Consider the following 144,179-nt stretch of genomic DNA (forward strand, 5'->3'; position numbering starts at 1 on the left):
GTAAGCAGATTTCTCATCAGAAACTTTGGATGCCAGGAGTTGATATATTCAAAATACTGCAGGAAAAAAGAAAACTGCCAGTCAAGAATCCTGTATCTGTGAAAATCATCATTCAATGAGGCAGAAAATAAGGCATTTCCAGATAAACCAAATAATAAAAGTTTATAACAACTAGACGTCCCTGCAAGAAATGCTAAAGGAAGTCCTTCAGGTGTAAATGAGACCAGATAGTAACTGAAAGTCATATAAAGAATAGAGACTTCTAGTAAAGATAAATATATAGACAAGTATAAAAAGTAGTATTATAATTTTGGTTGATAGCTCTACTTTTTGTTTTCTACATGATTTGAGACTAATGCATAAAAAAACCCTTATTAATGGTTTTGGAGACACACCATATGATGTAATTTTGTGACATCAATAACTGAAAGGGGTTAGGGATCTCCATCCCTCCATCCCTGTATAGAGGCAAGAGCTTTTGTAAATTACTGAAGTTAAGCTGATATAGAATGCAATAACACTAGGAAGTTAAATGTAATCCCCATGGTAACCACAAAGAAATAGCTCTTGAATATGCACAATAGGAAATGAGAAGCTAATTTAAATGTTTCACTAAAAAAAAAGTCTACAAAACAAAAAAGATGAATGTGGAAAATGAGGGACAAAAAACCCAATAAGCCATATAGACAACATACAGCAAAATGAATAGAAGTAAAATAGAAGTTAATTCCTCTTTTTCAGTAATTAAATGTAAATGGAATACACTCTCCAATTGTGAGAGACTGGCAGAATGGATTAAAACAAAACAAAACAAAACAAAACAAAACAAAACCTTGATCTAACTCTACGCTATTTACCTGAGACTTTAGATCCAAAGACACAAATTAGTTGATAGTGAAAGGATAGAAAAGATATTCTATGCAAACAGTAACCAAAAGAGAGCCTGGATACCTATAATATCAGACAATATAGACTTTAAATCAAAAAAAGTTTGGCACAAAATACATTATACATTAATAAAAGGTGCAATAGAGCAAGAAGATCTAACAATTGCAAACAATTACACACATAATAACAGATCAAAATATAAGAAGCAAAAATAGGCAGAATTGAGGGAGAAACATATATTTCTACAATAACAGGGAGATTTCAATATCTCACTGTCAATAATGGATAGTACAACCAGACAGAAGATAAATAAGGAAATAGAGGATCTATATAACAAAATAAACCAACCAGATCTAACAAACATTTATAGAACAAAATAAACCAACTAGATCTAACACTTATAGAACACAATACTAAACAAAATACACATTTGTCTCAAGTGCACATGGGGTATTCTTCAGGAGAGACCAAATGTTAGGATAAAAATGAAGTCTCAATAGATTTAAAAAGAAAGGTATTATACAAAGGCTCTTCTATGACCATAGCAGGACGAAGTCAGAAATCAGTAACAGAAGGAAAATTGGAAAATTCAAATTTGTGCAAATTAAACAGCATTCTCTTAAACAAACAACAGATCACAAAAGAAATCACAAGGGAAATTAGAAAATACTTAGAAACAATGAAAAGGAAAAGATAATACACCAAAATCAAGGGATACAATAAAAACAGTACTAGGAGGCAGGGGGAGGGGGTGTGTGGTGGTGGTGGTGGTGGAATTCAAAGCCAAATACTATAAAAACATTGGAAAAATATGGCAAAGAGCAGGCTATGCCACACTTATTTTGAAAAATTATATGCATTTCCCCACCAAAACATAGCATATAAAAACATATTACTAGTGTGGTTGACTGTTAGAAGTATCACTCAAGCACTCCTTGGTTTGGTAAATCTGTGATTGACACAGATTAACTCAGAAAATGCTTCAAAATGGATTGTAGGTAATTACTATCATTATGCACCTTTCACAAATGAGGAAAGTGAAGAACATAAAGGAGAACTGATTTGCCTAAGGTCACAAAGACAAACAGGGAGGGGAAGGGGGGAATAAATACCCAAGTAGTAAAGTCAACAAGCCACTTGGTACTGGGTCTCATAATATACTGGGGATTTTAAGTTCATTATGATCTTTCAAATCAACTATACTGATATGTAATTTATGAAATATAAAGTATATTAATTTTTTGCACATTTTGATGAGTTGTGAACATTTATTCAGCTTTGTAAATGCTATCATAACATAAATATAGAATATCCCATCACACTAAAACATTCCTTTGTTCCTCTACCCAGTGAATCCTCACCCTCCACTCTTGGGAACCAATGATCTGCTTCCTATCACTCTAGATTAGATGTCTTCTCTTGAATTTCATTAATTGAGATCATAGAGTTCTACGTTCTTGTGCTTGGTTTCTTTTCCCAGTCTAATCTCATTGAGATTTATCAATGTTGATACATCCATTAGTAGTTATTTGTATTGCTGAGTGCTATTCCATTGTAAGGTAATATCACTGTTTACACACATTTATCTATTGATGAACATTTTGGTTAATTTGGGGCTATTATGCATAAAAGTTCCATGAATATCTTAATAAAATTCTTTAAAAAAAACTATCAAAAATTTTTTGGTATAGTTTTTTATGTTTCTTTGGGGGTAAATATCTAGACCTGAAATTGTTGGTTGTAGGTGTAATATTGTTAACTTTATAAGGAACTATCAAAAGGAACTGCAATGCTATCGCATTACAATTTTAATTTGCACTTTCTTGATTACTGAAGCTTTGGACATCTTTTCTAGTATTTATTAGTTATCTATATATCTTCTTTTGTGAACTGTCTTCCTGTTCTGCCCATTTTACCTAGGTTGTTTGCATTATTATTGCATTATAAAAATTCTTTTTTATTATTAATATTCTTTACATATCATGGATACAGGTCCTTTGTCAGATAAAATTGTCAGATCTATTTGAGACATTTTCTCCTAATCTGTGTTTTTCTCCATTTTCATAATAAAATCTTGAAAAGCACTTTAAATTTTCATAAACTCCAACTCATCTTTTTTGCTTTGCTGTTTCATACTTTTTGTTACATCTTAAAAATCTGGTCTCAAAGTGAAGTTACTTTTTTCTCTGTTTTCTAACAAATTTTGTACCATTAGCTATTTTGTTTAGGTCTGTTTCATTTTTTAATAAATATTTAATTATGATGTAAACATCAAGGTACATTTAAAACAGATGAATATCCAGTTATTTTCTCACCATTTTTGATCCTTTCCCCAACAAATTATGCTGGAACATTTATCAAAATCCAGTGACAACTTTCAGTTTTAGCTCAGGTAAGTAGAGAGCAGGAAAGAGCACTGCTCCCATCCATAAAACAAAACAAAACAAACCCAGCTAGGCAGAATTTAAATTAACAAGTTTTCTTGAAAGCATCAGACATCTGACATTTTAGGACAAAAAACCCCCACAGTCTGGAGAGCTAGGTGCCTGCAGGGAGAAGGAAGCAAGGGCTCAAGCAGTTGCTTAACTGAGCCAGAGAATGCCAAATGCCATACAGAACAACTCTAATAGAAAAGCTAGACAACATCCAAGATCAGATAGGTTATTTCAGCAGAAATATGGAAAGTTTAATAAAATTTAAGCGCTTGAAATAAAAAACACAGTATCATAAGTAAAGAATGCCTACAAAGGGCTCCTCAGTATACTTGACACTTCTGAGAAATCAGTGACAATGAAGATGTGTGTGTGTGTGTGTGTGTGTGTGTGTGTGTGTGTGTGTGGTTAAATGTGCTTAAATGTTTTGGTGACCCCGAGATAATAAAAAGTACACAGAAAACGTTGTTTGGCTTCTTTGAAGAGACTGTTAGTAACAATGGCCTTTCCTATATGTACATGTAGTATGGGATTCTCACTTTTCAGATACTTTCTGTAAAAGGTTTATTTGTTATTAATCTCTATGTGGCAAAACGTAGCTGATGTCAGAATAGTTAATGAGCAAGGTATATAATTATACTACAATGATGTAGAGTTCCAGTATACATATTAACTAACACCTGGTAAGTGGTATGCATGTATTCAAACCCACACAAAAATTAGAGAACTCAGAAAATAATCACATACATTCAATGCTGTTCAGTTTATGCAATTTATTTCTTATTCTTTTAAAGCTTATTATTCTAGTGAATGTTGTATCAACACTGTTATGTTTCAGTAACTGTCTTAATAATAGATATGAAATAACAGTCTCATAGAACAACGTCTAAGTAAACACCATTACTTACCTTTCTCAAATTGATAGATTTTCCTTGTAACACATTCTGAGAGAGATTAAAGTTTGATGACTTGTTGAAAACTTTCATACATTTACAATTCAATTATCAGATATTTAATGAGAAACCATTTTTTTTTTTTTGGTAAAGGATTTCCTATGTATATTCAAATGTTGGATTTCTTCCACTGATATTTACCTGACTGATGAAGAGTTGTGGATATAAACTATGGTCATTCAGGATGTTGTCAGGGGTTTCTCCTGTGTCAGGTTTCTGATATATGTTGAGTTCAGATATCCACAGAAATCATATTCATAGGCTTTACTGAGGGTTGGTGAGTATATGTCAGTATTAAGTATACCCAAATCTGTAACTCAGCAGAGAACAAGTTTATTTCCTTGCCGCAAAAAGTCTGTGTACATGGAGGAGAAAACTCTATTCCAGTCACTCTTTTTCTGTTTCCTTCCATCTTGTACTCTCCCATTTTCAGCATATGACCCCCATGGTTTCACTGAGGGCAATCTCCACTCCATTATGATAAGGGACAGGAGAAAACATTGGGAATTTGAGGGATGTTTTCAACGAGGCTTGTCAATGATTACCATATTCCACTAGCCAGAGGTTACTAACATGACCCCATTTGGGTGGCACTAGTTGAGAAATTTAGACTAGGTGTGGCATGAGGGAGAGAGGAAATGGTGGTTTTTTTTTGTTTTTTGTTTTTGTGAACAATTACTAGTCATTATGGCATACGGGGATTACTTCTGTGTAAGTCAAATTGAGGGTTGATTTATAATAGAAGGATTCTCACATCCATTGCCTCATTTTTTGTTTTTATTGATTAGATCTCTAGTCTCTATATATTTTCTGTTGTACTAAGAAAGCTGACTTTTGGCTAAAGGTTATCCAACACTTATTACATTCTCAGGTTTCCCACTGAATCATTTCTCTGATGATGAGGAAGTTTTGATTACTGATACAAAGCTTTCACATTTTTATACATTCCCAGAGCTTTTCTGCAGTGTGATTTTTCTGAGGATTGAGTACAGAGTATTTTTCACATTCATTATCTTTACATTTTCTTTGCTGGCTGAGTTCTCTGATCCATAATGAGGACTGCACTCTGGGTGAAAGACTGCCCATAGAAAATATATTCCAAGAATTTCTGTCCTGTTAAGTTCTCTGATGTTTGTGAAGGTTGGTATCTTACAGAGGAACTTGCAAGTGTTGATTGTATTCATAGGATTCTTTCTCTTTTGTATTGTGAGATTTGATTTCTGGCTCAAAGTTTTTCCATATTCTTAACATTCATATGTTTAACTCCCTGTGTGGGCTTTCTGATGTTCTCTAAGGCTTGATTTCTGGCTGAAAGTTTTCCCACATTTATCACATTTATAGGGTTTCTCCCCTGTGTGAGTTCTCTGATGGACTCTGAGGTTTGACTTCTGGCTGAAAGCTTCTCCACAGTGATTACAATTATAGGGTTTTTCCCCTGTGTGAGTTCTCTGATGTTTTCTTAGGACCGATTTCTCACTGAAAGCTTTTCCACACTCATTACATTCATAGGGTTTCTCCCCTGTGTGAGTTCTCTGATGTCCTCTGAGATTTGATTTCTGCCTGAAAGTTTTTCCACACTCATCACATTTATAGGGTTTCTCCCCAGTGTGAGTTCTGTGATGCACTCTGAGGTTTGATTTCTGGCTGAAAGCTTCCCCACAATGATTACATTTGTAGGGTTTCTCCCCTGTGTGAATTCTATGATGTCCTCTGAGTTGTGATTTTTGACCAAAAGCTTTCCCACATTGATTGCATTTATAGGGCTTCTCTCCTGTGTGAGTTCTGTGATGTTTTCTTAGACCTGACTTCAGTTTGAAAGCCTTCCCACATTCATCACATTTATAAGGTCTTTCCCCTGTGTGAGTTCTCCGATGATTCCTTAGGCCTGACATGTGGCTGAAAGATTTTCCACATTCACTACATTCAAAAGGTTTCTCCCCTGTGTGAGTTCTCTGATGTACTATGAGGATTGACTTATAGTTGAAAGATTTCCCACATTCATTACATTCATAAGGTTTCTCCCCTGTGTGAGTTCTCTGATGTATTCTTAGGCCTGACTTTGCACTGAAAGCCTTCTCACAACCATCACATTTATATGGTTTCTCTCCTGTGTGAGTTCTCTGATGTTTTCTTAGGCGTGACTTCTCACTGAAAGCTTTCCCACATGTGTGACATTCATAGGGTTTCTCCCCTGTGTGACTTGCTAGAGACTGAATCAAAAATGAATTCATAGAGCAGGATTTTCCACATTCATTACATTCATATGGTTCCTCTGTTATAGGAGTTCTCTGATGTATGTTGAAAGCTGACTGACAAACTAATGTCTCTGTACATGTGTCATAATCAGATCTGTCTGTTGTGTGAGTTCTCTGATGCACTGGGAGGGCTGAATTACGGTTGAAATTCTTTCCATATTCAAAGGGTTTCACTCCTATGTGAATTTTCTGATGTTCTCGAATTTGTGATTTTTGGTTGAAAGATTTCCCTTCTGTGTCAGTTTTCTGAGTGACCCTACTGAAATTATTTCTGTTTTCAGTACATTCATATTCATTAAGCTCATAATGACTCTTCTCCTCTGGATTATTGCTATGAGAGACCATAAAAGTTGACTTATCACATTGTTTTCCCCCAAATTTATTAAATTTATAAGATTTCACTTTTGGGTGGGTACTCTTAGATGTAATGAGGACAGTCTTTTCAAGGAAAGCTTTTCCACATTCATTGTATTCAGAAGCTTCCTGCAAAGTCTGAATTGTCTGATACTGAGTAACCTTCTCTTTATGACTAAAGGCTTTCACGTTTTTACTACAAACAAAAGACTTCTCTCCAGTATTAGCTCTTCCCTCTTTAATACTGAGGAGCCATTTCTCACATACATTAAGCTCATGAGCCTTCTTTCTTGAATACTGACAATGTGGAGCCACTGAGCTGAGATGTAGGTAAGCAGGTCCTGTACTGTCAAATTTAAAGGGCATTGTTCTTGAAGTTAAATTGTTTATGTCCAGATTACATGGTTTTCCTGAAAACTCTTCCTCTGTAGTCAATGATCTGTTGGTGAATAAAACTTGCCACAAATATTTGCTTTGGTTTTCTAGGCTCTTCTCTGAGAGTTGATTAGGTTGGTATTCTTCTAAAAAATGAGAAAATTAAAAATACTTTATGATATTTAACACACTTATGGAATGGGACATAAAGATACATGCCCTATTATGTATTTGACTCCTTGGTTTCTGGCTAAGTTTTGCAACAATACAGTAATTCCAAGTGCATATTCTCTCTTTTTTGTAGTAGAAAAAGAGAAGTAATTAGAAATAAATAAGAAGAAGATATAAAGGAGAGGAAAAACTGAGAATGGAGAATATATTCAAGAGAGATGGATCTTGGAAACAGAAAAGAACAGAAAAAAGCAGAGAATGGGATGAATTTAGCAAAGATTATGGCATTAAATAGATTAAAGGCCTTCAGTGGATTTATCTGACATAGAATATGCATTAGGAAAAAATACCAGAGTCTAGGTTCTTCGTGAAATACAGATTGCAATGGGAGCATAATCATTAGTCTATATGATTCCAGTTGGAGCTCCATTTTTTCCAGTTTATACAACAACACTAAAATTAACTTATAATGACACCAAATTCCTCATGGTGAAAAAAATAATTCTACTTGTCATGCTTTTATTCTCTCTGTATATCATTCAGAAACAAGTGTATCAGTAGAAGTATGAAAAGAAAAAATGATGGGAGTTAAGTAATTTTCCATCTATATTGGGAATCACTGCTCTATCCTGGTTCTCATACCTTGGTATATCAGAGTTGTTCAATACTGACTATCTCTTGGTCATCAAACTTTAACTTTTCTCTTTTCAATGTGCTTGCTCATAATTTCCCCCAAAATACCTTGCTTGCTCAATCCTTGATTCTGTTTTTCAGCATATCTAGGTTTTTTTTTTTTTTTTTGACCACAAGAACCTAAAGGATCATGTTCCAAACTGGCCCTAAAAACAAGTATCTTTTGTATTTATTTACCATATGTTTCCTGTGCATATTTAACATTTATTTTCCTGCTTCTACCCACACTTCTAGCAAAAATGTCAGGCCTATTGTAAAAATATGTGAAGGCCTTGAAAACAGTGCCCTAGGGACCAAGAGATGAAAGATTTAAGTGATTTAGGGAAAGAAAGTTTCACATTAACTGCATGAACATTATGTGTTCTGGCTATCATTCTACCAGTTCACAGTATTTTCTGCTCTAATCTTGATAAGATATCAGTCCCCATTACTTGGTTCATTTCCACATAATTTTATATTTATAAGTTTCCATAAATTACCCTCCATTCTAGCTTAGGACTATATAGAATCTAGATATCCTTCAGGCACAGCAAAGCTATCTTCCCCAAACTTAACAACAACAACATCAACAAAAAGGCTTCTAATATCTTCTCACAAATTTAAGCAACATTTATTTTAAAATCTGACAGAAGTATCATTCTGCCTATATCATTCATTTTAACAAGGGATATAGAGAGCACCCATCGTGACCCATGATTTTTAAAGCAAATTACCATAACTGAAATCAGGAGGCATCTTAAAATTGATGGCAAGTCCATAGTTAAATCAGCAGCATTTTCTTTTTCTTGGATGTACTTATAATACTGGTTCATTTTTTAATTAACAGCACCTTATATGATATGAAATATATTTTATGTAGTTTTGCTCACTTTTCCAAAATGAAACCCTCACTGTGATATTCTTTGTATCCTTCTCTGATGTAAAGTCAGTGGTCCATAAAAAGCAGTGTGCCTCAGAATTACCTAGAGAATTACCTAGAGAGCTCTGCACATATAAGGGCTCAGATCAATTGCTGACCTACAACTGAGAATTCAAAAGTCCCAGAAATTTTACTTGGGCATTGCATTTATGAATGTCTTCTGTATGAATAAATATGAAATAGTTATCTCCACTTGGGTTTGGAATCAATCCACAATGTTATTAAAAAATATTTATCATATGATGTGCATATATATATATATATATATATATATATATATACACATCAGAGTAAGGAAAAATATAACAGACCATCCTTTTGGGGGCAAGGGGTTCTCATTTGATAACCATATGCTATCTGGCACAGATATCTCATTATCTTTGACACATCCATCAAATGGGTTAGAAGTTTACAAAAGTAAGAGATAAAGTATAGGCTAAAGTATTCCAAGGTTATTTTATAGAAATAGGAATCTGTTCCAAATTTTATGAGTAATGTGCTTTCTTTCCTTTTTCTGGCCGAGGTTAGCTACATTATTTATTTTTATTCCAAAACTACCTTTTGCTTTATAATTTATACCATTATAGTTTTTATTATATCTTTTGCTTTACTTAAGATTTCTTTTACAACTCTCTCACTTGTTAAAATAAGTACACTTGACCCTTGAACAACACAGGGCTTAGGGGTGTTGACTCCCACTTGCAGTTGAAAAATCTGTGTATAATTTCTGACTCCCCAAAAACTTTCCTAATAGTCCTATTGGCCAGAAGCCTTACCAATAAGATAAACAGTTGATTAACACATATTTTGTAAGTTACATGTATTATATACTGTATTCTTATAATAAAGTAAGCTAGAGAAAAGAAAATGTTAAGAAAAAAATATATCTATAGTACTGTACTGTATTTATTGAAAAAACAAATCCATGTATAAGGAGATCAATGAAGTTCAAACCTGTGTTGTTCAAGGTCAACTGTATATAAGACTAAAAATTCTGCACTGCTTTATCTACAGTCCAAAGTTTGTAATTAAAACATGTTTTTCATTAAAAAATTTTTCTGGATATTGCATAATTTTGATTTACCTTTTGGTAAAATAGTTTTAAGTTTATTAATTTATTTTTGAGAGAGGGAGCATGAGGGAATACAGGGAAGGGGCAGAGACAGAAGGAGAGAGAAAGAATCCCAAGCAGGCTCTGCACTGACAGTGCAGGGCTAGAACTCGTGAAGTGTGAGATCATGACCTAAGCAGAAATCAAGAGTCAGGTGCTTAACTGACTGAGCCACCTAGGTGCCCCGATAAAATAGGTTTTTAAGATACATATTCATCACTGATTTTAAGATAGAGGAATTTTAACTTTTCTCATATTGTTTGCAATTTACAGTGTTACTGAACGACAGTATCTCTACCTTGTGGAATTTGTTGATGTTTGTCTAAAATGCTTGTACATTTTCTCAATATTCCAAAGTCATTTAAAAGCAGGTTTATTTTTTGTTTTCAGAATAGTTTTGAAAGACACTTAGTAGACTCATTTTATAAAGTATGCTATTTATACTTTCTAGATCAGAGGTTGGCAAACTTTCTCTGTAAAAGGCCAGAGAATAAATGTGTCAGGCTTTGCTGGTCATGTAGTCTCTGTTGCAATTATAGTTGACTCTTGAACAACATGGGGTTTAGGGGCACCAACTTCCACCCCCACCCCACGATGTAGTTGAAAATCTGCATTACAATTTTTGACTCACCAAAAACTTAACTATTAATAGCCTGCTGTTGACCAGAAGCCATACCAATAACATAAAGTCAATTAACACGTTTGGTATGTCACATTATTATACCCTGTATTCTTTTTTATATACTGTATTCATACAACGAAGTTAGCTACAGAAAATATTAAGAAAATCATAAGAAAGGGCAAATACATTTATAGTGCTGTACTGTATTTATTGAACAAAAAATCCACATAGAAGAAAACCTGTGCAGTTCAAACCCATGTTACTCAACTCTGCAGTGTGAATACATAAACAAATGGATATGGCTGTGTTGTAATAAATGTTTCTTTACCAAAAAAAGCCGCAGGCAGGATCTGACCTAGGGATAGTTTCCTGAGCACTATTCTAGACTCCACTGGGTCTGGTATGAAATCAGAGCGGCATATTAAAATCTACTGCATCTAACGTACACCTACTTCTCCTTATAACTCTTGCTGTTTCTTGTTTTGAATCTTGATAATCTATTTGGTGCACCAATATTCAAAACTTTCACATATCCTTTAAACATGATCTTTTTTAGCTTTATCAAACTGTCCTTTTTCTTCTCTGTTTTTGACGTGATCTTATTTTACATTTTGGGCTTAACAATTCATGACTATATTTCAAACTTTGTATGTTACTTTTTAGGCATATCTCTGATACAATCTGGTGGCATGTTATCTTAATAGGTGAATTTAATTCATTCACATATTAGTTGATATGGCAGATAGATTTACCTTACTGTATATTAGATAGTATATTTGCATAGCTTTTGTGCAGAACACTTAACACAGCAGGCCTGAGATTATTACCTTAGAAGGTGTGCTTGCAAGATTAATCCTTGGCTGGCATCTGGGAATTTAGATTTTGAAATGGTTCCCAAGAACCTGGTCGCTAATGAACTTTCCAGGTAGACAACATTTCACATGTGTTGCCACATTCATTGCTGGGGCGATGGAAGCTTGCACCTGTTTCCTCTGGACTTTGTCCATTTTCTCTTTGCTAATTTTGCTTTGTACCAATCATTTCACTTTATAAATCTTAGCTATGAGTATGACTACATGCTAAGTAAGAGAATCAGTGAATGTAGTGGTTGTCCTGGGGACTTTTTTTTTTTTAATTGAAGTATAGTTGACACACAATTTATCGGGGACTCTTTATACAGCTTTATAAGAAACTTTTCTATCTTTGCTCAAACACGTTTAACTTCTAATAATTAGGAAGGATGCAGTTTGCTCCAGGAATTATCCTTTCCAATTACATTATGTAATTCCTTAATCATCTATTTATTTAGATGGCTTCTAGTAATTATTATATAATGATAAAATTATGGTTCCTGGGGTGCCTAGATGGCTTAGTTGGTTAAGCATCTGACTTTGGCTCAGGTCATGATCTCACAGTTCATGTCGGCCTGACAGCTTAGAGCCTGGAGCCTGCTTCAGATTCTGTGTCTCCCTCTCTCTCTGACTCTCCATTGCTCATTCTCTCTCAAAAATAAACATTAAAAAAATTGAAAAACATCATGGTTCCTGGGGCACCTGGGTGGCTCAGTCGGTTTAGCATCCAACTTCGCCTCAGGTCATGATCTCGTGGTCTTCAGCCCATGGTTTGAGCCCCACATTGTGCTCTGTGCTGACAGCTTATAGCCTGTAGTCTGCTTCAGATTCTGTGTCTCCCTCTCTCTGTCCCTCCCCCACTCACACTCTGTCTCTTTCTCTCAAAATAAATAAACATTAAAAAAATAATTATCATTCCTTTCTCTTTTCTGATCTGCTGATTCTCAAGTTTAGTTGTTTTATTAACTTTAGTTTCTATCTTTTTTACTGTTAAGTACGCAAAATTCATTACTTTTCAGCTTCAAATGGGATACTTAGCTCCCATCTTTTAAAGATAAGAATATAAACATGCTTACAATCCATTCCTTGTGTTAGCTGGCCCCTTCCACATTTTATTAGATCTATTATTTTTATAATTTCAAATGTAAAAGCCTGTAAAAAGGACATACTGCAAAATGTTTCAAACTGCTCACTTCTAGCTCATCACTTTGTACCTAATTTTCTTGGATGCCTTCTGCCAGTATTCAATAACTCACCTGGGGAGCCTTTTCTTAGAAATTCTTTCTTAAATAACCATGGATCTTCTCCTTGCTCCAATGTGAAGATCAGTTCTGGTTTTGTAAAGCAGTACCCTGTAAAAGGGAAATAATTTAGCACTTGAGTTAGCTGCACAGATTTCACTGTTTCAGAATGTGAAGGAAGGTATTAGTTTCAAAAGTGGAACATTCAGGGTGTTCATGACAATTTTTGTGAGGGGGGAAGTGATAACAAAAAACATTTTTTAAGGCTCATCAAGGATCTATCTTAAAACCCCGAATCACAAGCCTAAGTGATGTTAAATTCTAAAACAGTTAATGCCTGTGTTTCAAACAAGATTTCAGAAGGACTTCCCAAACTTGCCATAAAAGAGTGAAAGGAACTGATTTACCCCTCCATAGCAGAATTTAAAAATGCATACAAACTATATAAACTGGTTTTTAGACTTCAGACACCAGGCAGTCTGGTGGGATACTTACAAGAGGAAAACAAAGGAGGTGAGTCCTATGATTATCACACATCAATAAAAATGAACAAACGTTTAAAAAATTTTTAAAGAGGGACTCCTGGGTGGCTCAGTGAGTTAAGCTTCCAACTTCAGCTCACGTCATGATCTCATGGTTCATGAGTTTGAGCCCCACTGGGCTAGTTGCTGTCAGCGTGGAGCCTGCTTCAGACCCTCTGTCCCCTTCTCTCTCTGCCCCTCCTTCGCTTGTGCTCCCTCTCAAAATTAAAATATAGCATTAAAAAATTTTTTTAAAGAGAAAGGAAGAATTGTATTTGAACCCAAGTTAGGACAACTGCCGATACACAATCTTTACAAGGATGAGAGTGCTCCAGGGAAGGAACATTTGGTGCATGGTTATATATGTTCTTTACATAAAGAGTCACAAATCAAGAGGAAGGACATTCCAGAAAGCTACAGACTTTATCTTATGTTTTTATTATGTGCAAGGTTATAAGTTTAATCTTATGGGAACCAGGGAGAATTTTTTGTTTTGTTTTTCTTATCTTTATGTTTGGAATGTTCCTTTTTTTTTTTTTTTTTTTTTTTTTTTTATTTGAAGCAGATGTACTCTTGGGGCAGAAATAGAACCAATGCTTTGAGGTTTTGCCAAGTCATTTTTACCTTGGTAAATGTTAATGCATAGCTTCCCTGGAAGCCCAGGAGCAGGGCCCACAAATATTAAAAGTTGAAAATTTCCCTTATCACACAGCTTACTGCCCAGAAGACTTTACATCCTACATAACAAAAAGATCCAAAAAAAAAAAAAAAAAAAAAAAGCCTGGCTGACTCAGTAAGTTGAAATGACATAATTAAATTTTTAGGAATCCATGACAACTAGAATTGTTACAGATAAAACAGCAGAAAAGAAAAAGGTATAGTGATATACAGTCTTAGAGATTTGCAGAAGAGTCTCCTAACTTGTGCAAGTATGTAAGAGATACTTAAGGCTGGGGAAAGACCAGTGAATCAGAGTAGGCTGAAAAAATCATCAAAGCATAAACAAATGTAGGAAGTTTCTGCTGCACCAGGCAGGGTAGAAAAATCTCCTACTTCAAGGCCAATTGGGAAGAATACCAGAAAATTGTCTTTTGCTTAAAAGAGGAGCCAATTAGTCCTAAAGTGAGCTCTGAATCTAATGTAACAAAGCTTAAAACAAGCCTTGAAGTGATCAAATTAATTCCAAGTAACTTAAGTATACATCAGAAAACGCCTCAAAAGATTTAAAATAATACAACAAAACTAGAAACTAACAATATAAAGTTCACAACACCCAGCGGCCAATAACAAATTACGAGTTATGAATAGAAGTAAGGATATACAACTCTTATTGAGGAGAAAATCAATCAGTAGCAACAGAGTAAGAAATAACACATGATAAAATAATCAAGGCCATTTAAAACTGCAAATATACACCATTTGTTCAAGAAGAGAAAGAAAAACATAAACATGATGAGAACAAAAGAGAACTTACTTAAAAATTTCCAAACTAAAATCCTAAATATAAAAAATATCTGAAATGAGAAAACCAACCAACCAAACAACAAACAAGAAAACACTAAATGGGATTAAGAAGAGAATAGATACCACATAAGGAATGATAAATAACATAATGGATACTTTAAGGCATAGCAAAACAAAAACAAAAACAACCCCAAAACCCCAAAAAACAACAGCAACAAAAAAACTATGAAAGAAGAAACCCAGTGAATAAAGACTAGAAAATAATAAACAGAATTAGTTATCTGTGACCTGTGTGATGATATCAAGTAGTTTAACACAGGTACAATAAAAATTTCAGAAGAAAAAAAGAAAGATAAAAACATTTGAAGTAATAATGGGCAAATGTTCAAATTTTGATAATGTGTACAAACCCTTAGATCCAAAAAGCTAAATGAATTAAGGAGCAGAAAGATGAAGAAACCCACACCAAGGTACACTATAATCACACTGCTAAAAACTGCTGATAATATCAACAGAAAATCTTTTTTTAAAAATATAATTAACATAGTTTTATATTAGTTTCACGTGTACAATATAATCATTCACCAATTCTATATGTTACTCAGTGCTCAACAAGATAAATTTACTTTGCATCCCCTTTATCAATTTCATCATTCCCCCCACTGACTTCCCCTCTGGCAACTACCAGTTTGTTCTTTGTATTTAAGAGTCTGCTCTTTTTGTTTGGCCCTTTTTTGGTTCATTTGTTCATTTGTTTTGTTTCTTAAATTCCAAAAGGAATGAAATCATATGGTATTTGTCTTTCTCTGGCTGACTTATTTCACTTAATATTATGCCCTCTAGGTGCATCCATGTTATTGCAAATGGCCAGATCTCATTCCATGAAAAGAAAATCTTAAGTAGACTGGGAAAGGTACAATACATATAGAGGAACAAAAATAAAGATGAATGCCTACTTCTTGTCAGAAATTATATAGCCAGAAAACAATGAAGTGACAATTTTAAAGTACTGAAGGAAAAAAGTCAACCTTTAATTCTATATTTAGCAAATACAACACATTTTCAGTTAAAGCTGAATTTATTACCAACTGACATATATTACAGGAGAAGTTAAAAGAAATGCTCAGACTGAAGAAAACTGCTATCAGGTAGAAATCTGGATTTATACACAGAAATGCAGAGCACCATAACCTGGAAACATGATGATATATAAAATATACTTTTATTATTTTCAGAATGCTTTTTTAAAAAAAAAAGGTAAATTATCTTTTAAAATAACACACTGTAAGGTTTATAATATATGTTATACATATGTATGTATATGTAAAATATACAATGACAATAGCATAAAAAGTAGCAGGTAAAAAATGGAAAACTACAAAATTCTCATAAATGAAGTGAAAAAATTATTTGAAGTAGATTGTGGTAAGTTACCGATGTATGCTGTAAGTGCTAAAGCAACCACATATCCACAGAAGAAAGGCACAGCTAATAAACCACTAATCTAGATGTAATAAATCATTCAAAATATACAATTAATCCAAAAAAGCAGCAAAAGCAGAAAAATGAAAAAAAATTGCAAAAATAGCTAGCAAATAGCCATATGGTACATTTAATGTTAGACATAAATGGTCTAATCATTACAATTAAAGGCAGAGATTAACAGATATGATATAAAAGCCAGACCCAAATATATGATGTATACAAGAAATTCACATTAAAGACACATATAAATTATAAGTAAAAGGAACAAATTAAAAGGAACAAAGTAAAATAAACTGTAAGTAAAAGAAACAAAAAAAAGTACCATGAAAACATAATAAAAAGAAAGTCTTGTTCACAGAAACTTGGCAGGCAAGAAGGGAGTGGCAGGATATATTCAACATGCTGAATTGGAAAAATATGCATAAGAATTCTTTATCCAGCAGACTGTCATTCAAAATAGAAGGAGAGCTAGTTTCCCAGACAAACAAAAACTAAAGGAGTTTATGACCACTAAACCAGCCTTGCAAGAAATTTTAAGGGGGACTCTGAGTGGAGAAAAAAACAAAATAAAACATAACAGACCAAAAGCAACAAAGACTAGAAAGGACCAAGAACATCACCAGAAAGACCAACTGTACAGAGAGCACAATGGCACTAACTTCCTATCTTTCAATAATCACTCCAAAGGTAAATGGACTAAATGCTCCAATCAAAAGACATAGAGTATCATAATGGATAAGAAAATAAGACCCATCTATACATTGCCTACAAGAGACTCATTTTAGATATAAAGACACCTGCAGATTGAAAGGGGATGGAGAAGCATCTATCTTGCTAATGGATGTCAAAAGAAAGCCAGAGTAGCCATACTTACATCAGACAAAATAGATATTAAAATAGACTGTAACGAGAGATGAAGAAGGGCATTATATCATAATTAAGGGGTTTATGTACCGAGATCTAACAACTGTAAATATTTATGCCCCCAACTTGAAAGCACCCAAATATATAAATAAATTTGTGGTAATAATACCACAAATGAGTTTATATTTATGGTTAACATAACGAAACTCATTTGTAATAATAATAGCATTCAACACCCCACCTGTAGCAATAGACAGATCATCTAAGCAGAAAATCAATAAGGAAACAATGGCATTGAATGACACACTGGACCAGCCTTAACAGATATATTCAAAATATACCATCCTAAAGCAGCAGGATACACATTCCTCTTGAGTGCACATGGAACATTCTCCAGAATAGATCACATACTGGGTCACAAATCAGCCCTCAACAAGTACAAAAAGAATAATATCACACCATGCATATTTTCAGACCACACCACTATGAAACTTAAAGTCAACAATAAGAAAAAATTTGGAAAGACCACTAATTCTTGGAGATTAAAGAATATCATTAAAGAATGAATGGGTTAACAAAGAAATTAAAGAGGAAATTAAAAACTACATGGAAGCCAGTAAAAATGAAAACACAACAGTCCAAAACCTCAGGGGTGCAACAAAGGTGGTCATAAGACAGAAATATATAGCAATCCAGGCCTTCCTAAAGAAGGAAGAAATGGCTCAAATACACAACCTATCCTTACACCTAAAGGACCTGGAAAAAGAACATCAAATAAAGCCCCAAAACAGCAGAAGAAGGGAAATAATAAAGATTAGAGCAGAAATCAATGATATTGGGAAAAAACAAAACAAAACAGTACAATAGATCAACAAAACTAGGAGCAGATGCTTTGAAAGAATTAACAAAATTGATAACCCCTAACCAGATTTATCAAAAAGAAAAAGGAAAGGACCCAAGTAAATAAAATCATGAATGAAAGAGAAGAGATAACAACTAACACCACAGAAAAACAAACAATAAGAGAGTATTATAAGCAATTATATGCCAACAAATTGGGCAATCTGGAAGAAACGGACAAATTCCTAGAAACATACAAACTACCAAAACTGAAACAGGAAGAAATTAAAAATTTAAACAGACCTAGGGTGCCTGGGTGACTCAGTTTGTTGACTGTCTAACGTCAGCTCAGGTCATGATCTCATCATTCATGAGTTCAAGCCACACATCAGGCTTGCTGCAGTCAACCTGTCAACGCAGAGCCCACTTCAGATCCTCTGTCCCCTTCTCTCGCTGCCCGTCCCCTGCTTACGTTCTCTCTCTCAAAAACTAAATAAAAAACATTTAAAAAAAAGAAAATTTGAATAGACCTATAACCATTGAAGAAATTGAATCAGTAATAAAAAATCTCCAAACAAGGGGCGCCTGGGTGGCTTAGTCGGTTAGGCGGCCGACTTCGGCTCAGGTCACGATCTCGCAGTCCGTGAGTTCGAGCCCCGTGTTGGGTTCTGTGCTGACAGCTCAGAGCCTGGATCCTGTTTCAGATTGTGTCTCCCTCTCTCTGACCCTCCCCCGTTCATGCTCTGTCTCTTTCTGTCTCAAAAATAAACGTTAAAAAAAAAAAAATCTCCAAACAAGAGTCCAGGGCCAGATGGATTTCCAGGGGCATTCTACCAAACATTTATATTTTTTATTTATTTTTAAAAGTTTATTTTTTGAGAGAGAGAGAGAGAGCGCGTGCACAAGCAGAGGAAGAGGAAGGAGAGGAGGGGGAGGAGGAAGGGGATGAGAAGAGAGAGAGAGAGACAGAGGGAGGAAGGGGATGAGAAGAGAGAGAGAGAGAGAGACAGAGAGAGAATCCCAAGCAGGATCCGCACTGTCAGTGACAGCCCAACATGGGGCTCAAACCCACAAACTGTGAGATCATGACCTGAATCGAAATCAAGAATCCGAGGCTTGACTGACTGAGCAACCCAGGCATCCCTCTACCAAACATTTAAAGAGAGTTAACACCTATTCTTTTGAAGCTGTTACAAAAAAAAAAAAAGAAAGAAATGGAAGGAAAACTTCCAGACTCATGAGGCCAGCATCACCTTGAGGCCAGCATCACCTTGATTCCAAAACCAGACAAAAACTCCACTAAGAAGGAGAGTTACAGGTCAATATTCCTGATGAACATGGATGGAAAAGTTCTTAACAAGATATTAGAAAATTGAATCCAACAGTACATGAAAAGAATTATTCACGATGATCAAGTCAGATTTATTCCTGGGCTGCAGTGTTGGTTCAATATCTACAAATCAATCAACATGATATATCACATTAATGAAAGAAAGGATAAGAACCATACAATCCTCTCAACAGATCCAGAAAAAGCATCTGATAAAATACAACATCCATTCTTGATAGAAACCCTCAACAACGCAGGGATAGATGGAACATACCTCAATATCATAAAGGCCATATATGAAATACAGCTAATATCTTCCTTAATGGGGAAAAACAGAGAGCCTTTCTTTTGCCTTTCTTCTCTTTCTTTTTTCCCTATACTCAGGAAAAGGACAAAGATGTCCACTCTCACCATGACTATTTAACATAGTATTGGAAGTCTTAGACTCCCTCAGCAAACAATAAGAAATAAAAGGCATCCAAACTGGCAAGGAAGAAGTCAAACTTTCGCTATTTGCAGACAACACGATACTCTATGTAGGAAACCAGAAACACTCTATCAAAAAATTGCAGAACTAATACATGAATTCAGCAAAGTGACAAGATATAAAATCAATGTACAGAAATTGATTGCATTTCTATACACCATTAATGAAGCAGCAGAAAAAGAAATCAAGGAATTGATCCCACTTGCAATTGCACAAAAAACAGACACCTAGGAATAAATCTAACCAAAGAGATAAAAGATCTGTACTCTAAACTATAGAACACTTATGACAGAAACTGAAGGGGACACAAAGAAATGGAAAAGCATTCCATTGGATGGATTGGAAGAACACTGTTAAAATGTCTATACTACCCAAAGGAATCGATACATGTAATGCTATCACTATCAAAATACCACCAGCATTTCTCACAGAACTAGAACAATTCTAAAATCTGTAACAATTCTGGCTTTCAAGCTATATTATAAAGGCATAATCATCAAGACAGTATTGTATTGGCACAAAAACAGACACAGAAAACCCAGAAACGGACCCACAACTATATGGTCAACTAATCTTTAACACAGCAGCAAAGAACATCCAATGGAAAAAAGACAGTCTCTTCAACAAGTGACATTGGGATAACTAGATAGCATCATGCAGAAGCTTGAAACTGGACCGCTTCTTTATACCATACACTAAAATAAATTCAAAATGGATTAAAGACCTAAATGTGAGACAGGAAACCATCAAAATCCTACAGGAGAACACAGGCAGCAATCGCTTTGACCTCCATTGGAACAACTTCTTACTAGACATGTCTCTCCAGAGGCAAGGGAAACAAAAGCAAAACTGAACTATTGGGACTTCCTCAAGTTAAAGAGCTTCTGCACAGTGAAGGAAACAATCAACCAGACTAAAAGGCAACCTACAGAATGGGAGAAGATATTTCCACATGACAAATTTGATAAAGGGTTAGTATTCAAAATCTGTAAAGAGCTTATCAAACTCAACACCCAAAGAACAAATAACCCAGTGAAGAAATGGGCAGAAGACATGAATAGACATTTTTCCAAAGAAGACATCCAGATTTTTTTTTTTTTAATTTTTTTTTTCAACGTTTATTTATTTTTGGGACAGAGAGAGACAGAGCATGAACGGGGGAGGGGCAGAGAGAGAGGGAGACACAGAATCGGAAACAGGCTCCAGGCTCTGAGCCATCAGCCCAGAGCCCGACGCGGGGCTCGAACTCACGGACCGCGAGATCGTGACCTGGCTGAAGTCGGACGCCCAACCGACTGCGCCACCCAGGCGCCCCAAGACATCCAGATTTTTAACAGACACATGAAAACATGCTCAACATCACTCATCATCAGACAAATACAAATCAAAACCAAGATGAGACACCATGTCACACCTGTCAGAATGGCTAAAATTAACTACATAAGAAACAACAGGTATTGGTGAGGATGTGGAGAAAAGGCAACCCTCTTGCACTGTTGGTGGGAATGCAAACTCAGAGTGCAGCCACACTGAACAGCAGAGTTTTCTCAAAAAACAGAAAACAGAACTACCCTACAACCCAGCAATTACACTACTAGGTATTTACCCAGGGATACAAAAATACAGAGGGTACATGCACCCCAATGTTTATAGCAGCATTATCAACAATAGCCAAAACATGGAAAGGGCCCAAATGCCCACTGATTGATGAATGGATAAAGAAGATGTGGTATATATACAATGGAGTATTACTCAACCATCAAAAAAGAAAAAGAAATCTTGCCATTTGCAATGACATGAATGGAGCTAGAGTGCATTATACTAAGTGAAATAAGTTGGAGAATTATGATTTTACTCATGTGAAATTTAAAAAACAAAACAGATCAACATATAGAAGGGGGGAAAAGAGAGGGAAATAAACCATAAGAGACTCTTAATGATAAAGAATTAACTGAGGGTTGATGGAGGAAGGTGGGTAGGTAATGGACTAGCTGGGAAATGGGTATTTGTTTTTATTTATTTATTTTGAAAGAGAGAAAGAGAGCGAGAGAGAGCAAGCATGTGTGTACATAGTGGAGGGGTAGAGAGGGAGAGAGACAGAATACCAAGCAGGGTCCATGCTCAGTGCAGAGCCTCCTGTGGGACTCGCTCTCACAACAGTGAGATCATTACCTGAGCCAAAATCAGGGGCTGGACGCTTAACCAACTGAGCTACCCAGGTACCCCTGGGTGATGGGTATTAAGGAGGGCTCTAGTTATGATGAGCACTGGGTGTCGTATGTGATGAATCACTGAATTCTACTCCTGAAACCAATATTGCACTGTATATTAACCATCTAGAATTTAAATAAAAATTGGAAAAACAAAAAAAAGTGTGATATTTATTTTCCATTTATTTGTGACATTCATTTTCCATGGTCATTGATTCTGTATTTTCATTAATTGTGATTAGAACAGATACTGCATACGATTTCAATCTTTAAAATGTATCAAGACTTGGGGTGCCTGGGTGGCTCAGTCAGTTGTGCATCCAAGTCTTGATTTCAGCTCATGTCATGATCCCAAAGTCATGGGATTGAGCCCTGTGTTGGGCTCCATGCTGAGCATGGAACCTGTTTGAAATTCTCTCCCTCTGATCTTCTCCCCTATTCTTTCTAAAATAAAAATAAAATAAATTGTATTAAGACTTTTTATTTTTGGTCTATTCTGAAGAATGAACTATGTACATATGAGAAATACATAGTGTATTACATTTGACTGGAATCTTTGTTTTTTAATTAAATTATTTTACTTTTTTAAATTTGAGAGTGTGTGCATGTACCAATGGGGGAAGGGAGGGGCAAAGAAAGAGGGAGAGAGCAAATACCAAGCAGGCTCCAGTTTAGTGCAGAGCCTGACATGGGGCTTGATCTCATGATCATGAGATCATGACCTGAGTCATGACAAGAGTCAGATGCTTAACCAACTGAGCCACCCAGGAGTCCCTTGACTGGAATCTTCTATATGTTTGTACAGTTCAATTGGTTTCTTGTGTAGTTCAAGTCCTGTTTTTCTTTGGTTGCTCAGTGCAATATTGAAAGTGGAGTATTAAAGTGTTTATTCCTGTACAACTGTGTATTTCTGCTTTCAATTCTGTTCACGTTTGCTTATATATTTGGGGTCTCTGATGTTTGGTGCATATATGTAACAGCTGTTATGTCTTCTTGGTGAACTGACCCTTTTATCAACATATAATATTCTTTGTCTCATAACAGTTTCTGACTTAAAGTCTATTTTGTCTGATATTAGTACAGCCTCTACTCTCTTTTGGTTACTATTTGGATAGTATATCTTTTTCCATCTTTCATTTTCAACTTGTGTCTTTAGGTCTAAATTGTCTCCTATAGACAGCACAGTTTTCTCATTTTTAAAAAATTCATTCTCCCAATCTCTTACTTTTTAAATACTTTCATTTAAAGTATTTACTGACAGGGGTGCCTGGGTGGCGCAGTCGGTTAAGCGTCCGACTTCAGCCAGGTCACGATCTCGCGGTCCGTGAGTTCGAGCCCCGCGTCAGGCTCTGGGCTGATGGCTCGGAGCCTGGAGCCTGTTTCCGATTCTGTGTCTCCCTCTCTCTCTGACCCTCCCCCGTTCATGCTCTGTCTCTCTCTGTCCCAAAAATAAATAAACGTTGAAAAAAAAATATTTACTGACAAAGAATGATTTAATTGAGCCATTTTGCTATTGGCTTCTATAAGTATCATAGCTACTTTGCCCTCATTTTCTCCATTACTGCCACCATAGGTTGATTTTTTGTTTTGGTGCTGATACATTTTGATTCTCTTCTCATTTCTATTTGTGTATATTCTGTAGATATTTTCTTTGTGGTTATCAAAGAGGTTAAATATAAGATTGCAACAATCTAATTTAAATTTATATCAACTTAACTACAGTCACATTAAAAAACCTCTACAGTTCAATCCTACCTTTAGGTTACTGATGTTACAAATTACATCTGTATTTATCATAAATCCAAATAACATAAATTTATAATTATTATGCTTGTGTCTATTAAACTTGGTAGAAAGTCAAAAGTAGAGCTATAAACCAAACTTAAGATAATACAGGTTTATATATTTGTCCATATATTTTGTTCACTGGAGATCTTTACATCTTCATATGACTTAAAGTAACTAGCTAGCATCTTTTCAATTCAACGTTAAGTACTCCCTTTAGCATTTCTCATAGGGTAGCTCCAGTAGTAATGAACACCCTCAGATTTTGCTTATCTGGGAATGTCTTAATCTCTTCCTAGTTTTATGGATACAGAACTGTCACTTAATAGTTTATTTCTTTTAGCACTTTGCATACACCATCCTACTGCCTTTTCTTCTCCAATGTTTCTGGGAAGAAATTAGCTAATACTGTGTTGAAGATTCCTTGTAGTGATGAGTCACTTCTCTCACTGCTTTCAAGATTGTCTTTTCACAGATTATGTGCCTCAGGTTGGGTCTCTTTGGAATTATCCTCCCTGGAGTTCATTGAGGTTGTTCGATTTGTAGATACAGGTCTGTAATAAAATCTAGAAGAGTTTTTGGCCATTATTTCCTTAAATATCTTCCTTTTTCTCATCTCCTTTTGGGATTCCCATTATACATTTGTTACTTTTTTCTTTTAATTTTTAAAAAATGTTTATTTCTGAGAGAGAGGGAGAGACAGAGTGCGAGCGGCAGAGGGCAGAGAGAAAGGGAGACACAGAATCTGAAGCAGGCTTTAGATTCCGAGCTGTCAGCACAGAGCCTGATGTGGGGCTCGAATTCATGGATTGCAAAATCATGACCTGAGCTGAAGTTGGACGCTTAACTGACTGAGCCACCCAAGTGCCCCAATTTTTGTTATTTTTCTTTATTGATAGTGTCCCACAAGTCCCTTAGTCTCTGCTCATGTTTTTTTCATTCTTTTTCCTTTGTGCTTCTCAGATTCAGTAATTTCAATTGTCCTATATTCAAGTTCACTAATTCTTCTTTCTTCCTGCTGATATCTGCTGTTGAAGTTCCCTAGTCAGTTTTTCATTTCAGATATTACACTTTTAAACTGCAGAATTTGTTTGGTTCCTTTTTATTATTTCCATTTCTTTGTTGGTATTCTAAGTTTATTCAAATATTGTTTTCCTGATGTCCTTTAGTTCTTTTTCCATGTTTTCACTTAGCTCTTTGGTCATATTTAAGATAATTATTTTAAAGCATGTGTCTGGTAAGTCTACTATCTCGATTCTTCAGACACAGTTTCTGTAGGTGCATTCTGTTCCTTTAAATGAAGTCATTGTTTTCTTGTTTCTTCATATTTTTTTCTTCATTCTTTTTTTGCTAAAAACTGGGCATTTAATTCTTAATGTGGTAACTCTGTAAATCAGATTCTCCCCCTTTGTCAGGGCTTGCTATTTTTTTAAATTATTGGAGGATAGAGCAGTCTGTTTGAGACTTTTCCAAATTATTTTTGTGATGTTAACTGCTTGTAGTACACGATTACTGAAGGCTGTTCCTTTAGTTATACTCAGACTAATATGTTTTTACACAATTTCCTTGAATGTTAGGAACTAAAACAAACAAAAAAACTAAAAAAACAATGCAAAAAAAGAGAAAACCTGCCTCTCTAGTCTTTGCAAATTGGCTCTATTCTGGGGTACTCCCTTACTGCTTATTTAGGTTTTCTATGAGCCTAGAAATCAGCCCTAGGAGAAAGCTTAAGATCTTAGATCTTTTCTGAGTATGTGTCTTGCTTAAGCATGCATATGGCTTTCTAAATTTCCCCATGTTCTCAGCTACTTTTGCGTGTCCTAATTTTTTTTTATATATGAAATTTATTGTCAAATTAGTTTCCATACAACACCCAGTGCTCATCCCAAAAGATGCCCTCTTCAATACCCATCACCTACCCTCCCCTCCCTCCCACCCCCCATCAACCCTCAGTTTGTTCTCAGTTTTTAAGAGTCTCTTATGCTTTGGCTGTCTCCCACTCTAACCTTTTTTTTTTTTTTCCCTTCCCTTCCCCCATGGGTTTCTGTTAAGTTTCTCAGGATCCACATAAGAGTGAAAACATATGGTATCTGTCTTTCTCTGTATGGCTTATTTCACTTAGCACAACACTCTTCAGTTCCATCCATGTTGCTACAAAGGGCCATATTTCATTCTTTCTCATTGCCACGTAGTACTCCATTGTGTATACAAACCACAATTTCTTTATCCATTCATCAGTTGATGGACATTTAGGCTCTTTCCATAATTTGGCTATTGTTGAGAGTGCCCCTATGTATCAGCACTCCTGTATCCCTTGGGTAAATTCCTAGCAGTGCTACTGCTGGGTCATAGGGTCGGTCTATTTTTAATCTTTTGAGGAACCTCCACACTGTGTTCCAGAGAGGCTGCACCAGTTTGCATTCCCACCAACAGTGCAAGAGGGTTCCCATTTCTCCACATCCTTTCCAGCATCTATAGTCTCCTGATTTGTTCATTTTGGCCACTCTGACTGGCGTGAGGTGATATCTGGGTGTGGTTTTGATTTATATTTCCCTGATGAGGAGAGGCATTGAACATCTTTTCATGTACCTGTTGGTCATCTGGAGGTCTTCTTTAGAGAAGTGTCTATTCATGTTTTCTGCCCATTTCTTCACTGGGTTATTTGTTTTTCAGGTGTGGAGTTTGGCGAGCTCTTTATAGATTTTGGATACTAGCCCTTTGTCCAATATGTCAGTTGCAAATATCTTTTCCCATTCTGTTGGTTGCCTTTTAGTTTTGTTGGTTGTTTCCTTTGCTGTGCAGAAGCTTTTTATCTTCATGAGGTCCCAATAGTTCATTTTTGTTTTTAATTCCATTGCCATTGGGGATGTGTCAAGTAAGAAATTGCTGCAGCTGAGGTCAGAGAGGTCTTTTCCTGCTTTCTCCTCTAGGGTTTTGATGGTTTCCTGTCTCACATTCAGGTCCTTTATCCATTTTGAGTTTATTTTTGTGAATGGTGTAAGAAAGTTATCTAGTTTCAACCTCCTGCATGTTGCTGTCCAGTTCTCCCAGCACCATTTGTTAAAGAGACTGTCTTTTTTCCATTGAATATTCTTTCCTGTTTTGTCAAAGATGAGTTGGCCATACTTTTGTGGGTCTAGTTCTGGGGTTTCTATTCTATTCCATTGGTCTGTTTTTTCCATTGGTCTATTTCATGTGTCTGTTTTTGTGCCAATACCATGCTGTCTTGATGATGACAGCTTTGTAGTAGAGGCTAAAGTCTGGGATTGTGATGCCTCCTGCTTTGGTCTTCTTCAAAATTACTTTGGCTATTCGGGGCCTTTTGTGGTTCCATACAGATTTTAGGATTGCTTGTTCTACCTTCGAGAAGAATGCTGGTGTAATTTTGATTGGGATTGCATTGAATGTGTAGATAGCCTTGGGTAGTATTCACATTTTAACAATATTTATTCTTCCAATCCATGAGCAGGGAATGTCTTTCCATTTCTTTATACCTTCTTCAGTTTCCTTCATAAGCTTTCTATAGTTTTCAGCATACAGATCTTTTACATCTTTGGTTAGATTTATTCCTAGGTATTTTATGCTTCTTGGTGCAACTGTGAATAGGATCAGTTTCTTTATTTGTCTTCCTGTTGCTTCATTGTTAGTGTATAAGAATGAAACTGCTTTCTGTACATTGGTTTTGTATCCTGCGACTTTGCTGAATTCATGTATCAGTTCTAGCAGACTTTTGGTGGAGTCTATCAGATTTTCCATGTATAATATCATGTCATCTGCAAAAAGTGAAAGCTTGACTTCATCTTTGCCAATTTTGATGCCTTTGATTTCCTTTTGTTGTCTGATTGCTGATGCTAGAACTTCCAACACTATGTTAAACAACAGCGGTGAGAGTGGGCATCCCTGTCATGTTCCTGATCTCAGGGAAAAAGCTCTCAGTTTTTCCCCATTTAGGATGATGTTAGCTGTGGGCTTTTCATAAATGGCTTTTATGATCTTTAAGTATGTTCCTTCTATCCCAACTTTCTCGAGGGTTTTTATTAAGAAAGGATGCTGAATTTTGTCAAATGCTTTTTCTGCATTGATTGACAGGATCATATGGTTCTTATCTTTTCTTTTATTAATGTGATGTATCACGTTGATTGTTTTGCGAATGTTGAACCAGCCCTGCATCCCAGGAATGAATCCCACTTGATCATGGTGAATAATTCTTTTTATATGCTGTTGAATTCAATTTGCTAGTATCTTATTGAGAATTTTTGCATCCATATTCATCAGGGATATTGGCCTGTAGTTCTTTTTTTTACTGGGTCTCTGTCTGGTTTAGGAATCAAAGTAATGCTGGCTTCATAGAATGAGTCTGGAAGTTTTCCTTCCCTTTCTATTTTTTGGAATAGCTTGAGAAGGATAGGTATTATCTCTGCTTTAAATGTCTGGTAGAATTCCCCTGGGAAGCCATGTGGTCCTGGACTCTTATTTGTTGGGAGATTTTTGATAACTGATAAAATTTCTTCGCTGGTTATGGGCCTGTTCAAGCTTTCTATCTCCTCCTGTTAGAGTTTTGGAAGTGTGTGGGTGTTTAGGAATTTGTCCATTTCTTCCAGGCTGTCCAGTTTGTCGGCCTATAATTTTTCATAGTATTCACTCATAATTGTTTGTATCTCTGAGGGACTGGTTGTAATAATTCCATTTTCATTCATGATTTTATCTATTTGGGTCATCTCCCTTTTCTTTTTGAGAAGCCTGGCTAGAGGTTTATCAATTTTGTTTATTTTTTCAAAAAACCAACTCTTGGTTTCGTTGATCTGCTCTGCAGGTTTTTTAGAATCTATATTGTTTATTTCTGCTCTGATCTTCATTATTTCTCTTCTTCTGCTGGGTTTGGGGTGTCTTTGCTGTTCTGCTTCTATTTCCTTTAGGTGTGCTGTTTGCATTTGGGATTTTTCTTGTTTCTTGAGATAGGCGTGGATTGCAATGTATTTTCCTCTCAGGACTGCCTTCACTGCATCCCAAAGCGTTTGGATTGTTGTATTTTCATTTTCGTTTGTTTCCATATATTTTTTAATTTCTTCTCTAATTGCCTGTTTGACCCATTCATTCTTTAGTACGGTGTTCTTTAACCTCCATGCTTTTGGAGGTTTTCCAGACTTTTTCCTGTGGTTGATTTCAAGCTTCAGAGCATTGTGGTCCAAAATTATGCATGGTATGATCTCAATTCTTGTATACTTATGAAGGGCTGTTTTGTGACCCAGTATGTGATCTGTGCTGGAGAAGGTTCCATGTGCACTCTAGAAGAAAGTATATTCTGTTGCTTTGGGATGCAGAGTTCTAAATATATCCGTCAAGTCCATCTGATCCAGTGTCTCATTCAGGGCCCTTGTTTCTTTATTGACCATGTGTCTAGATGATCTATCCATGGTTGTAAGTGAGGTATTAAAGTCCCCTGCAATTACCACATTCTTATCAGTAAGGTTGCTTATATTTGTGAGTAATTGTTTTATAAATTTGGGGGCTCCTGTATTCGGCACATAGACATTTAAAATTATTAGTTCATCTCTTTTTACAGCCTTTAAAGTCTAGTTTGTCTGATATAAGTATGGCTACTCCAGCTTTCTTTTGACTTCCAGTAGCATGATAAATAGTTCTCCATCCCCTCACTCTCAATCTGAAAGTGTCCTCAGGTCTAAAATGAGTCTCTTGTAGACAGCAAATAGATGCGTCTTGTTTTTTTATCATTCTGATACCCTATGTCTTTTGGTTGAAGCATTTAGTCCATTTACATTCAGTGTTATTATTGAAAGATATGGGTTTAGAGTCATTGTGATGTCTGTAGGTTTCATGCTCATAGCGATGTCTCTGGTACTTTGTCTCACAGGATCCCCCTTAGGATCTCCTCTAGGGCTGGTTTGGTGGTGACAAATTCCTTCAGTTTTTGTTTGTTTGGGAAGACCTTTATCTCTCCTTATATTCTAAATGACAGACTTGCTGGATACAGGATTCTCAGCTGCATATTTTTTCTGTTCATCACATTGAAGATTTCCTGCCATTCCTTTCTGGCCTGCCAAGTTTCAGTAGACAGATCCGTCACGAGTCTTATCGGTCTCCCTTTATATGTTAAAGCACGTTTATCCCTAGCTGCTTCAGAATTCTCTCTTTATCCTTGTATTTTGCCAGTTTCACTATGATATGTCGCGCAGAAGATCGATTCAAGTTACGTCTGAAGGGAGTTCTCTGTGCCTCTTGGATTTCAATGTCTTTTTCCTTCCCCAGATCAGGGAAGTTCTCAGCTATGATTTCTTCAAGTACACCTTCAGCACCTTTCCCTCTCTCTTCCTCCTCTGGAATACCAATTATGCGTAGATTATTTCTCTTAGTGCATCACTTAGTTCTCTTAATTTTCCCTTCATACTCCTGGATTTTTATCTCTCTTTTGCTCAGCTTCTTATTTTTCCATAACTTTATCTTCTAGTTCACCTATTCTCTCCTCTGCTTTTTCAATCCAAGCTGTGGTCATTTCCATTTTATTTTGCAGCTCGTTTATAGCATTTTTTAGCTCCTTCTGACTGTTCCTTAGTCCCTTGATCTCTGTAGCAATAGATTCTCTGCTGTCCTCTATACTGTTTTCAAGCCCAGCGATTAATTTTATGACTATTATTTTAAATTCACTTTCTGTTATATTGTTTAAATCGTATTTGATCAGTTTGTTAGCTGTCGCTACTTCCTGGAGTTTCTTTTGAAGGGAATTCTTCCGTTTGGTCATTTTTGATAGTCCCTGGAGTGGTGCGGAACTGCAGGGCACTTCCCCTGTGCTGTCTTGAATAACTTGCGTTGGTGGGCAGGGCCTCAGTCAGATCTGATGTCTGCCCCCAGCCCACCGCTGGGGCCACAGTCTGACTGGTGTGTACCTTCTCTTCCCCTCTCCTAGGGGTGGGATTCACTGTGGGGTGGTGTGGCCCCTCCCTGTCTGGGGTATTTGCACACTGCCAGGCTTGTAATGCTGGGGATCTGGTGTATTAGCTGGGGTGGATCAGCAAGGTGCACAGGGGTGGGAGGGGCAGGCTCAGCTCGCTTTTCCTTTGGAGATCCGCTTCTGGAGGCACCCTGCGGCACCAGAAGGGAGTCAGACCCGCCGGAGGGATGGATCCACAGAAGCACAGTGTTGGGTGTTTGCAGGGTGCAAGCAAGTTCCCTGACAGGAACTAGTTCCCTTTGGGATTTTGGCTGGGGGATGTGCAAGGGACGTGGTGCTGGCAAGCGCCTTTGTTCCCCGCCAAGCTGAGCTCTGTCGTCGGGGGCTTAACAACTCTCCCTCCCGTTCTCCGAGCAGAGCTGTTAACTTACAACCTCCCAGATGTTAAGTCCCACTTGCTGTCAGAACACACTCCGTCTGGCCCCTTGGCTTTTGCAAGCCAGACTTGGGGGCTCTGCTTTACTTTGCCAGCGGGCTGCCCCTCCACCCCAGCTCCCTCTTGCCAGTCCGTATAGCGCGCACCGCCTCTCTGCCCTTCCTACCCTCTTCCGTGGGCCTCTTGTCTATGCTTGGCTGCATAGAATCCGTTCTGCTAGTCTTCTGGCAGTTTTCTGGGTTATTTAGGCAGGTGTGGGTGGAATCTAAGTGATCCACAGGACGCGGGGAGCCCCGCGTCCTCCTACGCCACCATCTTCCTCCCTCCTCTTTTTCCTATATTTTCTGCATGTCCTAATTTTTAAGAGTATTGGCCCAGTTTTTCCTTTGGGGGGAGAAATATACTATTGTGTATTTCTACTCATAATCTGTTACCCCAGGCATGTGTGGACTTGTAGTCCACCTTCAGCCTTTTAAGAGCAAGACTCGGTTGCTTTTCCTGCCTGCATTATTATGTGAAATAGATAAGCACCTTGAGTCAGTCCTCCAGGTATCCTCCATACAGGTCAGAGCAGCTAGCTAACAATTTAAAAATAAGGTGCGTTCTCCCTCTGATCTGAGGGAGGGCCTGTGAACTGGGCTGCTGCCTGACCACCACTACATTGGGGAGAGGTAGGATCAAGTAAAAACACTAAGACCTTCCTACCATTTTGAAGATGGCTTTTTCTTAATTGTGTGTTTGTTTGGTTACAGTAAACCTGTTGCCCAGAGGTTTCAAAAAGTTGGTTCAGATAGTTTTTGGTTGGGTTTTTGATGTTTCTATGGGGGAATGAGAGGTTATAATTTCCACCATTTTGCTGACATCACTCTTTCGTATGTAAAAACTCATCAACAATCCCAGCTCCTAAATTTTCTTTTTACCTTCTAGAAGCTTTTGTTTTGCATTTTACATTTAGGTCTATAACCCATTTTGAGTCAATTTTTGTGTAAGATATGGAGCCTGAATTTGAGTTCACTAAAAATATATATACGTATATGGGCATCTAATTGTTCCAGCACTACTCAACAGAAGGCTGTCCTTTTGAAAAATTTTTAATTTATATTTATTTATTTTTGAGAGAAAGAGAGAGAGAGAGAGAGAGAGACAGAGACAGAGAATCCCAAGCAGGCTCCATGCTGTCAACACAGAGCCACATGTCTCACAAACTGTGAGATCATAACCTGAGCTCATATCAAGAATCAGACACTTAATCTACCTAGCCACCCAGGCACCCCAAAAAGGCTATCCTTTCTCCATTGAGTTGCCTTTGCACTTATCACTTTTGTCAAAATTCATTCTATTAGATTTGTGTGGATCTATCTGGTCTCTCCATCCTGTTCCATTGAATAATAAAAGTATTTTCTGCCAGTATCTCATTATCTTAATTACAACAGGCTTATACTAAGCCTTGAAATTGGGAAATATTATTCTTCCAACTTTGTTCTTTTTAGAGCTATTTTGGCTATGGCAGGTCCTTTATTTCCCATATAAAATTTAGAATCAGTTTGTTACTAAGAACTTCCTGGGATTATGATGGAGATTACCTTGAATCTTAGATGACTCGAAAAATGGACATCTTAATCTGAATTGTTCAATCCATGAATACAAAACATCTCTCAATTATTTCAATGTTCTTTGATTTCTTTTATCAATGTCTTATGGTTTTCTGCATATACATCTTGTATTTTGCTTGATTTATCCCTAAGTACTTCCTTTATTTTTGTGCAATTGTTACTTAAAAAAAAAAAAAAGTCAAGTTCCGACAGTTCATTTCTGATATACAGGAAAGCAATAACTTTTGTAAACTGGCTTACAATCCTGTGAAGTTACTAGATTTGCTTTTATTTCCAGAAACTTTTTTTGGGGGGAGGGGTTCTAGATAGAAAATCATATCATCTGAGGCTAAGATAGTTTTACTTCTTTCTATTCAATATGTAGGCTTTTCCTTTTTCTTCCAGTAAGACATTGAATAAGAGTAATGACAAATGAAAACTTACCTTATTCCCTAACTTAGAGGGAATGGGTTCTGTCTCCAACCAATAAATATGATTTTAGCTTTAGATTTTTCATATATATCTTTTATTAAGTTATTATCTTTGTATTCCTGATTTTTTCAGTGGTTACTTTTTCTTCATGGTCCATTTGAGCTACTATAACAAAAAATGCCATAGACTGTTATTAAACAACATTTACTTCTCATAGTTCTGGAGGCTAGGAAGTTCAAGATCAAGAAGCTGGTAGACTCAGTGTGTAGTGAGGGTCTGCTCCCTGTTTCATAAGTGGCTGTCTTCTCACTGTGTCCTCATATGTTGGAGAGGGGGAGTAAAGTCTCTGGGGTCTCATTTATAAGGGCACTATACCATCTATGATGGTTCTACCCTTATGACCTAATGATCTCCTAGAGGCACCACCTCCAATACCACCACACTGAGGGTTAGTATTTCATATGAATTTTGAGGGGACACATTTCAGTCTACAGCAAATGGCTTGTGATTTTATGAAATGCTTTTTATTCTCACACTGATATGATCATATAGTCTTTCTTATTATCTGTTAGTGTGGTGATTTACGCTGACCAGCTTACAAATGTAGAATCAACCTTACTTTTTTGAATGAAACAATTTTGGATATATTACCCTTTTACATATTGCTGGATTTAGTTTCCTAACATTTATAAAAGATTTTTAAATTTATGTTCATGAAAAATCTTAGTCTGTAGTTTTCTTACTGAATATTAGAGTAATACTGACTCAAAATGGTAGGGATTGTTCCCCTCCTTTTTACTTTACTGCAAGTTTGTGTAGAATTGGTATTATTGCTTAAAAGTTTGGTAGAATTCACTGGTGAAATCACTTGTGTCTGGTGTTTCTTTTCTAAAAGGTTTTAAAATCTAAATCAAATTTCTTGTATAGATATAGGACTACTCAAGTTAGAGATTTCCTGAGTACATTTGGAAGTTTGTGTATCAAGAATTGGTCTATTTCATCCAAATAATCAAATATATGGGCCTATAGCTGTTCATAGTATTCCCTTATACTTTAAGCATCTGTACAATCGGTAGTCATGACCCTTCTTTCATATTTGATATTGTTAACTTTTGTTTTTCCTCTTTTCTCTTTGTTAGCCTGGGTAGAGATTAATCAATTTCTTAAACACCTTAAAGAATTTGTCTTGTTTTGATAATTTTTATCTATCATTTTCCTATTTTCAATTTTATTAATTTGTGCTCTAATTTTTTTCCTTTTTCTTTTTTTTAATTTATATCCAAATTAGTTAGCATATAGTGCAACAATGATTTCACGAGTAGATTCCTTAGTGCCCCTTATTCATTTAGCCCATCCCCCTCCCACAACCCCTCCAATAACCCTGTTTGTTCTCCATATTTAAGTGTCTCTTATGTTCTGCCCCCTCCCTGTTTTCATATTATTTTTTCTTCCCTGCCCTTGTGTTCATCTGTTCTGTGTCTTAAAGTCCTCATATGAGTGAAATCCTATGATATTTGCCTTTCTCTAATTTCGCTTAGCATAATACCCTCCAGTTCCATCCACGTAATTGCAAATGGCAAGACTTCATTTTGACTGCCGGGTAATACTCCATTGTATATATATACCACCTCTTCTTTATCCATTCATCCATTGATGGACATTTGGGCTCTTTCCATACTTTGGCTACTGTTGATAGTGCTGCTATAAACATGGGGGTGCATGTGTCCCTTCAAAACAGCATCCCTGTATCCCGTGGATAAATACCTAGAAGTGCAATTGCTGGGTCACAGGGTAGTTCTATTTTTAATTTTTTGAGGAACCTCCATACTGTTTCCCAGGGTGGCTGCACCAGTTTGCATTCCCACCAGCAGTGCAAAAGAGATTCTCTTTCTCCACCTCCTCGCCAATATCTGTTGTTGCCTGAGTTGTTAATGTTAGCCATTCTGACAGGTGTGAGGTGGTATCTCATTGTGGTTTTGATTTCTATTCCCCTAATGATGAGTGATGTTGAGCATTTTTTCATGTGTCAATTGGCCATCTGGATGTCTTCTTTGGCGAAGTGTCTATTCATGTCTTTCCCCATTTCTTCACTGGATTATTTGTTTTTTGGGTGTTGAGTTTGCTAAGTTCTTTGTAGATTTTGGATACTAACCCTTTGTCTGATAGTCATTTGCAAATATCTTCTCCCATTCCTTCTTCAGTTGCCTTTTAGTTTTGCTGATTGTTTCCTTCACTGTGCAGAAGCTTTTTATTTTGATGAGGTCCCAATAGTTCACTTTTGCTTTTGTTTCCCTTGCCTCTGGAGAAGTTGCTGCAGTCAAGGTCAAAGAGGTTTTTGCCTGCTTTCTCCTCGAGGATTTTAATGGTTTCCTGTCACATTTAGGTCTTTCATCTATTTTGAGTTTATTTTTGTGTATGGTGTAAGAAAGTGGTCCAGGTTTACTTTTCTGCATGTCACTCTCCAGTTTTCCCAGCACTACTAGCTGAAGAGACTGTCTTTATTCCATTGGATATTCTTTCCTGCATTGTCAAAGATTAGTTGGCCATATGTTTATGGGTCAATTTCTGGGTTCTCTATTCTGTTCCATTGACCCGAGTGTCTGTTCTTGTGCCAGTATCATACTGTCTTGATGATTACAGCTTTGTAATACAGCTTAAAGTCCAAGACTGTGATGCCTCCTGCTTTGGTTTTCTTTTTCAAGATTGTTTTGGCTATTCGGGGTCTTTGCTGGTTCCATACAAATTGTAGGATTGTTTGTTCTAGCTCTGTGAAGAATGCTGACGTTATTTTGATAGGGACTGCATTGAATATGTAGATTGCTTTGGGTAGTATTGACATGTTGACAATATTTGTTCTTCCTATCCAGGAGCATGGAATCTTTTTCCATTTCTTTCTGTCTTCTTCAATTTCTTTCATAAGCTTTCTATAGTTTTCAGTGTATAGATTTTTCACCTCTTTGGTTAGATTTATTCCTAGGTATTTTATGGTTTTTGGTGCAATTGTAAAGTGTGCTCCAATTTTCATAATTTCCTTTTCCTGCTTACATTTGCTTCTTTTCTCTAGTATCCTAAGGTGGAAACTCAATTTACCGATTTTAGACCTTTCTTCTTTTCTATTCTGTGCACTTAATGGTATAAAGTATTCTCCGAGTACTGCTTAACTGCATCACACAAGTTTATTTTCACTTAAAAATATTTTCAGAATTTCTCATGACTTATTTGACTGATGCATTATTTAGAAGTGTGGGGGCGCCTGGGTGGCGCAGTCGGTTGGGCGTCCGACTTCAGCCAGGTCACAATCTCGCGGTCCGTGAGTTCGAGCCCCGCGTCGGGCTCTGGGCTGATGGCTCAGAGCCTGGAGCCTGTTTCCGATTCTGTGTCTCCCTCTCTCTCTGCCCCTCCCCCGTTCATGCTCTGTCTCTCTCTGTCCCAAAAATAAATAAAAACGTTGAAAAAAAAAAAAGAAGTGTGTTGGTTAATTTCTAAATATTTATGAATACTCCAGTTATCTTTCTGTACTTGATTTCTTATCTACTTCTGATAGAATGTGAGAATATATTTTTCAATTTCTACACATTTAAATTCGTTAAAATATGTTTTTTTGGCCTAGACTGTGCTCTATTTTGGTGAATGCTTCATGTACACTTCAGGAGAATGTGTACTCTTCTGTTGTTGGATAGCCTTCATACATGTCAATAGATTCAAGTTGGTTGCTAGTGATGTTCAGGCCATCTACATCTTTAGCAATTATCTGCCTTCCTGATCTATCAATACTAATGGAATAGAGACAAAGAGCAAGTTTGTCTATTTCTCTTTTAGGTTTTATCAGTTTTTTACCTCATATACTTTGAAGCTCTGTTTCTAGGTGCATGAATATTTAGAACTATTATGTCTTCTTAGAGAGTAGATTGCTTATATCAGTGTGTAATATACTGGTAATGTTTGGAAATCTTCCATGTTTTGAAGTGTACTTTCTCTGAAGTTAATGTAGTTTAATTTACTTTTGATTGGTGTTAGCATGGTATATTTTTCTATATGTCTTAGCTTTTAACCTTTCTGATCTTTGTATTTAAAGTATATTTCTTATAGTCAGCATAGAGTTCCCTCTTACCTTTTTTTTTTTTAAATCCTATCTCACAATCTCTTTTACTTGATGTCTTTAGACCATTCATATTTGTGGTGACTTACTGATACAGTTGGATTAAATTTTTGTAACTTTTCTATTCATTGTGTTTATCCTTTGATATTTCCCCACCAATTCCTTGTGGGTTTTTTTTTTTTTTTTGCCTTCTCTTTCAAGGAACATTTTATTCCTTCTCTTGGTATATCATTTATACTTGTTTTAAAATCTTTTTAGAGATTTCCTACTATTTATATGACACCTTTTTAAGTAATCTTTGTCTATCTTAAAACAACACCATAACCATACCACTTCACATATAGTGCAGGCAATTTACAACAGAGTATTCCTATGGCCCTTGCCATCCCTTATACTAATGTTGTCATTAACTTATTCATATGCTATAATCACCTCACAGAGTGTTATTTTTATTATTATTACTATGATTATTATTTTAAATGTATTCTGGAATTCTAGGCATTATAAGATTCCGGATCTTTTTCACCTTTAGTTTTAGTATATTTCCTCTAACAGCGTGGCAACTGGAGAGAGAGGGATACTGTTTCTTACTCCGAGAGGTTTGGAGTCCAGGTTCTCCACTTAGCCTCTGCTGACACGAGGTAGGCCAGTGTTTGCTGACCCACTGACAAGTGGTGAAAGTCCTGGCTCTCTACTTGTCCTCCTCTGACATCATCCCACTGGAAAGTTGGAGGGGTACTTTGTTACTGCAGAATAGTCGTAGAAGTCAGTCTTTACTGATAGAGGCACATAACTTTTCCCCATGGTGAACAGCTGAAGTAAAGCAATTATCTGAAATTTTCTTTCTAAGCTATCTTTCCTTTTACTTGTCTAGAGAAAGCAGTCTTTACTGGGAATTTTTTTTGTCTATGCACATTGGCTTGCACAGATCAGGTTGTCTGAGTTGTTGGTTTTATCCAGTACTGAATTTAGATGTGTTAGGCAAAAATAAAAAAGAAACTAGGTGTTCTTTCTTGGATTCTGAGATCACTAGCAAATCTCTTTCTTTTGTTCATTCCACTGTCCAAAGTCTTCCTATGTTTGCTTTATAATTAGTATCTAGGGTTTTAGATGGGCTTAAAGTGTGGGACAGAGTGAAGTATATCTAATTAATCTTATTTGGAACCGTCAGTCTCTGAAATTTTCACACTTAAGAACTGCTTTTTAGTGTAGTTTAAAAATATGTAAAATAAACTATTAAAAGGTATATTCCAAGTCTCATTCTTGTCTCCTCCATTCATTCCCCTCCTGTCCTTTTATTACTTTCTGATTTTTCTTCCAGTGCTTCGTTTTTGCAAATATAAGCAAATACATAATCCTTGTCTCTTTCTTACTCAAAAGAGAGCTTTTTATACCCACTACTCTGCTTCACGCTTTTTGATTTTATATGGGAATATTCCTCCTTACCTATGTGTAAACTCTTGTTCATATTATGAATGCATAATCTTCACTTGTGGGTAGACACAACCCAAGTTTATTAACCAGTCAATGATGAACACTTGGGTTGTTTATACTTTACTGTTATTACCAGCAATGCTGTAATGAATAACCTTGTATACATATTACTTTATACCTATGCAGGTATAGCTTTAAGATAAATTCCTAGAGCTGAAGTGTTGATAAAAGTTAATGCATCTGATTTGTATTTCTTAAAGATAGTTGTAGCAATATTACTATCTTACTTAAACATTCACTGGCTACTGATCGCTTAAAAACTTCCAAATATGGATTCAAGAAAATATATTATCTTCTCTTTCACATCTTGTGCCATATGACCTCTTGCTTTCTTTGTTCCAGTCTTGTTAATCTCTTTTTAGGACCCTGTGCTCACTGTCTTCTTTTCTGACAAGGAGCTTGGTACTTGTTCTTTTCTGTTTGGAATGTTCATATTTCCTTATTTTAGTTATTCCTATGCTTTCCTTAAAGATTTGCTCAAGTATCATTTTATCTCAACCTTCGTTTTTCTTTGAGTTTGAAAATGTCCATAAAAATAGTAAGTAGAGGGGCACCTGGGTGGCTCAGTTGGTTAAACGTCTGACTTTAGCTCAGGTCATGATCTCACGGTTCATGAGTTTGAGCCCCGCGTTGGGATCTGTGCTGACAGCTCAGAACCTGGAGTCTGCTTTGATCTGTGTCTCCTTTTCTCTCTGCTCCTCTGCCTCTGGAGCTCTGTCTCTCTCTCTCTCTTAAAAATAAACAAACATTAGCAAGGTGGCGGAACAGCATTGAAGCTTTTTGTGTGTCTCACCTCCGTGAAATACAGCCAGACCAATACTAAACCATCCTATGCACCTAGAAAACCGCTTGGAAGATTAACATGACAGTCTGCACAACCTGAACCACAGAATTCAGCAGGTACATGACGTGAAGAGCTGAACTTGGGGAGCAAGAAGCCTCGAAAGGTAGGGAACCCCTTTTGTGGGCAGAGAGGATGGAGACTGGGGAGGGGGGGAGCATGTGGGAAAAGCATCCCTCCCCAAAAGCACCTGGAGAGAAAGTGGAAAATTGGAAACAGCCACAGGGACTAAACTAAAAAGGGAGAAAGGAGAAAGGAGAGGGTTTAAATTCCATTAAAACTGTAAACAAGGGGAGTGCAAAGGCTTGATACCTGGCAACCAACTCCGCATCTCGATACCTGGCAGTGCTCTGGTGGGAAAGGTGAATCGCCAGGAACAGAGTGGGGTCCAGGTGGTTCTCGGGCCACACAGGGAAAGCGGTTCCACTGCTGGAAGAACATTTGGTAGAGACTGTTGAAGCCACCTGGTCCCAGCAGACCCTGGAAGGCAGCCACATTCGCTGGTGCTGGAGCAAGGTTGTTGAGGGTGAAGCCTGGTGCCAGATGTGTGTTGCAATTTTCCATGGTCCCTGAAACCTTGAGGCTACACTGTCTCACGATTTTTTGGGGGCCGGCTGACACCTGGCCACAGTCTCAGGGCACCGGCAACAGCAGGGTCCAGCGGACATTTCTGGGTGCAGCCGACATTCGGCTATTGCTCATTCAGCCATTGCTTGGTGAGACCCTCCGGCAGAGAGGCGGAGAGGGTCAAAGCCGCAGTCCTTCAAAGTAAGAGGCCGGGGGAAAACAACCGCATCTGAGACAAAACTTGGGAGAGAGGTACTGCCTGGGGCCTGGTCACGGAGAGTGGAAAAGCGGGGAGTGGACAAGAGCTGAAGAGGAAGGGACCAGTGTGCGATTGCTGATCTGGGAAAACAGACTGGGTGGCTGGGTGGCGCCATTTTTCACCGCTCCTGCGCATGCGCACCAACAAGCACCGCAACAATCCACCCCAGTAGGCTAGCAGCGCCATCTAGGGGAGAGCGGAGCTGTTACACTGAACCCTGCCCAACTGGGCCAACTTCGCTGTTCAAAAACACAAACCTCACTGCCAGCTTAATTTATGGACTATAAAGAGCTACATGGACTGACCTCTAGGGGAAAATGAAGCAATTTCAGTCCTACTTCAATCTGTTAGGTTCATCTATTCAATTTTTTTTCCTTTCTTTTTTCTCTTTTACAATTCTTTTCTTTTTCTTGAATACAGAAAGAGAAAAAACTCATTTTCAATTTTTATTAAAAACATGTCTTTAATTTTTATTACTATATTTTTCACTTTTGTGTAAATTTTTTCAAATTCTACTTTACTTCCATCATTTCATTTTAGTCTACTTCAGTACTCACCTCTTCAAATTTTCAATTTTTTTTTCTTTTTCTTTTTTTCTCTTTTTCATTTCTTTTCTTTTTCTTGAATGCAGAAAGGGAAAAACTTCATTTTTACTTTCAATTTCTTTTAAAAATATTTTTATTTAATTTTTATTACTATATTTTTTGCTTTTGTGTAATTTTTTTCAAATTCTATCTTACTCCCATCATTTTATTTCAGTCTGCTACAGTGTATTCACTTTTTCAAATTTTCACACAATTTTTTTCCTTTTTTTCTTTTTTAAATCTTTTTTCTTTTTCATTTCTTTTCTTTTTTCTTAAATAGAGAAAAAGTTCATATTTCTTTTTAGTTTTTATTAAAAATAATTTTCTATAATTTTTTTCTACTATATTCTCTACTTTTGTGTATTTTAGTCTACTTTAGTGTATTCATTTTTTCAAATTATCAAACGATTTACTTTTTTTTTCTTTTTTTCATTTCTCTCCCCCCTTTTTTTGTTTCTCTAATCTGTCAAATCACTTTCTACACCCAGACCAAACCACAACTAGGATCTAGCATCATCTATTTGATTTTTGTGTGTGTGTGTTTTTAATTTTAATATTTTTTTAGTTTTAATTTTTTAAATTTCAATTTTTCTACCTCATTAATTCCTTTTCTCCCTTCAAAATGACAAAACGAAGGAATTCACCACAAAAGAAAGAGCACAAAGAAACGACAGCCAGGGATTTAACTGACATCAGCAAGATGTCTGAACCAGAATTTAGAATCACGATAAGAATACTAGCTGGAGTCAAAAATAGATTAGAATCCCTTTCTGCAGAGATAAAAGAAGTAAAAAATAGCCAGAGTGAAATTAAAAATGCTATAACTGAGCTGTAATCACAGATGGATGCAGTGGCAGCAAGGATAGACGAGGGAGAACAGAGAATCGGTGATATAGAGGACAAATTTATAGAGAATAATGAAGCAGAAAAAAAGAGGGAGATTAAGGCAAAAGAGCACGATTTAAGAATTAGAGAAATCAGTGACTCATTAAAAAGGAACAACATCAGAATCATAAGTGTCCCAGAGGAGGAAGAGAGAGAAATAGGGGTAGAAGGGTTATGTGAGCAAATCGTAGTGGAAAACTTTCCTAACCTGGGGAAAGACACAGACATCAAGATTCAGGAAGCACAGAGGACTCCCATTAGATTCAACAAAAACCGACCATCAACAAGGCGTATCATAGTCCAATTCACAAAATACTCAGGCAAGGAGAGAATCATGAAAACAGTAAGGGGAAAAAAAGTACCTAACCTACAAGGGAAGACAGATCAGGTTTGCAGCAGACCTATCCACAGAAACCTGGCAAGCCAGAAAGGAGTGGCAGGATATATTCAGTGTGCTGAATCAGAAAAATATGCAGCCAAGAATTCTTTATCCAGCAAGGCTGTCATTCAAAATAGAAGGAGAGAATCACCTCACGCCAGTCAGAGTGGCCAAAATGAACAAATCAGGAGACTATAGATGCTGGAGAGGATGTGGAGAAACGGGAAACCTCTTGCACTGTTGGTGGGAATGCAAATTGGTGCAGCCGCTCTGGAAAGCAGTGTGGAGGTTCCTCAGAAAATTAAAAATAGACCTACCCTATGACCCAGCAATAGCACTGCTAGGAATCTACCCAAGGGATACAGGAGTACTGATGCATAGGGGCACTTGTACCCCAATGTTCATAGCAGCACTCTCAACAATAGCCAAATTATGGAAAGAGCCTAAATGTCCATCAACTGATGAATGGATAAAGAAATTGTGGTTTATATACACAATGGAATACTACGTGGCAATGAGAAAAAATGAAATATGGCCTTTTGTAGCAACGTGGATGGAACTGGAGAGTGTGATGCTAAGTGAAATAAGCCATACAGAGAAAGACAGATACCATATGGTTTCACTCTTATGTGGATCCTGAGAAACTTAACAGGAACCCATGGGGGAGGGGAAGGAAAAAAAAAAAAAAAAAAAAAAAGGACGTTAGAGTGGGAGAGAGCCAAAGGATAAGAGACTGTTAAAAACTGAGAACAAACTGAGGGTTGATGGGGGGTGGGAGGGAGGGGCGGGTGGGTGATGGGTATTGAGGAGGGCACCTTTTGGGATGAGCACTGGGTGTTGTATGGAAACCAATTTGTCAATAAACTTCATATAAAAAAAAAAAATAGAAGGAGAGATAAAAAGTTTCCCAGACAAACAAAAATTAAAGAAGTCTGTGACCACTAAACCAGCCCTGCAGGAAATATTAAGGGGGAATCTCTGAGGAGACAAAAGATGAAAAAATAGATAAATAAATAAATAAATAAATAAATAAATAAATACCAAAAGCAACAAAAGATTAGAAAGGACCAGAGAACACCACCAAAAACTCCAACTCTATAAGCATCATAATGACAATAAATTCACATCTTTCAGTACTCACTCTAAACGTCAATGGACTCAAGGCTACAATCAAAAGACATAGGGTAACAGAATGGATAAGAAAACAAGATCCATCTGTATGCTGCTTACAAGAGACCCACTTTAGACCTAAAGACACCTACAGATTGAAAATAAGGGGATGGAGAACCATCTATCGTGCTAATGGTCAACAAAAGAAAACTGGAGCAGCCATACTTATATCACACAATCTAATCTTTAAAATAAAGACTGTATTAAGAGATGCAGAAGGGCATTATATCATAATCAAGGGGTCTATAGACCAAGAATACCTAACAATTGTAAACATTTATGCGCCAAATGTGGCAGCACCCAAATATATAAATCAATTAATCACAAACATCAAGAAACTCATCAATAGTAATACCATAATAGTAGGAGACTTCAACACCCCACTCACAGCAATGGACAGATCATTTAATCAAAAAATCAACAAGGAAACAATAGCTTTGAATGACACACTGGACCAGATGGACTTAATGGATATATTCAGAACATTTCATCCTAAAGCAGCAGAATATACATTCTTCTCCAGTGCACATGGAACGTTCTCCAGAATAGACCATATACTGGGACACAAATCAGCCCTAAGTAAGTACAAAAAGATCAAGATCATATTTGTGCACATTTTCAGACCACAATGCTATGAAACTCGAAATCAACCACAGGAAAAAATTTGGAAAGGTAACAAACACTTGGAGACTGAAGAATATCCTACTAAAGAATGAATGGGCTAACCAAGCAGTTAAAGAAGAAATTAAAAAGTATATGGAAGTCAATGAAAATGATAACACCACAACCCAAAACCTCTTGGACACAGCAAAGGCGGCCATAAGAGGAAAGTGTACAGCAATCCAGGCCTTCCTAAAAAAGGAAGAAATATCTCATATACACAACCTAAACTTATGCCTTAAGGAGCTGGAAAAAGAACAGCAAATAAAACCCAAAACCAGCAGAAGACAGGAAATAATAAAGATCAGAGCAGAAATCAATGTTATTGAAACCAAAACAAAACAAAACAAAAAACAAAAAAACACCAGTAGATCAATGAAACCAGAAGCTGGTTCTTTGAAAGAATTAACAAAATTGATAAACCACTAGCCAGTTTGATCAAGAAGAAAAAGGAAAGGACCCAAGTGAGTAAAATCAAGAATGAAAGAGGAGAAATCACAACCAACACAACAGAAATAAAAACAATAATACAAGAATATTATGAGCAATTATATGCCAACAAAATGGGCAATGTGGAAGAAATGAACAAATTCCTAGAAACATATGCACTACCAAAACTGAAACAGGAAGAAATAGAAAATTTGAACAGACCCATGACCAGTAAGGAAATTGAATTAGTAATCAAAAGTCTGCCAAAAAACAAGAGTCCAGGGCCAGATGGCTTTCCAGGGGAATTCTACCAAACATTTAGGAAGAGTTAACACCTATTCTCTTGAAACTGTTCCAAAAAATAGAAATGTAAGGAAAACTTCCAAACTCTTTCTCTGAAGCCAGCATTACCCTGATTCCAAAACCAGACAGAGACCCCACTAAAAAGGAGAACTATAGACCAATTTCCCTGATGAACATGGATGCAAAAATCCTCAACAAGATATTAGCCAAGCAGATCCAACAATACATTAAAAAAATTATTCACCACGACCAAGTGGGATTTATACCTGGGATGCAGGGCTGGTTCAATATTCACAAAACAATTAACGTGATTCATCACATCAATAAAAGAAAAGACAAGAACCATATGATCCTCTCAATAGATGATGAGAAAGCATTTGACAAAATACAGCATCCTTTCTTGATAAAAACCCTCAAGAGAGTAGGGATAGAAGGATCATACCTCGAGATCATAAAAGCCATATACGAGCAACCCAACGCTAATATCATCCTCAATGGGGAAAAACTGAGAGTTTTCCCCCTAAGGACAGGAATAAGACAGGGATGTCCACTCTCGCCACTGTTATTGAACACAGCATTGGAAGTCTTAGCCTCTGCAATCAGACAACACAAAGAAATAAAAGGCATCCAAATTGGCCAGGAGGAGGTCAAACTTTCCCTCTTCACAGGTGACATGATACTCTATAAGGAAAACCCACAAGCTTCCACCAAAAAACTGCTAGAACTGATTCATGAATTCAGCAAAGTTGCAGGATATAAAATCAATTCACAGGAATCAGTTGCATTCCTATACACCAACAATGAAGCGACAGAAAGAGAAGTCAAGGAATCGATCCCATTTACAGTTGTACCAAAAACCATAAAATACCTAGGAATAAGTCTAACCAAAGAGGTGAAAAATCTGTATGCTGAAAACTATAGAAAGCTGATGAAAGAAATTTAAGAAGACACAAAGAAATGGAAAAAGATTCCATGTTCCTGGATAGGAAGAACAAATATTGTGAAAATGTCGATGCTACCCAAAGCAATCTATATACTCAACGCGATCCCTATGAAAGTAACACCAGCATTCTTTACAGAGCTAGAACAAATAATCCTAAAATTTGTATGGAACCAGAAAAGACCCCGAATAGCCAAGGCAATCTTGAAAAAGAAAACCAAAGCAGGAGGCATCACAATCCCAGACTTCAAGCTATACTACAAAGCTGTAATCATCAAGACAGTAAGGTACTGGCAGAAGAACAGACACTCAGATCAGTGGAATAGAGAATCCAGAAATGGAACCACAAACGTATGGGCAACTAATCTTTGACAAAGCAGGAAAGAATATCCAATGGAATAAAGACAGTCTCTTCAGCAAGTGGTGCTGGGAAAACTGGACAGCGACATGCAGAAAAATGAACCTGGACCACTTTCTTACACCATACACAAAAATAAACTCGAAGTGGATTAAAGACCTCAATGTAAGACAGGAAGCCATCAAAATCCTCGAGGAGAAAGCAGGCAAAACCTCTCTGATCTTGCCTGCAGCAATTTCTTACTCAACACATCTCCGGAGGCAAGGGAAACAAAAGCAAAAATGAACTACTGGGACCTCATCAAAATAAAAAGCTTGTGCACAGTGAAGGAAACAATCAGCAAAACTAAGAGGCAACTGAAGGAATGGGAGAAGGTATTTGTAAATGACATATCAGATAAAGGGTTAGTATCCAAAATCTACAAAGAACTTAGCAAACTCCACACCCAAAAAACAAATAATCCTGTGAAGAAATGGCAGAAAGACATGAATAGACACTTCTCCAAAGAAGACATCCAGATGGCCAACTGACACATGAAAAATGCTCAACATCACTCATCATTAGGGAAATAGAAATCAAAACCACAATGAGATACCACTTCACACCTGTCAGAATGGCTAACATTAACAACTCAGGCAACAACAGATGTTGGTGACGATGTGGAGAAAGAGGATCTCTTTTGCATTGTTGGTGGCAATGCAAGCTGGTGCAGCCACTCTGGAAAACAGTATGGAGGTTTCTCAAAAAACTAAAAATAGAACTACCCTACAACCCAGCAATTGCACTCCTAGGTATTTATCCAAGGGATACAGGTGTGCTGTTTCGAAGGGACACATGCACCCCCATGTTTATAGCAGCACTATCAACAGTAGACAAAGTATGGAAAGAGCCCAAATGTCCATCAGTGGATGAATGGATAAAGAAAATGTGGTATACAATGGAGTATTACTCGGAAATCAAAAAAAATGAAATCTTGCGATTTGCAACTATGTGGATGGAACTGGAGGGTATTATGCTAAGAGAAATTAGTCAGAGAAAGACAAAAATCATATGACTTCACTCATATGAGGACTCTAAGAGACAAAACAGATGAACATAAGGGAAGGGAAACAAAAATAATATAAAAACAGGGAGGGGGACAAAACAAAAGAGACTCATAAATATGGAGAACAAACTGAGGGTTGCTGGAGGGGCTGTGGGAGGAGGGATGGTCTAAAAGGGTAAGGGCATTAAGGAATCTACTAAAATTTTGCTTTCCAGGGAAGATGGCGGCGTAGGAGGACACTGGGCTCACAGCGCGTCCTGCTGATCACTTAGATTCCACCTACACCTGCCTAAATAACCCAGAAAACCGCCAGAAGACTAGCAGGACGCAGTCTCTGGAGCCAAGCGCAGATGAGAGTCCCATGGAAGAGGGTAGGGAAGGCAGAGAGGCGGTGCGCGTTACATGGACTGGCGGGAGGGAGCTGGGGCGGAGGGGCAGCCCGCCGGCCAAGCAGAGCACCCGAGTCTGGCTTGCAAAAGTGGAGGGGCCAGACAGAGTGTGTTCCGACAGCAAGCGGGACTTAGCATCTGGGAGGTCATAAATTAACAGCTCTGCTCAGAAAGCGGGAAGGCTGGAAGACAATGGGAGGGAGAGTTGCTGAGCCCCAGGAGGACAGAGCTCAGTTTGGCGGGGAACAAAGGAGCTCACCAGCGCCATCCCTATCCCCCAGCCAAAATCCCAAAGGGAACCAGTTCCTGCCAGGGAACTTGCTTGCTCCACGCAAACACCCAAGGCTGTGCTTCTGTGGAGCCACCCCTCCGGCAGCGGGTCTGACTCCCTCCCACTGCCACAGGGCCCCTCCTGAAGTGGATCACCGAAGGAGAAATGAGCTAAGCCTGCCCCTCCTGCCCCCGTGCACCTTGCCTACCCACCCCAGCTAATACGCCAGATCCCCAGCACCACAAGCCTGGCAGAGTGCAAGCAGCCCAGATGGGCCATGCCACCCCACAGTGAATCCCGCCCCTAGGAGAGGGGAAGGCACACACCAGTCTGACTGTGGCCACAGCAGTGGGCTGGGGGCAGACATCAGGTCTGACTCGGCCCGCCTACCAACTCCAGTTATACACCACAGCACAGGGGAAGTGCCCTGCAGGTCCACACCACTCCAGGGACTATCAAAAATGACCAAACGGAAGAATTCCCCTCAAAAGAGTCTCCAGGAAATAACAACAGCTAATGAACTGATCAAAAAGGATTTAAGGGGCGCCTGGGTGGTGCAGTCGGTTAAGTGTCTGACTTCAGCCAGGTCACGATCTCGCGGTCCGTGAGTTCGAGCCCCGCGTCGGGCTCTGGGCTGATGGCTCAGAGCCTGGAGCCTGTTTCCGATTCTGTGTCTCCCTCTCTCTCTGCCCCTCCCCCGTTCATGCTCTGTCTCTCTCTGTCCCAGAAATAAACGTTGAAAAAAAAATTTAAAAAAAAGGATTTAAATAATATAACAGAAAGTGAATTTAGAATAATAGTCTTAAAATTAATCGCTGGGCTTGAAAACAGTATAGAGGACAGCAGAGAATCTATTGCTACAGAGATCAAGGGACTAAGGAATAGTCAGGAGGAGTTGAAAAACGCTATAAACGAGATGCAAAATAAAATGGAAACGACCACAGCTTGGATTGAAGAGGCGGAGGAGAGAATAGGTGAACTAGAACATAATATTATGGTAAAAGAGTAAGCTGAGAAAAAGAGAGATTAAAGAATCCGGGAGTATGAGAGGAAAATTAGAGAACTAAGTGATGCACTAAAAAGAAATAATATACGCATTATTGGTATTCAGAGGAGGAAGAGAGAGGGAAAGGTGCTGAAGGTGTACTTGAAGAAATCATAGCTGAGAACTTCCCTGATCTGGGGAAGGAAAAAGGCATTGAAATCCAAGAGGCACAGAGAACTCCCTTCAGATGTAACTTGAATCGATCTTCTGCACAACATATCATAGTGAAACTGGCAAAATACGATAAAGAGAAAATTCTGAAATCAGCAAGGGATAAACGTGCCCTACATATAAAGGGAGACCTATAAGACTCGTGAGTGATCTCTCTTCTGAAACTTGGCAGGCCAGAGAGGATTGGCAGGAGATCTTCAATGTGATGAACAGAAAAAATATGCAGCCGAGAATCCTCTATCCAGCAAGTCTGTCATTTAGAATAGAAGGAGAGATAAAGTCTTCCCAAACAAACAAAAACTGAAGGATTTGTCACCACCAAACCAGCCCTATAAGAGATCCTAAGGGGGATCCTGTGAGACAAAGTACCAGAGACATCGCTACAAGCATGAAACCTACGGACATCACAATGACTCTAAACCCATATCTTTCTATAATAACACTGAATGTAAATGGACTAAATGCTTCACCCAAAAGACATAGGGTATAAGAATGATAAAAAAACAAGACCCATCTATTTGCTGTCTACAAGAGACTCATTTTAGACCTGAGGACACCTTCAGATTGAGAGTGAGGGGATGGAGAACTATTTATCATGCTACTGGAAGCCAAAAGAAAGCTGGAGTAGCCATACTTATATCAGACAAACTAGACTTTAAATTAAAGACTGTAACAAGAGATGAAGAAGGTCATTATATAATAATTACAGGGTCCATCCAGCAGGAAGAGCTAACAATTATAAATGTCTATCACCAAATACGGGAACCCCCAAATATATAAAACAATTACTCATAAACATAAGCAACCTTATTGATAAGAATGTGGTAATTGCAGGGGACTTTAACACTCCACTTACAGAAATGGATAGACCATCTAGACACACAGTGAATAAAGAAACAAGGGCCCTGAATGATACATTGATCAGATGGACTTGACAGATATATTTAGAACTCTGCATCCCAAAGCAACAGAATATACTTTCTTGTAGAGTGCACATGGAACATTCTCCAACACAGATCACATACTGGGTCACAAAACAGCCCTTCATAAGTTTACAAGAATTCAAATTATACCATGCATACTTTCAGACCACAATGCTATGAAGCTTGAAATCCACCACAGGAAAAAGTCTGGAAAACCTCCAAAAGCATGGAGGTTAAAGAACACCGTACTAAAGAATGAATGGGTCAAACAGGCAATTAGAGAAGAAATTTAAAAATATATGGAAACAAATGAAAATGAAAATACAACAATCCAAATGCTTTGGGATGCAGCGAAGGCAGTCCTGAGAGGAAAATACATTGCAATCCACGCCTATCTCAAGAAACAAGAAAAATCCCAAATACAAAATCTAACAGCACACCTAAAGGAAATAGAAGCAGAACAGCAAAGACACCCCAAACCCAGCAGAAGAAGAGAAATAATGAAGATCAGAGCAGAAATAAACAATATAGAATCTAAAAAACTGTAGAGCAGATCAACGAAACCAAGAGTTGGTTTTTGAAAAAATAAACAAAATTGATAAACCTCTAGCCAGGCTTCTCAAAAAGAAAAGGGAGATGACCCAAATAGATAAAATCATGAATGAAAATGGAATTATTACAACCAGTCCCTCAGAGATACAAACAATTATCAGGGAATACTATGAAAAATTATAGGCCAACAAATTGGACAGCCTGGAAGAAATGGACAAATTCCTAAACACCCACACTCTTTCAAACTCAATCAGGAGGAAATAGAAAGCTTGAACAGACCCATAACCAGCGAAGAAATTGAATCAGTTATCAAAAATCTCCCAACAAATAAGAGTCCAGGACCACATGGCTTCCCAGGGGAGTTCTACCAGACGTTTAAAGCAGAGATAGGAGCGCCTGGGTGGCTCAATCGGTTAAACGTCCGACTTCGGCTCAGGTCACGATCTCGCGGTCCGTGAGTTTGAGCCCCGCGTCGGGCTCTGGGCTGATGGCTCAGAGCCTGGTGCCTGCTTCCGATTCTGTGTCTCCCTCTTTCTCTGCCCCTCCCCCGTTCATGCTTTGTCTCTCTCTGTCTCAAATATAAATAAAAGGTTAAAGCAAAGATAATACCTATCCTTCTCAAGCTATTCCAAAAAATAGAAAGGGAAGGAAAACTTCCAGACTCATTCTATGAAGCCAGCATTACTTTGATTCCTAAACCAGACAGAGACCCAGTAAAAAAAGAGAACTACAGGCCAATATCCCTGATGAATATGGATGCAAAAATTCTCAATAAGATACTAACAAATCAAATTCAACAGCATATAAAAAGAATTATTCACCATGATCAAGTGGGATTCATTCCTGGGATGCAGGGCTGGTTCAACATTCGCAAAACAATCAACGTGATACATCACATTAATAAAAGAAAAGATAAGAACCATATGATCCTGTCAATCAATGCAGAAAAGGCCTTTGACAAAATCCAGCACCCTTTCTTAATAAAAACCCTTGAGAAAGTCGGGAGAAGGAACATACTTAAACATCATAAAAGACATTTATGAAAAGCCCACAGCTAACATCTCCTAAATGGGGAAAAACTGAGAGCTTTTTCCCTGAGATCAGGAACACAACAGGGATGCCCACTCTCACCGCTGTTGTTTAACATAGTGTTGGAAGTTCTAGCATCAGCAATCAGACAACAAAAGGAAAACAAAGGCATCAAAATTAGCAAAGATGAAGTCAAGCTTTCGCTTTTTGCAGATGACATGATATTATACATGGAAAATCCGATAGACTCCACCAAAAGTCTGCTAGAACTGATACATGAAATCAGCAAAGTTGCAGGATACAAAATCAATGTACAGAAAGCAGTTGCATTCTTATATACTAACAATGAAGCAACAGAAAGACAAATAAAGAAACTGATCCCATTCACAATTGCACCAAGAAGCATAAAATACCTAGGAATAAATCTAACCAAAGATGTAAAAGATCTGTATGCTGAAAACTATAGAAAGCTTATGAAGGTAATTGAAGAAGATATAAAGAAATGGAAAGACATTCCCTGCTCATGGATTGGAAGAATAAATATTGTCAAAATGTCAATACTACCAAAAGCTATCAATACATTCAATGCAATCCCAATCAAAATTGCACCAGCATTCTTCTTGAAACTAGGACAAGCAATCCTAAAATTCATATGGAACCACAAAAGGCCCTGAATAGCCAAAGAAATTTTGAAGAAGAAGACCAAAGCAAGAGGCATCACAATCCCAGACTTTAGCCTCTACTACAAAGCTGTCATCATCAAGACAGCATGGTATTGGCACAAAAACAGACACATAGACCAATGGAATAGAATAGAAACCCCAGAACTAGACCCACAAACGTATGGCCAACTAATCTTTGACAAAGCAGGAAAGAACATCCAATGGAAAAAAGACAGTCTCTTTAACAAATGGTGCTGGGAGAACTGGACAGCAACATGCAGAAGGTTGAAACTAGACCACTTTCTCACACCATTCACAAAAATAAACTCAAAATGGATAAAGGACCTGAATATGAGACAGGAAACCATCAAAACCCTAGAGGAAAAAGCAGGAAAAGACCTCTCTGACCTCAGCTGTAGCAATCTCTTACTTGACACATCCCCAAAGGCAAGGGAATTAAAAGCAAAAATGAATTACTGGGACCTTATGAAGATAAAAAGCTTCTGCACATCAAAGGAAACAACCAACAAAACTAAAAGGCAACGAACAGAATGGGAAAAGATATTTGCAACTGACATATCGGACAAAGGGCTAGTATCCAAAATCTATAAAGAGCTCGCCAAACTCCACACCCGAGAAACAAATAACCCAGTGAAGAAATGGGCAGAAAACATGAATAGACACTTCTCTAAAGAAGACATCCGGATGGCCAACAGGCACATGAAAAGATGCTCAACGTCGCTCCTTATCAGGGAAATACAAATCAAAACCACACCCAGATATCACCTCACGCCAGTCAGAGTGGCCAAAATGAACAAATCAGGAGACTATAGATGCTGGAGAGGATGTGGAGAAACGGCAACCCTCTTGCACTGTCGGTGGGAATGCAAATTGGTGCAGCCGCTCTGGAAAACAGTGTGGAGGTTCCTCAGAAAATTAAAAATAGACCTACCCTATGACCCAGCAACAACACTGCTAGGAATTTACCCAAGGGATACAGGAGTACTGATACATAGGGACACTTGTACCCCAATGTTTATAGCAGCACTCTCCACAATAGCCAAATTATGGAAAGGGCCTAAATGTCCATCAACTGATGAATGGATAAAGAAATGGTGGTTTATATACACAATGGAGTACTACGTGGCAATGAGAAAGAATGAAATATGGCCCTTTGTAGCAACATGGATGGAACTGGAGAGTGTGATGCTAAGTGAAATAAGCCATACAGAGAAAGACAGATACCATATGTTTTCACTCTTATGTGGATCCTGAGAAACTTAACAGAAACCCATGGGGGAGGGGTGGGAAAAAAAAAAAAGAGGTTAGGGTGGGAGAGAGCCAAAGCATAAGAGACTCTTAAAAACTGAGAACAAACTGAGGGTTGATGGGGGGTGGGAGGGAGGGGAGGGTGGGTGATGGGTATTGAGGAGGGCACCTTTTGGGATGAGCACTGGGTGTTGTATGGAAACCAGTTTGACAATAAATTTCATATATTGAAAAAAAAAGTCATTGCTTCACTATATATTAATTTGGATATAAATTTAAAAAAATAAAGTTAAAAACAAAACAAAATAAATAAATATTTAAAAAATTTAAAAAAAAAAAGTAGTCTAGTGAACCCCTCCCCCACCCAGCCTCAACAAATAGCACCATTTTTTTTTTTTTTTTAAATGGAAAGGTTTCATTAAGCTCCCTGAAGTCAAGTACTGCAATTAGAAAAACTGCATTGTATAATTTTGCTTCCTGGTGCTTATCATTTTGCAGAGCTGTATTTGCTTATAAAATTTAATTTTAATTTCCCCCTAGAATGCTGAACTTCCTGAAAGCAGACATTCTATATTTTGTTCATAATTACTTTTCTAGTACTTAGTTGAATGCTTGGCTAAGTGTTCAAACCACTCTAGGAAAATTAAAGGCTGTGCTATTAAATAGCTTGAGAATTGCACAGGTATCTACCAACTAGTGAGTATTAAGTAAATAGTTATGTTTTAAATACATTTCTTCAAGATCACATACTGTAATCTATCATGGAGGAGATACATTAGGAAATATAAATGAAGAATTTGTTTTAGTGACTTGATACACAATTTGTATAATACAGCTAAAGGAGTGCTGAGAAATTTATAGCACTAAATGTTTACTTTAGAAAAGAAAAAAAATGTCTCAAATCAATAGGGGCGTCTGGGTGGCTCAGTTGGTTAAACATCTGACTTTGGCTCAGGTCATGATCTCATGGTTCATGGGTTTGAGCTCTGCATTGGGGTCTGTACTAACAGCTCAGAGCCTGGAGTCTGCTTCGGTTTCTGCATCTCCCCCTCTGCCCCTCCTCTGCTCACGCTCTGTCTTTCTCTCTCAAAAATAAACATTAAAAAAAAGCATGAGAGCACAATAAACCCAACTTCAGCAGAAGGAAAACTCAAGAGCAGAAATCAATGAAATTGGAAACAGAAAACAATTTTTAAAAAATCCAGTAAGAGAAAGCTGCATGAAAAGAATAAAACTGACAAACTTCTAGAAACAATGAACAAGAAAAAATAAGACAAATGATCAATATGACATATAAAACAAGGGTATAAAAAACAGAACCCACTGACACCAAAATTATAACAAAAGAATAATATCGTGAACTCTATGCACATAAATCTGACACATAAAATGGACTAACTGCTAGGAAAGCAAAAATAATATAATTAACCTAAAAGGGATAATTAAATTGTCCAATAACTATTAAAGAAACTGAATTTGTACTTTAAACACACAAAAAAATCTCCAGGACCAGATACTTTTGCTAAAGAATTCTACCAAACAGGTTGCAGACCCCGAGAGGCGGCCGCTGGTCCAAGCACCATGGCCGCGGAGCGGACCTGGCCGCTACGAGGCTCTGGTGACCGGAGCGCGCCTAGTCGGTGTGAGCCCGGCGCGAGGTCCCGGGCCCCGAGACGCTGGCTCAGGTAAATTTTTCCATAACCTTATGGAGAGAAAGGACTTTGAGACATGGCTTGATAACATTTCTGTTACATTTCTTTCTCTGACGGACTTGCAGAAAAAAATGGAACTCTGGATCACCTGATTAGTCTGAGTGGGGCAGTCCAGCTCAGGCATCTCTCCAATAACCTGGAGCCTCTCCTCAAGCGGGACTTGCTCAAACTCCTTCACCTGGAGCTCAGTTTTTGTTAAAATGGCTCGATCCCCAGACTTTACTCACATGCTGCCTTGTCTCTAAACAGTGGAATAAGGTGATAAGTGCCTGTACAGAGGTGTGGCAGACTGCATGTAAAAATTTGGGCTGGCAGATAGATGATTCTGCTCAGGACGCTTTGCACTGGAAGAAGGTTTATTTGAAGGCTATTTTGAGAATGAAGCAACTGGAGGACCATGAAACCTTTGAGACCTCATCATTAATTGGACACAGTGCCAGAGTGTATGCACTTACTACAAAGATGGACTTCTCTGTACAGGTGGTTTTGCAGAAGTGCAAAGTCAAGTCTCTTTTGCACAGCCCTGGAGACTACATACTCTTAAGTGTGGACAAATATGAGATCAAGATTTGGCCGATTGGGAGAGAAATTAACTGCAAATGCTTGAAGACATTGTCTGTCTCTGAGGAAAGGAGTATCTGCCTGCAGCCAAGACTTCATTTTGATGGCAAATACATTGTCTGTAGTTCCGCGCTGGGTCTCTACCAGTGGGACTTTGCTAGTTACGATATTCTCAGGGTCATCAAGACTCCTGAGATAGCAAACTTGGCCTTGCTTGGCTTTGGAGATATTTTTGCCCTGCTGTTTGACAACCGCTACCTGTATATCATGGACTTGAGGACAGAGAGCCTGATTAGCCGCTGGCCTCTGCCAGAGTACAGGAAATCAAAGAGAGGCTCAAGCTTCCTGGCGGGTGAAGCATCCTGGCTCAATGGACTGGATGGGCACAATGACATGGGCTTGGTCTTTGCCACCAGCATGCCTGACCACAGTATTCACCTGGTGTTGTGGAAGGAGCACGGCTGATGCCATTAGCTTACCATGGCTGACTGACTTTGGGTGCCCGGGCTGCGGGTTTTCAGTGCAACCTCTGTGAAACCCAACTATACGAACCAAAGTTCTCACCTAATGGTATCATTGTGCAGTGCACCATCATTTATCCATGTTTGCCAGGGGGCCAGGGCTTGGGGCGGGGGAGGGCTTGTTTTATTGACATACAGCGCAGCATGCTAGTGGGGGTATGCCACTGACTTCATTTGTACTTAGTTATGTTGGTCAGTATAAGAGGATGCATTTTGGGTTCATCTTTCTTGACTATTGGTTTTAAGTAAAGAAAGTTAAATGGCTCATTAATCTGCTAATTGGTTGCCTATAAAAACACATTCAGTCTATTAAATTAAAGCTTTTTACTATATAAAAAAAAGAATTCTACCAAACATTTAAAGAAAAATAAACATAATTTTCACACAATCTCTTCCAGATAATAGAAAGGAGAGAACAATTTCAGACCAGTTTTATGAGGTCAACATTATCCTGATGTGAATACTAAGACAAAGACAGTATAAAACCATAGACCAATTTATCTCATGAATAGAGATGCAAAACTACTTTAAAAATATTAGCAAACATGGGGCACCTGAGTGGCTCAGTCGGTTAGGCATCCAACTCTTGATCTGGACTCAGGTCATGATCTCATGGTTTTTGAGTTTGAGTCCCTGGTTGGGATCTGTGCCGACAGTGCAAAGCCTGCTTAGGATTCTCTCTCTCTGCCCCTCCCCCGGTTGCGCTCGCTCTCTCTGTCTCTCAAAATAAATAAACATTAAAAGAAATATTAGCAAACAGAATTTAGCAACAAAAAAAGAATTATATGACATGACCAAGTAAGGTTTATTCCAAGTATGCAAGGCTGATTCAGTATTTATTTCTTTTTTTCAACGTTTTTATTTATTTTTGGGACAGAGAGAGACAGAGCATGAACGGGGGAGGGGCAGAGAGAGAGGGAGACACAGAATCAGAAACAGGCTCCAGGCTCCGAGCCATCCGCCCAGAGCCTGACGCGGGGCTCGAACTCACGGACTGCGAGATCGTGACCTGGCTGAAATCGGATGCTTAACCGACTGCGCCACCCAGGCGCCCCTAGTATTTAAAAATCATTCAATGTAGTCTACCACATTAATGAGATAAATAAGAAAAACCATAAAATTATAGCAAGTAGATACAAAAATGTTTTTTGACAAAATTCAAAATCCATTCATAAGAAATACTCTCTGAAAACTGGAAATAGGAGAAATAAGAGAGCTTCCTCAAGTTGATGAAGAATGTAAAAGACCTCCTGCCAAATAATATAGCCTGGTGAAAGACTGATGCTTTCCCTCTAAGACTGGAAACAAGGCAAATTACCACTGCTCTTACCACTCCTAAGAAAGTTCAGCAAGCTCTCAGCATAAAAGGACATATAAAAATATTCTATAAACTAGCAACTGATGAGAAAACAAAGTAAAATACAATGCCGTTTACAATCCCTCAAAATAATCGAAAATTGATTACTGATTGAGGTATACATTGAATAAAACATGTACAGGACTTTTATACTGAAAACTATAAAACCCTGATAAAAGAAATCAAAGATCTAAATAAGTATATATCATTTGTTTATGGATTGTAACACAGTACAGATATTAACTCTTATAAGAATTGGAAACTGATACATTAAATGTAATTGCCAGAGCAAGTAAGATTTTAAAAAACACAACATTATTCTAAATTTATATGTAAAGCTGATGTAACCAGAAGAGATAAAACAATGTTGAAGAAGTATGATTTGGGAAGCATCACTTTACCTGATTTAGAAAACCCAGAAACTAACCAATGAAAATACAGCCAACCGATTTTTGACAAAGGAAAAAATTCAATGGAAGAAAGGTAATGGTACGGAACAAGTAGATATCCACAGGCAACAAAATGATCTCAACGTAAACTTCACTATACAGGAATTAACTCAAAATGCACCATTAATGTAAATGTAAATGTAAAATGACCTAATTTTTTAAAATGTGGAGAAAACCTTTGGACCAAAAACTTGGTGAAGCATTCTTAGACACAACAACAAAACACTCTGATAAATCGGACTTCATCAAAATTAAAAATTTACACTCTGCTAAAGATTTTATGAAGAGGATGAGAAGACAAGGCACAGACTAGTATAAAAATGTACAAATTATACATTTGACAAAAAACTTATATCTAGACTATATGAACTCACAAAATTCAATGGTAAAGCAACAACAACAACGTGAAGTAAGAGGAGGGAACACTTTCAAATTCATTTTGAGGCCAGCATTACTCTGATACCAAAACCAGACAAGAACACCACAAGAAGGAGAATTACAGGCCCATATTCTAGATGAACATACATAGTCCTCAACAAAATATTAGCAAACTGAATTCAACAACACACTAAAAGGATCATATAGCATGATCAGGTAAAATTTATTCCAAAGATGCAAAGATGGTTCAATATTTGGAAATCAATCAATGAGATATACCATATTAACAAAATGAAGAATAAAAATCATGTGGTCATATCAATATGCAGAAAAAGTATCTGATAAAATTCAATGTCCATTTATGATAAAAAAAATTCTCAACCAAATGAGTACAGAGGGAATGTATCTCAACATAATGGAAGCCATATATAACAAGCCCAGAGCTAATATCATACTGAATGGTGAAAAGCTGAGAGTTTTTCCTCTAAGATCAGGAAAAAAGATGCCCACTCTCACTAATTTATTTAACATCCTATTGGAAGTCCTAGCCACAGCAATTAGGCAAGGAAAAGAAATAAAAGGCATCCAAATCAGTAAGGAAGTAAAACTGTCACTATTTGCAAATGACACATTATACATAGAAAACCCTAAAGACTCTACCAAAAAACTCTTTGAATACATGAATTCAGTAAAGTTGTAGGATATAAAAATCAAGATACAGAAAACTGGTGTGTTTCTATACACAAGGTATCAGAAGAAAAAAACAAAAACAATCCCAGTTATAATAAAAAAATAAAATACCTAGGAATATATTTAATCAAAGAGGTGAAAAACCTATACAGTGACAACTATAAGGCATTGATGAAAAAAATTAAAGAAGAGAAATAAATGGAAAGATATTCTGTGCTTATAGAGTGGAATAATTAATACTGTTAAAAAGTCCATACTACCCAAAGCAATCTGCAAATTCAATGCCATCCCTATCAAAATTCCAATGGCATTTTTCACTGAACTGGAAGAAACAATTCTAAAATTTGTATGTAATCACAAAAGACCCCAAAGAGTCAAAGCAATCTTGAGAAAGATGCTAGGGGCATCACACTCCCTGATTTCAAACTGTATTACAAAGCTGTATTAATCAAAATAGTATGGTATTGGCACAAAAACAGACACACAGAGCAATGAAATAGCCCAGAAATAAACCTATGCATATACAGTCTATCAACTCACTACAAAAGAGCCAAGAAATATACAATAGGGAAAGGGCAGTCTCTTAAATAGGTGTTGGAAAAACTGGACAGCCACATGTAAAACTATGAAACTGGACCATTATCTTAAACCATATACAAAAATTAACTCATAATGGATTAAAAACTTGAATTTAAGACCTAAAGCCATAGAACTCCTAGAAGGAAACAAAGGCTTGGTCCTTGACACTGGTTTTGGTGAGGACTTTTTTGGATTCAACATCAAAAGCATAAGCAAAAAAGCAAAAAATCAAATGGGACTACATAAAACAAAAGCTTCTGCACAATAAAGGTACCATCAACAAAATGAAAAAAGCAACCTATTTGAATGGGAGAAAATACTTGAAAACCATATATCTGATAAGGGATTAATATCCAAAATATATAAAGAACTCCTACAACTCAACAGCAAAAACTAAACAATTTATTTAAAATATGGGCAGAGGCGCCTGGGTGGCTCAGGCGGTTAAGTGTCTGACTTCAGCTCAGATCATGATCTCATGGTTTGTGAGTTCAAGCCCTGCATTGGGCTCTGTGCTGACAGCTCAGAGCCAGGAGCCTGCTGTGTCTCCTTCTCTCTCTGTCCCTACCCTGCTCACGCTCTGTTTCTTTCTCAAAAATGAATAAATATTTAAAAAATAAAAACAAAATAAAATGGGCAGAGCAACTGAATGGATTTTTCCAAAGAGGACACATAGATGGCCAACAAATACATGAAAATGTGGTCAACATGATTAGTAATCAGGGAAATGAAAATCAAAACGAAATGAGTTATCACCTCACACTTGTTAGAATGGCTATTATCAAAAGGATAGGAAATAACAAGTGTTGGCGAGTATGGGGAGAAAAGGAAATCCTCGTGCACTGTTGATGGGAATGTAAATTGGTACAATCACAATGGAAAACAGTATGGAGTTTCCTCAAAAATTAAAAGTAGAGCTACCATATGATTCAGCAATTCCACTTCTGAGTATCTGAAGAAAATGAAAACACTAACTAGAAGAGACATATTAACCCCCATGTTCACTTGGTATTATTTATGATAGCCAAGAAAATGGAAATAACCCAAGTGTCCACTGATAAGCAAATGGATAAGAAAATGTATTTATATATATTTGTACTTATTTATTTAGATGGAATTTTATTCAGCCCTAAAAAAGAATGAAATCTTGCTATCTGTGACAACATTAATGGATCTTGACAGCATTATGCTAAGTACAATAATTCAGACAGAGAAAGATGAACAGGATATGATCTCATATGTGGAATCTAAAAACAAAAATCAAGTGCACAGATACAGAGAATAGGTTGGTGGTTGTCACAGGCAGGGGGTAAAGGGGCTTGAAATAAGTGATGGGAGTTAAAAGGTACAAATTTCTAATTATAAAATAAATAAATCATGAAAATGTAATCATAAAAAAAAGTGAAGAAGACTCCAGTGTAAGAGGGTAGACTAGGAGGTCCGAGCTGTTGTTTCCCAATAATGATCTAACAACTATCCATTGATGAAAATAGATCTGGGTCAGCTCTGGAGTATAATTAACACATTGTAGCAACCTAGTAGAGTGCAAAAACTGAGGACAGTGGCATAGAAAAGCACAGAAAACATCTTACATGTATTACCCCATGTTCTAGCATGGCACCCTTTGGTGCCAGGAGGAATTCCCTCAGCCATATTCCTTTGTTAGGGAAAAAGAAGAGCAGAAAGGACCTCCTTTGTTACCAACAACCTTAACAGTCCTCACTGTCACAAAAGACAGCTTGCAACCTTCTCCAATAAGGACACCTCTAGTCTTTGCCTATGCTGCCCAGAGTCCATGCTGTTGTAACCCTCTGGAGCAGGAGACACTACTGTGTTCCCTTTGGGGCTGGAGCCATGGCACCCTGGCAATACCAAACCCATGCTTGAGTCCTGGACTTTGGTGCTGCCATTCTGTGTGTCTGCACCCTGGCACCAAAAGAGAGCCTCATGGCCATGATATCCAACAGTGGGGCAACGGAGACCAGGGGCAGTCCAACAGCCTTTGTCACCAGGACCCCAGAAGCTCTTGCTGCTGCTATAGACATTTGCAGCCTTCACTGCCAACAATCTCCAGTGCTGACTTCAGCTAATGGAGCTGCCCTAAATCCACAGTATGCTGCCCACCCCTGCCAGGGATGCAGCTTCCATACACGACCCAACTAGCCCCCTCATACCCACCCTTAAGTAAAGGTCTTTCTTTACTGAATCCAGTCTGTAAGCTTAAAAGAAGTGAATGCTCCTACAAAGGACATCAGCACAAAACTACAAGGAACATGAGAAACAAAACAAACATGAGACTACCAAAAGAAAGAGAGAAATTTATAGTAACTCAACAAACATGAAACTACCAAAAAATAAATAAATAAATTTACAGTAACCCCAAAGATATGGAGATCTACGAACTGGCTGGCAAAGAATTAAAAATAATTGTTTTAAAAAAGATCAGCAAGCTAAAAAAGAACACAGATAGCTCAGTGAAACCAGGAAAATATTTCACAAACAAAATGAGAAGTTCAACAAAGAGAAATCATAAAAGTAAAAAATTTTTAAAAACCAACAAATTCTGAGGCTAAAGAACACAATGAATGTAATAGAGAATGTCAACAGCAGACTTCATCAAGAAGAAATAATCTGTAAATCTGAAGATAGGTCATTTGAAATTATCTAGTCAGAGAAGAAGAAGCAATGAAAAAAAGTGAAGAACACCTTTGGGATTTATGGGACACCAACAAAAGAACCAATACACACATTCTAGGAGTCCCAGGAGAAGAGAGTAAGAGACATAAGGTTTATTTAAAGAAATCATGACTAAAAAGGTCTCAAATCTAGGGAGGGAAATGGACATCCAGATTCATTAAGCTCCAAGAACCGTAAATAAGATCAACTTAAATAAGAGCACACCAAGTTATATTATCATCAAATTGTCAAAAGTCACACAGAGAATTTTGAAAGCAGCAGGCAAAAAGTGACTCATCAAATAGAAGGTAAGACTATTAGTAGATTTCTCAGCAGGAACCCTGCAGGTTAGGAGAGAGTGGGATCATATATTCAAAAATACTAAAAGAAAAAGCCTTCCAACCAAGAATACCTTACCTGGCAAAATTATCCTTTACAAATGAAGAAGAGATTAAAATCTTTCCCAAACAAACAAAAACCAAGGGAGTTTATTACCACTAGATCTGCTTTACAAGAAACACTTAATCAGAGGAATTCTTCAAATCAAAATGAAAACACAGAAGTATATGAAAGCATAAAGCTCATTAATAAAAATAAATAGGCCAAACATAGAATATGATAACACTGTAATAGTGGTATGTAAATTACTTTTAACTAATTTAAAAATTTGTTAATGGGGGCGCCTGGGTGGCGCAGTCGGTTAAGCGTCCGACTTCAGCCAGGTCACGATCTCGCGGTCCGTGAGTTCGAGCCCCGCGTCAGGCTCTGGGCTGATGGCTCAAAGCCTGGAGCCTGTTTCCGATTCTGTGTCTCCCTCTCTCTCTGCCCCTCCCCCGTTCGTGCTCTGTCTCTCTCTGTCCCAAAAATGGATAAACGTTGAAAAAAAAAAATTAAAAAAAAAATTTGTTAATGGATATATAGTATGAAGAGAATTCTGACAAGAACATAAATTGTGAGAGAAAGAGTAAAAGTACAATTTTTATGTGCAACTGAGGTTAAGTTGTTATTAATTTAGAATAGATGGTTATAACTACAATAAACTACTGAATATAACTACTATAAAAAAAATCCAAGCAAATGACATAAAAAAATCTTTAAATAATAAAGACAGCAAGACAAGAAGAAAAGGACAAAAAAACCCCCCACAAAACAGACAGAAAACAATTTAACAACATGCCATAAGTCATCACCTATCAATAGTTAAATGGAAACAGATTAAACCCCCAATTGAAAAGGCATAGAATAGCTAAATGAATTAAACACACACACACACACACACACACAGGACCTAGAGACAGGCTGTCTATAGGCAACTAAGTTTAGATTTAAGGACACATATAGACTGAAAGAGAATGGATGGAAAAAGATATTTTATGTAAATAGCAACCAAAAGACAGCAGAGTGGCTATACTTATACCAACAAAATGGAAATAAAGTGAAAAACTCTCCAGAAACTAAGTCACTACATAATGATAAAGAGGATCAATTTGACAGGAAGGTATCACAATTATATACACACCTAACATCAGAATGTATGCACGCACACACACGTATGGGCTTATCTCATTTTATTGTGCTTTGCTTTATTGCACTTTACTGATATTGCACCTTGCATAAATTGAAGGCTGGTGGCAACCCCGCACTGAGAAGTCTATTGGTGCCATTTTTTCAATAGTATTCACTCACTTTGTGTCTGTATCACATTTTGGTAATTCTCAAAATATTTCAGATGTTTTCATTAGGACTTCCAAGGAAGATGGCAGAGTAGGGGGACCCTAAGCTCACCTCACCCCATGGACACAACTAGATAACATTCACATTAATGTAAGTAACCCAGAAACAACTGAGGACTGGCAGAACAAACTCCACAACTAAGGGTAGAGAAGACGCCACATGGAAGAGGGTAGGAAGGCCAAAGATGCAGTCAGGAGCTAAGTGGTCCATGGGACGGGAAGGATGCCAAGAGTGTAGAACAAGATGGGAAGGATGCCAAGAGCATGGATGTCAAGAGAGAGAAACAGATGCATACTGCAGAGTCCACATGGGAACGATGAATCCCTGTAACATTTGGCTTTAAAAACTGAGGATCTGGGACATCTGGGTGGCTCAGTTGGTTGAGCATCCAACTTCGGCTCAGGTCATGATCTCACAGTTCATGGGTCTGAGCCCACATCAGGCTCATTGCTGTCAGTGTGGATCCTGCTTTGGAACCTCTGTTCCCCTCCTCCTACCCCTCCCCTACTCATTCTCTCTCTCTCCCTCTCTCCCTCTCCCCCTCCCCCTCCCCCACCCACTTCTCTCTCTCTCAAAAATAAATGTTAAAAAAAAACAGAGGAACCAAATCTCCTGAGTTCTTACAATCAATGGGATTTAACACCTAGAACTTTAAAAATCAGTAGCCTAATCTCTGGGAGAGCAGGGGGTTGAGAAGAAACTGAGTCCCCATCCTTAAAAACAGTCCAACAAAAACAGCACAACAAACAGTCCTGCAGTGATATCACACAGGAGCAGCAGTTTAAAAACAGCCTGGGGTATATAGGAGGGAATTTGTTTACTAATCTTGCAGCCTGTGCTAGAGGGACAGGGATCATTGGGAGACTTTTCCAGGAATAAAGGAGTTGGCAGGTGCCATTTCTCTCCTACCCCCCAGCAAAGCAACATGTGGGAACCAGCACAGTGCCAACATTCACTACCAAACTTGCTAATAGTGAACCCCCAGCCCTGTTTCCCTGTGGACTCACCCCCTCCAGCCAGCTCCAGCTCTCTTTCCACAGAAGACCCTTCCAAACCTTGTTAACACAGTGCATCCCACCCCCAACGTCCATCTCCTGCACTTCTGTGGCCAATATACTCTTGGCCAGAGCCCATCCAAAGCACTGCCACAACCCTGGTAGTGTGCAAGCAGCCACACAAGGATCAGCAACACTCCACAGTGACTCCTGCCCCTGGGAGAGGGAAAGATAACCACATAAAATAGACTATGGCCCAGTGGGGGCAGACAGCTGGTCTGACTGCAGGCTCCACCCACCACAGAAAGCTTCTCAGGGGACAAAACAGGGAAAGTAACCTGCAGTTCAATGCTGCTGCATCTCTGGCAAATAGCTGGTCTGACTCACGTCAAGCCCAAGGCAGCCCCAGAGTGACCACTAATACCACCAGGACCACACCCTGTACACAACAGGCAGAGAGACATTGCAGACAACTGGACTGAAGGAAAGGTGGCTCAGCCACAACAGACAGCACAAGCAACACACATAGGAGACACCTTTGAAGCACCAGGTTCTGGTGATCAAGGGATACTTCACTGCAGGACACTATAGAACCTCTTTTTCATAAGGCAATTACTTTCAAGAGCAGGAAATGCAGCTTACTTTCCTAATACAGAAACAGACACAGAGAGTCAGGCAAAATAAGCAAAGGAATATGTCCCAAATGAGAGAACAGGACAAAAATCACAATGACATAAGCAAAATGGAGACAAATAATATGCCCGATAGAGAAATTAAAGTAATGGTCATAAAGATACTCACAAGACCTCAGGAAATCCTTAACAAAGAGACAGTAAACATAAAAAAGAACCAATCAGAGATAAAGAACTCAAAAAATGAAATTCAAAATACACTGGATGGAGGGGCGCCTGGGTGGCTCAGTCAGTAAGGGTCCAACTTTGGCTCAGGTCATGATCTCGCAGTTCGTGGGTTTGAGCCTCCCATCGGGCTTTGTGCTGACAGCTCAGAGCCTGGAGCCTGCTTTGGAGTCTGTGTCTCCCTCTCTTTCTCTGTGCCCCACCTCCCACTCATGCTCTGTCTCTCTCTCTCTCTCTCTCAAAAATAAATAAACATTAAAAAATTTTTTTTGTTCATACACTAGATGGAATGAATGGTAGCCTAGAGAAAGGAGAAGAATAGATCAGTGACCTGGAAGACACAGTAATGGAAAGCAATCAAACTGAACAGTAAGAGAAAAAAAGTAATACAAAATGAAAATAGATTTAGGAAACTCAGCAACATCATCAAGCATAATAACAGAGAGAAAAGGTGGCAGAAATTTTGAAGAAATAGCTGAAAACTCCCCAAACCTGGGAAGAAAACAAAAATCCAGACCCAGGAGACACAGAAAGTCTTGAATAAAAGCAACCCAAATAGGTCCACACTAAGACACACAGTAATTAATATGGCAAAAGTAGTAATAAGGAGAGAATTTCAATAGCAAGAGAAAAGAAAGTCATATACAAGGTAAACCCCTTACGACTATCGGCTGAGTTTTCAGCAAGAAACTTTGTAGGCAACAAGGGAGTAGCATGATATATTTAATGTGCTGAAAGGAAAAAAACGTGTAGCCAAGAATACTCTACCTAGCAAGGCTATCATTCAGAATAGAAGAGGAAACAGAAAGTTTCCAAGACAAACAAAAGCTAAAGGAATTCATGACCAATAATCAGCCTTGAAAGAAATGGGGCATTGGGGGCTCAGCCAGTTAAAGTGTTTGACTCTTGATTTCAGCTCAGGTCATGATCTCATGGTTGTGGGATTGAGCCCCACAGAGCCTGCTAGGAATGCTCTCTCTGCCCCTCCCCCACCTGCTTTCACTCTCTCTCAAAATAAACAAACAAACAAATAACAACAAAATGTTAAAGGAGACTCTTTATGTGGGGAAAAAAAAGAAGACCCTAAGTAGGAGTAAGAAAAGTAGGAAGCACAATGGGCATTAAGGAGGACACTTGTTGGGATGAGCACTGGGTATTATATGTAAGTGATGAATCACTAAATTCTACTCCTGAAATCATTATTACACTATATGTTAACTAACTTGTATTTAAATAAAAAAAAAAGAAAAGTAGGAAGCACAAGAGCAGTAAAAATAAATGTACCTATAAAAATCAGTCAAGGGACTCACAAAATAAAAGGATGTAAAATGTGACACACACCTAAAATGGGGTGGAGGGAAGTAAAGAATGGGTTCAAACTTAAGTGACCATCAACTTAATATAAACTGATATATGCAAAGGATGTTACATACAAATTGAATGGTAACCACAAACCAGAAATCAGTAATAGATACACAAAAAATAAAAAGCAAGGAATCCCAGTACATCACTAAAGAAGCAAGCAAGCAGTGAGAGAAGAGAGCAAGAGAAGAAAGGAACAAAGAACAACAAAAACAACCATAAAACAAGCAACAAAATGGCAAGAAGTACATACCTTTCAATAATTACACTGAACGTACATGGACTAAATGCTCCTATCAAAGACATGGGTTGACAGAATGCATAAAAAAGCAGGACCCATCAATATGCTGCCTACAAGAAACTTATTTCAGACCTAAAGACACATGCAGATTGAAAATGAAGGGATGGAGAAGTATCTATCATGCAAATGGATGTGAAAAGAAAGATAGGGTAGCAATATTTATATTGGACAAAATAGACTTTATTTAATAAATAGTCAATATATACTATTTTACTTTTTTAGCTTTTTAAAAATTATAGTTAGTTAACATACAATCTAATATTAGTTTCAGATGTATAATATACACCTGGATTCAACACTTCCATATACCACCTAGTGTTCATCACAAGAAGTATACTCCTTAATCCCCATCACCTATTTAATCCATCCCCCACATCCACTTCTGTTCTGGTAACCAGTGACAAAATACACTTTGAAACAGAGACTGTAACAAGGACACTATTTAATTGTGAAGGGAACAATCCAATAAGAAGATATAACAATTTTAAATACTTATGCACCCAATATTGAAGCACCCAAACACATAAAGCAGTTAATAATAACATAGAAAGAACTTCTACAACTCAACACACACACACACACACACACACACACACACACACACAGAAATAATAATCCAATTAAAAATGGGCAGATGACATGAATGGACATTTCTTTACAGAGGACATACAAATGGCCAACAGCAAATGGAAAGATGCTCAACATCACTCATCATCAGGGAAATGTAAATCAAAACCACAATGAGACATCACCTCACACCTATCAGAATGGCTAAAATAAAAAACACAAGAAACAATGGATATGGAGCAAAGGAACTTTTGTGCACTGTTGGTAGCAATGTAAACTAGTATAGCTGTTGAAAACAGTATGGAGGTTACTCAAAAAAAAAAAAAAAAAAAAAAAGAATTACCATATGATCAAGTAATTCCACCCAGTAGTGGAAGAAGTGCCCTATGTTTAGGGCAGCATTATTTACAATAGCCCAGATATAGAAGCACCCCAAGTGTCCACAAATTGATGAATGGATAAAGAAGGTATGGTATATACATACAATGGAATATCACTCAGCCTTAAAAAAGAATGAAATCCTGCCATTTGCAACAACACACATGGAACTAACTAGATGGTATAATGCTAATAAATGAAATAAGTCAATCAGAAAAAGACAAATACCATGTGATTTCACTAATATATGAAATTTAAGGAAACAAAACCACAAATGAACAAGAAAAAAAGCAAAAACAAAAAACAGATTCTCAATTATAGAGAACAAACTGATGGTTAGGAGAGGGGAGGTGGGTGGAGGGACGTATGGGTGAAATAGGTAAAGGGGATTAACAGTACACTTATCTTGACGAGCACTGAGTAATGTACAGAATTGCTGAATTATTACATTGTACTCCTGAAACTAATAGAACACTGTATATTAACTATACTGGAATTAAAATTAAAAAAAAACCTTTCATTATTATTATTTTTGTTAATGGCAATCTGTTATCAGTGATAATGACTTCCTGAAAGCTCAGATGATGATTAGCAGTTTTTCAGCAACAGTTTTTTTTTTTAAGTAAGACATGTACATTGTTTTTTAGACATAATGCTATTAATAGACTACAGCATAGCGTAAACATAACTTTTATAATGCATTGTGAACCCAAAAAGTTCATTTGACTTGCTGTATTGTAGTATTCATTTCATTGTGATGGTCTGGAATTGAACCTGCAAAATCTTTGAGGTATGTCCAAATAGATCTAAAGAGAAAAGCTGAGAGCAATTTTCATTGCTTCATTACTGAAGTAGGTAACTTCAGTACTTCACTTATAATAATGGGTAATGAATCTAGACATAAAAATAAAGAAAGAAACAGCTGACTTGAACAACACGATAGATCAACTGGATCTAGCAGACATATATAAAACTTTCCATCCATCAAAAGAAAACACATTTTCTCCAGTATACACATTACTGTCCCGGATAAATCTTATGTTAGGTCACAAAACAAATCTTAAATTTAAGAAGACTGAAATCATTCTGAGTATCTTTTCTGAACTATAAATCAACACAGCAAGAAAATAGGAAAAATCACAAAAATGTGGAAGCTAAACAAAGTTGAATAAACACTGGGTCAGAAAGGAAAAGTAACGTACACAGTATCTTGAGTCAAGTAAAAGCAAAAACCCAATGTACTGAAAGTTACGAGATACAGCACAAGCAGTATTAGGAAGAAGTTTATAGCAATAATGCCTACATTAAAAAAATTTAAAAAATCAAATAAACAAGTTTACATCTTAAGGAACTAGAAAAAGAAGAACTGAGCCAAGAAGGTAGGAAATAATACAGGTTAGAGCAGAAATAAATGTAACAGAGAAGAGAATACAAAAATGAGCAAAATTAACAGTTGGTGTTTTGAAAAAATAAACAAAATGAACAAATCCCTTTTAGACTAAAAAAAGACAAAAGACTCAAAATAAAAAATGAAAAGAGATATTACAACAGATTCTTCACAAATAAAAAGGATCATAAAGGATTAATATGAACAACTATACAAACAAATTCACCTAGAAGAAATGGATAAATTCCTAAAAATATACAAGATGAATAAATAGATGAATGGATAAAGAAGAAACAGAGGGGCACCTAGGTGGCTCAGTTGGTTAAGCATCTGATTCTTCATTTTACAGTTGTGAAATCAAGCCCTGTGTCGGGCTCTGCACTGGGCGTGGAGCCAGCTTAAGATCCTCTCTCTCTCTCTCTCTCTGCCCCTTCCCCCTCTTGTGCGTGCATGAGCACATGCGCACTCTCTCTCAAAGAAAAAAAAAAAAAAAGGAAGAAGAAGAAAGAGAAAGCTTAAACAGACTAATGACAAATAAGGAGATTGAATCAGTAATCAAAAATCTCCTGACAAAGAAAAGTCTGGGGTGACATGGCTCAACAACCGAATTCTACCAGACATTTAAAGAATACCAATCTTTCTTGAACTCCTTCAAAAAATGGAAAAAAGAACATTTCCAAACTCATTTTGTGAGACCACCATCACCCCGATTGTAAATCCAAAGAAAGACATCACAAGAAAAGAAAACTATAGGCTAATATCCTTGATGAACACAGATTCAAAAATTCTTAAAGACCAGCAAACTGAATTTAATAGCACATTTAAAAGGATCTTATATCATTAACAAGTAGGATTTATCCCTGGGACACAAGGTTGTTTACATGCAAATCAATCTATGTAATACACCATACAAAGAAATGAAAGGAAAAAATACCATATTAGCATATCAAAAGACAGAGAAAAAGCATTTGACAAAGCTCAACATTCATTCATGATTAAAATTCTCAACAAAATAGGTATAGAAGTAAATTTCCTCAATACAATAAAGGCATATATGAAAAGCCCACAGCTAACATCACAATCAATGGGGGAATACTGAAAGCTTTCCCTGTAAGATCCAGTAGAAGGCAAGGGTGCCCACCATTACCACTTCTATTCAACATACTATTGGAAATGTTATCCAAGGCAATTAGACAAGAAAAAGAAATAAAAGGTATCTAAAACTGAAGGGAAAAAGTAAAATTATGTTTGCAGATGACATGATTCTATAGGTAGAAAACCCTAAAGACTCAACTAAAAAAAAAAAAAAAAACTGTTGGGGCGCCAGGGTGGCTCAGTCGGTTAAGTGGCCAACTCTTGATTTCAGCTCAGGTAATGATCTCACCGATTGTGAATTTGAGCCCCAAGTTGGGCTCTGTGCTGACAGCATGGAGACTGCTTGGTATTCTCTCTCTCCCTCTCTCTCTCTGCCCCTACCCTGCTTGTGCTCAAACTCTCTCAAAAATAAATAAATAAACATTAAAAAATAAAAATTAAAATAAAAATTAAAAACCTATTAAAACTAAAAAATTTAGTACCATTGGAGGGTTCAAAATCAACATAGTTTCTATATATGAACAATGAATTATCTGAAAAGAAAATTTAAAAATACTTAGGAATAAACTTAACCAAAGAGCTGAAAGACTTGTATACTAAATATTATAAAACATTGATGGAAAAAAAAGAAGATACAGATGTATGGAAAAACATTCCATATTCATGGATTGAAGAATTAGTACTGTTAAAATGTCCCTAGTATCCAAAGTGATCTACAGATTCAATGCAGTTCCTATCAAAATCCCAATGGTATTCTTTACAGAAGTACAAAAAAAAATCCTAAAATTCATACATAACCACAAAGACCCTGGACAGCCATAGCAACCTTGAGAAAGAACAATGTTGGAAGCTTATGATAGGAAAAGATAAGATTCAGTAGGCAGAGAGAGAAAGGTTGGGACCGGAGGTCCCTGGGTGGGGAAAAACACATATTTTAGAACAATGCTGGGAGTGTCTGACCACAGCAAATCCCCTTGGCATAAGGCTCCTCCCAAGAATGTAAGAGACACCACTTACTCCCCTCAGGTTTCCCTCAGGAATTTGATAAAAGACCTAACTAAAAATAAGTAGACCATAAAACACATGACCCACAAGGAATGATATGGCCACACCCCTCATACAATGGAACTGAGTCAATCAGGAATGGACAACTCAGCATCTAAAGCTATCAAGCCAATAATGGTAGAACCTGAGAACGATTAAGGGGGAAGGAAGTGGGTGGGGGGCACCACTAGAACCTTATAAAACAAAGTCCATTGCCTAAAGTCTGTGGGCATTCGAAAGTGAATGTAAACAGCTTTCATACTATTCTTCCTTTCTGCTCTTATACTCTAATAAACTTTTGCTTGCTGCTCATTTTGTGTATACCTCTTCATTCCTGAAGTGGTGAGATAACAAACCCCATGTAATGAAGTAAAAAATCCTGCAAAAGCATCACACTTCCAAACTTCAAAATATGCTACACAAAACTAGAATAATGAAAACAGTATGGTACTGGCATAAAAACAGGCATTTAGACCAATGGGTAGTACAGAGGACACAGAAATATATCCATACGTCTATAGTTAACTGGTCTTAAACATGGTATCAAGAATACACAATGGAAATAGAACAGTTTCTTCAATAAATGGTACTGGGAAAACTGGATATCCAGAAGCAGAAGAATGAAAATGGACTCTTAAACTACATAAAAAAGTAAACTCAAAATGGATTAAAGACTTAAACGTAAGACCTGAAAATCCTAAAACTCCCTAGAAGAAAACATTGAGAGAAAGCTCCTTGACATCAGTGTTGGCAATTGTTTATTGGATATGATACCAGAAGCACAGGCAACAAAAATTACAAGTGAGACTACTTCAAACTAAAAAAGCCTCTGGACAGCAAAGGAAACAAGGTGAAAAGGCAATTTATATTACAGAAAAGAGGCTACAATGATATAATATATACTATTTATACCTCATTATATCATTGTATCATTTATACTTCAGCAAAAGTGATTAACATTTTAAAAATAAAAACCAGAATACGCAGTTGAAAGAGAGTCACATGGTAAGGTCTGCTTACCCACTGAGACCAGGTGGCTGTAGTTCTCCAGCATCACATCTCTGTACAGGGTCCTCTGAGCAGAGTCCATTTGCCGCCACTCCTCCTGGGTGAACTCCACAGTTATGTCCTTGAATGACACTGATGCCTGTTAACAGCACAATTCTAATAAATCTGTCCAGAATCAGGGACATGGAAAAAACTTTTGGAAACTAAGTCTTACTATGTTTACTGTTTTAGAGTTTAAAACAAAATGCTATAAAGGATATAACTATCATGGCCCTAACTCTGTCTTATACTTTGGGGATATGCACATGATTAGTAAAAAAATATATATATATTCTCGTGCTTGGGTTTATTTATATTTACTTTTTTTTAAAGTTTGAGAGAGAGAGAGAGAGAGAGAGAGAGAGAGAGAGAGAGAGAGAGAGAACATGTGCACGCACATGGGGAGGGGCAGAAAGAGAGAGGGGGAAAGAAGGAATCTCAAGCAGGCTCCGTGCTGTCAGCATAGAGCATTACATAGGGCTCGAACTCACAAACCAAGAGATCATGACCTAAGCCGAAATCAAGAATCGGACACTTAACTGATTGAGCCACCAACGTTCCCCTACTTATATTTACTTTTAATTTACATACATATATTGTCACTTAATATAATAAGAAAGCTTAATGTCTTTTTTTTTAGGTAAAGTTATTACAAATAGGATTCCTGTATACATTTCCCCTACACAAACAGATTACACTGAGCACTCTGTAGATTATACACATCCCAACCTGGAGATCTGTGCAGGGGTAATAGAGAACCAATGAAGAGATACATGTAAGACTGGGGGAGTATTTACTCACCACCAGACTCATATTTCAGGAGCAATGCTTTAGAACAGGATTCCTTCAACCCGGCACTACCAACAATGTGGACTAGATAATGCTATTTTTGTGGAAGACTGTCCTGTATGTTTTAGGATGTTTATCAATATCCCTATCTTCTACTGATTAGATGCCAGCCACATGCCCAGTTGTGACCATCAAAAATATCTCCAAACATTGCCAAATGTCTTCTGGGGAGCAAAATTGACTCCAGTTAGGAATCACAGATCTATATTAACAGTGGACAATGTCTTAAACAGCAAAACAAAAGACCCAATTTAAGACATAAATTATACTCAAGCATGATGAAAAATGGGAAACTAATCCCTACAAGAAACAAAACCTGGTCATTATTTTCCTGTGCAACTATATACAGAGATGCTACACAAGCAACTGGGTATATTGATGTCATATGCAGAGACTGGAAGAACAATTAAGGATCAGAGGTTGGCTCATGGTGAGGCAGATGTTCTTCATTTGTACTCAAAACACCTGTGGAACATACAGATGGAATTATTTATTTCATTGCTGGTTGCATGATTTTGGAACAGAGAGAGGTCTAAAATGAAAATGAGGGGCGCCTGGGTGGCGCAGTCGGTTAAGCGTCCGGCTTCAGCCAGGTCATGATCTCGCGGTCCGTGAGTTCGAGCCCTGCGTCAGGCTCTGGGCTGATGGCTCAGAGCCTGGAGCCTGTTTCCGATTCTGTGTCTCCCTCTCTCTCTGAACCTCCCCCGTTCATGCTCTGTCTCTCTCTGTCCCAAAAATAAAAATAAACGTTGAAAAAAAAATTTTTTAATGAAAATGAAGATTTTAAAGATGATAACTGAAGTCATCAGAGAAAAAGGAATGGCTCAAAAAGAACAGAGAAACAGGAAAGAAAAGGACCAAGTAAGGAATTCAAGGAAATACCAAAATTTAAGAGGCAGGTAGAAAAAGAAAGGCCATGAAGGCTGAGAAGGAATTCTGAAATGGCAGAAGGAGAAATTGGAAAGACTAGAGTACCAGAAATTAAGAGAAAAGAGAATTATAAGCATGATTCCTCTAGTTCAAGGAATAGACTGAGTACATCCCTGCCTTCAAACCACAGTCAGGTAAAATACAAAACCTACTATAAAAGCATGACAAAAGAGAAACACAGAGAAATACCCCAGCAGAAGGCCTGAAAATCTTAACAAATTCTGGAAGACAGTGGGTAAGATGGTATTAGATAAGCAAAACAGGACAATGCTGGTCACGGTCTAATACAAACATAGAAGTGGGCAGAAGTAGCAGGGAAATGATAAGAGTGTGAAAAGACATCCAAGATGACCTAGAACCAAGTGTGTAATAGGAAGAATAATTAACAGAGTAAATTTCTTATTTGAATACAGGTGACGTCATTCAAATGAGTGAAAAAAGACTATACAAAAAAAATGTCACAGGGTAACTAGATGGCCATCTGGGAAAAGACTAATCTATACCTTGTACCACACAGCAGGATAAAAATTAAAATGGGGGGTGCATGGGTGGCTCAGTCAGTTAAACGTCCAACTTCGGCTCAGGTCACAATCTCATGGTTCGTGAGTTCAAGGCCCACATCGGGCCCTCTGCTGTCAGCACAGAGCCTGCTTCAGATCCTCTGTCCCCTCTCTCTGCCCCTCCCCAGCTCATGTGCATGCCCTCTCTCTCTCAAAAATAAATAAAACATTAAAAAAAATTAAAATGTATTCAAGATCTAAATGTAAAAAATAAATTCCAGAGTACTACACAGAACAATTATTTTACAATGTTAGAGTGGGAAATACCCAACTATGACTGAAAATCTAGGAATCATAAATGAAAAAAAATGCTAAATTTGACATAAAAATCAAAGGCCTTTATGACCAAAAAAAAAAAAAAAAACATGAGCAAGGCAAAACTGCAAAAAACTTCAGGAAAATTGTGCAATTTATATTACAGAAAAGACGCTATAATGACATACTGGATACAGTAATTAAAATCAGCACATCAATAGGAAAACAGGCAAGGGATAAACAGTTCAACAAGAAAGAAATATAAATGAATTACAAACAAACAAAAATGTTCCACACCTAACTCATGAGAAGAGAAAGGCTTATAAAACGAAACAGATCTTTAAAATCACATTGGTAAAAATTTGGTAAATTTAACAGCATGCTCTATTTGCAAGGCTGTAGAAAAGAAACACATACTCTCAGACTGTTAGCTCTACCCTAAATTACATCCAGAGTTGGACCACTTCAAAGTAACTAACACCCTTACGATCATCATTTCTTGGTAGGATTATAGAATTATGCTCCTATATTGTTCCCACTTCTAGTCTAGAGTCTATCTTCAGATAGTAGACAGTATTATTCTTGTGAACTGTAGTCAAAATTATCCTTTTGACATAGAAAGATAAAACCTAAAACCCTCAAAATCCTCCATATCACCTAACTAAACAGAAAGAGATACTGTGTTAATGAATTGGAAGACTCATTACGATCAAGATGTTAATTCTTCCCAAGTTGATCTACATTACAGACACTGTGGATTCAGTGCAATCAAAATCAAAAGCTCAGCAGGCTTTTTTTGAGATAGAAAAGCTGATTTTCAAAACTGTCTACAAAGAAGTAAGGACCTAGAATATCCCAAACAAGTTAGAAAAACAACAAAGTTGGAAGACTCACATTATCTGATTTCAAGAGTTACTGTTAAGAGACAGTCATCAAGGTAGTATGGTATTAGCAAAAGGATTAACACAGATCATCAGAAGTGAATAGAGTCCAGACTCTATTCTGGACTCAGACATGCATTACTAATTGGTTTCCCACAGATGCCAAGGTAACTCAATGGAGAAAGTATATTTTTGTCAAGACAGGGTGCTGAGAGGTGGGTATGCAAAGGTAGAGAGCACAATACAGCAAGTATATGTTCTTCTATTCCCAATATTTAGAGTCTGCTGCCAGCATAAAATATTAAGACCCTTAGACCCTGAAATTCTAGATTTGGACTGGGCCAACTAGAATCTATTTTGTGTTTTTCTGATTAGCAGCCTTTATGCTAAAATAAAATTTAAAAGCTGATCAAAGAAGGAATTACTACTACAACAAAGATTGTGAAATCCTAAGAGAATACTATTAATTAGTACATGAAAATACATGTAAAAATGCAAATAAAAATGGACAATTTTCTATGAAAATGTAATGACAAAAATCATATTAAGAAAAAAATACAGGGTGCCTAGCTGGCTCAGTCGGTTGAGCGTTCGACTCTTGATTTCAGCTCGGGTCATGATGCCAGGGTCATGGAATTGCACCCCTTCCCAGGCTCTGCACTGAGCATGGAGTCTGAGACTTACTTTCTCTCTCTCTCTCTCTCTCTCTCTCTCTCTCCCTCTGCCCCACTCCTTGCTCATGCACACTCTCTCTAAAATTAAAAAAAGGGGGGGAGGGGGCTGCAAGTCTTTAAAAGAAAAAAATACAAATACAAATACAAATCCAGTATGGTCTTATGACTAACAAGTCAACAACCAAACATCCATGCAAAAAACCTGTGTAAGGTCCAACTTTATAAGTGAATTTTACAAAATCCTCATGTAATACAATTTTCTCATCTAAATTCCTAGAAAAGAAAAGCAGAAAAGTTCTCCACTTACTTTCATGAGACTATGACCATGATACCATAATTGGACAGAAAAACAAGAAGGTAGAGTCTAAACCAACTTGTGGATACAGAGATAAAAACCCTGAATATAGCATTAGCAAAAAGCCTGAGGAAAATACGTTAGAAGCAACTTACCACACTTATTAGCAATGAGGATCTATACAGGAATTCAAGTTAAAATTAGAAAATACACTATTTACAGTATTTCTAGATTAAAGGAAATAAGCTATAGTTTTATTCTAATATATACACAAAAGGTAATCAATAATTCAATGTATATTTATGACTAACATGAAATCTTAGCAAACTGGTACATGGAGGGAACTTAACCCTACCCTAACAAAGGTTTCCTTCCAAAAGCTGAGGGCAGACTTCACAGTTGATAGTAAAACAGTGTATATTTTTACTCAAGATTGATGCAACCTATTTCTTTTTTTTAACTTTTTAATGTTTATTAATTTATTTTTTAGAGAGAGAGAGAGAGACAGAGCACGAGCAGGGGAAGGGCAGAGGGACAGAGGAAGACAGAGAATCCAGAGCAGGCTCCAGGCAGAGTCCGATGTGGGGCTTGAACTCATGAACTACGAAATCATGACCTGAGCAGAAGACGGACCCTTAACCGACTGAGCCACCCAGGTGCCCTGATGTGACCTATTTCTAGTTCTCCTTTTCCATTTAATGCACTGATCCTTCTAAACCTCATAAATCCAATATAATAAGTGGGGAATAAATGAAGAGCTCACCTGAGGTGTGTTCATTTTCTGTGGCTCTTGGGAGAGTGCAGAGAACTGTGGTCCAGCTGAGGGGACAGAAAGAAGACAGGGGTCCTGAGATCTGACCTTACAGCTCCTACATTCACTTCTCCAAATCTCAGCACCTCAGTCAAGGATCATTCTCCCTGCAGGCGTGGGGCCCTCTGGACGTTGAAGAGGCATAAGAAGGATCATGTACAGGCAGCACATGTGTGACTCTAAAATGATCATGGGCTTAAATCTGCAGTTTTATACTGAGCAAACATAAACTCTGATTTAACAATAATGCATGTGTCCTTCTGACTGACACAAAGAAAAGCAACAGAAGATTAGTTGAATTAAAATACACCAAAGAATGAGACACTACTTCCAGTAAAATTAACTTGCATGCATCATTTACATTATTTTTCTCAGTAACATTATTTACCGCCTGGTATAGACAACCCACGACAAGCCTACTAAAAGACATTGGCTGCTTCAAGACAGGAAATTTTAATTGTTTGTTTCAGCTGTTATGTATTTTTCAAAAGGCCCCTTTGATAAGATGTTTTTGGTGACTTAGGTATGAGAGAGTAAACTGTACTCTCCTCTCTCACAAACTGGGTTTTCCCAGATAAGTCACTCAACCTTTTAGGTTCAATGTCTTTAAAGCTTTCGATGGGGCGCCTGGGTGGCGCAGTCGGTTAAGCGTCCGACTTCAGCCAGGTCACGATCTCGCGGTCCGTGAGTTCGAGCCCCGCATCAGGCTCTGGGGTGATGGCTCAGAGCCTGGAGCCTGCTTCCGATTCTGTGTCTCCCTCTCTCTCTGAACCTCCCCCGTTCATGCTCTGTCTCTCTCTGTCCCAAAAATAAATAAACATTGAAAAAAAAAATTTAAAAGCTTTCGAAAGAGAAGCAGGTAACTTTAGAAAACACTTTCCTTATCACTGCTCTGAGATCCTGTGAGGTGAGGATAATATCATTAGTGTCACATGTGGTGATGGACAGGTGTGACAGCAGTACAATATCTGCAGAGTGGGGGCCATTTAAGGGAAGCAGAATTTTCTCCCTCTTCCTGGTTAAGGGTACCCCCAGACCTCGCCTTCACAAGCTCTCCAAGAAGTGGCCTCTCCTGAGTAGCCTGCCCCCACCAGGCCACCCCAGCTCACATCACTCAAGGCTGGCCCAAACCCCCTACTGTCACACAGTGTGGTGGCTTCTGAAGATGGTGTTACCACTAAGTCTAGCTTATTCTGGACAAGGGGATCAGGAACTGCTTCTGACCCTGAAAATCTAGGATCTGCTCCTTTCTGGACCCTTCTGTCTTTTTGAAGCTCCAGAGAGAGGTCTTAATGTCAGAGGCGTCCTCTCTTCCAGGTAAGACTCCTGTTCACAGAGGTCCTCTGCTTCCTACCTCACAAGGGTTTGTTTCAAGGCAATTGGGACATGGACTTAAAAAATAATTCATTTGAGGGGCAAAACTATGACTCTTGGAATTCGTTATAATATCAGACTTAAAGACAGCCTGGCAATGCAGAAGGGGTCAGGAACCTCTGTCTGACCCAAGGGACTGAAAAGACACTAAAAATCTCAGAATACTTTGACACATCATCAGATTCCATCTACATTCACTTTCCCTTATATCCTTGGGGACAGGCCACTTTGTGTTGTGCTGTGTTGCAATGCTGGTTTTAGGCAGATGTGATATTTAGACAATGCCTGAGGTTGGAAGTAAAGCACACCTGCCCCTGAATCCAAACTTCCTCACAGCCAGTTTGTGACCTGACAAACTTGACCACATCGTTCAACCAAGCTGAGCCTAGGTTTTGTTTTGTTGTTTTGTTTTAAGCGGTGGAAATGAAATGAAAAGAACACAGTGTCTTCTAACTATAAGAGCAGTTGTTATTTACTCAGTGAGTAGGGCTTGGCACTTGTCTAAGTTATGACTTCGATCTAAGTTTCAAATCAACCCCATGGAGCAGTCATATTAATAATACCATTTTGAGATGAGAAACCTGACTCTCTGCCAGATTCCTTCCATCGTTTCTGCTGAAATGTACCCGGGCCTTTTCTGGCTCCGAAGCTCAGGCTGTCACCGCAGACTCACGGTCACCAACAGCTTTATAAATGCACTTTCCCTCCCGCCAACACTAAGTCGGGCAGTAGGCCGGCCCGACCACACGGTCCCGGCACACCTAGGCTCTCACCGAGCACCTGCTCAGAACCGGGCTCAGCCCCATCGGCGCGCCCCAAGTCCGAGGGCCGGGGTTCTTCAGTCTACGCCCCCACCGGCCTTCCGGTGGCCGAGGGCTGGCCGGGGCGCCTACCAGGGGTGTCCCAAAGATTTCCCGCTTCCATCCCCAGACGCAAGCGCATCTCTCCCATAGAGACCTCCCCTGGACTCTCACCCCAGGTGCGCATCCTTTACTTTCGGAGCAAACCTGTGGGCTCCCAAACCGCTGGCCAGCAGATCCCAGACGAATGAGGAGGCGGGGCTACGACTACGCTAGCGCAGAAGGAGGCCCGAATTCTCTTCCCAGAGTGCCACGCGGTGAAGCCTAAGGATTCAAGACTACATTTCCCATAGATCTCCACGGCCACTTTTGAAGTCTCTCTTTTGGCATTTCCGCATTTTAGAAAGCTAGAGGTTGGTGTTCTTAATAGTCTCCTGCCCAGGTTTTCTCTGGGCCCAAATAGGTTAAGGGTGAAACTTGAATAGAGGGTGCTCCTCTATTGGCTATCGACTGATGTATTTTCCTCCCTCAGGATATTTGGAGACAAGGGGGAAATGTGAATATGGATTGAATATTGAAAATACTAAAATGATGGTTACTTAGGTGAAGTGTGAAAAAAAAATTGAAGTTATGTAATTGACTGTGTAAAAAAAATTGGCGTGACAACTGATTTAGGATTGAAATGATATAGCTGTAAAATTATAATTTTATAATTTTTCAACCTGGGACTTCCATCCTGTCCCTTTATCGCCACAGGTCCTGGTGCCCTTGGAGCTCAATTTAGAGGTTCTGCCGGGGGTCAAGACGGGTGCTGCAGTTGTAAATGTATATAGGAAAGCTGTTGGTTTTTATACACTAACATTGTTGGTGAATTCTCTTATTTCAGCAAATTTTTATGTTATCTTCAATTTCCATGTGCATAGACCACTTTGCTTGTTCTTGTTGACGTTTATAATTCTTTGTCATTCTGTAAGGAATTACAAATAGAAGCACAAAAATGCTGGTCAAACTATATTAAATCAATCAGTCATAATTGACTTTAACATAAAGATCGCTAATGGAGAGAAAGTGGTCACTACATATGTTCATGTAAGAAACATTTATTGATAACCTGCTGTGCAAGAGACATCATTCTAGATGCTGGGATAACAACATCAAATAAAAGAGATTAAATTCCCTATCCCCATGGACTTTTTGATCAGAATTGTTTTGAACATGAGGAGACTAATAGGTCTCCTCAAGAAAGAGGTGTCAATTGTCAAGAAACAATAGGACCTTGAGGAGACTCTAATAAACAGGCCTTGAAAAACATGGGTAGGGTTGGTAAAGTGTCCTGTAACTAGTGATGATATGGAGGCATTATCACCACCAGGCCCATAGTGACTATAGGTAATTACCAGAATCTGGCAGAAAAGTCCACTCTTATGAGAGCTGTGGCCTTAGGAAGAGAAACATCATAATGGCTGTTACATGGCTCAGCACAGAGAACCAAAGGAATAAATATCCAAACCTCACTGTTCTCTTCCCTCTAATGCCCTATCCTCAGTTAAGTATTTATAAACCTCATTCAATACCTGTTCTAGAATTCCATCCACATATATCTTCTCCAGACCTTTTTGTCACCAAATTTCAAGTCTTGTCTAGCACCCTACCACTGAACAACTAATTGAACTATTGGACATGAATTCATATAAATATAAACTTAAGACATATCTCTTCTTCACAAAGTGAGTAACTAAATATACCTACTTAAACTCTGCCCACTGGGAAGATTTCAACACACATTTCAGAGCCACTGCTAAGTGAGACTGTTATTGCAGAAGCCATACTTCCAATGATGACACTCTACATTGTAGACTCAATTTGAAGTAAATTTGACTGGTATATGGTCACAGGTCTCCCTTGGGGACTCTTGGGGAATGATTAATTGTATGTACTTATGACTAAGTTATGAGGAATTTTGTCAAAGGAACCCAGTCTGCCCTTCAGTCAAAGCTTCCTGTCTGTAAAGTAGGAGATACCAAGGACTGGGAAAGAGTATCTGAATCCCTGTTATAATCACTTGTGTTAGTTTTCTTCCCATGAGACCCAGAATTTCTTTTTTTTCTTTAAGTTTATTTATTTATTTATTTAGAGAGAGAAAGGCAGAGAGAGGGAGAGAGAGAATCCCAAGCAGGCTCTGCACTCTCAGTATAGCAGAGGCTGACACAGGGTCTGATCTCATGAACTGTGAGATCAAAACCTGAGCCCAAATCAAGAGTTGGATGCTTAACCAACTTCGCCACCCAGCTCCCTGCCCCAAGACCCAGAATTTCATATATAGACATATATCTTAAGAAATATCTTAATAAGGTAGCCACCTACTTAATTTCAATGGATCAAAGAGCCACCACTGCAGATCCCTTCAGGTCACCAGAAAAGATGAATTCACATGAGAACTACTCAGAGGGCTTTTAAAAAATATTTGTCAGGATCCCATTAGAGAAACACAGGCATATCTCAAAGATATAGTGGGTTTGGTTCCAGGCTACCACAATAAAGTGAATATTGCAATAAAGTGAGTCAAATGAATTTTTTTTGTTTCCCAATGTATAACACTTATGTTATATTTATACTATATTGTTGTTTGATAAATGAGCAATAGCATTATGTCTTAAAAAACAATGTACATACCTTAATTAAAAATATTTTATAGCTATAAAATGCTAACTATCATCTGAACTTTCAGCAACACATAATCATTGATCACAGATCACCATAACAAATAGAATAATAAAGTCTGAAATATTGTGAGAATTACCAAAATGTGACACAGAAGCATGAAGTGAGCAAATGATGTTGGAAAATGGTGCTAATAGACTTGCTCAATGCAGGATTGACACAAACCTTCAATTTGTAAAAAACACAATATCTGCAAAATGCAATAAAGTGCAATAAAATGAGTTATGTCTGTATATATTTCTTTGGTATGAAATGCACCATGGGTTGCTCCTGAGTCCACAGTGAATATACATCTATTGATAAATTTGGCCTTGTCCAAAAAACAATTCATGCTTCTTGGCCTAATACCCTAAGGATCCACCTTCATATATGCTACCTAGTTTCTGCTTATACTATTGAGCAAGATCTTGAGTTCGTGTGTGTGTGTGTGTGTGTGTGTGTGTGTGTGTGTTTTAATTTCTGGATTAGCCCTTGCAATTTTCCTTCTGAGCATAGCTGGGTTTTTATTCTCACTATAGGCCTGGAGCCAGCAAGGGAGGTTGTACAGGCAAAGCCTGAGGACAGCGTGCATTCCTTTTTAGGGGTAAGTTGTATTAGGGCCACCCCTTAGGATTTAGAGAGAAAGAGAGCCACTGTCAGAAGTCAGTTAACCTTCTTTTTTTTTCTCAGCTCCTTACAAACAGTGATTTTTAGTAAATCTTAAAAGCCTTAAAATTGCAGAGCGTGCCAAGTACAATGAAACCTGAACTACCCTGTAAGCCTCAAAGGCCTAATTTGCTTTTTTTTTTTTTTTTTTTTTTTGAGAGAGAGAGAGAGAGAGAGAGAGAGAGACAGGGAGAAAGAGAGAGAGACAAAGAGAGAGAGAGAGAGAGCGCAGAAGCAAGGGGGGGACGGAGAGAGAGAGAGAGGGAGGGAGACATAGAATCCAGAATCTGAAGCAAGACCCAGGCTCTGAGCCAGATGTGGGGCTCGAACCCACAGACCGTGAGATCATGATCTGAGCCAAAGTCGGATGCACAACTGACTGAGCCCCCCAGGTGCCCCTAACTTGCTTTTGATCCTAGTTGTACACCAAAGGCAAAGTGTACAGAGCAGAGAATAGCTATTTCGACCAACTACTAATAGACGTTTGACCATATCCTTCTTTTCTGATAATAACTTTGGGCTTCCTGGATACCAGATAATCCACCTAAGTGAAGGAATATAATTTCCTTACCTTGATCTTTTTTTTTTTTTTACTGATTTAAATGTTTTCTTAATTTTTTTATTTTATTTTATTTTTTAAATTTACATCCAAGTTAGTTAGCATATAGTGCAACAATGATTTCAAGAGTAATTTCCTTAATGCCCCTTACTCATTTATCCATTTAGCACCTCCCACCACCCCTCCAGTAACCCTCTGTTTGTTCTCCATATTTAAGAGTCTCTTATGTTTTGTTTCCCTCCCTGTTTTTATATTATCTTTGCTTCCCTTCCCTTGTGTTCATCTGCTCTGTGTCTTAAAGTCCTCCTATGAGTGAAGTCATATGATAGTTGTCTTTCTCTAACTGACTAATTATGCTTAGCATAATAGTTCTATCCATGTAGTTGCAAATGGCAACATTTCATTCTTTTTGATTGCCGAGTAATACTCCATTGTATATATATACCACCTCTTCTTTATCCATTCATCCATCAATGGACATTTGGACTCTTTCCATTCTTTGGCTACTGTTGACAGTGCTGCTATAAACATGGGGGTGCATGTACCCCTTTGAAACAGCATCCCTGTATCCCTTGGATAAATACCTAAGAGTACAATTGCTGGGTTGTAGGGTAGTTCTATTTTTAATTTTTTGAGAAACCTCCATACTGTTCCCCAGGGTGGCTGCACCAGTTTGCATTCCCACCAGCAGTGCAAAAGAGATCCTCTTTCTCTGCATCCTCGCCAACATCTGATGTTGCCTGAGTTGTTAATGTTAGCCATTCTGACAGGTGTGAGGTGGTATCTCATTGTGGTTTTGATTTCTATTTCCCTGATGATGAGTGATGTTGAGCATTTTTCATGTGTCAGTTGGCCATCTGGATGTCTTCCTTGGAGGAGTGTCTATTCATGTCTTTTGCCCGTTTCTTCACTGAATTATTTGTTTTTTGGGTGTTGAGTTTGCTAAGTTCTTTATAGATTGTGGATACTAACCCTTTGTCTGATAGTCATTTGCAAATATCTTCTCCCATTCCTTCAGTTGCCTTTCAGTTTTGCTGATTGTTTCCTTCACTGTGCAGAAGTTTTTTATTTTGATGAGGTCCCAATAGTTCACTTTTGCTTTTGTTTCCCTTGCCTCTGGAGAAGAAGTTTCTGCGGCCATGGTCAAAGAGGTTTTTGCCTGCTTTCTCCTTGAGGATTTTAATGGTTTCCTGTCACATTTAGGTCTTTCATCTGTTTTGAGTTTATTTTTGTGTATGATGTAAGAAAGAGGTCCAGGTTCATTCTTCTGCATGTCGCTGTCCTGTTTTCCCAGCACCATTTGCTGAAGAGACTGTCTTTATTCCATTGGATATTCTTTCCTGCTTTGTCAAAGATCGTCACCTTGATCTTGACCTTACTCTAAGTCCACTCTACCAGGGATTGGGGGAGAAGGTGTAATTACCTGACATCCATCCCCGTATGGGTAGTGATAATTTTATAAATGACATTACAGAACTGTAATGTCTCTCTTGAAGATATTCTTGTATTCAAACCTTATCTGAATGAATACATGACATAAATTCCATCTATTGAGAGCCCAAATATATTGGATCACTTTTTAAACTGTTGAGTCAACTCCATCTTGGAAATCTCTTTCTGGATTTCTGTCACTATAGATCTGTTTTGTCTTCTCTAGAGTTTCATGCAAAAGGAATCACATAGTGTATACTATTTTGTGGTAACTTTAAAAAACATTTTTTTAATGTTTATTTATTTTTGAGAGAGACAGACAGACGGAATGTGAGCGGGTGAGGGGCAGAGAGAGGGAGACACAGAATCTGAAGCAGGCTCCAGTCTTTGAGCTGACAGCACAGAGCCGGATGTGGGGCTCCAACCCAAGAACCTTGTGAAATCATGACCTTAGCAAAGTTGGGCGCTTAACAGACTGAGCCACCCATGCGCCCCCTTGTGGTGGCTTTTTAAAAGTTCAGGGTAATAATTTAGAAATTCATCTTATAGTTGAATTCCAGCAATGCAAAAACAGACTCACACAGGGAGAAAAAAACTGCTTATGGGATCAAGACGTACTCATTGTGCTAAATGGTTTGAATTCAAAGACATGTACTCATTCCAATTTCCTAGTTCTTAGACTTTCCCAATAAATGTCTAAAATTTCATCTAATATACTTCCTCAAGGTGTGGGTACAATAGTAACTGTGATTCTTTGAAGAAATAGTGGCCTCAAACTACCTAAATTTGTTTAAAAAAATATTAACTTACGCATCCAAGAAGTTTAACAAAACATAATTAGGACAAATTCAAAGAGATTTATACCTAGACACATCATAGCCAAAGTGTTGAAAGCCACACACACAAAGAAAAAAATCTTGAAAGAAGCAAGAGAAAAACAACTTAATATGTGCAAGCGTGCATCAATATAGAAAATGTCTAAGTTCCCATCAGAGAAAAATGACCCTAGAAGGCAGTGGAATGATATATTCAAAATACTGAAAGAAAAAACTGCTAATAAGGAATTTTTTTATCCAGTGAAACTATCTACCAGTTATAAAGGTAAAATAAGGACATTCCAAAATTTAAAACGATTGAGAGAACTCCTTGATATCAGAACTGATTTATGAAAAGTACTAAAGAAAATTCTTTGGAATGTAGAAGAGAATGACACCAGATGGTAGCTCAAATTGACTGGAAGAAATGAAAAGTGTAGAAGAAATCAATATCCATGTTAAAAATAAAATAATCTAAATATATTTTCACATTTCTTCTGTTAAATTCTTTAAAATATATAACTTTGTGTAAATAAATAATTATAACATTGTAATGTTGGTTTTGTAAAATATACAGATGTAATATATATGAAAATAATAGCACAAGAGGGGAAAAGAATAGAGTTATGTTGGAGAAAATATTTTATATTTCATGGGAATCAAATTAACATCAATTTGAAATAAACTGTAATGAGTTAAGATGCATATTGGAATATCTAGAGCACACACTAAGGAAATGGTTAAAAATATAGTAAAAAAATTATTAGAGGAATTAAGATGATATACTAAAAGATTTATTTAATACAAAAGAAGTTATTAAGGGAGGAAAATAGGAACAAGACAGTTAAGACATAACAAAATGGCAACTATAACTCTGACCCTATTAACAACTGCACTAAATATGAATTGTCCAAACAACCCAACTAAAAAGCAGAGATTGGCAAAATAGGTAATAATGTAAGATCCAACTATAACAATTTACAAAAGACACACACTAGATTCAAAGACACACAGGTTGAAAGCAAAAAAATGGAAAAGATACACCATGCAAATAACAACCAACAGACAGATGGAGGGGTTGTACTAATACTGGACAATGTAGGGTTTAAAAAATTTTTATATAAATTCCAATTAGTTAATATACAGTGTAATATTAGTCTCAGGTGTGTAATATAGTGATTCAACACTTCTATACAATATATGGTGCTCACAGCAAGTGCACTCCTTAATTCTCATCACCTATTTAACCCATCCCCTCAACCTCCTCTCTGGTAACCATCAGTTTCTTCTGTATAGTTCAGTCTGTTTTATTGTTTGCCTCTCTCTCTCTCTTTTTTTCCCCTTTTGCTCATTTATTTCTTAAATTCCACATATGAGTGAAATCATGTGGTATTTGTCTTTCTCTGACTTTTTTCACTTAGCATAATACACTCTATCTCCATCCACATTGTTACAAATGTCAAGATTTCACTTGTTTTTATGGGTGAGTAATTCCATTGTGTATATATACCACATCTTTATCCACTCATCAGTTGATGGACATTTGGGCTCGTTCCATAATTTGGCTATTGTTGATAATGCTGCTATAAACATCAGGGTACACCTGTCCTTATGAATCAGTATTTTTGTATGTTTTTGATAAATACCTAGTAGTGCAATTTCTGGATCATAGGGTAGCTCTATTTTTAACTTTTTAAGGAATCTCCATATTGTTTTCCACAGTGGTTGACCAGTTTGCATTCCTACCAACAGTGTAAGAGGGTTCCCCTTTCTTTGCATCGTCACCAACATCTGTTGTTTCTTTTATTGTTAATTTTAGCCATTCTGACAGGTGAAATGAAAGTCAAAACACAATGGTCCGAAATCTGTGCCATGCAGCAAAAGTAGTCATAAGAGAGAAGTTTATAGCAATACAGGCTTACATCAAAAGCAACAAAAATCTCAAATACAAAATCTAACCTTACACTTAAAGGAGCTGGAAAAAGAACAAGTTAAGCCTAAAGCCAGCAGAAGAAGGGAAATAATAAAGATTAGAGCAGAAATAAGTGATATAGAAACAACAAGAACAAAAACATTAGAACACAGCAATGAAACTAAGAGCTAGTTCTTTGAAAGAATTAATAAAATAGGTAAACCCCTAGCCAGATTTATCAAAAAGAAAAAAGAAAGGACCCAATAGATAAAATCATGAATGAAAGAGGAGAGATCACAACCAACACCACAGAAATACAAACAATTATAAGAGAACACTAGAAAAATTATATGCCAAAAAATTGGGCAATCTGGAAGAAATGGATAAATTCCTAGAAACATAGAAACATGAATTCCTAGAAACATTCCTACCAAAACTGAAACAGGATGGAATAGAAAATTTCAACAGATCCATAACCAGTAAAATTTAATCAGTAATCAAAAATCTGCCAACAAACGAAAGTCCAGGTCCAGATGGCTTCCCACAAGACTTCTACCAAACATTTTAAGAAGAATTAATACCTCTACTTCTCAAATTGTTCCAAAAATATAAATGGAAGGAAAACTTCCAAACTCATTCCAGAAAGCCAGCATTAGCTTGGTTCCAAAACCAAAGACCCCAATAAAAAAGAGAATTACAGGCCAATATCCCCGATGAACATGATGCAAAAACTCTCAATAAAACAGCAAATTGAATCCAATAGGTCTTTCAACTTCTTGTTTAAGTTTATTCCCAAGTATTCTTTTTGGTGCAATTGTAAATGGGAAATATTTTCTTAATTTCACTTTCTGCTGCTTCGTTATTAATGTATAGAAATTCAACAGATTTCTGTACATTGATTTTGTGTCCTGCAACCTTACTGAATTCATTTATCAGTTTTAGTCATTTTTGGTGTTTTTTTTTTTTTTTGTGAAGTCCTTAAGGCTTTCTATATACAGTATCATGTCATCTGCAAATAGTGAAAGTTTTACTTCCTCATCACCAGTTTGGATGTCTTTTATTTATTTTTCATGTCTGACTGTTGTGTCTCAGCACTTTCAGTACAATGTTGAATTAAAGTGGTGAGAGTTGATATCCTTGTCTTGTTCCTAACCTTAGGGGAAAAGCTACTTGTTTTTTCCCAATGAAGATGATATTAGCTGTGGGTTTTTCATACATGGCCTTTATTATGTTGAGCTATGTTCCCTCTAAATCTACTCCATTAAGGGTTTTTATCATGAATGGATGTTGTATTTTGTCAAATACCTTTCTGCATCTATTGAAATGATTGCATGGTTTTTATCCTCTTCTTTTTTATTTTTTATTTTTTAAAAGTGTTTATTATTTATTTTGTGAGAGAGTGAAATTGTGGGAGGGGCAGAGAAAGAGAGAGGGAGAGGAAGAGAGACTCTCAAGGAAGCTCTGTGCTGTCAGAACAGAGCCTGACATGGGGCTTGATCTCACGAACCATGAGATCATGACGAACCAAAATTGAGAGGTGGACACTTAACCAACTGAACCACACAGGAGTCCCCTCTTATTTTTTTTAAATGCAATGTTTAAAAAAATATTTATTTAAATTCAAGTTAATTAACATATCATGTAGTATTGGTTTCAGGAGTATAACCCAGTGATTCATTACTTACACATAACACCCCATGCTCATCCCAAGCGCCCTCCTAAATGCCTATCACCCATTTAGCCCTTTCCCCACCGACCTCTCCTCCAGAAACCCTCAGTTTGTACTCTGTATTTAAGAGTCTCTTATGGTTTACCACCCTCTCTGTTTTTGTCTCTTTTTTTCCTTCCCTTCCCCTATGTTCATCTGTTTTGTTTTTTAGTTCCTCATATGACTGAAATCCTATATTTGTCTTTCTCTAACAGACTTTTTTCATTTAGCATAATATACTCTAGTTCCATCCATTGTTGCAAACGGCAAGATTTCATTCTTTTTGATCATTGAGTAATATTCCACTGTGTGTGTGTATATATATATACCACATCTTCTTTATCCACTCATCAGTTGATGGACATTTGGGCACTTTCCACAATTTGGCAATTATTGATAATGCTGCTATAAACACCAGGGTACACATGTCCCTTTGAATCAGTCTTTTTGCATCTTTTGGATAAATAACTAGTAATGCAATTTCTGGGTTGTAGGGTAGTTCTATTTTTAATTTTTTGAGAAATCTCCATACTGTTCTTCAGAATGGTTGACCAGTTTGCATTCCCACCAACAGTGCAAAAGAGTTCCCCTTCCTCAGCATCTTCACAAACACTGTTGTTTCCTGAGTTCTTAATTTTAGCCATTCTGACAGGTGTGAGGTGGTATCTCATTGTGGTTTTGATTGTATTTTCCTGATGATGAGTGATGTTGAACATCTTTTCATGTGTCTGTTAGCCATCTGGATGTCTTCAAAAAGTGTCTGTTCATGTCTTCTGCCCATTTCTTCACTGGATTATTTGGTTTTTAGGGTGTTGAGTTTGACAAGTTCTTTATAGATTTTGGATGCTCACACTTTATCGGATATGTCATTTGCAAATATCTTCTCCAATTCTGTTGCCTGCCTTTTAGTTTTCTTGATTGTTTCCTTTGTTGTGCAGGTTTTTATCTTGATGAGGTCCCAATAGTTCATTTTTTATTTTGTTTCCCTTGCCTATGGAGATATGTCTTGTGAGAAGTTGATTTAGCCCAGGTCAAAGAGTTTGCTGCCTAATTTGTCCTGTAGGATTTTGATGATTTCTTATTTTACATTTAGGTCTTTCATTCATTTTGAATTTATATTTGCGTATGGTGTAAGAAAGTGGTCCAGTTTCATTCTTCTGCATGTTTCTGTCCAGTAATCCCAACACCATTTGTTGAACAGACTGTGTTTTTCCATTGGATATTCTTTCCTGCTTTGTTGAAGATTAGTTGGCCATCTTTGTGGGTCCATTTCTGGGTTTTCTATTTTGTTCCATTGATCTGAGTGTCTATTTTTGTGCCAACACCGTACTGTCTTGATGATTACAGCTTTAATAAGGCTTGAAGTCTGGAATTATGATGCCTCCAGCTGTGATTTCCTTTTTCAACATTGGCTATTCGGGGTCTTTTTTGGTTCCATACAAATTTTAAAATTGTTTTTCTACCTCTGTGAAGAATACTAGTGTTATTTTGATAGGGATTGCATTGAGTGTGTTGATTTCTTTGGGTAGTATAGACATTTTAACAATATTTGTTCTTCCAATCCATAAGCATGGAATGTTTTTCCATTTCTTTGTGTCATCTTCAGTTTCTATCATAAGCTTTCTATTATTTTCAGGCTATAGATCCTTTACCTCTTTGGTTAGGTTTATTCCTAGGTATCTGGATTTTGAAGCAACTGTAAATGGAATTGATTACTTGATTTCTCTTTCTACTGCTTCAGAAATGCAACCGATTTCTGTACATTGATTTTATATCCTGTGACTTTGCTGAATTCATGTATCCATTCTAGCTGTTTTTTGGTAGAGTTGTTTGGGGTTTCCATGTAGAGTATTATGTCATCTGTGAAGAGTGAAAGTTTGACTTCTTCCTTACCTATTTGGATGCCTTTTCTTTTTTCTTTGTTGTCTGATAGCTGAGGATAGGACTTCCAGTACTGTGTTGAATAGCAATGGTGAGAGTGGACATCCCTGTTGTGTTCCTGACCTTAGTGGGAAAGCTCTCAGTTTTTCCCCATTGAGGATGATGTTAGCCTTGCGTCTTTTGTGTATGGCTTTTTGATGTTGAGGTATGTTCCTTCTATCCCTACTTCCTTGAGGGATTTTATCAAGAAAGGATGCTGTATTTTGTCAAATGCTTTTTCTGTATCTATTAAGAGGGTTCTATGATTCCTGTCATTTCCTTTATTAATGTGGTGTATCATGTTGATTGATTTGCAAATCCTGAACCAGTCCTTAAGCCCAGGAATGAATCCCACTTGATCAGGGTGAATAATTCTTTTAATGTACTGTTGAATTCGATTTTCTAGTCTCTTGCTGAGAATTTTTGCATCCAGTTTCATCAGAGATATTGGCCCATAATTCTCCTTTTTAGTGGGGTGTTTGTCTAGTTTTGGAATCAAGGTAATGCTGGCTTCATAGAATGAGTTTGGAAGCTTTCCTGCCATTTTTATTTTTTGGATCGGTTAGCAAAGAATAGGTATTAACTCTTCTTTAAATGTCTGGTAGAATTTTCTGTGGGAAGCCATTTGGCCCAGGAGATTTTTGATAACTGATTCAATTGCTTTGCTTGTTATGGGTCTGTTCAAATTTTTTATTTCTTCCTGTTTCATTTTTGGTAGTGTGTGAGTTTTTAGGAATTTATGCATTTCTTCCAGATTTCCCAGTTTGTCAGCATGTAAGTTTTCATAATATTCTCTTATAATTGTATTTCTGCAGTGCTGGTTGTGATCTCTCCTCTTTAATTTGTGATTTCATCTATTTGGGTCCTCTCTTGTTTCTTTTTGATAAGTCTGGCTAGAGGCGTTATCAATTTTATTTATTCTTTCAAAGAACTAGCATTTAATTTCATTATCTATTCTATTTTTTTCTTTCTATATTGTTTATTTCTGGTTTAATTTTTGTTATTTCCCCTCTTCTTCAGAGTTTGGGCTTTATTTGTTGCATCTTTTCTAGCTCCTTTAGGTGTGATGTTAGGTTGTGCATTTGGGACCTTTATTGCTCCTTGAGGTAGCCCTGAATAACAATGTACTTTCCTGTTAGGACTGCCTTTGCTGCATCCCAAAGGGTTTGACCATCGTGTTTTCATTTTCATTGGCATTCATGTATTTTTAAAAAAATTTTTCTTTAATTTCCTGGTTAACCCATTCATTCTTTACTAAGATGTTCTTTAACCTCCATGTATTGGAGGACTTTCCAATTTTTTTCTTGTGGTTGATTTCAAATTTCATATCATTGTGATCTGAAAATATGCATGCTATGATCTTGATCCTTTGTACCTGTCGAGGGCTGATTTGTCACCCAGTATGTGATCTGTTTTGGAGAATATTCCATGTGCACTTTAGGGAAAATGTGAATTCTGCTGCTTTAGGGTGAAATGTTCTGAATATACCTGTTAAGTCCATCTGGTCCAGTGTGTCATTCAAAGCCATTGTTTCCTTATTGGTTTTCTGCTTATATGATCTGTTTATTGCTGTAAGTGTGGTATTAAAGTCCCCTAGCTTTATAGTAATATTATCAATGAGTTTCTTTACATTTGTGAGTAATTGATTTATATGTTTGTGTGTTATCAAGTTAAGGGTATAAATATTTATAATTGCTAGCTTTTCTTAATGGATAGACCCCTTAATTATGATATAATGACATTCTTGTTACAGTCTTTGTTTTAAAATCTAGTTTGTCTGGTATAAGTATGGGTTCTCCAGCTTTCTTTCGATGTTCATTAGCATGATAGATGGTTTTCCATCCCCTTACTTTCAATCTGTAGTTGTCTTTAGGTCTAAAATGAGTCACATATAGGTGGGTTTTGTTTTTTATTATCCATTCTGATACCCTATTTCTTTTGATTGAAGCATTTAGTCATTTTAAATTCAGAGTGATTATTGAAAGATATGAATTTAATCCCATTGTGTCACCTTTAGAGTTGGTATTTCTGGTGATGTTCTCTGGTCCTTTGTAGTCTTTGCTGCTTTGGTCTTCTTTTTTTTTTTTTTTTTTTTTTTTTTTTCCTGTACTCAGAGATTCCCCTTAAAATTTCTTTCAGGGCTGGTTTAGTGATCATAAATTCCTTTAGTTTTTGTCTGGGAAACTCTTTATCTCTCCTTCTATTCTGGATGACAGTCTTGCTGGATAAGAATTCTTGGCTGCATACTTTCCCCAGCCAGCACATTGAATATTTCTTGCCATTCCCTTCTGGCCTGCCAAGTTTCAGTAGACAGGTATGCTGCTAACCTTATGTGTCTACCCTTTTAGGTTAAGTATTTTTAGTCGCTAACTGCTTTCCAAATTCTCTCTTTATCTTTGTATTTTGCAAGTTTCACTATGATATGTTATGGTGTTGACTTGTTTTTGTTGATTTTGAGAGAAGTTCTCTATGCCTCTTTGACTTGAATTCCTGTTTCCTTCCCCAGATTAAGGAAGTTATCAAATATAATTTTTTAAATAAACTTTCTGCTCCTTTTTCCTGCTCTTCCTCTTCTGGGCCTCCTATGATATGGATACTGTTTCATTTTATGGAATCACTATGTTCTCTAAGTCTCCCTTCATGATCTAATAATTTCTTTTCCAACTTCTTTTCTGCTTGATTGTTTTCCACAATTTTATCTTCAGTATTACCTGTTTTCTTCTCTGCTTCTTCAGTCCTCATTGTGACTGTATCCAGTCGGTTTTGTATCTCAGTTATAGCATTATTTATTTCAGTGTGACTAGTTTAGGCCTTTGATCACTCCAGCAAGGGTTTCTCTGGTGTCTTCTACATTTCTTTAAGCCCAGCTAGTAGTCTTATGACTGTTCTAAATTCTTGTTCAGATAAATTCCTTATATCTGTTTTGTGGATTTGGGCATCCACACCCTGGATGTGATTTCTTCTTTACCTTTCATTTGGGGGAGAATTCCTTCATTTTCTCATTTTGGCTAGGTTTCTAGGGTTTTTGTTGTGTGTGTTTTGAAAGCTTGTAATGTTTTCTGCACCTGAGAGCTAGGCTATATGAAAAAGGGACCATCCACCATGCAGGGCCTGGCACTTCAGGAAGTGTTTATGGTGTATGCTGTGTGCATTCTGCTACGTACACTGTTTCTCTGCCAAAATGTGTTTTGGTTGCTGTTTCCACTGGTCAGTCCTCTGCACAGCTCAGCTTTGTTTGCAATGGGTTTTGGACATTTAACTAGGTTTGCTTTGATTTGTCTGTTAAAATAAGCCTGGAAAAAAGGAACAGTAAAACAAACCCCGATCCCCCAAAAAAAGAGGAAAGCAAAGGGAAGAAAAAAACCAGAGAACCCAAAAACTATAAGGCTGATTTCAAAGAAAAAGAAAGGAGAAGAAGAAGAAGAAGAAGAAAAAGAAGGAAAAACAAAAGAAGAAAGAAGCTTGATCTGTCCCCCCCAAAAAAGAAAAGAAAATCAAAACAAAACAAAACAAAACAAAACAAAACAAAAACAAGACTATGAGCTTGATTCCAAGAGAAAAAAGAAGAAAAAATTAAAAAAAGAATAAGGGGGTGGGGGGTGGGAAAGTAAGCTTGGTCCTATTTCCACTAGTACTGCAGGTGTCATTTTGAGGCAATTGATTTTAAGTGCCTTTGGTGCATGGCGGGTGCTGGCTGTGGTGGTCTTCTGGAGGAGAGGCCCACTGTGTTTGCTCAGAGTCATTCTTGCCCTAGTGAATAAGCAGTTGCAGGCACAGGGGGCGAGTTTTTTGTAAGCGGGTCCTACCTTCACTGGGGCCTGCTGTGTTGCTCTCTGAAGTCCCATCGTGGTGGTGTTGGGGAAAAATGGTGCCACCCCAATCTTTTGTCCGTGGACAGGGGATCTCACACCCCACACACTATTCAGGCAGCCCTCACAGAATAGTGACTGCAGTCAGCTCGCTCTGTGCCTCAACTCTCCTGCGTTTTTTTCTTTGGCGTGCAGCTGGGATTCAAAACTTGAAGTCCTAAAAGACCAGGCACCACGCAGACCCATTCCCCTCTTCCAGAGTAGAGTCTCTCCACACTGTGTCTCTATCCTCTTCATAGTGTTATCACTTTGATTGGTTTGCAAGTATTGAACCATACTTGCATCCTGGGAAAAATCCCACTTGATTGGGGTGAATGAATTTTTTAAATGTATTGTTGGACTTGGTTTGCTAGTATTTTGTTGTCGATTTTTGTATCTATGTTCATCAGAGATATTGGCCTGTAATTCTCTCTTTTTTTTTGTGTGTATAGTATCTTTATCTCATTGTGGTATCAAGGGTAATTATGGCTTCATAGAATGAATGCTTTCCTTCCACTCCTATTTTTTGAAATAGTTTGAGAAGTTTGCTTTAAATGTCTGGTAGAATTCAGCTGTGAAATCATCTGGTCCTGGACTTTTGTTTGTTGTGAGTTTTCTGATTACTGATTAAATCTCATTGTGATAATTGGTCTGTTCATATTTTCTATTTCTTCCTTCTTCAGCTTTGGAATGTTACACATTTCTAGGAATTTATGCATTTCTTCTAGGTTGTTCAATTTGTTGGCATATAATTTTTCATAAAATGTTCTTTTAATCCTTTGTATTTCTGTGGTAGCGATTGATATTTCTCCTCTTTTATTTTTGATTTTGTTTATTTGAGTTCTCTCTTTCTTTTGGATATATCTGGCTAGAGGTTTTTCAATTTTGTTGATCTTTTCAAAGAAACAGCTCCTGATTTCATTAGAAATAGGAGAATAGAATAGAATAGAACAGAATTCTATTTTTTTTAAGTTTCTTTTTCATATTTCTGTTCTAATCTTTATTATTTCCTTTATTCTATTGGTTTTGGGTTTCATTTGTTCTTTTTCTACCTCCTTTGGGTGTAAGGTTAGGTGGTTTATTTGAGATTTTTCTTACTTATACTCCTGTATTGCTAGAAAGTTCCCTCTTAGTACCGCTTCTCTTGCATTCCAAAGATTGTGGACTGTTGTGTTTTCATTTCCATTTGTCTCAAGTTATTTTTTTATTTTCCCTTGATTTCTTTGTTGACCCATTCATTGTTTAGTAACATGTTATTTAATCTCCCTTTATTTGTACTCTTTCCAGGTTTTTTCTTGCAGTTGATTTCTAGTTTTATAGCATTGTTGTCAAAAAGATGCATGGTATAATTTGATATTTTCTAATGTGGAGACTTGTTTGTGGACTAATATGCAATCTATTCTGGAGAATGTTCCATGTGCCCTTGAAAAGAATGTATATTCTGATGTTTTAAGGCGGAATGTTCTGAATATATCTGTTAGATCTGTGTGATTCAACAACACTGTTTCCTTGTTTATTTTCTATTTGATTGAACTATCCATCAATGTAAATTGGTGTTAAACTCCTCTACTTTTATGGTATTAGTATCAATTACTTCTTTCAGGTTTGTTATTAGCTCTTTATGTATTTGGGTCTTCCATTTGGGGTGCATAAATATTTACAAATGTTATATCTTTTTGTTGGAGTGTTCCCTCTATGATTATATAGTGTCTTTCTTTGTTACAATTTTTGTTATTTTGTTCAATACAAGTATTGCTACCCATTTTCACATCCATTTGTATGATAAATACTTCTCCATCCTTTTATTTTCAATCTGCATGTGTCTTTAGGTTTGAAATGTGTCTCTTGTAGGCAGTGTAAGGATGGCACTTGCTCTTTTATCCATTCTGTCACCCTATATCCTTTGAGTGGAGACTTTTGCCCATTTACATTCAAAGTAATTAGTGGTAGACATGTACTTATTGCTATTCTTTACTTTTTTTTTGTTTTTACTTGTTTTACTTGTTTTTTTGTTTGTTTTACTTGTTTTATGGTTGATTTTGTAGTTCTTCTCTGTTACTTTCTTTTCTTGCTCTCTTCTCTCATGGTTTGCTGGCTTTATTTAGTGATATACTTGGATTCTTTTCTCTTTGTTTAGTGCATATCTGTTATTGGTTTTTGATTTGTGTTACTATTTGGTCTTTATCTTTCTGGTATGTCTGAATTGTAGCCTTGTTGGATAGAGTATTCTTGGCTGCAGGTTTTTTTCCTTTCAGCATTTTGAATATATCTTGCCATTCCCTTCTGGCCTGAAAAATTTTTGCTGAAAACTCAGTTGATAGCCCTGTGGAGTTTGCCTTGTATGTAACTGTTTTCTTTTCTCTTGCTGCTTTTTAAATTCTCTCTTTATCACTGTTTTTTGCCATTTTAAGTACTATGTGTCTTATTGCGGACTTTTGTGTTGATTTTGTTTGAGGCTGTATGTGCCTCTTGGATCTGGATTTCTGTTTCCTACCCAGATTCAAGATGTTTTCAGGTATTAATTCTTCAAATAAATTTTATGCCTTCTCCTTCTGGGATTCCTATAATGGGAATGTTTTTACATTTGATGGTGTTGCTGAATTCCGTAAGTCTATTTTGATTCATTATTTTTTTTCTCACCTGTTCAGTTTCTTTCTTTCCATTACCCTGTCCTCCAGATCACTGATCTGCTTCTTTCAATCTATTATGTATTGTGTGTGGTATATTTTTAATTTGTTGCTGAGTTCTTTATTTCTGATTCATTCTTTTTTATGTTTTGTATCTTTTTGTTAAGATTCTCACCAGGTCCTCCATTCTTAAGTTCAGTGAGTATCTTTATGACCATTTTTTCTTTTTTTTGTATTCTCTATCAGGCATATTACTTATCTCCATTTCGCTTGAGTCTCTTGCTTTGATTTTGTTCTGTTCTCTCATTTTGGGACATATTCATCTGTATCCTCTTTTGTCTAATTCTGTGTCTGTTTGTATGTATTAGGAAAGTCAGCTATGTCTTCTGCTCTTGAAAGTAGTGGCCTTATGAAGAAGAGATCCTGTTGTGCCCTGCAGTGCATTGTCACCTGTTTATCAGAACATGGTGCTTCAGGGGTGTGTGTTTTGTATGTTATACACACCCTGCTGTTGTGGCTGAGCTGCTTTTGCCTTCAGTACAGTCATCTGCAATGGTTCTTCACCTGTTATCAGCAAGGTTTGGGTCCTGTGTCATCAGTGGGTCAGTCTGGGGCTGCTTTTGGCTTGAGCTGAGTCAAACCAGGTGTTTGCCAGAGATATAGTACCACCAAGCTGCAGAGAGCTTTTCCTGCATGGTCCCCTGAGAGGCCTTCATTGGTGGGTGGGGCCTGTAGTTAGATCTGATATCTTCCCCCAGGCCACTCCTGGGGCATAGTTGAACTGATGCGTGTGATTACATTTCCAACCTCCCAGGGCAAGAGTTAACTTTGGATTAGTGCTGGTCCCTGTTGGGGCTGTTTGCACACTGCCAGGCTTGTGGCATTGTTTTGGATAGCTTCCAGCCAAGGCATATTAGACGGGGTAGGGGCATGTTGTTAGAAATTTAGGTGGTGAATATTGGTGCTGAACTAGTTCTTTCAGGTGTCTGTGTGGCTAGACTGGGGGGTGGAAGAGGGAAATGATGCCTGCCAGCTCTTTTGTTCTTGGAAAAGTCTCCCAATGATCTTTGCCCCTCCAGCACATGCTCTGAAATCTGCTCCCTTTCATATACCTTAGTGATTTTTCAAACTGCTGCTTCTTTGTTGTATCTCTGTGGGCTGTTATTTGCACTTTCTTTTTAAGGGTGACAAATGAGTTTCTTTTCGCTCTTCTGGCTCTCTCAGATTTTTAAAGTTCTGGGTATTGAGCCCCATTGATTATGGGAACTCATGAAATTCATCCTTTCTGGTTTTCAAAGCCAAATTCTAGGAGATTCATCTTCTGTGTGCAGATTCCCCATGCCTGGAGTGCTGGGAATGAGGGTCTTGTTCTCTCCCCTTTCTGAGCCCATGGTGTCCCTCCCTCAGACAGTCCTGCAGGTCCATTTAGCTCCCAACCATATCTCTGCTCTTGCTATCCTCCTTGATGTGGCCTCTTTTCTACATTTGGCTTTGGAGAGTCAGTTCTGCCAGTCTTTGGATTATTCTCTGGGTTATTTACACTGATGTGGGTGTTATCTAGTTGTATCCATAGGATGAGGTGAGTTTAGGATCCTCCTACTCCTCCACTTTCCCGAGAAGCCTACAACTATAAATTTAACTCAGCACTGCTTTGTATTTGTTAATTTCCCTGTGATTTCTTCTTTGACCCACTATTTCGTTAAGAGTGTCATTTAAGCATAGGAACTGGTGGACATGGTGGTGGCCTTGGGTATTGTGACTGATGTGCTGGTGGTCTCTGAAATACTTTTTGGTGGTCACACTTGTGTGCACTGGCTGATTGTTGTGCAGCTGGCAGCATGTCTGTGAGTGAGATCTTCGTGGAGCTGCAGGGCTTTTTGGCTGCCAAGCAGGACATCTAAGAGGAAATCTGAAAAGTTGTACAAAGTTTATAACAAACAGCTTGAGCGATTTTAACTCTACTGCAGGGGGTCCAGCAGGGTCCTGGTTTTCAGGATATTCCAAAGAGGTGTTTGAAAGCTTGAGAACACTTTGGTACAGTAAAAACACATTTAATGTCTTCAGAGACCAAGTTCTCTGCTGAACAGTATTACGGATTTCATGAGCACTGGGGGTTTGTGCTGCAGCTTTTGGTTTTCTTGGTAACATTTGTTGTGTATTTGGAATCAGAAACACTAATGACTCCAGAAGTGGTTACTGAAGTTCTTGGCATTGAGCCATATTGGGAGAAAGGATTTCATCTGGATGTAGAAGATCATCTTTCAGGAGTTCTAATTCTTGCCAGTGAATTTTCAAGGCTCTCTGTCAACAGTGTGACTGTTGGAGGCTACTCCCAGATCCTCCACATCTACACTTTCATTAATGAACTGAATTCTAGCTTCTGCCTTCCCAACCCGAAAAACGACTCCCTGAGGAATTGCTGTGATGGCTTCAAGTATGATCTGAAAAAAGTAGAGGAGGTGGTCTATGATCTCACCATCCAGGGCTTCAGTAAGGAGACAGCAGTGGCTTATGCAGAGAAATAGGTGGCCATCTATGCGCCTGGCCCTGCTGATTTCAGTGGTTGCCAGTGAGTGTGAGCACAGTGTCTCTCAAGGTAGTTAGGATTGTCCTGTTGCTAAATACCATGCTTTATTTTCTTAACCAGTGTGTGGTGTAATTATCAAAATTGAAACAATTTGGGGGGGGGGTAAAAATATAACCTTCACAAGGACAGATTTTCTTTATTGTTTTAGTGAATTTGCTCTGTAATTCAGTGTATTTCAGTTTTGTCAAAAAGTGTAAATGTCAGTCTCTTTGTGAAGTCCTTTTCTTGCTTACCCTGATGCTGTTGATATATTGACTGGGACGTTTCTTGTCTTCTGTTTTTTTTTGTTTTTGTTTTGTTTTTTGTTTTTAAAGAGTGTTGTGTTGTCTAATTTCCATTTATTGGTGAATTTTAAAGTTTTCTTTGTTTTTTTTTCTAGGTTTGTGATGGGAAGAGTTGTTTTTTTTTTATAATTTCAGTCTTTTATTGTTTTAAATTTTTTTTTTAATTTTTTTTCAACGTTTATTTATTTCTGGGACAGAGAGAGACAGAGCATGAACGGGGGAGGGGCAGAGAGAGAGGGAGACACAGAATCGGAAACAGGCTCCAGGCTCCGAGCCATCAGCCCAGAGCCTGACGCGGGGCTCGAACTCCCGGACCGCGAGATCGTGACCTGGCTGAAGTCGGACGCTTAACCGACTGCGCCACCCAGGCGCCCCTTAAATTTTTTTTTTAATGTTTATTTATTTTTGAGACAGAGACAGAACATGAATGGGGGAGGGTCAGAGAGAGGGAGACACAGAATCTGAAACAGGCTCCAGGCTCTGAGCTGTCAGTACAGAGCCTGATGCGGGGCTCGAACTCATGGACCACGAAATCATGACCTGAGACGAAGTTGGCCACTTAATCTACTGAGCTACCCAGGCGCCCTCCCCCATTCTTTTAAAATTTATTAAGATTTGTTTTGTGTTCTAACATATAATCTGCCCTGGACAATGACCCACATGTGCTTGAGAAAAATATATACTCTGCTGTTATTTGGTGGTGTGTTCTTTATACATTTGTTAAGTTTAATTAGTTTGCAGGTTGTTCAAATAATCTTTTCCTTATTAATCTTTTGACTGGTTGTTCTATTCATTACTGATTATGTGTATTGGCGTCTCCAACTGTAATTGTAGAATTACCTATTTCCCCTTTCAATTCTGTCAATTTTTTCATAAATTTTGGAGGTCTGGTGTTCAGTGCATGTATATTAGTGATTGTTATTTATTTCAGTGAATAAATTCTTTAATCAATAAAATATCACCTTCATTTGTCTCTTGTGACAGTTTCTGATGTAAAGTCTATTTTATCTGATAATAGTATAGGCATCCAAGCTGTCTTTTGGTTACTATTGGTATAGGACATCTTTTTCTATCCCTTCACTTTTGTTGAAATAGATCCAAAGTATGTCATTTGTAAGCAGCATATTCCTGGATCATTTTAAAATTCATTCTGCTAATCACTACCCACTTGAGAGTTTAATCTATTTATACTGAAAGTAATTACTGATAAACAAGGGCTTACCTGTGATATTTTGTTATTTCCTTGTGTAGTCTTACAGCTTTTTTGCTCCTCATATCTTCCATTACGTCCTTCATTTGTGTTTACTTGATTTTTGTAGTGATACACTTTGAACCCATTTTCATTTCATTTTGTGTATATTTTATAGATATTTTTATTGTGGTTACCATAGATGTTATATATAATATGTTGAAGTTGGAGCAATCTAATTTTAATTGATGCCAACTTAACTTCAATTGCATACAAAAATTCTACTCCCAAATAGCTCCATTCCTCTTCTTTATGTTACTGATATCAGAAATTACATCTTTATACATTATGTGTATAATAACATAGACTTATAATTATTTTTTATGTATCTGTCTCTTAAAATCAGTAGAAAAAAGTTAAAAACCAAAATTACAATAATATTGGTGTATGTACTTGCCCACATGTTTACTTTAACTAAAGATCTTTATTTCTTCATGTGGCTTCCAATTACTGTCTGGCATTCTTTCATTTCAACCTGAAGGATTTCCTTTAGTATTTCTAAAAGGGCATGTGTAGTAGTAATGACTGCCCTCAGCTTTTGTTTATCTGGGTCTTAATTTCTGCCTTGTTTTTCAGTAAATGTCTTGCTGGATATAGAATTTCAGGCTGGACATTTTTTTTTCTTTTAGCACCTTAAATATACAATCCTATTGTCTTCTGGTTTCCAAGGTTTCTTATTAGAAATTATCTGATAATTTCCTTGAAGATCCCTTATAAGTAATTATAGTGTAAGTGCCTGACATTAGCTTTTTTGATTATAGTGTAAGAGGCTGATATTAAGCTTTGATTGTTGGAGACATCCATTTCAAAGATATCCATCTTGAATAAACATACTGCCCCCAGTATGACAGAACTACTGGCTAAACAACTAAATAAGGAGTCAAGCCTCCTCCACCCATTGAGTTCCCCTTTCAGAAAGCCTTGTTTTTTCAAAGTTCCCTGACAGTTGTTTCTGAGGTGCAGCTTATAATCATATAAGAGTTGCCAGGGCTGGTCCCACTACAACATTGGCTCCAGCTGGGAAGTGTCACAAGCAGCATGGGCCCAAGGGAGTGCCTCAGGAATTCCTAGCTGCTGTCATTATTGATAGGCTGAGACTATCAATGAAGCAGTAATGAATTGTTTCTTTCTTGCTGCTCTGAAGATTCTTTTTGTCTTTGTCTTTTGGTAATTTGATTATACTGTGTCCCAAGTTGAGTTTCTTTGAGTTTATCCAACTTGGAGTTTGTTCACCTTGTTGTAGATATGTATCTTTCAGCAAATTTGAGGATATTTCAGCCATTATTTCTTAAAATAATCTATTTCTCTCTCTTCTCCTGGGATCACCATATTATGTGTGATTTTTTGTTGTTGTTGTTGAAAATTATTTGTTTGACTATTATAACATGGTAACTCTGGAATTCAGATTCTTCCCATTCTTTAGGGTCTGGTGTTTAGTTTTTTGATTGTCAAAGACTGTAGTACTCCATTTTTTGAGACTTTTCATCTATTTTTGCAAAAACTGCTTTTTGCTCTGTGTGGTAACTGAAGTCTCTATTCCTTTAGCTCATGTTTAGCTAATGTTTTAACAAAGATTTCCCTGAATACCAAGAACTCCCCTTGGGCTTTGCAAATTGACCTTATGTTAGAGTAGTCCTTTAGCACTTAGCTAAATTTGTCCTGCACCTAGGAATCAACCCAAGGTGAAAGCTTAAAGTCTTCTTAGGTCTTTCTGGGCATGCATGTGGCTTTCTAAATTCCTTTGTATACATGGCTGCTTCCGAATGTTCTAATTTCTTAAACAGTCTCACCTCAGCTTCTCCAGACCTCAAATGGCCTATTATATATTTTCACTTGTAATCTCTTGCCCCAGACATCTGTGAATCTTATAGGTATTAAGAGCAGCTCCCACCATGTATCTGCCCAACTTCCAAGTTATATGTAACAGACATGTGCCTTGTATCTCCCAGTTTAAAACAGGTACACACAACTTTCAAGAAAGGTCTGCTTTGTTCCCAGCTCAAGGAAGGGAACTGGAAACTGAACTGCTGCTGCTGCTTCAACACCAAAATCACTGTCATGACTGCAAGGGGAAGGAATGAGTACAAGTGTCACAAAACTTTCCTATTAGTTTGAAGATGTTTTTTCTTGATCAGATGTTTGCCTGATTGCTATAAACCTTTGACTTTTTCCACAGCTATGACAAAGTTGGTTCAGACAGGATCCCCCCACCCCAGTAGTTCTATGGGAGAAACAAGAGCTTGGAGCCTCCTACTCCACAGTTATGCTTACATATCTGAATAGATTTTTCATTTCATTTCATTTCATTTCATTTCATTTCATTTCAAGATTTTTAAATGATCAGATTTTAGTTTTGTTTACATTATTTTCAATTTCTAATTTTACTGAACTGTGATATTTGTATTTTGTGGAGTTTATTGAAAGTTTTTTTTGGTTCTAATATACTTTTATATTTTCTGAATGTACCGTCAACATTGGTTAATTATTTTTAGAGCACACAGTTTAAAAGACGCATCTAGATATTTATTAGGTTCACTTTTTAAATATTCTATGTATATATTTTAGTGCAGAGTTTCTCAAATTTGTCACTATTAACATTTTGGATCAGATGATTCTTGGTTGTGTGCATGTATGATGGAGGTAGCTGTGGTTGTCCTGTGCTTTATAAGATATTTAGCAGCATCCCTAGTTTCTACATGAAATACTAGTAATATCATCTCTCAGTTGTGACAACCAAAAATATCTCCAGAGATTGCTAAATGTCCTGTGGTGGGCAAAATCACCTTCTGTTGAGCACCATTGTTCTAGAGTATGGATTAGCAAAAAGTTTTTCTGTAAAAGGCCAGATAATAAATATTTCAGACTTTGTAGGCCATGTGGTCCCTGTCATTAGACAACTATGCCTTTGTAGTATAAAGGCAGTAAGCTGACAATACATAAAAGAACTGAAATGGCTGAGTTCTAAAATCTTAATTTATAAAAACAGGTATCAGGTTGAATTCAGCTCAAGGCCTGTAGTTATTGCACTGTATTGCCAACCTTTGTATTGTATTGTTTGTATTGTATTGTACTGTATTGCCAACCTTTGTTCCAGAACTTCAATTTCTCTCTACTACATTTGGTATAAAATCTGGGAGTATATTAAGGTCTACTATACCTAATTTGTTTCCCTTTATCCTTATATCTCTTACAATTTTTTTATGGATCCTGATAACTTATTTGATACACAGATATTTAAAACTTTTACTATCCCTTGAAACTGGTCTTTTAAAAACATCATTTGAGTGCTGGTTTTCTGATTTAATATTGTTTTATTTGAATTCAACATGTGGCAGCTAGGTAAATAAACCCTGAATTATTTGTACATTTATTGGCTTACTAATGTATTATTTTATATTTCAAACAGTCTGCATTATTTTTGGATATCTTTCTTTTTTACAATCTGATAGCACTTAATAGGTAACTTTATATTAGTTGATGTGGCAGATAAATTTGTTGTACTTTATGCTGAATTATACTGTAAAAAAGTAAAAGAAAAAAATATTTTTAGTAATAGTTCTGTTTTCATTGTTCCATTGATTTTTCTTCTATAATTACAAAATATTGTGTTCTGCTCTAAGTACCTTTATAATTATAAACTTTTGTATTTTATGAATCTTCTATTTCCATAGTATCTAATAATTCCATATTATAGAACCAATGATAAAATTAATGTTTTTTCTTTCTTTCTAACCATCCTTTAATCCCTATTTTAGTGCCTTTTAAAATGTTTCTCAGTTTTTATCATTTTACTATTAAATACAAATCTATAACTTGATTTGTCAGTTGTAAATGATATAATTGGGCTTCTAGCTTCTAAAGATGAAAGAATCAATATGTTTACATTGCATTGGTTATGTCACACTTTCATCTTCCATAGTATGCTGAATCCATTCTTTGTTAATTTCCAAAGATAAAAACCTCTAAAAATTCCCATCTGTAACTGATCACTTTGGATTTAATTTTCCCTGGATACCTTCTGCTAGTACTCAATAACTCATCTGTCTGGCTCCTATTTAGAGATTCTTCCTCTAATAACCATGGATTTTCTCCTTCCTCCAACTTGAAGATCACTTATGTTTTTCTAATACTGTACTCTATAAATGGAAAATAATTTAGGATTTAGATCAGCTGCATGTGCTTCAATACTTCTGAATGTAAAGGAAGCTATAGCTTAAGAGCTGCACATTGATGGGATTCATCTGAGGTGCTCATTTTTGAGGAGATGACAAAAGAATGAATCTCCTTAGATCCCTGAATCTCAGGACAAAATAATATTAACTTCTAAAAATGGCCCAGGTGCTTTGGGTTTTATAAAAGGGACCACATAGAGATTTCACTTTACCTCCTCATGTCAAACAAAGTAGAGAACCATACAAAATTGGACAATAGGCAGTGCAAAATCGGACAATGACAGGGAACTCTTAGGAAAAAGGAAACAACTTGGGTGAACCCTATTTTGGCCAGAGTTTGGAAAATTTCTATGGCACAGCATAACAAAGGGACCCCCCCCCCCGCCCTGCCCACCGTGCCTCCAAAAAAAAGCCTGACAGTCTCAATAAGTTGAGGAGACAATGTTAGGAGTTTAGAATGCTGAGGCAACTAGAATTTGCCAGACAAAACACTGGAGAGGAAAGAGCTGCACTAAGTGAGAGCCATGAGATCTGCAGAAAGGTCTCTGTGAATCTTTGGCTGAGTATGGACTTGTGCTTGCATGTAAGAAAACTATTCAAGGTTAGGGAAAGAACTGCTGGGAAGGTGTAGAGTGGAAAATACAGAAAAAAGAAGTTTTTTATCCCACCAGCCAGAGTGGAAAGGTTTCTTAATTAATGGAGGATATGTAGAATAACCTGAAGGCTACAGGAACAAAATTGGTATTGGAACAAAATTAGCCCTAAACCAGAAGGTGTTCTGAATCCTACAGAACAAAGCTTAATAGCAGACCTTGAGAGGATCAAACTAATTCCAAATAACCTAGCTTTCTTTATTCCAGAGAAAGCCCCAAAACATTTTAAAATACCAAAAAATATAGCACCCAATAATGTAAAATCCATAACAACTAGAATCTAATAAAAAAAATTACAAAGCATGCAAAGAAGGCACATATGACCCTTAACCAGGAGAAAAGTTAATTAGTAGAAACAGAACAGGATATGACACATATGATAAAAGTAGCAATCATGAAAAACAGGATTGCATTCTCGAGGCAATGATGTGGCAAGGTCTGCTCATCCACCGGGATGCGCATGTGTCTATACAGAGTCCTTTGAGCAGGGCCCAGATGCTTCCACTCCTCCTCGGTGAACTCCACAGTCACATCCTTGAATGATGGTGCTGCCTGTAACAGCACATTTCTGATCAATCTGGAGTGTTTAGAAACTGGTGACATGACCTCTGAAAACTCTTATATAATGTTTACTGTTAACAGTTTAAAACAAAATATAAAATAAATAAAATTATAAAATGTTATTAAAAACCTAACTCTGTCTTATACTCTGAGGCATCACACAATTAGTATCAATATTATTTTCATGTCCTAATTCATCTGTATATATTTCAAAAATATGTACATATGCTACCAGTTAATATTACTACTGATAAAACTTAGTGCCTTAAAATTTTTTTTAATATTTATTTATTTTTGAGAGAGAGAGAGGAAGGGAGGAGCAGAGAGAGGGAGACACAGAATCTGAAGCAGGCTCCAGGCTCCAAGCTGTCAGCACTGAGCCTGACACGGGGCTCGAACCCATGAACCATGAGATCATGAACTGAGCTGAAGTTGGACGCTTAACCAACTGAGCCACCCATGTGCCCCAAACTTAATACCTTCTTAAAGATAAAGTCATTATAAATAAGCTTCCCATAATCATTTCCTGTATACCAGTGACTCACTAGGGTACACACATCCTCACTCTGGGTCCTCTGCTAGGGTAATGGGGAATCAATAAAGAGATCCATTTAAACCCTGGAGGTAGTACTCAGAACCAGACTTGTATTTCAGAGGCACATATTTATATTCAATTGATTCCCAACAGAGGTAACCAAGGCAATCCAACAGAGAAAGTATATACTTCTCAACAAATGGTGCTATAACTTTCAAACTTATAAAAGGAAAAAAAAAGTGACAGGCTTGTGACCATATTAGGCAAATATTTCTTAGATAAGACATACAAAAAAGTATAAGTTACTGTTATGGGCTGAACTGTGTCTCCCATGTATGTTGAAGCCTTAACCCCTATGTGGCTGTATTTGGAGATAGGGCCAGACCATAAGGAGGTAATTAAGGTTAAATGAGGTGATAAAGGTGGGGTCCTGATCTGATAGAATTGATGTCCTTAGAGGAAGAGGTAGAGGCACCTGAGAACACTCTCGTTCTGTGTGTGTGCACAGATAAAAGGCCATGTGAGGACACAGAAGGTGGCCCTCTGCAAGCCAGGAAGAGAGATTGCACCAGAAACCAATACTGATCACATCTTGCTCTTGGACTTAAGTTGTTGGATCTACCTGGTCTGTGGTATTTTGTTATGGCAGTCCAAATAGATTAATACACCCATGAAATAAAAGCATTGAAAATTATGAAAATTGATAAATTTAAACCTCTGCTCTTTTTTTCTTTAAGATTTTATTTAATTTCCAGTCAGCTAACATATAGTATAATATTAGTTTCAGGTGTACAAATCAGGTATTCAATATTTACATGCAACACCCAGTGCTTATCACAAGTGTACTTCTTTTTTTTTTTTTTTTAATTTTTTTTTTCAACGTTTATTTTTTATTTTTGAGACAGAGAGAGACAGAGCATGAACGGGGGAGGGGCAGAGAGAGAGGGAGACACAGAATCGGAAACAAGCTCCAGGCTCTGAGCCATCAGCCCAGAGCCTGACGCGGGGCTCGAACTCACGGACCGCGAGATCGTGACCTGGCTGAAGTCGGACGCTTAACCGACTGCGCCACCCAGGCGCCCCACAAGTGTACTTCTTAACACCATCGCCTATTTAACCTGTTTCCCACATACCTCCCCTCCGGTAACCATCAGTTTGTTCTGTATAGTTGAGTATGGTTCTTGGTTTGCCTCCCTCTTTCTTTTCCTTTCCCTATGATCATTTGTTTTGTTTCTTAAATTCTACATATGAGTGAAATCATATGATACTTGTCTTTCTCTGACTTATTTCACTTAGCATAATACTCTGTAGCTCCATCCACATTGTTGCAAATGGCAAGATTTCATTCTTTTTTATGGCTGAGTGATATTCCATTATATATATATATATATATATATATATATATATATATATATATAAATTCATCTGCCATCCATTCATGTGTCAATGGATGCTTGGGCTATTTCCATAATTTGGCTGTTGTCGATAATGCTGCTACAAACATTGGGGTGCATGTATCCTTTTGAAGTAGTACTTTTATATTCTCTGGGTGAATACCAGTAATGCAATTTCTGGGTTGAAGAGTTCTATTTTTAACTTTTGGAGGAAACTCTACACCATTTTTCAGAACGCTGCACCAGTTGGCATTCTCAACAGTGTAGAAGGGTTCCCCTTTCCCCATATCCTCACCAGCATCTGTTGTTTCTTATTGTTGATTTTAGCCATTGTGACAGGTGTGAGGTCATACTGTAGTTTTGATTTGTATTTCCCAGATGATGAGTGATGTTGAGAATCTTTTCATGTGTCTGTTAGCCATCTGGATATCTTCTTTGGAAAAATGTCTATTCATATCTTCTGCCCATTTTTTAATTGTATTATTTGTTTTTTAGCTGTTGAGTTGTTTAAGTTCTTTATATATTTTGTATGCTAACCTTTCATCAGATATGTTGTTTGCAAATATCTTCTTCCATTCCAAAGGTTGCTTTTTAGTTTTGTTGATTGTTTCCTTTGCTGTGCAGAAGCTTTTATTTTGATGAACTCCCAATAGTTTATTTTTCCTTTTGTTTCCCTTGCCTCAGGAGACATATCTAGAAAGAAGTTACTGTGGCTGATGACAAGGGTTATTGCATGTGTTCTCCTCTGGTATTTTAATGGTTTCCTGTCTCACATTTAGGTCTTTCATACATTTTGAATTTGTTTTTCTGTATAGTCTAAGACAGTACTCCAGTTCCATTCTTTTGCATGTTGCTGTCCAGTTTTCCCAACACCGTATGTTAAAGAGACTGTCTTTTCCCCATTGGATAGTCTTTCCTGTTTTGTGTAACATTAATTGACCTTATAGGTGTGGGTTCATTTCTGGGTTTTCTATTCTGTTCCATTGATCTGTGTCTATTTTTGTGCCAGTACCATACTGTTTTGATCACTACAGCTTTGTGACATAACTTGAAATCTGTAATTGTGATGCCTTCAGTTTTTTCTTTTCAAGATTGTTTTGGCTATTTGGGGTCTTTTGCAGTTCCATACAAATCTTAGGATTGTTCTACATTGGTGAAAAATGATGTTGGTATTTTGATAGGGATTGCATTGCATGTATAGAATGCCTTGTGTAGTCTAGACATTTTAACAATATTTGTTCTTCCAATCCATGAGCATGGAATGTCTTTCCATTTCTTTGTCTCTTCTTCAATTTCTTTCATCAGTGTTTTATAGTTTCCAGAGTACAGGTCCTTCACCTCTGTGGTTAGGTTTATTAGTAGCTATCTCATGGTTTTTGGTGCAATTGTAAAAGGGATGAAGTCCTTAATTTCTCTTTCGGCTGCTTCATTATTGGTGTATAGAAATGCATCATATTTCTTTATGTTGATTTTGTATCCTGAGACTTTACTGAATTCATGTATCAGTTCTCATAATTTTTTGGTGGAGTCTTTCAGGTTTTTTATATAGAGTATCATGTCATCTGCAAATAGTTAAACTTTTACTTCTTCCTTGCTGATTTAGATGCCTTTTATTTATTTGTGTTGTCTGATGGCTATAGCTAGGACTTTTGTATTATGTTAAGTAACAGTGGTGAGAGAGAACTTCCCTATCTTGTTCCTGACCATAGAGGAAAAGCTACCAGTTGTTCCCCATTGATTATTATATTAGCTGTGCATTTTTTGCATATGGCTCCCTTATTATGTTGAGGTATGTTCCCTCTAAACCAACTTTGTTGAGAGTTTTTATCATGAATAGATGTTTGTATTTTGTCAAATGCTTTTTCTGCATCTATTGAAAGGATCATATGGTTCTTATTCTTTCTTGTATTATTGTGGTGTATCATGCTCATTGATTTGTGACTATTGAATCACCTTTGAATTTTGGGACTAAATCCCACTTGAACACGGTGAGTGAATCTTGGATTTGATTTGCCGGCATTTTGCTGAGAATTTTTACATCTATGTTCACTAGGGATATTGGCCTGTAGTTCTCTTTTTTAGTGGAGTCTTTATCTGATTTTGGTATCAGGGTAATGCTGACCTCATAGAATGAGGTTGAAAGTTTTCCTTCCTTTTCTATTTTTTTTGGAATAGTTTGAGAAGAATAGGCATTAACTCTTTTTAAAATGTTTGGTAGAATTCCCCTGTGAGGCCAGGGTTTTTGTTTGTTGGGAGATTTGTGTTACTGATTCAATGTCTTTGCTGGTTATTGGTCTATTCAAGTTTTCTATTTCTTCCTGTTTCAGTTTTGGAAGTTTATATGTTTCTAGGGATTTATCGATTTATTCCAGCTTGTTCAATTTTTTGGCATATAGTTTTTCATAATATTCTTATATTATTGTTTATATTTTTATGCTGTTCATTGTTATTTCTCCTCTTTCATTTGTGATTTTATTTATTTGGGTCCTTTCTCTTTCCTTTTTCATAAGCCTGGCAAGGGGTTTATCAATTTTATTAATTTTTTCAAAGAACCAGCTTATGGTTTCATTCATTGATCTGTTCTACTGTTTTTTGTTTGTTTCTATATCATTTATTTCTGCTCTAATCTTTATTATTCCCTTCCTTCTGTTGGCTTTCAGCTTCACTTGTTGAGGTTGTTGTTGTTCTTTTTTTGGGGGGGGGTTCCTTTAGGTTTAAGGTTAGTTTATTTGAGGTTTTTCTTGTTCCTTAAAGTAAAAACCTCTGCTTTTTGAAAAATACTATTAAGAATACGAAAAAACACAGGCTGAGGGAAAGTATCTACAAATCATTTATCTTTGGAAAAACTTTTGTAGCATATATACAACTCTTGAAATCAGTAAGAAACAACTTTTTAAGATGAGGAAAAGATCAAATAGGCACTTCATCAAAAAGGAACAGATGACAAACAAAAACATACTCATTATTATACATTAGAAAAATCAAATTAAAACTAAAATGTAATACCATTACAAAGCAATATGATGGCTCAAATAGAAAAACCTGACATCATTAAATTCAGATGAAGATGCAGAGCAACTAGACCCCTCACATCTTGCTGATGGAAATGAAAAATGGTACGGCCACTTTGAAAAAGTATGACAGCTCCTTATTATGTCAAACATACACTTCTTATGAGATCCAGCAATGTCATTCACTCCTTGGTATTCACCCAAGAGAGTGAAGACATATGTCCACACATAGAAACCTGTATATAAATGTTCATGGCTGAAAATTATCCAAATATGCATCAGTTGGTGAATGGATAAACAAACTGTGAACCGCCACATAAAAGATCACTACTCTTCATTAAACATAAATGAACTGAAACATGGACCTGACACCAAATAATGGCACTTTGATTTTCAGATCTGTCATATAGGTGACTCGGGACAATTGACTGACATTCTTGGATCTTTAAAGGTTCTTTAAAGTTTTCAATAAGTCAGAGGTAGATGAGCATGGAAACTCTTCATGAATCATCATGTAAGGTGATGGACACATGTGACAGCAGCATCTGTAAAGCATGGGGCCATTTAGGAAAAGTGAAGGCAGACTTTCTTTCTTCTTCCTGGTTAAGGGTACCCACAGACCTCGTTCTCACAAGCTTTCCAACAAAGTGGCCTTTCCTGAGCAACCTACCCCTTGCTCACCTTGCTCTTCTCAAAGCTGGCCCACACTTCCCACTGTCACACAATGTTGTGACTTCTGAATGTGGTGGCATCACCAAGTCTGTCTCATTCTTTTTTTTTTAATTTTATTTTTAATTTTTAAAAATTTACATCCAAATTAGTTAGCATATAGTGAATCAATGATTTCAGGAGTAGATTCTTTAATGTCCCTTACCCATTTAGCCCATCCCCCCTCCCACAACCCCTCCAGCAACCCTCAGTTTGTTCTCCATATTTATGAGTCTCTTCTGTTTTGTCCCCCTCCCTGTTTTTATATTATTTTTGTTTCCCTTCCCTTATGTTCATCTGTTTTGTCTCTTAAAGTCCTCATATGAGTGAGGTCATGTGATTTTTGTCTTTCTCTGACTGACTAATTTCACTTAGCATACTACCCTCCAGTTCCATCCATGTAATTGCAAATGGCAAGATTTCATTCTTTTTGATTGCCAAGTAATACTCCATTGTGTATATATATATATATATATATATATATATATACCGCCTCTTCTTTATTCATTCATCCGAGGGACATTTGGGCTCTTTCCATACTTTGGCTATTGTTGATAGTGCTGTTCTAAACATGGGCGTGCATGTGTCCTTTAGAAACATCACACCTGTATCCCTTGGATAAATGCCTAGTAGTGCAATTGCTAGGTCGTAGGGTATTTTTAATTTTTTGAGGAACCTCCATACTGTTTTCCAGAGTGGCTGCACCAGCTTGCATTCCAGTCTGTCTCATTCTTGACAGGGGGGATCAAGAAATGCTTCTGGCTGTGCAGACCTTTGTGGGTTCTCCTGTCTCTACTCTGAAATTCTGGATTGAAGTCTAAGGTGAAGGGGTGCTCTCTTCCAGGGAAGATTCTTATTACCGGAGTCCCTTGCTTCCTGCTTCTTAAAAGCTGCTTTGCTCTAAAATGAATTTCCTAGGAGCCCCAGCTCCTGAGCCTGAGGAACTAATTTTAAGGCCACAAAGTGGAGCCTCTTGGAATCACTATAATCTCAGACTGAAAATACAGACTGCCAGTGCATTGGGGGCTAGAAGGCTCTGTCTGACTCAAGGGATCTGAGGAGACACCAGAAATCCTAGAACACATTTGAGGCATGGTAGATTCTATCTTACATTCACTTCCCATTATATCTCTGGGGATTTAGGGACAGGTCACTCTGCTAAGTGCTCTGAAGGCTGCAGTGCTGTTTTTAGGAAGGTGTTACATTTACACAAAGCCTGAGGTTAGAAGTAAAGCACACCTGCCCTTGAATCCAAACTCCCTCCCTGCTACCTTCTGACCTGGGCACATTCACTCCACCAACCTGAGCCTTGGTTGTTATTCTCACAGAATGGTTAGAATGGTTGTGAGGTTTACATAAACTACCCAATTAAAAGGAACAAAATGTCTTCTAAATATAAAACAACAGTTGTCACTTACTCAGGGCTTAGTACCCTGAACCAGCCTATTTGATTTACAACTTAGACTTACGTTTCAAAACAACGCCATGAGACAGTTATTAATACCTTCATTGTCAGTTGAGATACTTCTTATCCAGGTTCCTTTTCTAGTCCCTGCTTACAGGTGACAGCTGGAATTTACCCCTCCCCCCCCCCCCAACCTCGTCTTTCTGGCTCCAGAGCTTGGGTACCACCGCAGACCCACCTCTGGTGCTCTTTGGCACGCTCACAGTCTACAATATAAATACTTTTTACCTTCCTGCCACCAACAGGGGCTTTTCTCTGGTTGTGCTGCAGGTGGGGCCGGGCACCGATTCCCGCAGATCCCAGCGTGCACCGAACACCTGTTCCTGACGTGGGCTCAGTCTCAACTGCATCCGGAAGCCTGACTTGGAGGTTGAGCCCAAGGGTGGGGGTAGGAGTGAGGGGGATGGTCCTTAAGACTTCCTGCTCCCGCAGTCTGGGTCACAAGCCCACTCTACTCAGTGTTTCCAGGCAGCGCAGAGTCTCCACACCCGCCTTCCATTCCAGATGTGTACAACCAAGGCCTAGGCAGCACCTCCCCACCAGGGCAGAGAGTGCAGAAGCAGGAAGGCAGAGCAGGGCCTGCACGCGCGGGGGTGTGGCACAGACGGTTAGTGCACAGACTGTTGCACGATGAGCCAGCCAGATTCAAGATCACATTTGCCATAAACCTCCACGCCTTGACGTTACTTTGCAGTTTCTTAGTAGACGGTTGGAAAAAATGTCTTTGATAGTGTCTCCTACCCAGGATCGCTCAGAGCCTCCAGGTGTAGAGGTTGAATTTGAACATTAAAGCGAAATGCAATGTGTGGTCCTCCATCAAACCCCAAACGGAAAAGCAACTATCGCCAAGGACGTCGGGAACAATTTGAGAAATTTGAATGTGGACTGGCAATAAGGAATATTAAGGAATATTACAGTTAACTGTTAAGTGGAATTAGATTGGAAAATGTATTGATTTTATAAAGGTATGCATAGTGCCGCACTTAGCACTGAAATTAACTTTGTTAATTCGCTTTACGAAATTTCAGCAAAAACTAACAGCAAATATGGCAAAAGTTTAAGTAAGGTTTCTTAAATCAATGGCATGGCTGGCTATATATGTTCATTTTACCATTTTCTACTTTTCTTATGTTTTCCAAATTTTTGTAATACAAAGAAAAAATAGGGATTCTCTCTCCATCAATGTACCTTTTAAACGCAAAGCTGCTCAGAGAAGTAAAGATACAAATATCTGTTGAGAATAAGGTTGAGAAATGTAAATACAGACACTTGAATATGGCGCACAACAACAGTAGTATAAAAGAAAGTGTGACCAATAGAGTTTATCCCAGGAAAGGAGAAAAAAAAAGCAAATTTCAAGAATACATAATATACGAAAGAACACACAATGGAAAATAATAAAATGGTTATCAAGCAAATCACACATTTGCCGGAGAAGATCCTGTTTAAACCTTATAATGCGCATTTTGTTGATTTTTTAAAAAAACAAATTATGGTCACACAGTCATAATATTATAAGAACATCTTTTTTACTGTTTCTCTCGTTCTTCCTTCCTTTTTTTTTTTAAGTTGGCTTCACGCCCAGCGCCGAGCAAAACTGTGGGCTTGAACTCACGACCCTGAGACCAAGACCTGAACTGAGATCAGGAGTCCCACACCTAACCGACTCAGCCACTCAGGCGCCCCTATGACAATGATTTTTTAAAACTGGACCCTACTTATAAGATGGGGGGGGAAGGTATACAGTCATCAAGTTAGTTGCAATCTATATGAACACACGCGGAAAGCTTTACTCTTTCCAGGAAACTCTCGTTTCTCCCTCCCCCCCCCCTTAGAACCCCGCCCCTGGGGCCCGCCGTTCTTAGCCTCTCCCAAGCCCACTGAGGGGTGTGTGGACTCCGAGGCTCTAGACCTGCGGAACGGGTGGTGGGCGGAGCTCAGCAGGTGGTGACGCGCTCTTCCAGGGGCTCCCCAGCCCAGCCGCCGCCGCTTTCTCGCCTTGCCCTGCCGCCTAGCTCCGCGGAGTCTAGAGGTGGCCGGAGGGGTAGGGTGGGCCTCAGTTCTAGCTCTTCCGGGGCGGCCTGGGCGGTACGGGTGCTGGCGCATCCTTCCTCCCAGCGGGTGGAGTCCGGGGATGTTTACCCGTCTAGCTCCTCCTCCCACCGCCACGTCCCGGGCCAACGTGAGAAGAGTCTGGGTTTACTCCTGGTGGGAAAAGAGTGTTCTCTGTTGGACAATTCCCGAGGGTCGTGGATATGTCCCCTTAATCTGACTGAGTTTTCTATCTTTGCAAAAATGGACCCTGATAATGTGTTTTTTTTTGTTTGTTTTTAGGAGGGTCAAAAGGCGTTATTTTCCATAAACGCCGTAATTGGTTCCTCAATAGTGAAATACCCTTCTTGCAGCTTTCTGGACAAAAACCTTGCACTTGTAAATGAGAAAGCTAAATGTGACAGTTTCACCCCATTTGTTTTGTAATAGGCTTTACAATTTGATATTTTATTGCCCTTAAGTTCTGTGCTGAGCAAGACTTACTTTTTAAACACTTGAGTTGCTCTTGTTTATCTTTTAAATATAAATATATTTAAGTGTTTCTTTTAAAAATGTAAATACATGCTCAATTTGATCAAAATATAGCAGTGATGATGGGCTAATGGAAGCTCCCTTCTTTCCATCTCATTTTCCAAATAAAACCAATATGAACTGAAGCTTAGCTCTAGACTTTATGCTAAAGCTAACAATGCATTTTTCAAAGGAAATGGTTACTATTTATTTACAACTTGTTTTTACACTTAAAGTTATCTTCTGATCTGGTTATTTGGTCAGGCTTTGTAGAACTATCATTCTTTTCTGTATTGTAAGGGCGTATCAGGTTTATTCAATCAATCTTTGTGATTGATGTTCAGCTTGTCTCCAAGTTTCACTATTATAAATAATACATAGCAAACATCATTGTCCCTACATCTTTTGTATATATATGTGATTATTTCTTTGGCACAAATGTCCAAATGATAGACTTACCCAGTTAAAATGTGTACCTGTTAAATATTTGATAAATGCAAATAGTCTTCAGAAAGGTTATAACAGTTTACACTGTTTCCTCACATCTATTTTAATACCAGATACCATGCATTTTTGAAAACCGATTATTAATGATGTCTAAGAAATTGCTATTCATGTTTTAATGGAAGGAAAGTGGACAAAACACATATTCACTCAACAAACATTTATGGAAAACCTGCAGTGTGACAGACATCATTCTAGATACTGGGATAATAGGCAATAAAAATTTCCACTCCTGTGTAGTTTATGATCAGGGTTGCTGTGGTCAATTAAGAAACAATGGCATACTTAAGGAGATCTAATAAAAAACACGGGCAGGGTTGATGAATCACCTGTGACTAGTGACAGTAGGGAGCCATTATCACCACAAGAACTGCTATGGAGGCAGGAAGTATTAACTACAACCTGGCAGAAAAGAGTGCACCTAAGGGAGCTGTGACCTTACTAATAGGAACATTGTGGCCAACTCAAGTCTCAGCATAAGGAGCCAAAGGTAGAAACATCCAAACTTCATTTGCTTTCCACCCTCTCATGTCTTATCCCCTAATGAGAATTAACATTCCCCTACGCTGTGCAATTCTTAGAAGCGCATCCACATAGTCTCTCCTCCAGAGCTCCTTGTTAATTTTCCAGTTATATTTCTTCTTAGCCCTGGAATACCAATCAACTCACTGAGCCATTGGTCATGAATCAATATGACTCTTAACATGTCTCCTTCTGTGCTAGCTGCAGCAGCAGATATACTAAAATTGGAACAATACAGAGAAAATTAGCATGGCCTCTGAGCAAGGATGACAAGCAAATTCATGAAGTGTTTCAAATAAAAAAAATAACAAATGTCTCCTTCCATACAAAATGAAAAATCAAATATACCTCTCAAAACTCTGTCCATAGGGAGAATTTTTCTTTACCAGAGCCTTTCAGGGTTAACTCTGAGTGGGGCTGTAATGCAGCAGCCATTCACTTCCAGATGATGTCACCACACCTTGCAGACACATCTATAACCCAAGGAGGGTGTTTTTCCTCCTCTGGAAATGTCAAATGTTTATAGTGGACTTCCCATGGGGCTCTAAGGAGCATGAAGGATCAGGTGTTAAGGTAGTAGGAGTTAGTACCATGTGAGTGTGCACCACTTGCTTATACAGTTTGCTTGTATCTTCTGGTCTTGTAATTACCATTCCATTTAACAAAGGAATAGTCTTTCATACATCCAATACTTTGATTCAGTGAAATAGATTATCATGCTCATGATAGATATTTTGAGTCACATAGTCACTTGCTATCCCAAGTTTAGGGAGTTTAGTCTCTATGGGGAACCCAGTAGCAAATCAGAAGCTGGTTTTCAAATGGAGGATAGTTATCATTGAAGTAAAGGCATACTTTACTCCAAAATCCTGGGAGCCTGAGCTATATTGAGTCTTCCAGTCTATGAACATGGCATGACTCTCCATTTATTTAGGCCTTTGATACTTTAATCAGCATTTTGAATTATTTGCCATATACATCCTGCACATGTTTTGTTAAATTTGTTTTAATTTTTTAGAGCAATTTTAAATAGTACCACATTTCTAATTTTCATTTCCAATTTTTTTTTGCTAATATGTAGAAGTATGATTGATATTTATGTGTTTACTTTGTATTCAGTGATCTTACTAAACTCACTTGATACTTCTGGAATTTTTGGTAGACTCCTTGGGATTTTCTATGTAGAGAATCCTGCAATCTACAAATAAGGATAGGTTTTGTTCTTCCTTTCCAATCTTCCAATTTTGTTTTGTTTTGTTTTCTTGCATTATTGAAATGGTCAGGACTTCTAGTACTATATAAATTGTTTTAGGGAAAGTGGAGACTTTTACCTGGGTCTTAATTTTAGGGGGAAAACCATTAAGACTCCAGCCATTAAGTGTGCTGTTAGCATTAGTAATTTTGTGGTTTTTTATCAGATTGAGGAAATTTCCTTTTAATTCTAGTTTGCTGGGAGTTTTATTATGAATGGATGTTGGATTTAGTCAAATGATTTTCTGCATCAACTGATTTGAGCATATGGTTTTTCTTTAGCCTGTCAAAATGATAGATTACACTGATTGATTTTCATATATTGAGCCAGCTTTGAGCTTACAGTATAAAGTATACCTGGTTGTAGTATATCTTTCTTTTTATATATTAATGGATATATTTTGTTGAAAACTTGTGTTATGTTCATAAGGAAAATTGGACTGTAGTTTTCTTTTTTACTGTCTTTGTTTGACTTTGATATTGGCCTTATATGAGCTGGGAAGCATTCCCTCCGCTTTTGTTTTCTGGGAGAGTTTGTATTGAATTGGTGTTATTTCATCTCCCCCATCCCAGCTCTGAGTATACATATACATTGTAAAATAATCATCACAATCAAGTTAACTAACATATCTATCATCTTACATAATTACCATTTTCTTTCTTTCGTTCTTTCTTTCTTTCTTTTTCTTCCTACTTGTGAGAACACTTAAAATTTACTCTCATAGCAAATTTTAAGTACACAGTACAGTTTTATTAGCTGTAGTCATATTGCTGTACATTAGATCTCCTGAACGTATTCCTCTTGCATAACTGAAAGTTTGTACCCCTTGACCAACATCTCTCCATCTCCCTCTCCTCCCAGCCCCTGGCAACCATAATTCTTATTCTCTGCTTCCATGAACTTGACTAGATTCTACACATTATTTCATCTTTAAATGTTTGGTATATTTACCAGTGAAGACAATTGTGTCTGGAGATTTCCATTTTTGGCAACTTTTTAACTACATATTCAGTCTATTTAATGTAAGACTACTTAAATGATCTATTTCATCTTGGGTGAGTTTTGTGTTTGTGGTTTTCAAGGAATTTGGCAATTTTGTGTAAGTTGTTGACTTTCTACATATAGGCTTGTTTGTATTGTTCACTTAATTTCCTTTTAATGTTTGTAGGTTCTGTAGTTAGAATTCCTCTTTTATTCTTGATGTTTGAAAACTTCATCTCCCTTTTATATTTGTCAATCTTGCTAGAAGTTTAACAATTTTATCTTTTCAAAAAACCAAAACTTTTTCTATTTCCTTCTTTTTCTATTTCCTTGTGGTGGAAGCTTAGATTGTTGATTTGAGACTTTTTCTATTCTAATATAAACATTTACTTATTCTGACAATAATTATCAGAGATCTAAAAATAATAAGAAAAATCATATTCATGTTAAGAGTGTTCAGAATTTCATTAGCCAGTGGTTTGAAATTTACATAGATTGAGGTGACTGAAAAATAGGTTCAACAAAAAAGGACCTAAAGAGTTAAGTCAGTTTGTGTTTTAAGATTCTATATTTAGTGAAGAAAGTGATTTTAAAGGCTACAAGAAAGGTGATTAGATTTTAGTTTTTAAAAATAAAAACTACTGGGGCACCTGGGTGGCTCAGTCAGTTAAGCATCTGACTTTGACTCAGGTCATGATCTGGTGGCTCATGAGTTCGAGTCCCGTGTCAGGCTCTGTGCTGACAGTTCGGAGCCTGGAGCCTGCTTTGGATTCTGTGTCTCCCTCTCTCTCTGGCCTTTCCCTTCTCTCTCTCTCAAAAATAAATAAACATTAAAAAAAATACACACACACACACACACACTACTATGGAGTTATCACAGGGAAGCAGCCTTGCTTATGTGGAATTTGGGCATATTCATCCATTATTATTTATAATAAAGCCATATTAGTAGCCTTTGCCCAGTACTTTTTTCATTATTCTCTTATGCAAATTTCACATAATAAATTCTGTTTAAGCTTGAGCACCAATAGAAAATTGGGCATTTCTTAAAGAAGGATAGGCTTCTTTTAATCAAGGATTTTGAATTATCCTTTAATTCTCAATTACAGAGATTATATTACTTCCTCGATGAACATATTCCCGTTTCATTTTAAAAGATGATTTTCATTACTTATTTTAATCTCTATTCCTTGTAAACTATAGACTCACCAAGGCTCTGACTAAAAAAATTCACAAAAACATCAGTAAGAAGGAATCAATCTTTTGGTCCTGTGGCTAGAGTTTTATATGATTGTTTTAACTGCATACGTATTTATTTTTATTATGTGTAATTGTGAAATGTCAATGCCATTATAGAAATTTTAAATTCAAAAAGCACATCTCAGTTTATGTGCTTGATGTCCCAAAAGACTAGCTGAAGTTTTTCCTTTACTGCAATTGTTATCACTGAACTTAGAGGGAGGGCATAAATCAGTCATTGACTCAATATGAGAATTCTCTTTTCTGTTTGGGTAACCTATGAACACCATTTCACCCATGTAATGTAATGCCATTTCACCCATGAATGAACAATTCAGAGAGAACACCAAACTGGTTGTTCAGGAAAGAATGGACTATAGCAGATGAAGAATGGAAGGAGGGACAGGATTCTGGTAATATGACAACAGAGCAGCAAAGTTGTTTAGTTACTCTGAATTGCCACATAAAAAAAGGTAAAGCAACTAGATGTCAAAACAAGACTAAATATTAAACATCAGAAGGGTGCCTGGGTAGCTCAGTTGGTTAAGCATCTGACTTCAGCTCAGGTCATGATCTTGTGGTTCATGAGTTCAAGCCCCACATCGGGCTCTGTGCTGACAGCTCAGATTCTGTGTCTCCTCTCTCTGAACCCCCAGTCTTGTGCTCTGTCTCTCTCTCTCAAAAATAAACATTAGACATCAGAAACAAATTTATAAAATAAAAAGATGAAAAGATATCCCCACAAATCCCAAAATATGGGTTGTGGAGACAACGCCCCTGCCTACTAGTAATCTATGTAGGAAGAAGCAAGGAAAGCAATGAGATGGGAGAGAGTTGGAGAACAAGAGCTATAAAAGGAGGTTTGTTGTCTCCAGTACCACATGCCTGTGTTGAGATGGACCAAAAGGGATAGAGCAGTATAACCTCTATGAACTCTAAATTGACTTGCCAGGGTTTCCTTTTAGGACAAGGCGCCACACTGAGAAGAAATTGCTTTTAGTGGCATTAAAATCAAGCAGGACAGAGACAACAGAGATGATGGAAAGAGAAGGTCTAGACTAATGTGAGGGAGGAGAATAAAGACAGGACATCTCAGAAGGCAAAGCCACAATATTTTTCAACTCTACACACAACAGAGAACGTAGTATTGAAGGGGCTAGGATTCCATACTTATCTGGAAGTAGATAGGGCTGATCTCCCCCTACCTCATGATGGTATTAATGGGATCAAGTATTGAGTTGAGGTTCCACACAGTGGCAATGAAACTTCACAAGCCAGTACAAGGCAAAACTAGTTACAACTAGGCTTCCACTCTCCTGCCCTGTCATCAAGGCCCATTGGGGAGCTGACCTTCCACCTTTCCTGGTATTTACAAGGCAGAATAGAGTGGTGCAAGGAGGGGTAGTTGACAAGCTGCTTCTCCCTTCCCCTCATGCCAGGGGGTCCAGTGAAGAGCTGACCCTCCACCCTTACCCACAGCAACAAAGTGGTCAACTCACCCCACTTTCCCGCCTTGGAGGCAGTGGAGACAAATAGTGAGCTGCTCATACAACCCCACTCAGAGACTGCAGGTAGTATGAGTCAGTGCACTTTTGCCAGGAAGGTGACAGTGAGGTAAAGAGGGACTTGAACTTTAACCATATCCATCTGTAATAAAGCAGTGTGATAGTGCCCAATTTTGGTCAGGAAAGTTTGGAGGAGCCTGATAGGAAGCTAGCCCTTGCTAGCCCTGACTCACCTAGTCCTTGCATTATACCGCTAAAAAGATTAAATAGGATCCACAGTCTAATATAAGACAAAAAATATCTAGGATTTAGTAAAAAAAAACCACTTATCATAGCAATTACAACAGGAATGAGAAAAAGACAATGAACAGACACCAGCATCAAGATAAGTTAGATTCTAGAATTATCTGACAGGGTTTTTAAGAAGGCATCATAATGTTTCAGCAAACAACTATAAATTTTTTTGAAACAAATGAAATATAGAAAATCTAATGAAAGAAATACAAATTATAAAAAGACAGCAAATGCAAATTAGAGAACCAAAAAATATAATAACCAAAATGAAAAATTTGCTGTATAAGTTAAATAGTAGAGTAGACATAACAGAGGATAGATTCAGAAAATTTGAAGACAGATCAAAGCATTTACCCGATGTGAGTGACAGGGGAAAAAAAAAAAAGATGGCTTCTCAGGGACAAGGACCCTTAGGGCAAAAAAAGGGCGAACATTGGTGTTAACAGAAACCCAGAAAGAGAGAAGAGGGAGTGGGACTGAAAAAGTAGACAAATCTACTGATTCAAGAAGGTACATGATCAGGATAATTCAGGATAAAACAGGATAAATTCAAAGAAATCCATGCCAAGATACATCATCATTAAATGTCTGAATACTAAAAGAAAAAATCTTGAAAACATCCAGAGAGAAACAGCACATTACTCATAGGGGAACAACAATTTGAATAACAGCGTATTTCTCATCTGTAATCCTGTGTACAAAGAAAGTACTGAAGGAAAAAACTTCAAACCAGAACTCTATATCTTGTGAAAATATCCTCCAAGAATGAAGGCAAAAATCACAACACTATCAGATGAAGTAAACCAAAGAGAATTTTAAGGGTAGCAAACCTACTCTTTAAAAAATGGCTGAAGAAAGTTCTCCAAAAGAAAGGCTTAGACATTTAGAAAGGAAAGAACATCAAAATAGGTAAAAATAGGGCTAAATACACAAGTTATTAAAAATTTTATGAGTTTTTTATACCATATTTGATTGTTGAAGCAAGAGCAAGTTATAATACCATTTCATGGGGTGTTTGAAATGTAAGTAGGAAAGATGACAATTATGTTTAAAAAGTGGGGAGGGTAAAAGCAATCTACATATTCAATGCAATCCCTATCAAAATAACACCAGCATTCTTCCCAGAGCTAGAAAAAATAATCCTAAAATTTGTATGGAACCAGAAAAGACCCCGAATAGCCAAAGCAACCTTGAAAAAGAAAACCAAAGCAGGAGGTATCACAATCCAGGACTTCAAGCTATACTACAAAGCTGTAATCATCGAGACAGTATGGTACTGGCACAAGCACAGGCACTCAGATCAATGGAACAGAATAGAGAACCCAGAAATGGACCCACAAACATATGGCCAAATAATCTTTGACAAAGCAGGAAAGAATATCCAATGGAATAAAGACAGTCTCTTCAGCAAGTGGTGCTGGGAAAACTGGACAGGGACATGCAGAAGAATGAACCTGGACCGCTTTCTTACATCATACACAAAAATAAACTCAAAGTGGATGAAAGACCTCAATGTAAGACAGGAAGCCATCAAAATCCTAGAGAAGAAAGCAGGCAAAAACCTCTTTGATCTTGGCCACAGCAACTTCTTACTCAACACGTCTCTGGAGGCAAGGGAAACAAAAGCAAAAATGAATTACTGGGACCTCATCAAAATAAAAATCTTCTGCACAGCGAAGGAAACCATCAGCAAAACTAAAAGGCAACAGACAGAATGGGAGAAGATATTTGCAATGACATATCAGAGAAAGGGTTAGTATCCAAAATCTATAAAGAACTTAGCAAACTCAACACCCAAAAAACAAATAATGCAGTGAAGAAATGGGCAAAAGACATGAATAGACACTCCTCCAAGGAAGACATCCAGATGGCCAACTGACACATGAAAAATGCTCAACATCACTCATCATCAGGGAAATAGAAATCAAAACCACAATGAGATACCACCTCACACCTGTCAGAATGGCTAACATTAACAACTCAGGCAACATCAGATGTTGGCGAGGATGCGGAGAAAGAGGATCTCTTTTGCATTGCTGGTGGGAATGCAAACTGGTGCAGCCACCCTGGGGAACAGTATGGAGGTTTCTCAAAAAATTAAAAATAGAACTACCGTACGACCCAGCAATTGCACTCCTAGGTATTTATCCAAGGAATACAGGGATGCTGTTTCAAAAGGGCACATGCACCCCCATGTTTATAGCAGCACTATCAACAGTAGCCAAAGTATGGAAAGAGACCAAATGTCCATCGATGGATGAATGGATAAAGAAGAGGTGGTATATATATACAATGGAGTATTACTCGGCAATCAAAAAGAATGAAATCTTGCCATTCATAACTATGTGGATGGAACTAGAGGGTATTATGCTAAGTGAAATTAGTCAGTCAGAGAAAGACAAATATCATATGATTTTACTCATATGAGGCTTTTAAGATACAAAACAGATGAATATAAGGGAAGGGAAGCGAGAATAATATAAAAACAGGGAGGGGGACAAAAACATAAGAGACTCTTAAATATGGAAAACAAACAGAGGGTTGCTGGAGGGGTTGTGGGAGGGGGGATGGGCTAAATGGGTAAGAAGCATTAAGGAGTCTACCCCTGAAATCATTGTTACACTATATACTAATTTGTATGTAAATTAAAAAAAAAATAAAATTAATTAAAAAAAAGTAGGGAGGGTAAAGGGACCTAGTTGGAAGTAAGGTTTCTATACTTCACTAGAAAGGGTAAACATCAATATTAGTACAGTGTAATAAGTTACATATATATTGAAACACCTAAAGCAATGGCTAAGAAAGTTACATGAAGCTATATATTCAGAATACCCTAAGTAACTTAAGGTAGAATCCTAATAAATGTTCAAATAACCCATCAGAAGGTAAGAAAAGTGAAATGGGAACAAGAAACATGTGAAACAAACAGAAGCAAATAATAAAATGGCAGACATCAACCCTAACATATCAGAATTGTGTTAAATGTAAATAGTCTAAATACACTAATTAAAAGACAGAGACAACATCTGGGAAAGATGTCAGAGTAGGAGGATCCTAAGCTCACCTTGTCCCATGAATACAACTAGATAACATTCACATCTGTGTAAATAACCCAGAAAATAACCTGAAGACTGGCAGAACAAACTCTCCACAGCTAAATATAGAGAAGGGTTTGCATGGAAGAGGGAAGGAAGGGCAGAGACACAGCCTGGAGCTAAATGAGTGATGAGACTGTCCCTGGGAGGGAGGAACACTGCAGACACAGAGAAGTGAGAGGAACAGTTGCCCACACCACGGAGCCCACACGAGAAAGATGAATTTCCTGATTTCTTACAATCAGTGGGATTTAAAACTTGGAACTTTAAAAATCAGTGGGCTTGGCCCTGGGAGAGGTGGGAGGAAACTAAGTCTCTGCCCTTAAAGAGACAGCACAACAAAGAGCCCATGGAGAGAGAGCCTAGAAGCAGCAGTTGGAAAAATGCCTGGAACATATGGTAGGGAGATTTCTTTACTCATCTCAGAGAGTGTGCTGGAGGGGTAGGGATCATTGGGAGACTTCCAGAACAAAGTAGCTGGCAGGTACCATTTTCCTCCCCTGCTCCCCAACATAAATACACAGCCATCTGCAGGAACCAGCGCAGTACTGACATTACTTCATTTGCTAACAGTGCACCCCGCCCCATGTTCCCTTGCAGACACACCCCTTCAGCCAGACTTCAGCTCCAGGTCTCCTTCCACAGCAGACCTGTATAAACCTTACTACCACTGAGTGTGCAGCCCTTCCTCCATGTCCATCTCCCCTCCCACCCCCCATTTAAGTGAATCTGTCCCCTCTAATATGGTCTTGGCTGGAGTCAATCCACAGTGGTACCACAAGCAATGTGTAGTAGCCTCTAGAGGGGCCAGCCTCCAAAGTGACGCTTGCTTTGAGAAGAGAGAAAGATAACCACACACAACAATAAGACTTCAGCTTAAGCAGTAGTCTGGGGGCAGACATTTGGTCTGACTTCAGGTCCTGCCCACCAATAAAAACTTCTCAGGAGACAAGCACAGTGCGAGGCTCCTTCATCCCTGGCAAACACCTGGTCTGACTCAACTCAAGCCAAAGGTGACCCCAGACTGGTCCACTAATGACACAGGGACCAAACCCTGCCCACAACAGGTGAAGAGTCCACAGCAGATGACTGTAGTGAAGGCAAAAGCAACTCAGCCACAAGAGCAGAGTGCGTACAACACACATAGGAGACACACGTGAAATGCCAGGTTCTGGCAACTAGGGGACGCTGCACTTCAGGGCACTCCAGGACATCTTCTTCATAAGGCCATTATTTTCAAGAGTAGGAGACATAGCGGACTTTCCTAGCACATGCAAATAGAAACAGGCAAGATGAAGAGACTGAGGAATGTGTCCCAAATGAGAGAACAAGACAAAATCATAGCAAAAGACCTAAACAAAATGGAGATAAGTAATATGCCTGATAGAGAATTCTAAATAATGGTCATAAAGATACTCACTGGACTTGAGAAAACAGTGGAAGACCTCAGTGAGACCCTTAACAAAGAGATAGAAAACAAAAAAGAACCAATCAGAGATAAAGAACTCAGTAACAAATTAAAAATACACTACTCTACATGCAATACATAATAGAATGGAGGAAGCAGAAGACCAGATAAGTGACCTGGAGGACCTAATAATGGAAAGCAATCAAAGTGAACAAGTGAGAGGAGGAGGAGTTAATATTGAGGAAAAGTAAGGGGACCCTGGGCTTGTTGTGTCCCTCAACACAGCTATATCAACACAAAACCATTTTTGAATACCTAGAAAATCGATGTGAGGATTAAGACAACAATCTGCAAAATTTGAGGCAGAGAAAGGGAAAGGTATGTGGTGTGAACAGGTGAGTTGGGGGAGAGAAGAGCAGAGGTGCTACAGAGGGGGAGGGAAGCCTTTTCATAGAAGAGAGAAGGGGACAGAGAGCAACAAGTCAGGTTCCCACAAGAAAAGCACTCCCTCTGACAGTAGCTACAGAGAAAGAGAGAAAGAGTGAAAAAATCTGTTTCCCAAAACCATTGATGGGGGAAAAAGGAGAGGGTTCAATACTGTCAGTTTTTTATAAACAGTGGAGCACAGGGTCTGAAGTTTTGGAGCTTAGTGCCTGGTGGTGCTCCAGCAAGGAGTCAGGGCGGGACCCTGGTAGCAGGTGGTGGGGCCTGAAAATCAAATCCATTGGGTCATGTAGGAAGGAGTGGTTCCCCTGCTTGGAAGGGATTTGGTAGAGGCAATAAGGCCTCTCTGTGGGCAAAAGACCCTGTGGGCACCATGGATCTGTGTCATTTACTGGTATAGGAACAGAGATGCCAGCTAAGGGCAGCAAAACCTGGCACTGGCTCTGCGTTGCAATTTACCATAAACTCTGAGCCAAGTGGTCACACAACCATCTTCTGGGAGAAGCTGGTACTGGCCACAGCATGGTGAAACCCTCCCCCAGAGAATTTGAGCAAATCTGAGCTGTGGAGGTCTCTGAAGTGTGGAGTTTTGAAGCATAGCCATGCCTGAGATAAAACTCAAGAGGGTGGCACTGCCTGACAGGTGGACAGCTTGGAACAGATAGGGTGAATGTGGGGAGCTGACTGAAGTTGGGGACACAAGAGGGGTGATTGATCATGAGTCTGTGAAGGTGTGAACATCCCACTCCAGACTAGAGAGTGGGGCCCAGCACTGATGGGCCTCAGTGAGCTAAATAAACTGCCACCAAGTGGAGAATGGAGGTGTTACATCAAGTCACACCATCTGCACTCTCAAGGCACATTTCCACTAGGGCAAGTCAGCCTGAGAATTAGAGCAGCAGGCTCCTCCCCCAGAAGATCAGCAAAATCCCTTCCACATACTAAGTCTGCTGATCATAGGGTACTGCAAAGTTTCAGCTCTAGCGTAAACTGGATCTAGCTTCCTTTGGGGTTTTTGTTTGTTTGTGCCTCTGTTTTTTGTTTTGTTTTTTTTTTTCTTGGATACAGAAAGAGCAAATTTTTATTCTATTTACTTTATTTTATTTATTAATTTTTAATTTTTTCTTTCTTTTCTCCTTTTTTCTTCTTTCTATCAAGCTTCTCTTAACAAGCAGACCAAAACACACCTAGGACCTATTTCCTTTATTTGATGTTTTAATTTTTTTAATTTAATTTTATTATTATTATTTCCTCTAAAATGACAAGGTAGAGGAATTTACCCCAAAAGAAAGAACATGAAGAGATGACAGCCAGGGATCTAATCAATACAGATATAAGTAAGATGTCTGAATTAGAATTTAAAACAACAATTATAAGGATTCTAGATGGGCTTCAAAAAAGCATGTAAGACACTAGAGAATCTCTTATTGCAGAGATAAAAGAGCTAAACTCTAGTCAGGCTGAAATCAAGATGCTATAACTGAGATGCAAAGCCTAATGGACATATTGACAGTAAGGATGAATGAAGCAAAGAAATGAATTAGAGATATAGAAGATAAAATTATGGAAAATAGTGATGCTAAAAAGAAGAGGAAAACAAAGATATTGGATCATGAAAGTAGACTTAGGAAACTCAGTGACTTATTAAAATGGAATGACATTCATATTGTAGAAAGATGAAGAGAGAGAAAAAGGAGCAGAAGGTTTATGTGAGCAAATTATAGCTCAAAACTTCCCTAATCTGGAGAAGGACACAAACATCAAAATACAAGAAGCACAGGGAATTCCCATTAAATTTAACAAAAGCCAGCCATCACTAAGGCACATCATAGTGACATTCACAAAATACACAAACAAGGAAAAAATCCTGAAAAGGGCAAGGGAAAAAAGTCCTTAACCCATAAGGGAAGACAGGTCAGTTCACAGCAAGTCTGTCCAAAGAAACTCAGCAGGCCAGAATGGACTGGCAGGATATATTTAGTATGCTGAGTGGGAAAAATATGCAGCCAAGGATACTCTATCCAGCAAGACTGTCATTAGAATAGAAGGAGAGATAAAGACTTTCCCAGACAAACAAAAACTAAAGGAATTCATGACCACTAAACCAGCCCTGCAAGAAATATTGAGGGGAACATTTGAGTGTGTGTGGATGAAACAAAAGCAACAAAGTCTAGGAAGGAACAGAGAACATCACCAGAAACACCAACTTTATAGGTAACACAATGAAACTAGACTCATATCTTTCAATAATCACCCTGAATGTAAATGTACTAAATGATCCAATCAAAACACATAGGGTATCAGAATGGATAAAAAAGAAAACAAGACCCATCTATATGCTGCCTACAGGAGACTCATTTTATTTTATTTTATTTTTTATTTTTTTAACATTTCAGTCAACAAGACTTTGTTGAGCATCTGTTAAGTGCTGGTCAATATCTGGATACTGGGAAAAGTAGAAGGCAGATTAGCTAAGAGTATGGGCCATGCTAAAATAAAAAACACAGGAAACAATACATGCTGGTGAAGATGTGGAGGAAAAGGAACCCTCAGCCACTGTTGGTGGGAACACAGACTGGCGCAGCCACCATGGAAAACAGTGTAAAGAATCCTCGAAAAATCAAAAACAGAACCACCATGTGATCCCAGCAGTTCCACTATGGGTATTCACCCCAAGAATACAAAAACACTAACTTAAAAGACATAAGTACCCTTATGTTTGTTTATTGCAGCATTATTTACAATAGCCAAAATATGGAAGTAGCTCAAGTGTCCATTGATACATGAATGGATAGAGAAGATGGCGTATATATAGATATATATATCTCCAATAGAGTATTTCTCACCCATAAAAAAGAATGGAATCTTGCCATTTGCAAAAACATGGATGGATCTAGAATGTATAAGCCAAGTGAAATAAATCAGTCAGAGAAAGACAAATATCATCGGATTTCACTCACATGTGGAATTTAAGTAACAAAATAAGCAAACAAAGAGAAAGGTCCAAACCAAAAAACAGACTCTTAACCATTGAGAACAAACTGATGGTAACCAGAAGGGATGTGGGTGGGTTATGGGTGAAATAGGTGAAGGGGATTAAGAGTACACTTATCATGATGAGCACTGAATATAGAATTGTTGAATCACTATATTGTACACCTGAAACTAATATAACACTGTATGTTAACTGTACTAGAATTATCTATGTATAATACACAGATAACATATAATTGATTTTTTTTATTAGATGAAATTTATTGTCAAATTAGTTTCCATACAACACCCAGTGCTCATCCCAAAAGATGCCCTCTTCGATGCCCATCACCTACCCTCCCCTCCCTCCCACCCCCCATCAACCCCTCAGTTTGTTCTCAGTTTTTAAGAGTACAGGAGACTCATTTTAGACATCAAGACATCACCATATTAAAAGTGAGGGAACGAAAAAACATCTATCATGGTAATGGACACCAAAAGAAATGCAGAGCAGCCATACTTATATCAGACAAACTAGATTTTATTTTTTAAGTTTATTTATTTATTTTGAGAAGAGAGAGAGAGAGAGCAGGGGAGGGGCAGACAGAGAGGGAAAGACAGAGAGAATCCTAAGCAGGTGCTCTGCACTGTCAGCAAAGAGCCAGATGTGGGGCTCGAACCCATGAACTGTGAGATCATGACCTGAGCCAAAACCAAGAGTCTGTTCCTTAACAAACTGAACCACCCAGGTGACCCGGACAAACTAGATTTTAAACCAAAGACTGTAACAAGAGATGAAGAAGGGAATTATATCATAATTAAGGGCACCATATCATATCCATCAAGAAGATCTAACAATTGTAAATTTTATTCCCTGAACTTGGAACCGCCCAAATATATAAATGAATTAATCACAAAAATGAAGAAACTCATTGAGAATAATACAATAAGTAGAAGACTTTAATATCCCACTTACAACAGTGGACAGATCATCTAAGCAGAAAATCAACAAGGAAACAATGGTTTCGAGTGATACACTGGACTGGATTTAACCGATATACTGAGAACATTTCATCCTAAAGCAGAAGAATACACATTCTTCTTGAGTGCACATGGAACATTCTCCAGAATAGATCGCATATTGGGTCACAAAGCAGCCCTCAACAAGTAAAAAAAATATCAAGATCATACCCTGCATATTTTCAGACCACAAAACTATGAAACTTAAAGTCAACTACAAGAAATAATTTGGAAAAACCACAAATAATTGGAGGTTGAAGAACATCCTAATAAATAATGAGGAAATTAAAGAGGGAATAAAAAAGTACATGGGAGCAAAGGAAAATGGAAACTTGACTGTCCAAAACCTTTGGGATGCAGGAAAGGCAGTCCTAAGAGGGAAGTATATTGTAATACAGGCCTACCTCAAGAAGCAAGAATGGTCTCTTCCTCTCTCTCTAAAAAAAAAAAAAAAAAAAAAAAAAAAAAAAAAAAAAAAAAAGAGAGAAAGAAAAGAAAAGAAAAACAGGGACACTTGGTTGGCTCAGTTGGTTGAGTGTTCAACTCTTGATTTAGGCTCAGGTCATGATCTCATGGTTGTGAACTCAAGCCCTGTATCAGGCTCCATGCTGAGCGTGGAGGCTGCTTGAGATTCTCTCTCTCCTTCTCCTTTTGACCCTCACTGCTCTTGTGCTCTCTCTCTCAAAAAACAAAACAAAACAAAACAAAGAAAACAACAACAACAAACAAAATCAAGAAAAGTCTCAAATACACAACATAATCTTACACCTAAAGGAACTAGAAGAGGAATAGCAAATAAAGCCTAAAGCTAGCAAGAAAAGAGAAATAATAAAGACTAGAGCAGAAATAAGTGACATAGAAGCAGCAGCAGCAACAACAACAACAAAACCAGTGGAACAGATAAATGAAACTAAGAGCTCGTTCTTTGAAAGAATTAATAAAATTGATAACCCCCTAGCTGGACTAAACAAGAAAAAAAAAGAAAGGGCCCAAATAAATAAACTCAGAAATGAATGGAGAGACATCACAACCAATACCATGGAAATACAAACAATTATAAGAGAATATTATGAAAAATTGTATGCCAACAATCTGGGCAATCAGGAAGAAATGGACAAATTTCTAGAAACCTATAAACGGACAAAACTGAAACAGGAAGAAATAGAAAATTTGAACAGACCCATAGCCAGCAAAGAAATTGAAATAGTAATAAAAAATCTAACAACAAACAAAAGTCCAGGGCCAGATGGCTTCCCAGGGGAATTCTACCAGACATTTATTTATTTATTTATTTTTTAATTTTTTTTTCAATGTTTATTTATTTTTGGGACAGAGAGAGACAGAGCATGAACGGGGGAGGGGCAGAGAGAGAGGGAGACACAGAATCGGAAACAGGCTCCTGGCTCCGAGCCATCAGCCCAGAGCCCGACGCGGGGCTCGAACTCACAGACCGCGAGATCGTGACCTGGCTGAAGTCGGACGCTTAACCGACTGCGCCACCCAGGCGCCCCCTACCAGACATTTAAAGAAGAGTTAATATCTATTCTTCTCAAAGTGTTCTAAAAAATAGAAATAGAACGGAAATTTCCAAACTCATTCTATGAGGCCAGCATCACCTTGATTTCAAAACCAGACAAAAATACCACTAAAAAGGAGAATTATAGGCCAATATCCTTAATGAACATGGATGCAAAAATTCTCAAAAAGATACTAGCAAATAAAATTCAACAGTACATTAAAAGAATTATTCATGATGATCAAGTGGGATTGATTCCTGGGCTGTAGGGCTTGTTCAATACTCACAAATCAATCAACTTGATGCACCACATTAATAAAAGAAAGGGCAAGAACGATATGATTCTCTCAATAGATGCCGAAAAAGCATTTGACAAAATATAGCATCCTTTCTTAATAAAAAAAACCTCAAGAAAGTAGGGATAGATGGAACATACCTTAACATCATAAAGGTCATGTACAAAAGACCCACAGTTAACACCATCCTCAATGGGGAAAACCTGGGCAGCGACATGCAGAAGAATGAAACTGGACCAGTTTCTTACATCATACACAAAAATAAACTCAAAATGGATGAAAGACCTAAATGTGAGACAGGAAACCATCAAAATCCTAGAGGAGAACATAGGCAGCAAACTCTTTGATCTTAGCCACAGCCACTTCTTATTAGGCATGTCACTGGAGGCAAGGGAAACAAAAGCAAACATGAACTGTTGGGACTTCATCAAGATAAAAAGTTTCTGCACAGCAAAGAAAACAATCAATAAAAGTAAAAGGCTGCCTATGGAATGGGAGAAGATATTTGCAAATGATTTATCTGATAAAGGGTTAGTATTCAAAATCTATAAAGAATTTGTCAAACTCACCCCCCAAAACAAATAATCCAGTGAAGAAGGAATAGACACTTTTCCAAAGAAGATATCCAGATGACTACAGACACATGGAAAAATGCTAAACATCACTCATCATCAGGAAAATACAAATCAAAACTACGATGAGATACCACTTCACACCTGTCAGAAGGGCTAATTTTAACCCTACACAAGAAACAATAGGTGTTGGTGAGAATGTGGAGAAAGGGGAACACTTTTGCACTGTTGGTGAGAATGCAAACTGGTGCAGCCACTCTGGAAAACAGTATGAATTTTCCTCAAAAAGTTAAAAATAGCAGTACCCTACAATATAGCAATTGTACTACTAGGTATTTACCCAAAGGATACAAAAAAAGATATTCAAAGGGATACATTCGCCCCGATGTTTATAGCAGCATTATCAGCAGTAGCCAAACTATGGGAAGAGCCCAAATGGCCATCAGTTGATGAATGGACAAAGAAAATGTGATATCTATATCTATCTATATTAACATGTATATCTATCTACATATATGAAGGACTATTATTAAGCCATCAAAAAGAATGAAATATTACCATTTGTAATGACGTGGATGGAGCTAGAGTGTATTATGCTAAGCAAAATAAGTCAGTCAGAGAAACACAAATACCATAGATTTCACTCTTTTGGAATTTAAGAAACAAAACAGATAAACATATGGGAAGGGGGAGAAAAAGAGTAGAAGGAAACAAACCATAAGAGACTTTTAACAACAGAGAACAAACTGAGGGTTGATGGAGGAAGATGGGTAATGGGTACTAAGGAGGGCACCTGTCGTGTTGAGCACTAGGTGTTTTATGTAAGTGGTGAATCAGTAAATTATATTCCTGAAAACAAATTATGCTATACATTAACTTACTAGATTTAAGTAAAAATTTAAAGAAAAAAAATTGGTGGATCAAGAATGGAGGGAGGGAAGAGAGAAAGCAGCAAATAAATGGGAAAATGTTAAGAAAAAAGAAATGTAGAAAGAACAAAAGCAGTAAAAATAAGTGTATCTACTTTTTTAATGTTTATTTTTGAGAGAGAGGAAGAGAGAGAGAGTGAGCAGGGAAGGGTCAGAGAGAGAGGGAGACACAGAATCCAAAGTAGGTTCCAGCCTCTGAGTTGTCAGTACATAGCCTGACATGGTGCTTGAACCCATGAACCATGAGATCATGACCTGAGCCTAAGTCAGAGGCTTAACCGACTGAGCCACCCAAGCACCCCTAAAAATGAATATATCTGTAAAAATCAGTCAAAGGACTCACAAAATAAAAGTATGTAAATGTAAAGTATGATACCATATACTTAAAATGTGGGCAGAAGAGGAGTAAAGAATGGGTTTGAACTTTAAGTGACCATCAACTTAATATAGACTGCTATATGCAGAAGATGTTATATATAAACCTAATTTTAAGCACAACTCAAAGCCCAGTCATAGACATGCCTAAAATAAAGAGTAATAAATCCCAGTATACACTAAAAAAAGCCAGCAAATTGTGAGAGAAGAGAATGAGTGAAGAAAGGAACAGAGAATAACTACAAAAACAACCATAAAGTAAGTAGCAAAATGGCAATACATACCTATAACTAATTACTTTGAATGCAAATGGGCTAAATGTCCCTATCAAAAGACATAGGGTGACAGAATGGATAAAAAAGCAAGACCCATCTATATGCTGCCTACAAGAGACTCATTTCAGACCTAAAGACACATGCAGATTGAAAGTGAAGTAATGGAGAAATATTTATCATGCAAGCGGATGTCAAAAGAAAGCCTAGGTAGCAATACTTATATGAAACAAAACAGACTTAAAAAAATTTTTTTAATGTTTATTTCTTTTTGAGAGAGAGAACGAGTGGGGGAGGAGCAGAGAGAGAGGGAGACACAGAATCTGAAACAGGTTCCAGGCTCTGAGCTGTCAGCACAGAGCCCAACACAGGGCTTGAACTTGCAGACTGCAAGATCATGACCTGAGCCAAAGTCGGATGCTTAACTGACAAGCCTCCCAGGGTCCCCTAGACAAAATAGACTTTTAAACAAAAACTGTAACAAAAGATGAAGATACCATACAATCATAAAGAGAATGATCCAACAAGGAGATATAATCATTGTAAATACTCATGCAACCATCATGGAAGCACCCAAATACATAAAGCTAATAACATAGAGGAAGTAATTGATAGTGATACAATAATAGTAGGGGACGTAACACACCTCTTACATCAATGGATAGATCGTCTAAACAGAAAACCAACAAGGAAACATTTGGCTTTGAATGACACATCAGACCAGATGGATCTGACAGATATGTTTGGAACATTCTATCCTTAAAAAGAAGAGTACACATTCTTTTCAAGTGCACATGGAACAATCTCCAGGATAGATCACATATTAGGCCCCAAAATAAGTCTCAATATTAAAAAATATTGAAGTCATACCATGCATCTTTTCTGACCACAATGCTATGAAACTACAAACGAACCACAAGGAAAGATCTGGAAAGAGCATAAATACATGGACCTTAAATAACATGCTACTAAACAATGAATAGCTCAACCTAGAAGTCAAAGAGGAAATCAAAAAACACATAGAGACAAAAATGAAAACACAATGATCCAAAATGTTTGAGATGTAACAAAAAGTTCTAAGAGGCAAGTTTCTAGTAATATGGGTCTACTTCCAGAAGAAAGAAAAATCTCAAATAAACATCCAAATCTTACATCTAAAGGAGATAGAGAAAAATGAACAAATCCCCAAACTAGTAGAAGGAAAGAAATAATAAAGATTAGAGAAGAAATAAATTCAATAGAAACTAATAAAACAATGGAACAGATCAATGAAATCAGGAGCTGGTTCTTTGAAAAGTTCAACAACATTGATAAATCTTTAGCCAGGTTCATAAAGAAAAAAATAGAGGACTCCAATAAACAAAATAGAAATAAAAGAGAAGAAATAACAACTAACACTACAGAAATACAAAGGCTTATGAGAGAGTTTTAAGAAAAATTATATGCTAAAAAATTGGATAACCTAGAAGAAATGGATAAATTCCTGGAAATATATAACTTGCTAAAACTGAATAAGGAAGAAGTAGAAAATTTTAAGTCACACATTACCAGCAATGGAATTGTATCAGCAATTAAAAAACTCCTATTAAACCAAAGTCCAGGGCCATATGGCTTTACAGCTAGAGAATTCTGGTGAATTCTACCAGACCTTTAAAGAAGAACTAATACCTAGTTTCCTTAAACTATTCCAAAAAAATATAAGAGGAAGGAAAACTTCCAAATTCATTCAATGAGGCCAACATTACCAGAATACCAAAACCAGATAAAGACTCTACAAAAAAAGAGAACTACTGGCCAAAATCTCCGATGGACATAGATGCAAAAATCTTCAACAAAATATTAGCAAACTGAATCCAACAACACGTTTAAAAAATCATTCATCATGATCAAGTGGGATTTAGTTCCAAAATGCAAGCGTGGTTCAATATTTGCAAATTAATCAATATGATACATCACATCAGGAAGAGAAAGGATAAAAACCACATAATCATTTCAAGATTCAGAAAATGTATTTGACAAAGTATAATATTCATTATCACAAAAAACCCTCAACAAAGTAGGTTTAGGGCTAACATACCTCAACATAACAAAAGCCATATATAAAAAAATCACAGTGAACATCATACTCAATAGTGAAAAACTGAGAGCTTTTCCCCTAAGGTCAGGAACAAGATAAGAATGTCCAATCTCACTACTTTTATTCAACGTGGTACTGAGATCCCTAGTCACAGCAAGTTGCACTTCAGACAGGAAAAAGAAATACAAGGCATCCTAATTGGTAAAGAAGAATAAAGCTTTCACTATTTGCAAATGACATGATACTATACATCGAAAATCCTAAAAATTCCACCAAAACATTACTAGAACTAATAGATGAATTCAATAAAGTCTCAGGACACAAAATCAATGTACAGAAATCCATTACATTTCTATACAGTAATAATGAAATAGCAGAGAGGAAAATAAGAAAACAATTCCATTTATAATTGCACCAAAAAGAATAAAATACATAGGAATAAACTTAACCACAGTGAAAGGCCTGTACTTTGAAAAGTATACAACATTGATGAAGAAAATTGAAGATAACCAAAACAAATGGAAAGATATTATATGCTCATGGATTGGAAGAACAAATATTGTTAAAATGTCCATACTACTCAATGCAATCTACAGATTTAATGCAATCCCTATCAAAATACCAGCAGTATTATTTTGCGGAACTAGAACAAATAATCCTAAAATTGGTATGGAACCACAAAAGACCCCAAATAGCCAAAGCAATGTTGGAAAAGAACAAAACTGGAGGGATTGCAATCCCAGATTTCAAGTTATATTGTTAGAGTAGGCAGTTAGATAGACATGAGCAGGTGGGGAAAAAGGACCACCCAGTCTCCAACCAGACACTACCCCATCTCCCTTAGACAAACACCTTTTCTAATTTGGCACCAACTGATAAACAGAAGATATGGGTTACAGGGACTTCCCCAACTTTGGAGCATGAACACTTAAGAAAGACCTTGTTCGCTAGTAACTCCAAAGCTTTATAATATTTGCATTGCGGTTTGGGTGCCCCCAGTGAGTTGTGCTTAGGCCCTCATGGGGAGATGACTAACACAAATTTGTGTAAGAGGTTTGAAGGGAGGGAACCAAAGTGGATCCAAGTGTGGAGTGACAATAACAAGATGGGAGGGAGGAGACCAAATAAATCCCCATAAAAGAACACAATGAAAAACTCAGCATGTGGCCACCCATCCTCAGGTCAGCCCACTCCTCTGTTGCTGCAGTGTACTGTTGCTTTTTGCTAAATAAAAACTTTGCCACTTTAGCTCTTTATCAGGTCTTTTGACTGAATCCTTTCCTTCAAGTAGAAAGAACTGAGGAATTCCAGTAGCCGGTAACAGTACTGCAAAGCTGTAGTAATCACAACAGTATGGTACTGGCACAAAGCTAGACACATAGATCAATAGAACAGAATAAAGAGCCCAGAAATAAACCCATGATTATATGGTGAATTAATCTTTGATAGAGGAGGCAAGAATATGCAATGGGAAAATAGTCTAACAAATAGTGTTAGGGTAACTGGACAGCTACATGCAAAAGAATGAAACAGAACCACTTTCTTACACCATACAAAAAAATAAACTGAAAATGGATAAGGGACTAAATGTGAGACCTGAAACCATAAAAATCCTAGAAGAGTGTAGAGGTAGTAATTTCTTTGACATTGGCAATAGCAATATATTTCTAGATATGTCTCCTGACACAAGGGAAATAAAAGCAAAAATAAACTATTGGGACTACATCAAAATAAAAACCTCTGCACAGCAAAGGAAATAAACAAAACTAAAAGAAAACCTATTGAATGGGAGAAGATATTTGCAAATGACATATCTGATAAGTAGTTAGTATCCAAAATCTATAAAGAACTTATCAAACTCAACACCCAAAAAACAAATAATGCAGTGAAGAAATGGACAGAAGACATGAAAAGATACTTTTCCAAAAATATACAAATGGCCAACAGACACTTCCACAGTTCTGTACATTACTGAGTATTGGAATATTATTCAGCCATAAAAAATAAAATATTGCCATTTGCAATGACATGGGTGGATATAGATAGTATAATGCTAAGTGAAATAAGTTAGAAAAAGACAAATACCATATGATTTCATTCATATGTGGAATTTAAGAAACAGAACAAATAAATAAAGAAAAAAGAAAAGAGACAAACAAAAAAACAGACTCATAACTATTGAGAACAAACTGATGATTACCAGAGGAGAGGTGGGTGGAGGGTAGCTGAAATAGAAGAAGGGGATTAAGAGTACACTTATCTTGATGAACATTGAGTAATGTACAGAACTGCTGAATCACCATATTGTACACCTGAAATCATTATAACACTGTATGTTAACTCTACTGGATTAAAAAAAAAGAAAGATTGGCAAAGTGGATTAACAACAAATATGATCTAACAGTACACTGTTTTACAAGAAACTCACTTCAAATACAAGTTCATGGGTAGATTAGAAGTAAAAGGAAAAAATTGTTAATTTAAACAGGAAGGGTTCTAGCAATATCAGATAAAGTAGACTTCAGGGTAAAGAATATTACTGGAGACAAAGAGGGACATTACATAATGATAAGAGGATCAATTCACCAGGAAGACATAATAAACCCAAATGTGTACACACCAACAACATAGCCTCAAAATACACAAAACAAATCCCACAGAGCTGAAAGGAGAAACAGAAATTCACAATAGTTGGCGTCTTCCAATAGTCATTCTCAGCAACTGATAGAACTAATAGTAATAAATTTTTAAAAATTGTATTCATTTTTCCCCCATGCAAAATATATTGTATAATATGAAAACAAATAACCAGTGTGTTTGTTAGAAATGTTGTTAGAGCACTCCTTCCTTTGGTAAATCTCTATTGAGCCAGTGTGAAGTGCCTAAGCTTACTGAATACATGCTTGGGTGTGGTCAAGAGTTTAAAGTCATACCCTGTCTGCAGTGCAGCTGCCTTGCATTCCTACAGGTGCTGGGGCCATTCTTGCTCTCAGGGACCATGCAGAAGATACCTGTGTGTGGGAAGCACTGCTTGACAGCCTCAGTGGTGCATGGAGCCGACCAGCAAAACCAACTGCCATGACTCCCAGACCCCCTGAAATCCGTGGGGGCCATAGATACTTCATAACTTGCCCAGGATTGTTGCTGTCCAAACAAACAAACAAACAAACAAACAAACACATGTGGTACTAGAAATCCCAGAAGCTTCTGATCCTCAAGAGCCCTTTCTAGGACTGTTCCAGAAAATCACTCAAGGTTTGCAGCCTGACTTATGCAGCCATGGGGTTTATAGGAGGCCCACAAGACATACCTGGTCTGCCAATTTGAAGACACCAACCTTTTTATTTAAAGCAGAAATTCTATGTTATCCATCGTACAGTCTTCTTTCTGGATTACACTTCCACAGCAATAAGCACTTCACGTCACTTCGCCAGAAACATGCCATTCCTAGGTAGATACTCATCCTTCTCTGGATGATTACTAGCATCCTTCTTAAAAGGTGGCTGCCAGGACTGAACACAATATTCTAGACATGACATCATGAAATTAACCTCACTATCTTCTTTGTTCTACCCTTAAATTCCATTATGCAATCTTCTGGGGTACCCAAATCATGTTCTTAGTCATTTCAAAATTATTGGTACCAAAAATTAATTTTTTTTTATTTTTTTTCAACGTTTTTTATTTATTTTTGGGACAGAGCATGAACGGGGGAGGGGCAGAGAGAGAGGGAGACACAGAATCGGAAACAGGCTCCAGGTTCTGAGCCATCAGCCCAGAGCCCAACGCGGGGCTCGAACCCACGGACCGTGAGATCGTGACCTGGCTGAAGTTAGACGCTTAACTGACTGCGCCACCCAGGCGCCCCTCAAAAATTAATTTTAGGGGTACTATTAAACCACTTTTCCCTCATCCTATAATTGTTATATATACACACATTCTTAAATTTTAACATATACCAACATTTAATCTCAATGTAGAACTTTATGCGCAATGAATTTCATTCTATTAGATTCAGTCTTTCTAGGGTTTAGAAATCCTTTTTTTTCTCTTTATTCTTTTCAATCTTGATTCTTTTATTTAGAGTATACAGTCTCTATCATGGGCATATATCTTTTTTTGCCTACTGAGTGATGATGCCCTGGTTTTCCTGTAGAAGCACTGCTTTTCCAAAAGCAATCCATTTGGTTTAGTTGGGTGGACCACCTTCCAAATCCTGTTGAAGGCATGTGACCCAGGCAGGGCCTAGTGACACCAGCCCTGTCCACAACTGGGAAAAACACTTTCCTCCAAAGAGAATCAGAGCGATAGCCTGACTGGGTGTGTCCAATGTGGTGGTAGAAGATCCCGCACATGGTTGGAAACAGTGGGGTGCTTGTGACATTTGTTGAGCCCTGGATCCAGGCATGTCTGCAGCCAAGAAGTCTTCTTCTTGTGTAAGCCAGTTTAAAACTGATTTCTGTTTGTGGTGCCTGGGTGGCTCACTTGGTTAGTTGTCAGGCTTTGGCTCAGGTCATGATCTCATGGTTCATGAGTTCTAGCCCCCATTGTGCTCTGTGCTGACAGCTCAGTCTTGAGCCTGCTTTGGATTCTGTGTCTCCCTTGTTCTCTGTCCCTTCCCCACTCATGCTCTGCCTCTCTCTCTCTCTCTCAAAAATAAATAAACATTAAAAAATAAAAAAAAAATGATTTCTGTCACTTCAGCCAAGAATCTTGTTTAATAGACCATCCCTGAAAATTGTGTCACTATGGCTTGGACAATCATATTCTCATAGGAGGTGCTGGTGGCTCAGATTTATTTTGGAGCTGCATTTCCATAGGAAACATAGTTTTTATTTGTATTTTATGTGTGTTTAGGGTGGTTTAGTGGGGTAGGA

The 144,179-nt window shown here is 37.6% G+C and overlaps 2 protein-coding genes and 2 pseudogenes across 2 annotated transcripts; 3 read left to right on the forward strand and 1 right to left on the reverse strand.

Annotated features, from left to right (window-relative positions):
- Positions 1-4,083: 4,083 nt before the first annotated feature.
- LOC124529366 (zinc finger protein 782-like) lies at positions 4,084-80,913 on the reverse strand. The gene is made up of 5 exons (XM_047103250.1): positions 80,836-80,913; positions 78,440-78,495; positions 73,206-73,332; positions 12,881-12,976; positions 4,084-7,403 (listed from the first exon to the last, which is right to left on the reverse strand). The coding sequence occupies exons 1-5, from the start codon at positions 80,846-80,848 to the stop codon at positions 5,533-5,535; spliced, it is 2,163 nt and encodes a 720-aa protein (XP_046959206.1). The 5' UTR covers positions 80,849-80,913; the 3' UTR covers positions 4,084-5,532.
- LOC124529370 (F-box/WD repeat-containing protein 2-like) lies at positions 55,191-56,392 on the forward strand. Its single transcript, XM_047103262.1, is given in 3 exon segments — positions 55,191-55,319; positions 55,322-55,445; positions 55,448-56,392. Coding segments are annotated over 3 exon segments (1,029 nt in total). The 5' UTR covers positions 55,191-55,247; the 3' UTR covers positions 56,281-56,392.
- Positions 80,914-100,685: 19,772 nt separating the features above from the next.
- On the forward strand, positions 100,686-101,372 carry LOC124525464 (translin-like; annotated as a pseudogene).
- A 17,883-nt stretch (positions 101,373-119,255) lies between these two features.
- Positions 119,256-119,355, forward strand: LOC124505600 (uncharacterized; annotated as a pseudogene).
- The last annotated feature ends 24,824 nt before the right edge of the window (positions 119,356-144,179 follow it).

The sequence above is a fragment of the Lynx rufus genome, unplaced genomic scaffold, assembly GCF_022079265.1.
Source record: "Lynx rufus isolate CCGP_SWC_20201006 ecotype Redwood Valley unplaced genomic scaffold, mLynRuf1.p SCAF_10, whole genome shotgun sequence".
NCBI classification, from domain to species: Eukaryota; Metazoa; Chordata; class Mammalia; order Carnivora; family Felidae; genus Lynx; species Lynx rufus.

Coding starts and splice junctions, on each gene's coding strand:
- LOC124529366 (XM_047103250.1), bottom strand. Junction 73,333..78,439: donor AGAAAATGAACACACCTCAG/GTGAGCTCTTCA, acceptor TGCTGTTAACAG/GCATCAGTGTCATTCAAGGA. Junction 7,404..12,880: donor TCTAAGAAAAGGCTCCCCAG/GTGAGTTATTGA, acceptor CTCATTTTTTAG/AAGAATACCAACCTAATCAA.